Raw genomic sequence first — 144179 nt, forward strand, 5'->3', positions numbered from 1 at the left:
ACACATTGTACTAGTTACTATAAACAAATTTTTAAAGAAAATAATTTTATTTTCAATAAATAGAAGGAATTTTAAAGTTGTAATCTGCCATACTGAATGAAGATATATCACTGAAAATATTTCTTTTCTTGCTAGTTTTCTGCTATGTTTGTTTCTATCAAAACATTAAATACATATTCCAAAAAAAGTTTCTGTGATTTGAAATAAAATTTGAAAAACAAAAGCTTCTCAACAGTTTCTCTAAATGTGCCCAATTAATGATACCTCTACACTTTAAAAATTTGAATTACTAGAAACAAAGTACTTAAACTTCATGGATATTTTTATATTAAGGGGTAAGAGTTATACAAATAATATATAAATATTTAAAAAAATAATATAGATTTTACTTTTCCAGTCCTCATTTTAACTGAATTTCTAAAAATTCTATTTCTAAATAGCCATGAGCCAAAGATTAAGCCAGCTTGCAATATCTCTATCTTCAATAATAAAGAGGTTCATCAAGTCTTTTTGCACTGTTGCACACCACTGTGTATTTTATAAACAGAAATTTAATATAAATACTTCTATTACACATTAAAACCTAATTGCTTTTAAGATTTTGATGATAAAGAGGGTCAAAGAGGAGTAAAAAATACCAATGATTAATGCTTTAGATAATCAAAGAACCCCAATTTCCATTGTGTAGGCTTCTCCCTCCTACAGGAAAACTCAATAAATGTAGCAATGAAAAGTACAACACTTTTGCAAAGTGCACCCAGAATCTTTCTATTTGCTAACTCAGTGCCACCACCCAGATTTTGATATGGATCCTACAAGTTTACTTTTCATCACCAGTTAATATGTTTTGAACTAATACTGAAAATAGAATGCACTTTATTTTTACATGTTGTCTCTTCTCGTTGCCTGTGGGAACTTGTTTTCCTTACAAAGAACATAGCTGCAAACAAAGAAGACACGGTATTTTACTTGCCAACAATATTTTCCTATACTGAGTGGTCCTTTGACATAGGAAGCTTACTATGACATACCAAATGTGCATGGGAAAGGGTGCAAAAGTCCGTCAGGTAAGGTAAAGAATGAGGGTGAGAAATTTAGTTATCAGGGGTTTAGTGCAGTCGTTAGGAATGTTTCTTCCTCCCAGACTGTTTTGTCCCATTCAGTGAATACTGTTTTATTCCAACATCCCTTTTCCCAAGAGCCATTTATAATAATAATGAGAAAAAAATTTTAAAGATATTTACAGTAAATGAAATTCTGTCACACATAGAGAGGGTAGGGGGAAGATGCTGATATTTTCCTGAGCATAGGATATGCTCGTTGAATATGGCACCAAACCTACTTTCTGCAGTGAATTCTTCTTACCAGCAATTGGGACAATTATTTTACTTAAATGGAAAATATTGCTACCATTCTTCTGCTACCTTAACAGCCAGAAAGCTTTTCCCAATATTGCTAATCACACTGGAGGAAGATTATAAACTCCTTTTTATACTGTGGTCTATGGCTGGTTGCCACAGCCCTCCAAAGAAAATTCAGTATTGATGTATCTCAGGACATGTTGGCCTTCTGCCCTATGTGAATTCATTCAAATTTAGAATAAAATCCAGCTGTTTAGTTTCTAATCTTGAGTTGCTTCTCGAGAAAATATGAAATCAAAAAACAAATTAAAAGTGTGGAGCTCTTCAATTTGCTTGAAAAATGACAACTAGATAGTCTTAAATAAGTTCCTTTTACTTGCTCTTATATTAGTATTTAGTGTTAAAAATTATGCCAACCAGAATAGCCAGTTAAGAAACAGCAGAAAATTCCCACATGTTTCTTAAAAATAGAGACCTTTAAAAAAAATCTCATTAATGACTTTGTAAATGGTACTACCTATAGTTGGTAAGGGTGCAATCAAATAAACACTCACAGTTACTGCTGGAGGTGACATAAACTGCTACCACTTTTCAGAAAAGACAATTTGACAATATACGTGAAAAACCTTAACATGTTTGATCCTTTGATTCAGAAATTCAACTTTTAGAAACTTAGTCTAGTGAAATGTATAATTAAAGAAATGGACAAGCATTTGTGTACAAGGGTGTTCATCAAAGCATTACTTGGAATACAGAAAAACTGGAAAAAACCTAAATATACAATAGCTGGGAATTGGTTACTAAAACGATAGGCTATTCATATAATAGAATATCACACAGCCATAAGAAATATCTCATTTGAAATAAGTATGTACAAGCAAAGGAAAAAAAAAAAGCACTGTTATCTTTCAATGATGGGTTTCCAGGTGACTTTTACTTTTTTTCCACCAGCTTTATTGACATGTAATTGACACATAATATTGTGTAAGTTTAAGGCATCCAATTGACTTGAAACTTTTATAAACTGCAAAATGATTACCACCGTAGTATTAGCTACCACCTCCATCCCATCACAGTTACCACTTCTTCTTGTGATGGAAACATTTAAGATCTACTCTCTTAGCACTTTTACTTTCTTTACTACTTTCTGTATTTTCCAGGTGTCCTTCAGTGTAATTTTTACTTTTTAAAAGGACTTTAAAATTCATGTGCTAGTAGTCGCATGGAGGGAAAAAATTTTTTTTAACTACAATTCAGTATAAATGAAATTTAATGCTCTCTTTACTATGATTATAACTTCCAAATATTTGCACCTCTTTCTGCCTCCGATAAATATTAAAATACGTAAGAGCCAAACGAGGTATGTCTTTTCAAGCTCCCTTTTTTCCCAAATGAAATCCCCCCAAATAAGACCCCCATATTCTCATGAAGCATATCCTCATTTTATTAGGCATGTCCATGTAATTTCTCCTCATAATTACAATTAGTTCTTACGAAGTTTATCTGTGTTTCATCTGCTTCTTCTCTGTGCTGGTAGGGACATAATCTTCCATCTTAAATTTCACCAGTATCTGCTTTCACTTCTTCCCTCTTGCTTCTCCTATGTTCTTGAGAGTGTATGCTACGTTCTTCAGGGTCTTCTTTATTCAGAAGGTGCCATACAAAACGGTTACATAACGCAGGCTTCATTCATATTTATAAAATTACTGATCAGATAGTTACTGCAACAATTTCCAAACAACATCATTTAACCGACAACTGCAGTGCGGTGGGTGGAGTGCGGGGGCTACAACCTAACACAATTCATTAAGGGCTCTCAGCTGGTTGACAATCTCACACTCCAGCAGTCTCTCTCTCTCTCTCTCTCTCTCTCTCTCTCAGCGTTCCACCTTTCTGGGGCAGAAGTCAGCAACCATATTCTCCATGAGCTTCCCATGAGAAGATGTAAGGGGAGGGAGGTAGAACTAACCTACCAAATAAAAGGCAGGAGGTCACCCAACCCAACTTTAAAAGCGCTCAGAGCTCTGACGCAAATTAGACCAACGCAGGCTTTCTCTGATACCCGGGCCACCACGAAACTTCTTGAAGTCATCTGTTGTGGATTCCCCATCTTTCCTTTCCCCTCTTCCATCTTATATTGTTTTTATTGTCCCTCTCCTCTCCCCAAGTTCTGTGCTTTTCGCCCAGCACTTGCACTACAGGCATTAACCATTGTTGGCCCGTGAATTAAGCCAGTACTTGGCAGCCATACCTCTCTTGCGCCCACCAAAGCATCCATGCCTGGGTTCCTTAAAGTCTAAAATTCTAGTGCTGCCAAGTCACCTCTAAAGCGCTTCTCAGGGCTACACAGCTAAAGGGAACCTACAACCGACAAGGTGCAGCGGGGGCTCAGGTAGAGGACCCTGGCTGCAACACACCAGAATATAACTCGCAAAAGGCGGAATAGCTAGAAGACGAAAGAACGCTAGGCGGTAGAAAGATGCCCAACCTAAGCAAGCTCAGACGCGCAAGCGCGTGGCTCACGGCGCGTCTCCGTGGCCTCACCACAGCGCCTGCGCACAGAATCCCCGGAGCGGCGGGCAGAGGAGAGGAGCAGTCGGGCCTGGCGCTCCTACCGCCTCGGCAACTCCAGCCTGCTAACTCCGCCTCCTTCAGCTGCTCGCCTTCCCAAACAAGCGGGTGCGTCCCTGGCGCTCTCCGTCCATTGGCCGTTGGCCTTTTCCGTTTCCGCCCAGCCCTCCAGAGTCCACCAATCAGCTTGTGCGTTTGGGTAAGTGGCCACCTCCTAGGCCGTCGCTCCAGGTTCTCTGTCTCCTCCCGCTGCTGCCTCCGCTGCTGCCTCCTCCTTCCCCACCTCCTCCGTCAGGCGGGCGGCTGCGGGGGCCCGAGGGGCGGCGGCGGCGGCAGCGATATGGAGCCGGGGGCCGGCGGCCGAAGCGCTGCTCGCGGGCACGGGGCCAGGCCCCCGAGCATTCCGCCGCCCAGGGAGCAGGAGCGGAAGCTGGAGCAGGAGAAGCTCTCCGGGGTGGTAAAGAGCGTCCACCGGCGGCTCCGCAAGAAGTACCGGGAAGGTAAACAGCGAGCTGAGCGGGGGGAAGGGGAGGCCTCGTCGCCCCCAGCCCCTTGTCAACCGCTCCCCTCCCCCCAAGGGGCCACCATTACAACCTGAAGGAGCTGCACGTCAGCCCCTGCTAGGGCCGCTCTCTCAGGTCCGGACGCCCCCTTCTCGGTCGAGTACTCGGTCGGCGTCAGGCGTGCTCCTCCCGCCCCCTTTTCTTCGAGGGCCCTTCAGGAGAGTTCCAGGCCTGTGGAGGAGCCGAGTGCCCACCTCCCCCATCCCCTGTCCCCAGCCGGGGTGCTGAGATTGTTGTCACCACACACACAAGCACGTAAATCCTCTCACAGGAGGCGGAGGTCGCTCGCTGCGAGAGACATGAAGCTAAAACACGAAGGCAGGTAGAATCCATTCGAGAAAGACGAACTGAAAGAAGCCCGAGTTACCCTTCGCTGCCTCGCGCCTGATGAGCCTGTTTGATTTGCTGCCCCGTCAGACCCCCTTCCTAGTACCTAATTCCTGCGGCTTTAGCCTGGGCCGGAGCTTCCTCGCATTGGCTTCCAGGGCTGCGAAGTCAGCAGGCCTTAGAGCTGACTAGACTTCACCTTGTTAAAAGGGGGAGGGGTTCCATCCTTGCTCACCCCCCCCCCATTCTTCAAATGCTGCATCTTAGGGTTTATTTAGGCGGGAGAGGAAGAGATCTGGGGCAGGTTCTCAAAATACTGTTTAGATTTGACTAATCCGTAACTACCAAGCCGCCTAAGGATACAGACCCTGGTGAAGCCGGCCGTCGCTGGGAACCCCTCTTATGGAAGGTCTTGAGCAAAGGAAGAAGCCATAGTAGCTTTTGCTTGGGCCTGAGGAAGGTTTATAGTTGGGATCTACAGTTATCCTTGGTATTTTAAAATATAGGCTTTTTTACAGAGCTATTTTATAAGAAACTAACAGTGAAAATTCTCAGTTTTTTCATGCGCTCAGGAGACATTTCTTCTAAAGATCAAAACGAGGGATAACTTTCTTCTGTCTTTAGCTTAATTGCAAACAAAAGTCGGCAGTCTTATACTTAGTTAAGTTAGGATTAGAAGCAAAATTATGACAGTGAAGGAACAGATAGGTAAGATCATGTTACTTTCGAGTTACAAACACTTTTCAATTACTCTGGAAGATAAAAACTAAGTGTCTTTTGTTCTCTTGAGTGTAGGTGATGTGTTTCATTTTTCAAACTTTAAGAGTTTTTTCCCCTTGGCAACTCAAGCCTCAGTTTTTTAATAGCTGCTTAAATAGTCCTCCTCAAAGCTAGCCTATAGTTATTGTTTAATAGGTAGCAATAGAAAGAGACTTATCGGGCATACTGAGATGTTAAAATTTGTTTTTTAAAAGAATGCTTTAAACCCCAACCCACAATTTATTCAATAAAATGAGTAGTTACCATAGCAATCGTTGCATCATTCTTGATATTCAGAGAGTGCACTTACATAATGGCATTCAGTGTAGGTTCTTGTGTTGTTTGGAGAAATGAGCAAATAAAACGGACACACTTTAATTTATCATGCTATTTTGCATAAACTTAAGCAAGTACATCTTTTTAAAGAAAAATGGGTAGCATATAATTCAGTTTCCATTTTTACCTTTTTATAATTATTATTCATTATTAACTTATTCATAAATGAATATATTCCACTTAATATACTACTAATGTGTCATCATGCGTTCAAGAGCTGTTTATATTTTCTTAGTTCTCACATGTTGAAACATGTCTTTAAGCCTGAATATTAACCAAGGGAACACTTGTTTATAATGAGAATTAGTATTTGGAAGTTACGAGAGCTAGAACAGATACATGTAGTACATAAGTGAATGATCTAGTGTGCTTTAGGGCAGGTAAAGTCCTGGCAGTTTGTAAACATGAATGAGACTGTTCTTTAGGCGTTTTAATGCCCTGAATTCCACCAGTGATCTAGACTTCTCTAGGTTTTACTCTAATGATATACAAAGCCCCATCAGTGAATTAGCAAAGTAAAAGATCCTAAAGAGTCTGCCCTTTCTACCTTTATTTCTGACCTGTAGGTCAAATCTTAGTTGTGATTTGACAAAAATCCATGAAAAGGCCATCTGTGAAAAAGTCTGATTATGCACATAATAATACCAAAGAAGTAATTTTTAGTGCTTTCCTTTGAGGTCTTAGTATCATTATCATATCATTTGCAAAGTCATCTCTGGTTATAAAATAATAATATAAATGGTGCTTAGGTTCTAGGTCAGGTTACAAAGGCCTGTTTGATCAGTAACATGCCTGCACTGTAACACCAATAACTATGGAAACTTTACTCCTTTTATAACAATATTCCTATCAGAAAATGCAGTGAAAATTCCAGCTTAGAATCTTGGAATGTTAAACTAGAAGGAACTTTAGCATTTATCAGTGATTCCCAAACATGGATAAACAATAGACTTATATGGGTGCCTTTTAGAAAATTACTCCATTCCACCTCAGATGTACAGTTTCAGAATCCCTATCAGTGGTGCTTGGAAATTGGTCAGCCAGATTTTGGACTGGTAATCTAAACTACTTCCTTTTTACACATGAGTGAGCTGAATCCTAAAAATAGTAAAATAACTTGCTTGAAGTTTGGATAGTTTATCATTAGCACAGAACGTATTTTATGGGAATAATGTGTTTTTCCTTCCAATTCAAAGCCTAATGGTGTCTCCAAATGTTGGAGTGGTAGGGAAAATGGGAAGCAGGACGTAGCCCTAGAATTTGTGTTGGGTAAGAGGATGTAAACTGACGGGGATGGGGCAATCCATGGGATAGGTATGGTTCGCTGAGTTAGGGCTATGTGAGATGTGGGTTTCTTAAGGAGTTTTGGCAAAGAAGGAAATAAGTTGGGGTAGAATAAAGAAGGAGGCAAAACATTCACTGGATAGTAAAGACAGGAGTGAGACCTGGATAATGAGTGTAGGGTTGGATAATATAGTTTTCCCTTTCCTTATCTCTGGTAGTGGAATTGAACATGAAGCAGGAATAAGATTGAAAATAAGATTTTTCTGATGTGGTAGAAAAAGGTTTTTCTCCATCCTTCCCAGTCCATTTGTCCAAACTGATGCTTGTTGTGGCAGTGAGCAGGCTTGGGGTAGGGGGTAGTGGATAGGATTGTAAAGACTAGCAGGTAAGTTTAATGTACTCTTTTACCACTTTTCCCCTCTCTGCTCCATTTTACTGCCTGTCCTGTGTCACCACTTAGAGATCCTTTCTCTATATGTATAAGAGTAAAGTGAGAACTGGAGATAAACGTCAGTGTTCCAGGCAGTGCTGATATCTGAAGTAGTTACCAAAAGGAAATGGTAGGGAAATGTTTAGGAATGGTGATGAGAAGGGGTGTTTCTGGTGTCAGCCATTTATAGATAAGGGACAGTCTTTTAGACTGAGTTTATATAAATGGAAATATGCTTGCAGATGTAGGTGTTTTCTTTCTTTGCTATACAGAATTTTCAAAATAATGGCCTTGATATAAGCCAAAAATATTTAAAAATATATCATAGGATTGGAGACAGCTTTTAAATAAGAAACAGCTAGTTTTTCTTTCCAAACAGGGAGTTTGGAACAGGGAGTCATTGTTTAATCAAATCTGCCTGATAAGTACATATCCAATTGAGAACTGAAGTAGAGCCGTGTGTATTTTCAGTTGACTTTGTATGATTTTTTCCATAATCCTAGTCACATAATCTTATTCCTGTAATGATTGTTATTATGTTTGGCATCTCTTTTTAAATTGAAAGTATCCGTGTAAAAACTACAAGAAAATGTAAAGGCTACAGCTGTTACGAATAAAAGTATGATCCCCATTCCTTAGTTTTGATTTTTTAACTTATCTTGTGAATGTCTTTACTTCAGCAATTTTCATCAACTTAATTAGGTCTCTGAATTTACTTATTCTGTATGCCAAAACAGGTTAAACAAGTTTGTCACATATACCCGTGTAGGTTATCAATCAGACAAAAATAAAAATGCACGTTACCCTGTTAACAGTGATATTCTCAAAGTCATGGTTTAATGGGAGATCTTTATTATACTTTTCTACATTAAAAAAAATCAATCTTATTAGTAGCAATGATAATATAAAAGTGGTTAGAGTACGTAAGACAGATTACTGATACTGAAACAGAAAAGGAGAACACAGAGTAGGTTGGTTCTGTAGACTAAGTCTGGAAAACATTGTTACAAAGGTTAACAGCTGTGAGCAGCATTTTAAGAGTCAACTACTAAATAGCCTAGTTTAGATGTTTACTTCTTATTGATTATTGAAATTATTCTTCCTTGTTTGAGACAAAGAGTGAGCTAGAATAGCAGTTTAGGATAAGCTGAGAAATACATTTGTGATTGAGTTTTCTTTAGCATACATCTAAAATGAGAATTGTAGGGGGAAGGAAAAAAACATTTGAATTAGAAATAATTTTAAACTAAAACCAAAAGGTCTAAAAATGAAAGAATAAATGTATCGTCAGAGTTTTTCCTGAAACAAAGTTTTGAAATTGTTTTTAAAATTAGGATAACAGACTATGTGGTTTTTTTTTTTTTTTTTTTTGCGGTACGCGGGCCTCTCACTGTTGTGGCCTCTCCCGTTGCAGAGCACAGGCTCCGGACGCGCAGGCTCAGCGGCCATGGCTCACGGGCCCAGCCGCGCCGCGGCATGTGGGATCTTCCCGGACCGGGGCACGAAGCCGTGTCCCCTGCATCCGCAGGCGGACTCTCAACCACTGTGCCACCAGGGAAGCCCAGACTATGTGTTTTTAACTGAAATTTTCTAATTTTTTTTTCCTTTGGTGGCTTTCAAAACTGTTTCAAAATACTGACCAACTCGGTGACCCCAAGGCACTTTTCACAGGTTCTCCTTGTTTTACTTTTTTTTTTCTTGCGGTACGCGAGCCTCTCACTGTTGTGGCCTCTCCCACTGCGGAGCACAGGCTTTGGACGCGCAGGCCCAGCGGCCATGGCTCACGGACTCAGCCGCTCCGCAGCTGGGGCACGAACCCGCGTCCCCTGCATCGGCAGGCGGACTCTCAACCACTGCGCCACCAGGGAAGCCCTTTTTTACTTTTTTATCAAGTGAAGTTTTACTCTTTTTTCTTTACATGGTCTTTTCTGATTCTGATATAGAATCTGAAAATGCTGGGTTTTTTGGTAGAATCTTTGCTCAATCAACAAAATAAGGTGAAAAGTGTCCACAGAAATGCTTGTTAACTTGGCCCTAGGAGAGTTTGAACTGCCATTCTAGTAGGGGGAACAAAAATGAAAAGAGTTTAATAATTAGTAACATTAAAAGATAGAGGGAACATTGATAAACAGTCAGCTCAGTGAGGTACACATAGTATATTAACTATTTGATTTCTAGTCATCTTTGTATCTTTTTAGGAATTTTTTGTATTTAAAAAGGTACGGTAAAACTAAAAAGTATTGGTATAGATCCTTTGATTGTTTTGTGGGAAAAAATATAACAACAAATGCAGTGGATATTAGCCTTGATTCCACATCAGTATCATCTCTGGAACTTTGTGGAACACAGGCATCAGCATTATTTAAAAGCTCCATAGATTATACAGTGGACAAAAGGGTTGAGGAACACCTAGCTAAAGTACTCTAGATTGGAGTAGGAAGGAATCTAGAAGAAAGCAGATCAGCTAGGAGACTCTTACACTAATCTATTTTTTAAAGGTGAATAATAGCATAAATAACAGTAGTGATCATGAAAATAGAGAAAGGTAAGTCAAATAGTCAAACATAAGTCGAAGTCAAAGTGAGCAGTTTTAATGAAGGTAAAGGGGAAAAGAGTCATTGATGATGCCAAGATTTCTTGCCTGGAAAAATATAAATAGCCATTTCCATCCAGTTTGGAAATGTCTGTGTTGAGGTGGGAGCAGGGAGAAAGGAGTAGACAGGCAGGTTGGCTTGTCATAGGGATAGTGGTAATGATTTAGTTTGGAATGTATCCCTTGGAAGTGAAGGATTGGAAGCTCTCTCTTGAAGTTGTAGCTTTGAGGGCAGATGAATGACCCAATGGAGTGATGGTAATGTATAACTGAGGACAGATCCTTGGAAGATACCAGTAGTGTCCAGTTTTACGTAAGTACTGCCCATTCTACCGTATGCTCCCATGGCACAATTGCCTTGCTTTTATCATAGTTATCACTTATCAGTTCACTTGTCTTTCTCACTGAATTTAGTTACTTGAGTAGGACTCTGCCTTTTATCTTTGTATCCCTAGTACCTAGCACCTTGCCTTGTAGATTGAAGGCACACACACACAAAAGAAAGAAGCTGATATACATATTTCCTTATAGTTTGAGTCTAATCTTTTTGTATTCATAACTTTAAAATTTTAACTTTGGATACAAATTTTTTGTAATGAATTTATTGTCATATCTTTTAAAGTGAGTATATTAGATTAATTTAACCTTTTGAAAATGGTCCAAATTATCATTATTAGTATCATTCCATTTTTTTATTAAAAAAACTGTAAAGAGTGGCAAATATAGATTAAAAAAATTTTTGTTCTCAGAAAATGAGAACTAATAAGGATATAGTGTGTGGTATAATGTGTCTCTGTGTGTGTTGGTATAAGAAGGTGATAATTTTGTGTATGTGTATATATATTATATCCTCTAATTTCACACACAAAATTTTGCAACCCCAATATCAATTGCCTAAATTTTGGAGGTGAAATTTGTACTTGTTGTAAAATCCAAACATCTGAGAACCACTGATCTAAACTGTACTAATTTATTGTGCTTTAAGTGTAGGTATATTGATGCTCATTGCAAGGGTTATTTTAGAACCCCATGCCTTTAGAGGGACATCTGAGTATCCCCTATTCTCATTTATACAGAAATTGCTCTACTTATATAGAAATTCCTATTCCCATTTATATAAAAATTTAAGTCCCAGAAGTTTCTCCATAAGTCCTTTGCTTACACTAAACAAGAGATCTGTGTGGTGGTACACATTTCGGTAAAGTTGTTTCACAGGGGAATAACAGATACTGATGCCATTATTTCTAACTTCTTGATTTTTTCCATCTCTTGTACAGGATGTGTTCAAAGTTTTACATTTCAATTAACTTTTTTATCATAAATATGTTTATAGTAAGAGAGTGCTCCATGCACAGAAGATGCACCATGGGCCAAACTGTGTTTATAAATGTGAACTTTAATCTATGCAGTGTTTTGTTTTTTAATTAAATTTTTGACTCTTCAGTTTGCCCCAGGTCTCAATTGCTCTGTGTATTATTTCACCAGACTTTTGAGTTTACAGTCTTGCCATAGACCCATGGCTTTAAGCCATGGCTGCACAGTGGATTCATTTGGGGAGCAGTGAAATAAATGACCAGTTCCCACCTCAGACCAATTAAATGAAACTTCTAGGGGATTCCAGTGTGCAGCCAGAGTTGAAATCACTGCCAGAAATCTAACAAATAATGCAGTTGCAGAGAGAAAATAACTGCGTTTGACTGACAAAAGACCATTTGTTTGTGGCTAGTAGAGTCAGTGTACTTTGCTTTAGTGCAAAGCTTTGTTCATATCCATGAAAGTTTATAAATTAAAAACTCATAAAGAGAGGCAAGGTGGTATAGCGGTTATGAGCATGGACTTAGGCACTTGACTGCCAGGTTTGATGTGTACCCTTGAGAAAGTTACTTAATCTCTCTATACTTCAATTTCCTTATCTGTAAAGTAAAATATCTGCCTCAATGGGTTGGTATTAGAATTAAATGAATTAATATTTGTAAAGTACTTAAAACAGTATCTGGCACATAGGAAGCATTACTTGTGTTAAATACATAATTTTAAAAATTAAAGGTGTATCTGTAGCTACCACCTGGATGCATTAAGGGCATTGAAGATTGAATGGTTTCTGGAATTTGTATCTAGACTATTCTATAGTGTCTTTCTTCTTCAGTACTAGGATTGCTGTAGTGTTTTTTCTTTTCTTTTTTTTCTTGACCCATTTGCTTTTTGTATTTCTAACTTTTTATGTGAAAGGTCCAACCTTTTTAGCACATTAGAATACTGAGTTTTTCCCCTTATCAGAGAAATGACTAGTCGCAACACGTTAGGTGTAAGATGCAGGTTTTCAGGTGGTTCGTTTGTTTGATTCTCAGGAGCTGCTTCAACACCAAACATCTTGGATGTTTTTGTCCCACCTCTATGTGTGTCACTATATCAGATGCTCAAGAATACTGAGAAAGCTGGTCTGTGTGTGGTTTAACTATGTTCGTGAGACAATCTTGTCCTGATCACTTTGTTTTAATGTCTTGGAATGGCTGCTGAACTTGTTTCCACTTGGTCATGAGTTTCTCTGCTTACTTCATATTAGAGAAAATGACCTTTAAATGTTCTTTGAACTTGAATTTGGTAATCTGGTCATCTATTTGGTAATATACCTAAGTAAAAGTGAAAATTTTCTGAATTTCTAAAAGTTTAAGACTTGTTTGTGATACTCAAGGTAACTCCTTGTTTTTGTTTTCAGAGTATTTGATGACCCTCAAATTTAATGAAATACAGTTTTTATTTTGTAACTTTTGCTGTGTTCACAGCACGTCATATTTTAAAATGAAATTTATTGAGGTACAATTTATATACAATAAACTACACACAGTTAAAGTATATAATTCACTGGGTTTGACAGATGTATACACCCTATATTCTTCTAGCACATCAAGACACAGAACATTTCTGTTGCCCCCCAAATTTCCTCGTGCTCCTTTGCAGTCATTCTCTCACTCTACTCTTGGTCCCACTGATCTCTTGTCCCTGTAGATTTGTTTTCATATTTTAGAATTTTATATACATGGAATCATGTGATAGCTTCTCCATTGCATTGTACGCCACTTAAGGACCACAATAGTGCAATGTTAATCTTTGGTATTGTGACTCACAAGGCTAAACTGACAAGAATGACATGCTATTCTTATCTTAAATTGGCCTCAGATTTACACTTGCTAAATGTCTTACCTTCTGTGCTTTATATTCTGTCTTTTTATACTGAGAATTAGAATAGAGTTATTGAAAAAATAATATTATTTCTAATGCACTTCTAAACATCAAATGGTCCCAGCATGAAAAAATGCATGAACCTTAGCACCTCTTATTCATTTTATTCATTTATAAGTAATTTTTTATCTATGTAATGTGTTACCAATAATTTCTTCTTAACCTTATAGGTTTTCCAAAAAGACCCATGTACTATAATCGAAGAATTTAATAGATGTGATTGTGTTTCCACTTGCAAGTTTGGTTGTTTTTTTTTTTTTTTGACAATAATGTGAAGTGAAAAAAAATGATAAGTTAGCTTAAAACAGTGGAGAGATTCTCCAGAAAATTGACTTTGAACCTATTGGTTTCCTAAACGTCTCGTAACTAATATTTTGAGAACACTGTTTGAAGTATTCAAATTTTACTGCTTATTCATCACTATTATCTATTGACAGTTATGAACTGTAATTTGAATTTTACTCTAGCAACTATTTAATTTGTAATTTTTGGTGTTTCTTATAATTTTTTTTTTTTGTTTGCTGTACGCGGGCCTCCCACTGTTGTGGCCTCTCCCGTTGCGGAGCACAGGCTCCAGACGCACAGGCTCAGCGGCCATGGCTCACAGGCCCAGCTGCTCCGCGGCATGTGGGATCCTCCCGGACCGGGGCACGAACCCGTGTTCCCTGCATCGGCAGGTGGACTCTCAACCACTGCGCCACCAGAGAAGCCCTTCTTATAATTTTTGAGCACGGTGAAAATTTAAATATTTTCTCCCCCATTAATGGGGTACCATGATTAACTTCTATAGCTTATATAAGTTATAAATCAAAAGTAGTCTTTGCCTTTCAATTTATACTTTCTAATGGGAAAAATCACACCTGGTTTTAATAGAAAACTCTTTATATAAACAAGTGACAGAGTACTATAAGGATGGCAACTGCATATGGGGGGAATTGTAAGATGATCAAATGGGAGGCAGGTAAATCCTCTTGAAGAACATGGGAATTCAGTTATGTTTTGAAGGCATGAGAGAGGTTAATTCAAAAAGGAAGAATAGTATCCATTCTAAAGAGTATCCATTCTAAAGAGACAGTTTAGAGATTCCATTGGTTCACCTGAGTTTGGACCTGTAATACAGCTGTTGTTGAGCAACAATAAATAACTCCTTAACTTATTATACTTGGTTCTTACAAAGACACCTGCAGTCAAAGTAATAATATCTTAAACTAATCACAAAATTCTTAAAAATGGAACTTTTTTTTTTAACAGCTCTATGACATATTTATTTTATAACTGGAAGTTTGTACCTTTTGACCCCCTTCACCTATTTTGCCCACTCCCCTACCCTCTGCCTTTGGCAACTACCAGTCTGTTCTCTGTATCTATGAGCTTGCTTGGTTTTTTTTTTCCTTCTTAGATTCCATAGAACTTTGTCTTTTTAATCAACTAATGAATGTGCTATTTTTTCCTAGTTATTGTCTTTTCATAGGAAGTAACTTATATTTATTCTTTAGTTGTTGCATATGTTTGTGAAGGTGAGTTTAGTCAATAATTATGGTATTATTCCTGACAGTAGGACCAAGCTTCAGAATAATTTGGTTCATCCGATTTCCATACTGAATTTGGTTTGGCAACTTTAAGTTGGCATCACTTGTGTTTTGAATTATTAATTAATTTTTTAATTAGTGTTTTTAAAAATTTAAATGTAAAGAGAATATAATGAATAGAAGTCATGTTAATGTGAACTTCATTCTAGAATTTTATGAGAATCAGGTGACTTTATCTTTAAGACCTGGCAGAGCTTTAAGTTGATCTTAAAATGATGTATTTGAACAAATGAATACTGATTCCTTCTCTAGATTTATTATTTTAGTCTGACTATAAAATGTTTATTAACTATTAATTTCAAGTTAGGCTGCAGGACATATATATATTTAATTGTGCTTTCTAAATATAATTTTTTAATTGCCCAGACTTCTCTGTGTTAGGGCAAATTCGAATGTATGCATTAATTAGAGATTTTCCTCTCCTTCTCTCCATTTCCTTCTCTTCACTTCGCCCCCCCCCCCTTTTCTCTCTCTCTGTCTCTCTTTTTAACTAAGATACATTCATATTTTTATAGGATGCCTGTAAGAAATAAGTAAGGAAATAGATTATTAATCACAATGATTTTGAGTCATCACAAATACCAATATATAAAAATCATTATAAAGCTAATTATTAATTCATTGAGACCTCTGATTGAATTTTAATACTTAAGCATTTCTTGTTCTGTTGAGTAGATCTTTGATGCAGACCTCAGGAAGTTCTTAGTTCTTAATTTACCTTTCGATAATGAATAAGTATTTCCTTTTAAATAAGACAGTCTTTTAAATATTGGTTGACCTAATAACTAAAAGATAACAACAACCAAAAAATCCTCAGAATTGAGTTTTAACATATTTTTTTGCATATGCAGTTTGACCAAGTTAGCAGCAGAGTTTTGAATTTGTATACTGGGCACTGGTGAACTTTAACTTTTTTTGACTTCTGGAACCCAAATCATAAATTATTTTGAAAATACAGTGATTAAAAGGTAAATAGCACTATTTTGAATACTGTAAAAACAAATAATGGGCTATTATGAAAAAATACTGAATTTTCCCATTCTGTTTTCAATAAATTTATTTATTTTAAAAATAACCTTTCAAGGGTATTCTGGAAAGTGGAATTTCTGAAGGCTAACTATATTTTTTGTTCAACTTTGTAACCACCAGACATATAACATAGTGTATACCTAGTAGTTGGGGTTTGATACTTTTTGTTGAATAAATACATGATTTAAAAGTTCTGGGTCCAGAATGGCTTACATGGACCATAGTGAATATGTCAGGTTCATATCTCTATTAGAGCAGATACCACATTTTAATACATCTTCTCCCCTTCCTTTGATGCCAGTGCTTGCTCGTTAGCTTTATTATTCTCTATAGTGTTTGACCTAGAGTATTTTCCCAGCAAATCTGTTGAAGGAATGAAAAGTATGTACAATTGCATTAGTTTCAATTATATATTAAGTGTACTGACTTTATTAATCACGTTAATCTCAGTATCAGCATATTTAGAGAGTCTGGAGACTCTTAAATGTTAGTGAAAACATTAAATAGAAGTTTACAATCAGTTTGATAGGCTTACAGACAAAATGTGAATCCTTCCTCAAAACTTTAGTAGAGCAGATAGTAAGCCTTAAAACTACATAAAAAATTGAAGTATTTAAAGAGAATTTTGAGTGTGAGAAACTAGAGGTCATCTAAAAAGCTGAAGGGCAATAGGTTTCCACATATATATAAACTCGTCTTTGTATCTCATAACTAGTAGAATAATTCTAGGGTAAATTGAGTTTCACAGTATACGATGTTATAGTAAGGACTCTGAGAATTTATAGTAGATGCCTTTGGCGGCTCACAGCATACCATTGGTCCTTGGGTGTGGTGGACAAACACTGTGAGCTCAGAGGCACTTGACCCCGACGGAGTCCCATTTTAAATGTGTGTTGCTTTCTTTTCTATTTTTCACCTTTTTCCAACACTGATGGAGCCCACTGAGGGAATCCCCTTTTTCAGTGCCTAAGTGTAGACTTAGAGGTACAGGTTGTTAACAACCCTCAGTTAATGGGGGATAGTAACTGATAGATAAATGCTCCAGCCTCCCATCCTTTAGGTATACAATTCCAGAGGCTTTCTGTATGCTTCTGTGCTGCCCACAGCAGCAGCCTCAGTAATGCACCCTTGTATTAGCATTTTCTCCTCCCTTAACTTGTTCTCCCCACTCCCTCACTCCTGTTTCATAGGGTTCCCTCCTAAATAGACTACTTGAACCCAGGTCCTTGTCTTAAGTTGTACCTTCTGTAGAATCTAAACTAAGAAGTCTTAAAAAAAGGAAATCTGTTTAAGTATGTTAAACATAGCTTTTCCCGAACGTATTTGATCTTAAAACTTTTGTTTGAATGACTTCTATTACCAGAAAATGTAGTAAATTTATGTATTTATTTATAATATGTACATTACATAAGACAGTGAAACTTACATATTCAAACAAAGGGCCTTTTAGAGTTGACGATATCCATCTCAAAAAAAGATAAAGCACCTTTAAAATAATACTGTACCTTAATGAATCATTTGACATCAAGTCTGATGAGTAAAGTCAGGAATAGTCTTATGAACATCATAGGTTTATTAAGGTATCATTAATCAAAGTATTTGTTTCAAAGACTTTACTTCCTGTAGTCCTACTTAGATACTTGATAAATAACTACATCTGAAAGATGTTACTAAAACTGAGGGGTTTTTCTTTGAGAATGTAGAAAAAGTTGTTTGCCTGCTTGTTTTCAGTGGACAGTTATTGCCAACCTGCTGTATAACAAATTGAGAGCCCTGTCACTACACAAATATTAGTGATTAATGAAAATATTATTGTATAAGAACATAACCATGAAAAAAGAGAAAGCTTTTCATTCTTTTGGGGTTTAAAGTCAATATTCAGACCAAGGCTGAGACTGATACATATTCATCTTAACTGAGCAATGTGAGTGTGAGGGCATATTTGTACCCTTATTGCTCTTTCTGGTATTGGTCAAACTAGAAGGCTAATAGTTTGGTTTTCAGCTCAGTATGTACTGGGCTAAGTGCTTAAAATAACCAGTAAAGTTTTTCAAATTTTGAATAGATAAGTGTTGTTAAATTTGAACTATTATAATTCCTTTTCTGTTAAAAAAAAAAACCAACTCTTAAATACTGGAATCTAATTGTCTCACCTGGGGAAAGAACTTGAATATAATTATCATCCCCAAATTTGGTTGTTGTATTTATGTTTTTAAGTTTATTCTGTCGCTAAACAGTTGCCTATATTTGAACATGTGGCAAGAGAACCTAGATTATGTCTAAGAACATTGATTGAAGCCAACTTGATAATTTTTTTTACTCTTTTACCTTTACAATTATGTAAATGTTATTTATTTGACTGTGGCATATTCATACCTTTCTTTATCAGAACTCACATTGATTTTTCAAATTAAATATGATGACTGATCTAATTAAAAAAGAAAAAAGGTAGTAGCTGGAAGTAATGCTGTGGCCAGATAATGTAGTCAGCTTATAATTTTTATTCATCTTATAAAGACTCAAAACTTTGGAGAGTTTTCCAAGGTAATTTCTCTAGCAATGTTTTTGCACTAGGATTATAATTTTTTAAGTGTAGTATGCCTACAGCAAGTCCAAGTGTATCAGTACACAACCATTTAATTTGCATGCTAATTTACATTGCCATCTCACTTATCAACCCCTTTTAATATAGAAAACTGATAAATTTGTAGAGATCCAAGAAAATAACAGACAAGAAGAAGGATTAAGTGGCTTCTCTGTTGCTGCAAGGTCGTATTGCCCAATGGTAGCAGGACAATTAATGTTTGAATGCCCAGCCATACTTGTCCCCTACCAGGATGTTTTTGGTTTATAAATTGATAACTTGTGTATGTCTACTTGTATTTATTAGTTTTATTCAGCTTCACAAATCCATCTGTTTAAAATGGTAAAATTTATTTGGTTATCAAATCATCATGGTTAAAATGATGGATCCAATTTGCATAAAGGAACTTCGAAAATTATGAAGTTTAAACTTCATAGAATTTTACTTCATGAGTTTGCTTTTATTCGTCTTTAAATAATTGTAGATTATGCTGAAGCTTTTAGGAGCCTGATGTATTTTAAGTCAACTTAATTTAATTTTTTCCTTGTTTTTAGTGGGAGATTTTGATAAGATCTGGCGAGAACATTGTGAGGATGAGGAAACACTTTGTGAATATGCTGTTGCAATGAAAAATTTGGCAGATAATCATTGGGCAAAAACTTGTGAGGGCGAAGGTCGTATTGAATGGTGTTGTAGGTGAGTGTTTTTATGAACTAACAGTTTTGGTTTCTAATGTATTATTTAAATTCTTAAGTCTAAGTAATGCCGTATATGATTCATTGTACCAAAATGTTTTAAAACAGATGATGTCTTTTAAATAGCTTCTTCCCATTGCCTCACTTTCTCTATGTTTATTTCATTCACCTTTTTTTAATCAAAGTGTTTTTCTTTGATATAACTTAAATTTCTTTGTTTCAACTTTTTAAGTGTATAACTTTAAATACATTTGTTTAATTAAGCATTGGTACATTTAAAATATGAGATTTAGCACTTGACTCATCATTAATAAGTTATAGTATAGAAAGTTCTTTAGATAATTATATTTGGATTCAAGTAAAAATGAATACTTTCCATTCTTTAAAGCTGAAAACATCTTAAAAGTTTCCAAATCCTGAATTTTTATATGTGATTCAGGGTATTCCAGCACTTATATTGACTTTGGATAATGTTTATTTTCTCATAGCAGAGCTTCTAATTTTAAAAACATCAGAAAATGGAATACTGCTGATCATTTCTCTCAAGTGGTAAAATAATAAGAATGAATTTGTATATTGACTGAATTTAAAAATCAATTCCCAGAAAACAAAACATTATCTTTCTGCTTGGACAATAAGTTTATGGTAACTTTAGGTTTATATTTCATTTCAATTATCTTTTATTCAAAGTTTCTGTTTTGATTTCATTTAAAAGTTATATAATAGTGCCTATTTCATTTATTCAATAAATAATCCAGAGAAAAATATGTATTTTACTTCGTTCTTTTATTTATTCATTTAATAAATAACTTTAAGTGATTGTCTTCTGTGTACCAGTCACATCATAGGCACTGTGAGTATAGCACTCAACCAAACAGATAAAATCCTTGCTCTCATTGAACTTACATGCTAGTGAGGGTTAGAAGCAAGAAACAATACATAAGTTAAATATACACTAGGTCAGATAATGGTAAGTGCTGTGAGAAAAATAAAGCAAGGAGAAATAAAACAATTTTAAAGAGGGTAGACAGAGAAGGCCTCACTAAAGTGATGTGTAAAAGACATGAAGGAAGTAAGAGAGCAAGCCTTAACAAGTCCAGAGGCCTTGAGACAGGAGCTTGCTGGCATGTTTCAGAAACAGTAAGGAGACCTGTTTGGCTAGAACAGAATGAGAAGGGGAGAGTGATAGAAAATAAGATAACAAACAGCTAGATTTTGTAGGATCTTGTGGACCATTGTGAAGACATTGGCCTTTATTCTGCATGAGATGCGAAGTCATTAAATGTTTTAAGAAGAAAAAGTTACAGGATCTTACTAATCTTTTGAAATGTGTCAAGGATTTTTAAGAACTAATTGTAGTGTTAAGATAGACTATAGAAAAGGCAAGGATGTTAGTAAGGAAACCAGTTAGGAAGCTGCTACAGTAATCAAGGCACAAAGTTATAGTGAAACAGTTTTCTTGGAGAAGGAGAGAGTGAATGGACAGACAGTGTGGTAGGATTAATGCTCAAATGAGTATAATGACTTAAGAGAGGAGCAGGGGAGATGGTGATGTATACATGGTGGTGATTATGATGATATGTAAGAAGTGAGCTGAAAATGTGAGGTAGGTGAGGAACAGTGAAAAGATTGGTATTATCAATGGATTGTGGAGCCAAAGAATTGTGGAGTTGAGGAACTAAAGGAAGGAGCCAGAATAATAAGAAATGAGATGCTTGGGATTAAAATGTTTGGTTTTTTTTTTTTTTCTTTTTCTAGAGAAAAAATGGTTATAAATGTGACTGTTCTACGGAGTATACATTTCTCCTTCAAGCTAAGAAACGCAAATTGAGGCATACTACTGAGCCAAATATTTCCCTTGTGACACAAAGTAATAATGTAATCCAATCAGGAAGTCAGTACCATCGCTATTTAAGACCAACATTCTTTGCTCTTAGCAGCACTGCTTTTAAATTAGTATTCCAATACATCAGGCAAGCTCTCAGACTTTATTTCAAATACCACTTTGATATGTGGTATTCTCATAGGAGCATTTGCTTGTACCTTCCACTTGAATAATGAATATGCCTCACACTTCGCTCTTCTTTCTTCTTCCTCAGATTTGTGTTTTTATCAGTAGTTTTTGTATCTACATGTGTTCTGAAAGAGGTTATTTTTAGGTCAAACTGCTGAAAAAGAACATTAATAAGAATTTAGGTCAAACTGCTGAAAAATAACAGTGGCAAAATATGGTAAAAAGATGTTACTATGGAAAGTAATCCCAAGAGAAGTTTTATAGTGTCTTTACTTTAAACTTAAAACTAGGTTGGGGAAAAAAGGCTTCAAAGCAATATTGAATTTTGAAATGAGTTATCTGTATTTCTAACTTGGGTTATATGTATTTCCTTTCCCTGTTGACAATTCTAAGAGAGCAGTGTCACTCTGAAAAGCTAAAATCAGCTTTAAAAGGGGTTTGACAAAAGTTTGCTTCCAGTAGTTATACTTAAAACTTTAGAGGAATTCGATATGTGAAATAAGTCTTACTGACATTACCTTGCTGAGATTTTGTTGACTGTTTAACTTGAAGAATTATACATAAGATTTCCTTCTAAAAATTAATAAAATTTTATTTGTAATATGAAGTATTTAAATTAGAAACAAAACACAATATAAAGTTATAGTTGTATGTTTAATAAAAGAATTTACCTTTTCTAACTCTCCACACAGAGGAAGGAACATATAAACACACCATTTCCTGAACCATTTGAAAGTAAATTGCAGATGACGTGACATTTCATCTCCATCTCCTACATAACCACAATACTATAAACACATTAAGACAATTAACAGTAATTTCCTAAAATATCTAGTTCATAAAATTCAGATTTTTGTTATTGTCCCCATAACATGCTTTATAATTTTTTTCCCCTAAATCAAGGCTTGTGCTTTGGTGGTTAAATTTTTTAGGTTATTGTTTTTGTTTTCCCTAACATTGCATTGTTTTTAGAGAAATGTCAGTTGATTTGTAAAATATACCACATTCTGTATTTTGTGATTGTTGGTTTGAGGTGATTAGTAGCATTGTTCAAATATTCTGTATATCCTTACTGATTTTTCTTTTTGGCCTTCTATCAGTTACCAAAAGAGATGTTTCCAAGATATCATTTTACTTAATTTTTCTATAATAATTTGGCTCTTCTTTAAAGATTTCATTTTCTATTGAAGTTCTCCATATTTTCATCTATTCAGTTAATATTTTTCTCTATTAAAAAAATTTATAATAGTTATTTAAGTCCTTGTCAGCTTATTCCAACATAAAATTAATCTGTGGTTCTGTTTCTTTTGGCTGTTTTTTTCTTTTGGTTATGGATCATTTTTTTCTGCTTCCTTGTATGTCTGGTAATTTTAAAAGTACACTGGGTTGGCCAAAAAAGTTTGTTCGGGTTTTTTCGTAACCGCTTACAGAAAAACCCGAACGAACTTTTTGGCCAACCCATATATACTGGCATTATGTTTAGAAGAGACTGGGGTAAATATTATTTTCCCAGAGAGGGCATGGTTTTTTCTCTGATAGGCAGCTGGGATAAGAGATTGAACACTTTGATCTTATCAGGAGTTAGGCTGGGTTGAAGCTTGATTACCACTTTAGATAGTTTCAATTCACATCTGGCTTCAAATGCCTTGAGAGTGAGTCTTGTTCTGTGTATATTACAGGTACCAACCTGTAGCAGGACTCTGGGACCTAAGCCCATGGAAGAGTGCAGAGAATTTTTTTGCTTTTTTAGTCCCACTCCAAGTCTCCAGTGCTCCCCCCTCCCCTATCTTTTTCTTACTTGAAAAAAGACCTATGGGGGAAGGCAGGAGAATGGCGAGAACAATCTCTGCATTTGGGTTTCTTAAAGTTTCCAGTGTGTCACTCCATTCTAAGCAGCCATTGAAAGCTCTGCTGCTTTTCCTTTAATCGAACAAAATTCCTCTACCTTGGAAGGCTTGATCCTTCACCACTCATGCTCCTTTTCAGCAAATGCACAAAGTGCCTGTGGTCCCTTCCATTAGACCTCTTTGCGTACTCAGTTCTCTTGATTTCTTTTTAATACATTATTTTTAGATTGTGTAGGTTTTTTTCTTTTTTCCTAGTTATAGCACAACCAGGGATCTATTGTGATTATCTGTATCCTAATCCAAAACTAGCTTTGTGTCTTTGTTTTGGATTTATTTGATTGTTTTATCATGGTGCCATTTAACTACTTCCTCAGTCTCCTTTATTTCTTGTAAACTGAACATTGAGTCTAAAGTGTTGATTCAGGTCCCAGATTTTTGCCAAAATATTTATTAGGTGAAACTGCATACTTCACGTTGCATCACGTTAGCAAGTTCTTATTGTCAGGTTATTCCACTGTTAGAGACGATAAATTTTGCCATTTGGTTAAGGTGGTAACTACTAGATCCTTCCATTGTAAACTTATGTTTTCCTTTTGTAATTAGCAAGTCATACGTAGAGTGACATTTTTGGCTTGTGAATCAATCTTGTCTCCCAACAATCTTTCAACTAACAGGTTTACTCCATTTATTAAATAAATTTGGGGTGGTAAAATGATTTTTTTAATTGTATCATTCCTTGCATTTATTAGCGGTCATTCTTCTGTAAATAAAAACTTTCCCTTATGAACAGGGAATGATTACATGTTTTCTGGAAAGGCTAGGTAAAAGTAAACATATACATGTAATTCTTTCTGTTTAATTAGCAATTTTCAGAGTAAGGAGTTGGTGTAATGGTCAATTCCAATTGTGACAAGCGAGTTGTGGTTTTGTTGTTGTTGTTTGGTTGGTTGGTTTGGTTTTGGTGGGTTTTTGTCTGTTTGTTTTTGGAATATCACTGCAGGCTCCTGGATTCACTTTTTCCATCAGTCTTTGATTTGTGTTTGAGTGTGTGTTTGTGTTCAAATTAATCTGTATTTAGCCAGTGGGAGCCTCTTCAAAGCTGGCTTCTTGGTTCTGACAGCACCTTTGAGCACTTCTTGCTATCTACTACAAGATAAGCTTTACCTTCCCAGTCAAGACCTACAATCAAGGAGCCTTAGTTTCTTGTAGTGAGAAATAGAAATTAAGATCTGGGCACTAGATATGCTTCTGCGGTGTCCTTTCTTCTAGACTTTTTCACTGAACAGAAATATTATATAGTCTTAAATTCATAATTGGTATTTGCTATTCAAATGTAACATTACAGGTTTTTTGCCTAACTTCTCTGTTTTATATTTCTATATTATCTCTTCTGTTACTCTGAAGGACTTAGTTTGGAATAACATCAACATATTTGCTTTGTTCTATAGTTCACATAAAATGGTTTCAAAATTAGAGTACCAATTCTACTTCTAACAATAAACTGAGTGAAGTTTAAGATTTCTTTGCAGTTAGTTCTTTCGTCTTTAGAACATATCTCACTAAGGGTCAGAATACTGTGTGTAAAAGTTACATGAAACAATTCTTTTGTGTATGGTTATGTTACCAATTTACTATGCAGTTAGTTTCACTTTGTTTTATGGGCTTTTTTCTTATTTTCTTTTAATCTGGGGGAATATAAGGCATTTACATGGTTCAAAAGTCAAAACTTTACAAAAAGGTATACTCAGAATAGGCTCCCTTCCATTTTCTTCATTTGTTTCTTGTTTCTCCTTTTTGAAGAAATAAGCAAATTCATACAATGTATATACATGTATCCACCCTGTCTTATCTCTTCAAGTGGTACATGTTTTATACTCTCTTTTGTACATTTCATTTTTACTTAATATTATGTCATGGAGTTCATTCTATTTGATATTGTATTAATCAGGGTTCTCCAGAGAATTGGCTCATGTGTTTGTAAAGGCTGACAAGTCCCAAGATCTGCAGGATGAGTTGACACGCCAGAGACCCAGGAGTTCCAAACCAGTGGTATAATTCCTATCCTGAGGCCAGCAGGCTCGAGACCCAGGAAGAGCTGCTGTTTCAGTTTGAGTCTAAGGCAGGAAAAATTCAGTGTTCCAGTTCAAAGGCAGTCAGGCAAGAAGAATCTCTCGTACTCTGAGGAGTGTCAGCTTTTTTGTTTTATGCAGACCTTCAAGTGATGGGATACAGCCTACCCTCATTAAGAAGGACAATCTGCTTTACTCAGTCTACCCATTTAAATGTTAGTCTCATCCAGAAATATCCTGACAGAAATACCCAGAACATTTGACCAGATATTTAGGCACCCCGTAGCCCAGTCAAGTTGACACATAAATTGACCACCACAAGTATATAGATGTTTTCCTCATTTTGTTAAGTTACATACAAGCTTTTTCTGTTACAAATAGTGCTGTAACGAATAACCTTGTGCATATTCATTTTGTATTTTTGGCATTGTATCTTTGTAGACGTGGAATTGCAGAGTAAAAGAGTAAATGCATATGTGATTTTGTTGGATATTGCCACATCACCCTCCATAGAGGTTATATCATTTAATTCCACCAGCAAAAATGACAATACCTGTTTCTCCAAAATCTTACCAACAATGTTGCCTACCTGTTGAATTTTTGCCAGTCTGATAGATGGGAATTGATATCTCTATGTGATTTTAATTTACGTGTCTCTTATGAATGATGTTGAGTACGTTTTCATATACTTAGGAAATATTTGCCTTTTCTTTCTGTGAATTATATGTTTGTGTTTTTGATGCTTTTTTTCCTAACGGTTTTTGGTCCCTTTTTTCTTGATTTTTTTTTAGAGCTTTGTATATAATTTAGAGATATGTGCCCTTTTTCTTTGAGTTTGTATCTTTTGCCATGCAGGTTTTTGTTTTGCCATGCAGAAGGTTTTTGTTTTCACATAATCAGATATATCTGTCTCTTCTTTTATTGCTTCAAGATTCCAGTTGTCTTAGAAAAGCTTTTCTGATTCCCAGACTGTAAGAATTCCTGTTAGAAATTCACTCATGTTTTCTTGTAGTACTTTTATGGTAATCATTTTTTTTTTGACATTTAGATCTCTGACCTCTTTGGAATTCATTCCAGTGTTTGTTGCAAAGTATAGATCTACCCCCCCCAATAGTTATTTATTTCTCCAACATCATTTATGAAAACGTCTACCTTTTCTACAGTGATTTGACATATACTTACGTGATATACCAAGATTCCCCACATAATTGGTTCTGTTTTAGGACTTCCTGTAATGATTCCTTGTCTATATCATTTAATACATGCTATTCTATATCATTCTTCCGCCTCCCCACCACCATTCTTCTTTCTCAGGATTTTCTTGGTTATTCTTGGTTTTTTTTTTCACCATATGTACTTTAGAATCAACTGGTCTAACTAAATTTTTTTTTAACATCTTTATTGGGGTATAATTGCTTTACAATGGTGTGTTAGTTTCTGCTTTATAACAAAGTGAATCAGTTATACATATACATATGTTCCCATATCTCTTCCCTCTTGCGTCTCCCTCCCTCCCACCCTCCCTATCCCACCCCTCCAGGCGGTCACAAAGCACCGAGCAGATTTCCCTGTGCCATGCGGCTGCTTCCCACTAGCTATCTACCTTACGTTTGTTAGTGTATATATGTCCATGCCTCTCTCTCGCCCTGTCACAGCTCACCCTTCCCCCTCCCCATATCCTCAAGTCCATTCTCCAGTAGATCTGTGTCTTTATTCCTGTCTTACCCCTAGGTTCTTCATGACATTTTTTTCCCTTAAATTCCATATATATGTGTTAGCATACGGTATTTGTCTTTCTCTTTCTGACTTACTTCACTCTGTATGACAGACTCTAGGTCTATCCACCTCATTACAAATAGCTCAATTTCGTTTCTTTTTATGGCTGATAACTAAATTTTTTAAAGTTTGTATTTTTATTGGGATTACCTTAAATTTTTTAATAACTGGAAAAAAGTGGAATTTTTATAATGTTGAGTCATTGTATCCATGAAAAAGTTATATATCCTTCCATTTGTTCTAGTCCACTTTTGAATTTTCAGTAGTGTTTTAAGGTTTTCTGTATAGTGATTATGCACATTTCTTATTATGTTGATTCCTAGGTACTTTATCATTTGTTGCTATTATAAATGAAATCTTTCCTTCCGTTGTATATCCTAACAGGCTATTGTTTGTATACATGTGGAGGCTTTTGATTTTTGTATGTTTTACATCCTGTTTTACTGAATTCTCTTACTGTTTGTATTACTTTGTGATTGATTCTTTTGGATTCTCTAGGTATATTATCATATCTGTGTATACATAGAGTTTTATTTCTTTCTCTCCAATTCATTTAACTAATTATTTTTCTCTTGTCTGTTGCATTAGCTATGTTTTACTCATTCAGTGATGTGTGTGGTATGTCCCCATTATATAAGTTGCTGGCTTTTTTGGCTGATATATAGATACAATTTAACTGTTAGGAAGCATTCACCAAGCCCTGATTGATTGATTGATTTTATTAGGAATAGCTGTTGGATATTGTTGAATGTCCTTTCAGCATCTGTGGAAATGAATGTTTTCTCCTTGATTTGTGAATATAGTGAATTATATGGAAGGATTTTTTATATTGAATAATCCTCATATTCTTGAGATACATACTCGGTCATATTTGATTCTGTTTGTTAAAATTTTATTTCATATTTTACATTGATATTTATTTTTATATTTTGTATTTTATATTTCTGTATTTTTTGTAGACATTCTCACACCTGATTATCATTGTATTTGCTCCATAACAAATGACTTTAGAAAATTTTCCTTTGTTTATATGGTCTGGAACTGTTTAAACAGTTTTGGCGTTGCCTAATTTGTACTTGTGTGTTTTATTTATAGAGGTGACTGAGTGATGGCATGGAGAGGTCATTGCCATTGAAAGAATTTATTACTTACATGCCCTGAGAGAAGTGGGTATGCCATGTCACACAGGGAAGCACCACATTTGGTCAGGAGGCAGAAGCAGGAGTGAGGGGAAAAAATAGACCTGATCCTTTATAGGGTTTACATGGGAAAGGCAAAGCAGTGTAAACAGTATAGGACTGGCTAGTTTGAATAATTTTGGTGGGCTTTGGAACATACGAGCTGTCCCTAACTGTCTGGTACCTGGACCTGAGTTAATTTAGGGTTTGGGAAACATGGACTTGTGTGAGAGTTAAATAAAGGAAATGGTTGGGTTGCAACCCATAGTTGCAACTCTGAGAGGCGCGCTCCCAAGTAAGTTGTTTATTATCTTTAGGAATTAGCTAGCCTTGGAGAGGCAGTTTCTCCCTGGGTCTGTAAGGCCCTCCCAGATGTCAGAACATCCTAAGTTACAGAAAATTAAAAGCTTGATAAATACAGGGGTTATCTGATTTTTGAAGCCTTGGTAGAATTCCTCAGTGGATACTGATGCTTTTTGGTGAAGCAACTCTTTGATAACTTTCTCTTATTTCATCTATGAATTTTGGGTTTGTTTAAATTTTGCAATTTAATTGCAAAATTAACTGCAGTTTATTAATTCTACCAGTAATCAAGAGTCAAGTTTAATAAATTTTCCTATATCCTATATTTAATATACTTACCTAGAAAAATTATGTTTCATCTAAGTTTTCAGCTTTATTTGTATAAAGTTATTCAAATTAAAGAACCAGTTTATGTATTTATTTGTTGGTTCTGTTTTTTCCTAACATTAATATCTTACTCCCTTTTTTTTGTTTTACTTTTTTCCCCTAATCCTTTGAGTTAGATATTTATTTTATTTATTTTGATTCTTTCATTTGTATTGATATAAATATTAAAGGTCTGAATTTTCCTCAGGTCGCTATTTTAGTGCATTTCTTAGATTCTGACTTGTGGTGGTTTTGTTATTGTTTTTTAGAAGTTCTGTGATTTTTATTAGTACTTTGACTCCAGAGTTATTTAACTTTTAAAAAAATTTGCAGGTGAAATGAATTTTTTGTTTTATTTTGTTATTAGTTCTAGCCTTATTGCGTTGAGATTGGATGATTTTGTCTATTATTTTTCCTATGGCTCTTACTGTAGTTTTATTTGTGACCTAATACATGTATATGGTAATTTTTGTGAATATTCCATGTGCACTTGAAAAAGAATAGAGTGAAGTTTGTTATGCAGTGATAAGATAAACCTTATTATGCTCTTTAGGGCTTCTGTAACCTTACTTATTGTTCATTTACTTGATTGAGAGTGGTGTGTTAAAGTTCCCTGTTTTTAGTTTTGCCTGTTTCTCCATGCATCTCATGGAGTTTCTGCTTTGTAAGGATGGCTGCTATGATACATAGTACATGGCTTCACTGGGAATTGTGGTCTTCAGCATGATAAAGTATCCTTTTTTAATTCATTTAATGCTTTTTATTCTCTACCAGCCTCTTCTTCAACATTTCCCAGTCATCTCATAGATGAAGTTCATGCTTTAATAATCTTGCAACTGTGACATTCTATGAGTTCTTACCTACCAAAAGCTATATTTCTGTAGTTTTGTTACAAGGTGCATAACTTGGCTAGATATAAAATCCTTGACTCACACTTTATTTCCTTCAGTTTTGAAAAACAAAATGTTGCTCTATTTTAGTCTCATTTTGTATCGTTTCCCCTTTTTCTCCCCCCGCCACACCCCCCTTGCCTTTTCCCTGCACTCTCTATTGAACCATTTGAAAGTCAGTTGCAGAGATCACAAGACTTTTGCTCCTGAATCCTTCAGTGTGTATCATTGCACTTAGTTGTTATCCCTCTTTGGTCTTCTTTAATCTAGGAAAATTCTCGGTCTTTTATGACATGGACATTTTGTAAAGTCAAAGTTTTACAGACTGTCTCTCAGTTTAGATTTGTATGGTTGTTTCTTTGTGATTAGGTTCAAGTTAAGCATATTATTAGCAAGAATATCACATAGGTGATATTGTAGCCTTCTCAGGGTACTGCATCAAGAGGCACATGATCTATTCTGTGTTCTTTTTTTTTTTTTTCTTTCAAATAGTCATTATTGTTTTAGAGCAGTTTTAGGTTCACAGCAAAATTAAGCAGAAAATACAGGTAGTTCCCATACATCCTGACCCCACACATAGGCAGTCACATCACAATCAACATCCATCTATAGTGCTACCTTTGTTACAGTTGATGAACCCACACTGACACATCATTAGAATCCAAAGTCCATAGTTTACATTAGGGTTCACTTTTGGTATTATATATTTTATGGGTTTTGAAAAATATATAATGACAAGTATCCACCATTATAGTATCATACAGAACAGTTTCACTGCTCTAAAAATCCTCTGTGCTCCAACTGTTAATTCCTTCTCCCCCCAACTTCCCCCCATACCCAGCAACCACTGACTGTTTTACCGTCTCCATAGTTCTGCCTTTTCTAGAATGTATGTAGGTGGAATTAAGGTATTTAACCTTTTCATATTGACATCTTTCACTTAATAATGTGCATTTAAGGTTCTACCATGTCTTTCTTGGCTTGATAGCTTATTTCTTTTTAGTGGTGAATAATATTCCATCGTGTAGATGGATCAAAGCTTGTTTATCCTTTCAGCTACTGAAGGATATCTTGGTTGCTTCCACATTTTGGCAGTTACGAACAAAACTGCTGTAGAGACTTCCCTGGTGGTCCAGTGATAAAGAATCCACCTTACAATGCAGGGGACGCAGATTCGATCTCTGGTCAGGGAACTAAGATCCCACATGCTGTGGGGCAACTAAACCTGCGCACCACAACTATTGAGCTCGAGTGCCTCAACTAGAGAGCCTGCGTGCCACAAACAACAGAGCCTGTGCTTTCTGGAGCCCGTGCTCCACGTCTAGAGAGAGAAAACCCAAACGCCACAACTAGGGAGAAGCCTGTGTGGCACAACGAAAGATCCCACATGCCTCAATGAAGACCCTGTGTGCTGCAACTAAGACCCGAAGCAGTCAAAAATAAATAAAGTAAATAAATAAATAAATCTTAAAAAAAAAAAACTGTTGTAAACATCCATCTGCCGGTTGTTGTGTGGAAGTAAGTGTTCAACTCTTTTTGGAAATACCATGAAACTTGATTGCTAGATTATATGGGAAGAGTATATTTAGTTTTGTGGGAAATTACCTGTCTTCCAAAGTGACTATACCATTTTGCATTACCACTAGCAGTGAATGAGAGTTCTTGTTGCTCCACACCAGCGTTTGCTGGTGTTAGTGTTTTGGTTTTCTGTCATTCTAATAATGTGTAGTAGTATCTCATTGCTATTTTAATTTGCATTTCCCCAATGACATGTGATATGGAGAGTCTTTTTCTTATGCTTATTTGATATCTGCACCTTCTTTAGTGAGGTGTCTGTTAGGTCTTTTGCCCATTTTTTAATCAAGTTGTTTGTTTTCGTAACGTTGAGTTTCGAGGGTCCTTCATATATTTTGGATAACAGTCTTTTATGAGATAGATCTTTTGAAAATATTTTCTCCTAGTCTATGGCTTGTTTTCTCATTCTATTGACATTGTCTTTTGCAGAAGTTTTTTATTTTAATTAAATCTAGTGTCTCAATTTTTTTTTTTAAGGGTTGTGACTTAGATTTGGCAATGACTTTTTAGATATAACACCCAAGTTCATCTAGATTTTCTCCTAAAAATTTATAAAACTCTCTTAAGAGTTTTAGAGTTTTGTGTTTTACATTTAGGTCTGTGATCCATTTGGAGTTAATTTTTGTGAAGAGTGTAATATCTGTGTCAGGGTTTATTTTTTTGGCATGTCGATATCCAGTTGTTCCAGCACTATTTGTTGAAAAGACTGTCTTTACTCCACTGTATTACTCCACTGCTCCTTTGTCAAAGATCAGTTGAATGTATTTACATGGATCTATATCTGGGCTCTCTCTTCTGTTCCATTGATCTACTTGTCTATTGTTCTGCCTACAACATACTGTCCTTGATTACTAATAGTAATGGTATAGTTACAGCTTTATATTAAGTCTTGAAATCAGATGGTGTCAGTCCTCCAACTTTGTTCATCTCCCTCAATATTGTGTTGGCTATTCTGGGTCCTTTGCTTATCCATGTACACTTTAGAATCCATTTGTTTTATCTATAAGATATTTTGCTCTGCTTTTGATTGGGATTGTGTTGAATGTATAAGTCAATTTGGGAAGAGCTAACATAGTGACAGTATTGAGTCTTCCTATTCATATTCATGGAATATCTATTTATGTAGTTCTTCTTTATCCTCAGTTTTCTATTTAATTTCAAATTTGAAATGTTTTTCATATCTGCATTGCTTAATTATGTATAATTAATATTGAAGTGTTGTTACAGTTTTCTTCTCTTTTATAACTGTTATTTTCTGTGTTTTTGAGAATTTTCATCCACTGAAAAGTTTTGATATCTTTCTCTTCCCTTCTAATAGAAACTTGTACGATTGCTGGATTCATTGGACATCTCTTTTATGTGTTTTGTCTTTTATGTTAGACTGTGTATAGAGGTATAGGTAGAGGTTTGGGTGCTTGCTTTGTTTCTTAATTCCAAAGATCCTTGCTTGATTGCTACAGATATGAAAGTGGAGTTCCTTTAATAAGTATTGTCCTCTTTTGGCTGATTTATGAATTTTTAATAGGTTTAACTTATGTCAGTATGCTCTTTATTCTTAATTGATTCTTTCCCTTTATCAACACACCTCCAGAGATACCCCCTTTTTTCAAGGTGCTTCCTTTCTCCCTCAGAAATAATATCTTCACAGAGCTCTCACCTTTGGTGACAGCCCTTCCCATATACTTTCCAGACTTTTTCCTTTTGGTCTTCCTGTGCCTAATGCCTTGTTTCACTATGTCCCATAAGTCTTAAGATCTCTCCATTCAGAGTTGGACTCTCTCTGTGGTGAACCTTAGCTAGTATTATCGATTTTTCTGTGCCACCTCTAAGACCCCATCATACCTTCCTCTCTTACACAGTCCTCATCTGACTCTGTACTTCGGGTAACTCCAAAGCCAACTCAGTTGGCCTCAGATTTTTATTTCCCCAATTACATGTAAAATAAGGTGCTATTCCTGTTTCCTAGTTATGCCATAGGTGTGAACTGTGTGTGCTTTTATTTGCTCTTCCTAATGTTTTGTATATTTTTTGGAAGTTTTGTAGGGAGATTGGGGTTTAGATGGTGGTTATTATCCTATGAGTATCTGGAATTCTAGCCCTTTAAGTATTTTGCAGTCAAGTGTCTAGGTAACATTGAGATTGAACCACATAAAATTGCAATTTTTGTGGGTCAAGAACTACTGAATATCAGCAGCTCTTTGTGGTTCTACCTAATAGAAAGGTAAGTAATCTCTTTACCCTTGTGTTTCATGCCTTAGTGAAATATTATATGATAAAGGTATTATTTTTAGTATTAATTCCAAGGTGATTCAGGCTATATTTTTCAATCAACCTTACTGAGGTTTAATTAATATTCAATAAAATATACCCATTCTAGTGTACAGTTCAGTGAGTAATGACAGTTGTTTACACTTGTGTAACCATCACCACTGTCTAGATACAGAACTTTTCCATGACTCTAAAAAGCTCTAGTGTACACCTCTGTAGTCAGCCCACCCCCACTCGAAGAAACCACTAAACCATTTCTGTCATTAGATTAGATTTCTAAAAAAGACCACATTCCTAAATAGGCCTGTCAGTCTTGCATGATCTGAAGTTTGTTTACCTCTCCAGTGTCATGTGGCTGTCATTCCTCTGTATATGTGTGTTGGCCTTAGGGCCTTTTCACTTATGAGTCCATCCATCCATTTTCTGCCTGGCAGTTTAAATTTCACATGCCTTGAACTGATGTCTATCTCTGCGGGATCCATGATGCTTTTCTGTTCCATGCCTTTGCTCATGCTGTTCTCTCTGCCAGGAAAGCACTTTCCTCCTTAACTAACATTCTTCCTAGCCTGATTTATTCCTACTTATCTTCCTAAAATCAGCTTATACTACTGATTTTAGATTGGGCGTTAGGTATTTATCAATTGTATTTTCTTTACTATTGGGTTGGCCCCAAAATTTCTTTTGGAAACCCACACAAACTTTTTGGCCAACCCAATATATAATTATTTGTCTCCTTCACTAGTCTGAGCTCCTTGAGGGCAGCAGTGCCTTCTTCAATTTGTTTTTCCATCACCTATGTGCCTGGCACATGATAGGTACTTAATAAATGTTTGATTAATGATAAATGACTTTCAACTCCTGTATATAATTTGAGTTAAAATTAAATCTCCATAGGATAAGTTAAAGAAGTCTTTATTAGATACTTAGACAAACTGAAATTGAACTAATAGCATCCTTTAAGTGTGAGGGGAAATAAGCATTGTTTCGTTAGACACCATAGTTCTACTTGCTGAAATCAGTTTTAAATTAATTTTTCACTTCTTCTCTAGCCATGTGTTTTTGAAACTGCACCAAGGAGTGTTTATGGAGAAAAATAGTCTAGCTTGTTCAGAGTATGAGCTATATGGAATAATAATGTGGTTTAAGAATCTAAAAATAAAGAAAATTTGTTTAGTTTCCATTTACATTCACTTTAAGCTTTGATAAGTATATCAGTTAATTGTCTAAGTATGTATCTCCTGTCATATTGTAAGGTCAAGGGCCAGAGGCAGATCATACCAGTCTTGCTTCCTTTAAGTTTTTTGTCTTTAATAGCTAGTAACTGTTTTGAGTTGATTCTGTGGTTCATGTTTATTGTCCTGTTACATACCCAGGCATGGTACCCTACTATTTTCACCCTAAAATTGTATTAGGTATGAAGAAAATTGTTTAATCTTAATGCCAGTCATCAGTTTCTGATTACGGATAACAACCTGATATGGGCTAAACTAAATGAGTTTGAAATAATACATCTTGAAAAATCTGCATTTTAATATCCATTTATATTATAAGAATTGGGACAAGCAGTAGTGGTCTCTTGATGGACAGGAATAATTTCCAAGTGTTATAAAAATCACTATTATGTTAAAACCTTTGTTCTCTCTGAATGTATACCTTTATAATATGAAACCATTTTTACCTTAACCAGATTTTTATGTTCTTCTTTCAGAGCAAATAGCATGATTCTTAATATTTTGGCAACCTGATTTTGTGACTTTTTTTTTTAACAGCAATTGGATATAGTTTAATGGAGCTTCTCTTTTGTGTGATAACTATACATATATATATATATTTTATTGGTATAGTTGTTTTACAATGTTGTGGTAGTTTCTACTGTACAGCGAAGTGAATCAGCCATATGTATACATATATCTTGCTTTTTTGGATTTCCTTCCCATTTAGGTCAACACAGAGCACTAAGTAGAGTTCCCTGTGCTATACAGCAGGTTCTCATTAGTTATCTGTTTTATACATATTAGTGTATATATGTGTGACTTTGTTTTTATAAACCAGGAGGGATCTGAAAAACAACTGTCTACTACCAGCAGAGCTGGCTCAGAGTTAACTGTGACTACTTTTTGAATTCTGTCACTGAATAACAGAGTTATTTAAGCTTTTCTGGAGGAACTTATGTTTTAGCTAAGAATAAAGTTCAGCAAAACATACAGGCACATTGTACTTCTGAAAAAACACTTTTAAACATAATCTATGATCATGCTTTGTTGTATGGTAATTTTAAAAATTTGAAAATGCTACAGGTGCTCAAACTTACCTCAATGTGACATTTTAAAAATAGGACACTATAATTTGAAAATTTCCCATTTTGATTAATAAATGTTAATATTTTCCCATTTTATTTTATATTCATACCTATTGTTTTAAAATATAACTTTATTTTGCCTTGTAGTGTATGCAGAGAATATTTTCAAAATGGTGGGAAGAGAAAAGCACTTGAAAAAGATGAAAAAAGAGCTGTACTCGCCACTAAGACCACTCCAGCCTTAAATACGCATGAATCTTCTAAACTTGAAGGTCATTTAACCAACCTCAGCTTTACAAACCCTGAATTTATAACTGAGTAAGTATACTTTTCTACTTAGATTATTAACATTATCCTGGATAGCTGTGTTAATAATGTAAAATAGTGTAATGGTTTACACCAAGTAGTGGGCATTTTGCTTGCTTCTCTGGTCGTATGTTAGTCTGAGAAATGTAAATTTGTTACATTATTAGGTAGGAAAGTAGCATAAAATTTTAAGGGATATCTGGGAAACTAGTAGTTCCATAACATCGATTGTTCTCACTAAAAATGAGAAAGAATCATTCATTAAATGTTACATTTTATGGTAATACAAAGAATCAAAACAGTGAAATCCAATTAAATTAAATATAAAGTGTCTATCCACTGACAAATCACAAATAAGGAATTAATGGAAGATTATTAATAGAACCAATTCCCATTATTTTATTTTCAATATAAAAATCTGCCTGCTGGTAATATTTATATATATGCATATAGGCATAAATTTTATTTAATAAGTACATGAGTATTTTCCCAGTTTTACTGAGATATAATTGACATGTAACACTGTTTAACACATACAACAAAGTGATTTAATATATGTATATATTGTGAAATGATTACCACAGTAAGTTTAGTTAACCATCCCTCACCTCACCTAACTACCATTTTTTTTCCTTATGAGAACTTTTAGCAATTTTCAAATATACAATACAGTATTGTTAACTATAGTTACCATGCTGGATATTACATCTCCAGAACTTATTTATCTTATAATTGGAAGTACCTTTCACCCAATCCCTAAATTTGTGATCTGACAGTCACAAATCTGATTTTGTTTCTATGAGTTTGACTTTTTTTTTTGACTCTACATAGAAGTAAGATCATACAGTATTTGTCTTTTCGTGTCTGACTTACTTAGTGCAGTGACCTCAAGGTCCATCCATGTTGTTGCAAATGGCAGGATTTCCCATTTTTTATGGCTAAATAATATTTCATTGTGTATGTATTATAATCCAATTAATTTTAGTAGTATTAAAATTATTTATATACCTTAGTACCAGAATAAATTTGTGGAATCAAGTAATATTGTATTACTCTCTTGAAAATGTTAAGCTCGAATAATTCTAGAAACATTCCTAATAGACACTGCAGGCTAACCATGGAAATAAAATTAAATTAACCTCTTAAAACATTTCCAAACCTGTAGATATCAACATAACATTACCTTTGGTTACTTTGATTTTATACCATGTTGAAATATTATCTAGTTAGGTATAAGCAGTTTCATTCAAAAATTAATATATACCTTTGATTAGTTCTGTAGGAAAAGATCTTTACCTTTATTCAAAGGTTACTACAAAGCTTACAAAGCATAATGAGTTACTAAACATCTTATAACTCAGGTGTTACGAACATTCTTGAATATTTTTAAAATATTGACCAGCATAAGAAATTATATAGTTAACAGTGCTATCAAAAACAGGTACATATGGAAAACGTGAACCCTAGAATTTCTATATCGTTCTTTTTTATAGTCTCTGTTTCATTGTTGAGATTACTTTGTTTGTTAAGTCATTGTCATATTTTCCTTTTACTCTTCTGAACGTGGTTTCTTTGAATTCTTTGAACATTTTTATAATAGCTGATTTGAGGTCTTTGCTAAATACAACATTTGGGCTCACTCAGAATCTATTTACTGCTCTTTTTCTTGAATATGGACTACACTTTCCTGTTTTTCTCTGCATGTCTCATAATTTTTTGTTGAAAACTGTCCAGTATATTTTTGAAGTTATAGAAACTCTTGTTTTGGATTTTTCCCCAAGGAGGGTGGCGATGGTGGTGGTGGTTTTTAGTAATCTCCCTGCACTTAATCTGTGGAGTCTGTTTCCCTGGTAGTTTGTACATTACTATTATTTTTATTTTTTTAGGCTGGTTTCCTACAGTTTGTACTTGTGTCTGCACAGATTAGGGGTCAATGATAGGTCAGAGGTTGTGCTCAAACACCTCTCCAGCCTGTAAGGCTCCCACCCTCTGCCAGTGGATGTGTGTTGATTTGGGAGTACATTTAAAATTCAGGCAGTTTCCAAGTCTGCCTCACTTTTTGCTTTCCATCAGGCCCTCGTGGGTCTCCCGTGCATGTTCATTTAGCCTCCCAATCAATCAAGGCTATGTGGAAAGCTTATTTAGCCCTTCTGTGCCTCTTTCATTTCCAGGATATTTCTGGAATTTCTAAATTTCTGACCAATCTTCCAGTCTACAGCTCTGGCCAACCAAAACTGCAGCCTGAAGCTGGCATAGCTGCTGACTTGCCCTGTTTGTTTCTTACCATTTTGTTACTTTTACTGACATTGTTCTGTGGGTTTTTCACCCTCTGCTCCAAATCCTGTTAACCCCTTCCAGCAGGGAATTTGCTGTTTCTCACAGCCAGCCCTGTCCTCAAAGAACTTCCATACCAACTGAGCAAAGGGCGGGGATGATGAGAGTGGCTTCAGGCAAAGACACCACAGATCCCCACTGTTGTTAGCTAAGATTTAGCTGGTTTTCATGAATGAACACTTTGCAACGTGTTTGCCTAGGTTTGAGCCCTGAAATGGTTGTGTTTGATGATTGTGTTCTTTGTTATAGTTGTTTACTGAGGAGTGGATTTGCCACCAGCCTCTCCCCTGCCATAGTCAAGAAATTTCAGTCTCTGTTTTAATTTTAAAGGAGAAAAAGTAGTTTTAAGTATTTAAAGGAAATATGATTGTTATAGGTCAGGACTTACTTAGTATTGAAATTAAGCATTGAAACATCTTAGCCTAGGATGGCTAGGTTTAGATTTTCTTCATTCTAGAAACTACTTTGTATAGCATTTGGCCCCAACATGTGTATGTAGACTTATCCCTCCCACTCCTCCTACCATTAGTGCAGCCCATATTCTAGTCTTATGGAACTGTTTAAATTCCCCTAGTGGCACATGCATGTTCTCACTTTCTGGCATTTGCAAGTACAATATATCCTCTTTCTGATCAACTGTTGCTGTATTATATTAGGCTATATTTGAAGCATCTTCCCTTCCAGAACTTAACTTGAACTTCTCAAAAGAATTGGTACTCTGGTACCAATATCAAACTTTTAATATCTCTATTACAGTACTTATCATGTTGTATTAAAATCAGTATTTTATATTTTCCTGACTGCAGATGAAATAAGATAACAGTATGAAAAATTTGCATGTAGAGAAGATTATAGGTGTAGAAAAATTATTACTCAATCCTGGTTACATTTAGGTGTATTTCTTTCCAGTCTTTTTAATGGGCACTGTTTTCTTACACAATAGAGACCATGCAGTATAAAAAATTTTGTATAAACTGCTCTTCCTGTGCTATTAAAACACTCATTCTGCATTATATTTTATCATAAATATCTACCACTTTATGTGTCTAAATATAAAGTGATACTCATACAAAATAATAATCAATTTTTCCAAAGAGAATTTCTCGCTCTCTTACACATACACACTTCTAGAGAGGTAGATGAAATAGTCAAAGGTCTGATGTTTACTCTCTTTATTTATAGATATTATTATTTAGGAAGATATGTATTTGTTACTATCTAAATCTGTTTGACTTCCGACTTTGGATAGCAAGTGTAGCTAGCAAGGGTTATCTTTTTCCCAGTGTTATCACAAAATCAAGTCATTTTGATTTCCGAGTTCAGATAGTGATGGCTCACATAGCAAAAATACCTTGGGTTTTTTTAACTTACATTTCATGAAAACCAAAAATTTATTACTACTAGAGTCACTTTTTTTTTCTTCTAACTTTATTGAGATATAATTGACATATAACGTTGTGTAAGTTTAAGGTTACGATGTAATGATTTTATACATGCATATGTTACAAACTGATTACAACAATAAGGTTAGTTAATACAGCAGTTACTTCACATAGTTAGAATTCTGTGTGTGTTTGTGAGGAGAGAACTTTTAAAATCTCTCTTAGACAACATTCAAATATAAAATACAGTATTGTTAACTATATTCACGTACAGAACATTACCTTACATTACATCCCCAGAAACTGATTCCTCTTATAAGTGGAAATTTGTACCCTTTGGCCACCTTTACCATTTTCTCCCCCTCCACCTCCTGCCGCTGACAATCTGCTCTCTGTTTCTATGAGTTCGGTTTTTATAGATTCCACATTTAAGTGGGATCATAAGTGTTTTTCTCTGTCTGACTTATTTCCCTAAGCATAATGCCCTCAAGTTATATCCACGTTGTTGCATATGGCAGAATTTCCTTCTTTTATGGCTGAATAACATTCCAGTGTGTGTGTGTGTGTGTGTGTGTGTGTATCACATTTTCTTTCTTAAACACCTTTATTGGAGTATAATTGCTTTACAATGATGTGTTAGTTTCTGCTTTAGAACAAAGTGAATCAGTTATACATATACATATGTTCCCATATCTCTTCCCTCTTGCATCTCCTTCCCTCCCACTCTCCCTATCGCACCCCTCTAGGTGGTCACAAAGCACCCAGCTGATCTCCCTGTGCTATGCGGCTGCTTCCCACTAGCTATCTATTTTACGTTTGGTAGTGTATATATGTCCATGCCACTCTCTCACTTTGTCACAGCTTACCCTTCCCCCTCCCCATATCCTCAAGTCCATTCTCTAGTAGGTCTGTGTATTTATTCCCATCTTAGCCCTAGGTTCTTCATGACTTTTTTTTTCTTTTCTTAAATTCCATATATATGTGTTAGCATACGGTGTTTGTTTTTCTCTTTCTGACTTATTTCACTCTGTATAACAGACTTTAGGTCCATCCACCTCACTACAAATAACTCAATTTCGTTTCGTTTTATGTCCAAGTAATATTCCATTGTATATATGTGCCACATCTTCTTCATCCATTCATCTGTTGATGGATACTTAGGTTGCTTCCATGTCCTGGCTATTGTAAATAGAGCTGCAATGAACATTTTGGTACATGACTCTTTGAATTATGGTTTTCTCAGGGTATATGCCCAGTAGTGGGATTTCTGGGTCGTATGGTAGTTCTACTTTTAGTTTTTAAAGGAACCTCCATACTGTACTCCATAGTGGCTGTATCAAGTGACATTCCCACCAACAGTGCAAGAGGGTTCCCTTTTCTCCACACCCTCTCCAGCATTTATTGTTTCTAGATTTTTTGATGATGGCCATTCTGACCGGTGTGAGATGATATCTCATTGTAGTTTTCATTCGCATTTCTCTAATGATTAATGATGTTGAGCATTCTTCCATGTGTTTGTTGGCAATCTGTATATCTTCTTTGGAGAAATGTCTATTTAGGTCTTCTGCCCATTTTTGGATTGGGTTGATTGTTTTTTTCATAGTGAGCTGCATGAGCTGCTTGTAAATTTTGCAGATGAATCCTTTGTCAGTTGCTTCATTTGCAAATATTTTCTTCCATTCTGAGGGTTGTCTTGTTCATGGTTTCCTTTGCTGTGCAAAAGCTTTTAAGTTTCATTAGGTTGCATTTGTTTATTTTTGTTTTCATTTCCATTTCTCTAGGAGGTGGGTCAAAAAGGATCTGGCTGTGATTGATGTCATAGAGTGTTCTGCCTATGTTTTCCTCTAAGAGTTTGATAGTTTCTGGCCTTACATTTAGGTCTTTAATCCATTTTGACTTTATCTTTGTGCATGGTGTTAGGGAGTGATCTAATTTCATACTTTTACATGTAGCTGTCCAGTTGTCCCAGCACCACTTATTGAAAAGGCTGTCTTTTCTCCACTGTATATTCTTGCCTCCTTTATCAAAGATAAGGTGACCATATGTGCATGGGTTTATCTCTGAACTTTCTATCCTGTACCATTGATCTATATTTCTGTTTTTGTGCCAGTTCCATACTGTCTTGATTACTGTAGCTTTGTAGTATAGTCTGAAGTCAGGGAGCCTGATTCCTCCAGCTCCGTTTTTCGTTCTCAAGATTGCTTTGGCTATTCGGGGTCTTTTGTGTTTCCATACAAATTGTGAAATTTTTTTGTTCTAGTTCTGTGAAAAATGCCAGTGGTAGTTTGATAGGGATTGCATTGAATCTGTAGATTGCTTTGGGTAGTAGAGTCATTTTCACAATGTTGATTCTTCCAGTCCAAGAACATGGTATATCTCTCCATCTATTTGTATCATCTTTAATTTCTTTCATCAGTGTCTTATAATTTTCTGCATACAGGTCTTTTGTCTCCTTAGGTAGGTTTATTCCTAGATATTCTTTTGTTGCAATGGTAAATGGGAGTGTTTTCTTAATTTCACTTTCAGATTGTTCATCATTAGTGTATAGGAATGCCAGAGATTTCTGTGCATTAATTTTGTATCCTGCTACTTTACCAAATTCATTGATTAGCTCTAGTAGTTTTCTGGTAGCATCTTTAGGATTCTCTGTGTATAGTATCATGTCATCTGCAAACAGTGACAGCTTTACTTCTTTTCCAATTTGGATTCCTTTTATTTCTTTTACTTCTCTGATTGCTGTGGCTAAAACTTCCAAAACTGTGTTGAATAAGAGTGGTGAGAATGGGCAACCTTGTCTTCCTCCTGATCTTAGTGGAAATGGTTTCAGTTTTTCACCAGTGAGGACGATGTTGGCTGTGGGTTTGTCATATATGGGCTTTATTATGTTGAGGAAGGTTCCCTCTGTGCCTACTTTCTGGAGGATTTTTATCATAAATGGGTGTTGAATTTTGTCAAAAGCTTTCTCTGCATCTATTGAGATGATCATATGGTTTTTCTCCTTTAGTTTGTTAATATGGTTTATCACATTGATTGCTTTGCGTATATTGAAGAATCCTTGCATTCCTGGGATAACCCCCACTTGATCATGGTGTATGATCCTTTTAATGTGCTGTTGGATACTGTTTGCTAATACTTTGTTGAGGATTTTCGCATCTATGTTCATCAGTGATATTGGCCTGTAGTTTTCTTTCTTTGTGACATCTTTGTCTGGTTTTGGTATCAGGGTGATGGTGGCCTCGTAGAATGAGTTTGGGAGTGTTCCTCCCTCTGCTATATTTTGGAAGAGTTTGAGAAGGATAGGTGTTAGCTCTTCTCTAAATGTGTGATAGAATTCGCCTGTGAAGCCATCTGGTCCTGGGCTTTTGTTTGTTGGAAGATTTTTAATCACAGTTTCAATTTCAGGGCTTGAGATTGGCCTCTTCATATTTCTGCTTCTTCCTCATTCAGTCTCAGCAGGTTGTGCATTTCTAAGAATTTGTCCATTTCTTCCAGGTTGTCCATTTTCTTGGCTTAGAGTTGCTTGTAGTAATCTCGTGATCTTTTGTATTTCTGCAGTGTCAGTTGTTACTTCTCCTTTTTCGTTTCTAATTCTGTTGATTTGAGTCTTCTCCCTTTTTTCTTGATGAGTCTGGCTAATGGTTTATCAATTTTGTTTATCTTCTCAAAGAACCAGCTTTTAGTTTTATTGATCTTTGCTATTGTTTCCTTCATTTCTTTTTCATTTATTTCTGATCTGTTTTTTATGATTCCTTCTGCTAACTTTGGGGGTTTTTTGCTTTTCTTTCTCTAATTGCTTTAGGTGCAAGGTTAGGTTGTTTATTCGAGATGTTTCCTGTTTCTTAAGGTAGGATTTTATTGCTATAAACTTCCCTCTTAGAACTGCTTTTGCTGCATCCCATAGGTTTTGGGTTGTCGTGTCTCCATTGTCATTTGTTTCTAGGTATTTTTTTATATCATCTTTGATTTCTTCAGTGATCACTTGGTTAATAAGTAGCATATTGTTTAGCCTCCATGTGTTTGTATTTTTTACAGATCTTTTCCTGTAGTTGAAATCTAGTCTCATAGCGTTGTGGTCCGCAAAGATATTTGATACGATTACAATTTTCTTAAATTTAGCAAGGCTTGATTTGTGACCCAAGATACGATCTATCTTGGAGAATGTTCCATGAGCACTTGAGTAGAATATGTATTCTGTTGTTTTTGGATGGAATGTCCTCTAAATATCAATTAAGTCCGTCTTGTTTAATGTATCACTTAAAGCTTGTGTTTCCTTATTTATTTTCATTATGGATGATCGTCCATTGGTGAAAGAGGGTGTTAAAGTCCCCTACTACGATTGTGTTACTGTCGATTTCCCCTTTTATGGCTGTTAGTATTTGCCTTATGTATTGAGGTGCTCCTATGTTGGGTGTGTGAATATTTACAATTGTTATATCTTCTTTTTGCATCGATCCCTTGATCATTATGTAGTGTCCTTCTTTGTCTCTTGTAATAGTCTTTATTTTAAAGTCTATTTTGTCTGATATGAGAGTTGCTACTCCAGCTTTCTTTTGATTTCCATTTGCATGGAATATCTTTTTCCATCCCCTCACTTTCAGTCTGTGTGGGTCTCTTGTAGACAGCATATATATGTGTCTTATTTTTGTATCCATTCAGCGAGTCTTTGTCTTTTGGTGGGAGCATTTAATCCATTTACATTTAAGGTAGTTATCGATATGTATGTTCCTATGACCATTTTCTTAATTGTTTTGGTTTTGTTATTGTAGGTCTTTTCCTTCTCTTGCGTTTCTTGCCTAGAGAAGTTCCTTTAGCATTTGTTGTAAAGCTTGTTTGGTGGTGCTGAACTCTCTCAGCTTTTGCTTGTCTGTAAAGGTTTTAATTTCTCCATCAAATCTGAATGAGATCCTTGCTGGGTAGAGTAATCTTGGTTGTAGGCTTTTCTCCTTCATCACTTTAAATATGTCCTGCCAGTCCCTTCTGGCTTGCAGAGTTTCTGCTGAAAGATCAGCTGTTAACCTTATGGGGATTCCCTTGGGTGTTATTTGTTGTTTTTCCCTTGCTGCTTTTAATATGTTCTCTTTGTATTTAGTTTTTGATAATTTGATTAATATGTGTCTTAGCGTGTTTCTCCTTGTATTATCCTGTATGGGACTCTCTGTGCTTCCTGGACTTGATTAACTCTTTCCTTTCCCATATTAGGGAAGTTTTCAACTATAACCTCTTCAAATATTTTCTCAGACCCTTTCTTTTTCTCTTCTTTTGGGACCCCTATAATTTGAATGTTGGTGCATTTAATGTTGTCCCAGAGGTCTCTGATACTGTCCTCAGTTCTTTTCATTCTTTGTTCTTTATTCTGCTCTGCAGTAGTTATTTCCACTATTTCATCTTCCAGGTCACTTATCCATTCTTCTGCCTCAGTTATTCTGCTATTGATCCCTTCTTTTTAATTTCATTTATGGTGTTGGTCATCATTGTTTGTTTGCTCTTTAGTTCTTCTAGGTCATTGTTAAACGTTTCTTGTATTTTCTGTATTCTATTTCCAAGATTTTGGATCATGTTTACTATCATTATTCTGAATTCTTTTTCAGGTTGACTGCCTATTTCCTCTTTAGAGTCACTTTTTAAAGTCATCTATAGCTCAGAATTGAGACGTGACACTTTTTGAATCTGTATATAATGTGATTGATGGAAATTTTATCCCAAGCCCCCATTACTACCAATCCTTCTAATACTAAGATAGCTGTGTCCCAACCCTCCTTCTTGTTGTACATATATACTTGTAAATGATACAAAATAAGTACTTTGCTTCCTTTTAAAAAGTATTATTTTTTCAAAATGTTTACCAAATAGACCATATTTTGGGCCATAAAACACACCTTAACAAATTTAGAAAGATTTGAGTTATATAAAGTATTCTCTCAGACCACAATAGAATTAAAATATAAACCAATAACAAAGAGAACTGGAAAATCCCAAAATATTTATTGATTATCTAATTAGCATGTGGGTCAAACAAGAAGTCTCAGGAGAAATTTTAAAATACTTTGTACTAATTGCACTAAATGAAAATGCATCTTATTAAAATTGAAGATATGTAGTGAAAGCATGCTTAGAGGGAAATTTTTAACATTGAAAGTATATATTAGAAAAGAAGAAAAATGTAAAATCAGTAATCTAAACTTCTACCTTAGGAAACTAGAAAAACAAGAGCAAGTTAGATCCAAAATAATCAGAGAAAAAGAAATAATAAAGATCAGAGCAGAAATTAATGAAATTGAAAACAGGAAAGCCATAGAGAAAATCAGTGAAACTAAAAGTTGGTGTTTGAAGGTCAATAAAATTGATAAACCTCTGGTCAAGCTAACCAAAAAAAAAAAAAAAAAGACAAATTACTAATATTAGAAATTAAAGAAGGGCCATCACTACTGATCTCATTGACAATAAAAGGATAATATAGGCATATTATAAATAACTCTATGCCCACAAATTTGATAACTTAGATGAAATTCCTTGAAGGACACAATCTACCAAAACTCACACAAAGAGAAATAGATCATCTGAATAGGTTTTTATTAATTAAAGAAGTTAAAGCAATAATGAATAGTCTTCCAAAAGAGAAAGCATCAGGCCTAGTTGGTTGTACTGGTGATATCTACCATTTAAGGAAAAAGAGACCAATTCTCTACAGTCTGTTCCACAATATAGAATTAGAGGGAACACTTCTGAATTCATTCTGTGAGGCCAGCAGAATGTAATTTAAGATGTTAAACCAGTCTTCCCATTTCCCAATCTAAAGTAAAAAGGAAAATTTTTAAATAAAAGAAAATCATATGAAATCAGAAAAATAAAATTCATTCTGTGATGTTCTAGTACTTGCCATGGTAGAAACATGGCATACATGGCTTTCCAAAATCCATGATAAATGTAGGTAGTTGGTCATTGGATCTTTCCTACAGAGCCTGGACTTGCCTCAGAATCCCTTTTACACAGCACTCTAAGAAGCTGTTTCCAATTAATCAGTCAATATAAGAGAAGAAACTCATCATCTGCCATTTATGTCCATTACTGTTGTTACAAATAGAACACACAGTTTTGACTCTAAGTTTCTTAGCATCTAAGCCAAGGCTTCGAATAGTATCATTTCATTATTTCTTTTTTTTTTAAGGATTGTCTGTTCATGTCATTTGCTCTCTTAAGTTTTATGATCTTAAGTCTGTCAATTTGTATGAGCTCTTTAGTACTCAGGATATTACTGGACATTTATAGTGATTTGAGTGGGGGCTTAACACATGCTTCATGGGTAAAAGAACAGACAGACAGATGGACGGATGGATGGAAGGAAATGAAAGAAGGAAAGACATATTTAGGACAGTAGAATCAGGTTTTTCTAATCATCTACTTGAGATTTAGTTAATTGGTAGAGAAAGGGGGAAGGAAGAGGTGGCACTGAGCAAAAGGAAAGACTATTTATTAGATGGTCACTGCCAATCCAAGAGTCTTATGGACTTTACCTGCATACTGCCTTAGGATGTAAGATATTGGACATATTCTTAAAAGACTTGTGACAGAAAGAGAATATAATACATGATGATAGGTAATATCTAATAAAGAGGACCTAATTTGACATATTAATGCTGGTTTTGAGAGTTTGGTTTAATAATTAAATAGTGGTTTTGAATACCATTTTAGTGTTCTTTTTTTTCAAAGTTTTAGTTAGCAGTTGATTTTTATTCAGTTTTTAGCATTCTTCGTATTTTCTTTGGCTTTTAACGTTGAAGGTTATCCTAGTAAGTAAAAGATATTACGGTAGTAAAGGAGGAAGTTAAATGTCTTTTGAACATAATACAGTATATAAATGAAAAATTTGTTTCAGTAGTGCTTTTCAGATGTTTTGCTCTTAGTTTGAAATGCATTACATATTAATCAAAGCATATATACAAATATAAATTTGAACCTGAGAGTAAAATTTTTCATTTATTTCACTGAAACACTAAATGGATAAAATTGTGATTACAAGTACCAAATATGGAGTTTTAGAAATATTAAGATATTAAGTCCCACTTCCCTGGTGGCGCAGTGGTTAAGAATCCACCTGCCAGTGCAGGGGACACAGGTTCGAGTCCCGGTCTAGGATGATCCCACATGCCGCAGAGCAACTAAGCCCGTGCGCCACAACTACTGGGCCTGCGCTCTAGAGCCTGCAAGCCACAACTACTGAAGCCCATGTGCCACAACTACTGAAGCCTGTGTGCCTAAATCCCATGCTCTACAACAAGAGAAGCCACTGCAATGAGAAACCCATGCACCGCAACGAACGTAGCCCCCACTCGCTGCAACTAGAGAAGAGCCTGCGCACAGCAATGAAGACCCAACGCAGACATACATACATACATACATACATAACTAAATAAATAAAATTTTAAAAAAAGAGACAGACATGGTGGCTGATGCCTTTTGTTAAAAAAAGAAAAGATATTAAGTCCCATTTAAAGCCATGTATAATATTTTAAAGCTATTTCTACAGAAACAATGTGTATTAATTACCAATTCAAAATGTAAAGTTTTTCTCCATAGGTTTTCTTCATTTAAAAAATATATATATATTGGAGATTATGAATAAGCTGAATGCTAATAATCCGTGCTTATCAGTTGCTCCTTTTTAAAACGTTAGATAGTTCCTTTCCCAATTTTAACACTGGCTCAGAGAATAACCTTGGGAAAATATCTAACATTCCTGAGTCTCCCTTTATTTATAAAAATAAAATAATGCTGTATAGTCTTCTGTTAAAAAAAAATAGGAAGAACTACGTATAAAGACCCCAAAGGTCTGAGCTTTCAGATAATGACCCAAAGTACTAGATGTTGGGAATGAAAGTAGTGATGATTATATAGGTTCAAAGCATCATTTGGGTAACAATAGCACAAGGGGCAAATTGTCATAAGAAGAATACCGTGATCCAGCCCTCTATAATCTGACTGTATATATAAAGGAAAATAATGACCAAAAAATATTTTCTACGAAAAATTCTGTTTGGAGGCATTCTGTTATTTATTTAATTTTTGGCTGTGTTGGGTCTTCATTGCTGCGCAGCGGCTTTGTCTAGTCGCGGTGAGTGGGGGCTAATTTTCGTTGCAGTGCACAGGCTTCTCATTGCGGTGGCTTCTCTTGTTGCAGAGCACGGGCTCTAGGCATGTGGGCTCAGTAGTTGTGGCTTGCGGGCTGTAGAGCGCAGGCTCAGTAGTTGTGGCTCATGGGCTTAGTTGCTCCATGGCATGTGGCATCTTCCTGGACCGCGGCTTGAACCCGTGTCCCCTGCATTGGCAGATGGATTCTTAACCACTGCGCCACCAGGGAAGTCCCTGTTTGGAGGAATTCTTAAAGTAAATATGCTTCCTTAGTAAGATTTAAAGCATTCCCCCCAAATTCTGTTAACTTCAGTTTATAGGATTTTTATTATAGTTCTGTATATTATGTCCTCAACAGATAGTAAATTAAAGATTTACTATCTAAAACAAGTTGTTTATTATTTTGGTAACTGGAGTTGAATCTAATTTGATCTAATAAAAAATATAAAGCTAATTAGACTTACGTGGAATTATAGAAGTATAATTTAGGAAATAGAGTCTTTGGTGTTTTAACTAACAAATTACCGTTTTCTAGTGAGTTACCTAAAGCCTAATAAAACTCATCCTGAAACAAATATCAATGAATGTTATTCATTTTATGGGGGTGGTAGAGGCATGTGCTATATTACCTATTTTATGAGTCTTAATGGTAATTTAGTGGTTATTAACAATCAACTTATGTATTCTTCTCCTTATGACTGCAGTGTTATCTTTAAAAAATAAATGTCTTCATCTTAATACATGTGCTGTAAGGACAAGTCCTTTTATCAGTACATTTCTTGTCATTTCTTAATAGCAGTACATCCCCTTTCTTTGCCTCTTAAATGCTGGTCCTGTGCTCTCTACTCTTCATTTTCATATCCTCTCATGGCAGCTTAATTTACTTCCATAGTTTTGGTTACCACGTATATGCTGGTGATACCAAATCTGTATTTCCAGTTCAGAGCTCTGATCTGAGCTTCATATATCTAGGTGCCTACTAAACTCTGTTTGCGTTTGTGCCTGTGAGATACCCTTGTATCATGAGCAAGCTAATATTCTCCCCTTTCCTACACTCTGAATCACCCAAATTTGTTCCTCTTCCAATGTTCCCTGTTTCATTAAACGCATCTGTATGCCCAAGCTAGAAACTTAAAGATTTTATCTTGACTCCTTCCCTGTCTCACTTCCCACATCCAGTTAATCACCAAGTCCTATTATCATTTCTAAGTTCTCAATATCACTTCAGTCAGTCTACATCTCTCTGTCCTCTTCTTCCACCAGGGCAATTACAATAGACTTCTATTTCCAGTCTTACTGCAATTCATTCTCCACAGTTCATCCTGAGAATTTTTTTCTGAAACATAAACCTGATAATGCCAGCTCTCTTACCTAAAACTGTTCAGGGATTTTCTTTTGCTCTTCAGATAAAATGCAGGCTCCTTAACATAACATAGAAAATCCTTCATTATTGACCTCGGCATCCCTCATTTCCTCAGTACCTTTTCTTTTCAACTATATGACCTAATAATACTGATGTTTCTTTAATTCATGTAGAACTCCAGCTTCGGCCTGGTGTTTTTCCTTCTGCCCAGAGCATCCTCTCACAACCCATCATTCAACCCCTTCACCTGGATAATTTCCTGTTAATCCTTACATATAGTCTTATTCAACACTCTGAGGAGGAACTTCCTTTACTCCTAGATTTGGTATCATCAACAAGGCTACCAGAATCCTCTAACATAGCAGATTTCAAAGTGTGATCCATGGATCTCTAGGAGTCTCTGAGGCCCTTTTGGGGAGGTCTGTGAGTTCACAGTATTTCCATGTTAATATTAAAATATTATTTGCCTTTTTTACCATGTTGCTATTTGTACTGATAGTTCAGAAGCAATGGTGGATAAAGTTGCTGACATCTTAGCACAAATCAAGGCAGTGAAACCAAATTATATTAATAGTCGTATTCTTCGCCATGAACCCACAATTTAAAAAAAAAAGTCCAGTTTCAACTTGATTGTTGGTGATGAAGCAATAAAAATTATAAATTGTATTAAACTTAACTATTGAGTAATTGTCTTTTTAATGTCATGTGATGAAATGGGAAATACACAAAAAGCACACTAAAGCATGATGGCATGATTATCCAGCTATTATCTGTTTAGCTAGACAACAGAGATCTGCAAAAAAAATGTAAAACAGTGTCACTTTTCTCATTAAGTTTTTGTTTGGAAAATATAATTTTCTCCAAAAATGCTATTTATAAAGTTAGCCTGTGATGATTTTATTATTGCCATTTTTATGAATAAATTTTTAAAAATTTACTCAGCTATAATTTTTATACAGTAAATGTCAATTGATATAACCCACATAAACAAAAGTTCTTTGATGTCTTCAGTAACTTTTAAGAGTAGAAAGGTATTCTGAAACCAAAAAGTTTGAAAACCCCTGCTCTAACTCATTGTATTTTCCTTATTCTGTTTATGGTTTGTCTTTCCTCTTAGACCACATTGTAAACCCCGTGAAGATAAGGTCCATGTCTGCCTTGTGGGTAACTCAGCTCCTAGCATAGTGCCAGCACATACAAGGTCCCCAATAGATACTTGTTAAATTACTGAATTCAACAGCATGTGTTTATTATTATCTTGCATATTGTTGAAATGTGAGTCTAGAGCTAGGAAAAAAATTTTAAAAATCAGAAAGTAGATATAGAAGTATCATCTGCATTTGGGGATTATTTTGATTGTTGGAAGTACATGATATCATCTGGATATACAGAATATCACCTGAATCATTCTGGAGAAAAATTGTAAAGTAGAAAGAGAGAAGGAAAGAGAGAAACCTTAATTATGGAACTTTAGGGAATGCTTGTGTATAACAGGAATGAAAAGAAAGGTATAATGAATGTAAGAGTTAGGAGGATAATCATTAATTGGATACAGATTGAGAGGATGTTCTTCGGGTGGGGGGGCTTTATAGAGTAATGATCCTCTAAAGAGAAGCATGATAGCAAGTGAAAAGGTTAAGATAGGATAATGTCTTTAGGGAAATTCAGGAGTTCTCCCCAAGTGACTACAACACACACATTATTTTGTACTTGTAAGTCTATAGAGTAAATTTTTTTATTATCTTGAATCATCTAAATAAGAATTTAACTGGATTTATTTTTAATGCTAATACAACAGCATTAACTAAATTAGAGGATGGAGATATACAAGCAACTGGCTAAAGTCAAGGAACAGAGGATGTATGTATATGTATAGAACTGAGTGGGTTGAACAGTAAATTGTGTTGTTTGTGCTGCAACTTTAAATCATCACCTCCTTCTTATCCCTAGGAGAATCACTTTCTTAATAAAAATCTCCTGTTTAGTACTTCTCCAAAAGAAATGCTTTATTTACTTGAAAGCTTTGTTCTTATCCCCCGCCTCATTTGTAGGTAAGTCTTTCTGGTCCGTAATTTTTAAAATCATTCATTACACTCAGAGAATGGATTTTTCTATTAGTTAGTGCTATCTTTCCTAGTTAACTAGGATAACTTGGTTTTTTGGTATTGAACCTTAGAAAACATTCACTAATTTTATATGGAGTATTCGAGAGTGATGGTACTTATGTTTTCTTTGACATTTTTTTTCTTCAGTCACTTGCCTTTTGATAAATATAACTCAATCTTTGTCACAGCATTTTGATATGAAAGTGTCAAAATATTGCTGTGATAACTGTCATGGTTAAGGATAGTACTCTACAGATTTTATAAAGCTCTTCTGAGATCTAGTACTTAGGCCTAGACAGGATCTATAGTTTGAGATCTATAGTGAAGAATAGTTAGTGTCTGGCTTTCTAAACCTTCAACCATGAAGCTTGTGGGAAAGCTGCTATTTAGAGATAAAATAGGAACTGAAACTCTGTAAACAATAAACAGCCGCCTTCCTGGGTTTCAGCCCACTCCCTCCTGACCTCTTCTGTTTCACCAGGCAGCAGCAAGTAGTTCATAGCTTTCCTTCCTTGATTCTCACCCGATAGTTTTCCTTCCTTGATTCTCGACCGTTCTCTGTGCTTCACTTGGCCCATGGAGACTGCCTACTTGCGGATCTGCCAAAGTCAGAGCTGGAGTCTTTAGGTTAGTCACAGTGTTGCACAGAATTCTGAAATGTTTCCCTGCACCAAATTTAATAACACATTGTTACTAAGTTTATTCTTACTATACTGGTAATAGCCAAATTAGTGATACTGAGTAACTGTATATGGAGGAGTGAATAGACACTTCAGTTCCCAAATCATATATTATTTATGACTCTTTTTTGAAGTGGTGGTCCTCATGTAGTACTATATATTTATTATATTGTGTGTATTTCCCATTCTCACTCAGTTCAGCTCTACTTATAGAAAGCCATATGAAAATAATTCATGATGTTTTATTTATACAGCACTTACCTAAATTAGATTCCTGCTGTGTAAGTTTAAGGACAGTAAGTTTGCCTTACCACTGTATCATCAGTACCTACAGAATACCTGGCATACAATAAGTACTCAGTATATATTTGAATAAATGAAAGAAAAATGGAAACAATTGAGTAATCTAATATAGAAAGTATGAGCATAATTGCTTTACTTCTGGAGAATATTTTAAAATTAAGAATGTGGCCTTAAGAACATGACCAGACATGAAATGTGAATCTGAGGTGGAAGCCTTCTGTGAAATATGTAAGTTGTTAAAGAACCTTAGCCAGCTGGATTCTTTTCTACCTCAGTTTTCCAAAGCAGTGGTTTTTAGCCTTCAAAGAAACAATGTTACCTGTGTTAATTTTTATCTACGCCAACAGTGATAGAGGTCACAGCCTACAACTTAAACTATAAATATGAGTGTAGAGTAGTAAGGTATTTCAGAATGACATTGTCTACCTCACTCAATCTCTAAGCCTTTAGGCAATGTTTATGTCTATTTCCGTGTAAGAGGAAAAGCCTATTCCTCCCAAGATCTCTGTACTGTTATGGATTAACTCTAGATTGAATACATATTCTCAAAGGTAGAAACAATTTTGAAAACCTGGAAAAGTCTGTATGTTTGAGAGAATTCACAGTAAATTAATCTAAGTAAAATAATCTACTCTATCATAAAATCACAAGAGAACTTGTGTCTGTGTCTAAAGGCCAGGTTTTCTTTAGGCTTTAGTAGTAGTTGAGAACTTTAAAAAAGGGTTAGAAAATTCTAAAAGAATTAAGTTATTCACTTTAGTAACTGGCCCAAGGGGCATTATAATCTTCCTAACCATTATAATTTTCCAGACCATGTACTAGTGTATAAAGCATCATGAGGACAGATGATCAAACTCTGTTATTCTCTGCTATAATTTGGGGGCTTAACACAGTAACCTTGCACATAAAGGAACACACTAAATCGGTGAATGAATGAATTCTGTTAGAAGGGACTATAAAATTAATTTTAACCAAAACCCCAAATAGTGCAAATCTCATGATTAAGTTAACTGTGACTTTAGAAAAAGATGATTTAATCAAGGTTAGAAACAGGGAAAATCAGTAGTACCCTGTTTCCTTTATTTTCTTTTTATCCCTAGAATATCTTTGCAGTTCTGTATACCATTGAGTATGGTGATGTTGGCCCAAAGTATTTAGAGTAGCATGGAGCCATAAATACAACAGATTATGGGTGATCCCAAGGAGAAACAACAAAGGATTAAAATGTTAGAAGTAGACTAAGAAAAGGTTTTAAAAAGGGGGTGCAGATGTTGGGGGGTGTTGTGTGTGACACTTTATATCTTCAGAAAACATTGGTAATCTAATATCTCTACTATTTGGCTTCTTACCCTGGTTAATAAAAGACAGTATATCTAGTTTTAGCCGACTTATATTTAACCACCCTGAATAAAGATGAGATCAGTTCAAGTAATTGCCATGGAATTAGGCCTTCATACACAAAAATGAAGAAGAGGAAATAAAGGAGAGAGTTTTTCAAAGCATAATAGATTAGAAACCTTAAGAAAACAGAAGAGTCAGTTTACATAATAACAAAATGTGACAGAGAAAAGACCAACTATCTTAAAGAAAAGCAACAAATAATTCTAGAAACAGGCAAATTTTTTGGAGGGGCAGAGTCTTATATATCTATAAAGATGATTAATGGTCATGATGAATACCTCCAATGTCCAGAAAAGATAATGTTCAAGTCATTTTTAAGAAGACAGGTAAGAATATATTAACTCTTAAAAGATTTCCATTACATATAAAATACATTGTCACTCAAGCACTAGATCCTTGCCTTTAAAGAATCATGCCCTATCACAAAATTTTGAGTTGTTAAAAAATACTGAAGTGTAGGTTACCAACAAATTGTTTATTTCATAAATAACAGGTGAGAAAGTTGAAATAAACAGTATTTTTAAAATTTATTTTATTTGAGAAAGTTGAAATAAACAGTATTTTTAAAATTTATTTTATTTATTTATTTTTGGCTGCATTGAGTCTTCGTTGCTGCGCGCGGGCTTTCTCTAGTTGCAGTGAGCGGGGGCTACTCTTTGTTGTGGAACGCGGGCTTCTCATCACGGTGGCTTCTCTTGTTGCGGAGCACAGGCTCTAGGCCCACGGGCTCAGTAGTTGTGGCTTGCGGACTCTAGAGCACAGGCTCAGTAGTTGTGGTGCATGGGCTTAGTTGCTCCGCTGCATGTGGGATCTTCCCAGACCAGGGCTCGAACCTGTGTCCCCTGCATTGGCAGGCGGATTCTTAACCACTGCGCCACGAGGGGAGCCCTAAACAGTATTTTAAAATATCACTTAGGACAAGGTCATGAGTGAATATAAATCTGCATTTCAATTAACTTTATAATTTTGAATTTTTCCAATTTCTTGCCAGATCTGATTTAGTCTTTTTTTTTTTTTTGCTTGCTTCAGTCTAGCTAAGAAATGTTTTTACTAGGAATCGAAGTGTCAGATCTGTTTTGTTTTGTTTGTAACTCCCTTGCGTTTCCATTTTTAGATTATCTTCAACCTTTAAGCTTCTTTTTTTCCTTTTTTTTTTTTTTGCGGTACGCGGGCCTCTCACTGTTGTGGCCTCTCCCGTTACGGAGCACAGGCTGTGGACGCACAGGCTCAGCAGCCATGGCTCACGGGCCTAACCGCTCCGCGGCATGTAGCATCTTCCTGGACCGGGGCACGAACCTGTGTCCCCTGCATCGGCAGTCGGACTCTCAACCATTACACCACCAGGGAAGCCTCAACCTTTAAACTTCTTTGCCAGGAATCTTGATAAGCTAGTCTTTCATGAGGCTTAGTTTAATTAAAACCAATAATTCAGTCATCTATTGACTTACCTGGGAGCAAGGAAACTCAATATATTGTGGTATGCTGCTAGGGAACAAATAGCAGGGATATGCCACTGGTATTTCTCCGTGTTTTGGAACTCCTTCTCATCTCTCAGGTAACCCTACACAAAAACAGGAAGCTTGACCACCAGATACAGGGATTCTTTTGGGGAGTGTGTATTAGTTAGTGTTTTCCAGAGGAATAGAACCAGTATAGTATGTGGGTGTGTGTAGAGGATCAGAGATTTAAGGAATTGGCTCACATGATTATAGGGACTGGCAGGTCCAAAATTGCAGGGCAGGAAAGCGGGCTAGAGACCCAGGGAAGTGGTAATGTTGCATCTTGAGTCTAAAAGTAGTCTGGAGGCAGAATTCCCTCTTCCTCATGTGACCTTAGTCTTTTTTCTGGTAAGGTTACTAATCCATTGATTAAGATGGGAAGATTATCTGGGTAGGCCTAATCTAATCACATGAGCCCTTAAAAACACAGAACTTTTTCCAAATGCAACAGAACAGGAGGGGAAAAGGAGGGGTATCAGGGAGATTTGAAGCATAAGAAGGATTCAGTATGCTGTTGTTGGCTTTGAAAATGGGGTGGGCCATGAGCCATGGTATACAGGTGGCCTCTAGAAGCTGAGCAGACAGCCAGCAAGAAAACAGGGCTCTCAGTCCTACATCCACATGGAACTGGTTTCTGCCAACAGCCTGAATGAGCCTAGAAATGGATTCTTCCCTCACAAAACTCTTAAATGAGAGCCTAGGCCTGCTGAAACCTTGATTTCAGCTTTATTACACCCGGAGCAGAGTACCAGGCAAGCATACCGGAACTTCTAACCTATAGAATTAGGTTGTATTTTAAAGTTAGCTTTGTGGTAGTTTATTATATAGTAATAGAAAACTAATACATATGACTAACTTGTATTCAAAATGAAGAACTACATTTATAGTATATATTTCCATAGCATATTTATTTTATGCATGGACAACTGTTAATTTGTATCCAAACTGCTACTTCCTTCTATGCTAAACGTAGTGAGCATAATTGTTAAAAGCTCAGGCTGCTGAGTTAGACAGATTTTAATTCCACCTGAAATCACTTACTAGCATATGACCTTCCATGTGTTATTTAACTTCTCTAAGCCTCATTCCCCTCATCTATAAAATGAGAGTAGTAGTACCTACTCGTAAGAATTTTACATTGCCGATATAGTGACCATTGTTACATGATTACACTGATCACCATGATGGCAACACAAAGAATGTTGTCAATAAGAGCGTGAATCTGGGCATTCATGTGAAACCATGCTGAGATCTTTTCACTTAATTTTTTATACCCTTCTCTGATCTCTGTATATGGATTTTCTGGGTCATCCTTTCAGTTTTTTTCAGATGTTTTGCTTAAAAACTAGATATCCATGCCTTTCTCATGAATCCCTATCTCGTCTCAAAAGTTTCCCAGAGAAGTTCTGTAAAATAAGTAATACATAATTTGAAAGGGAGTTTGTCAACAAAATAAATTTGGACATTAAAATTAAATTGAGTTTCTTAATTGTAGAGCTATTATATGGTTACGTGCCTGTAGCTCTTCAAAAAGAGACTATATTTTCCACATTCATTGACCTATTGACAAAGAAGCGACTTGCAAGACTATTTCATGAAATGCACTTTGGGAAAAACTGTCCCTTCAGATATAAATCAACTCCATGAGCTAACTCTTGTTTTCTCTTTTCCTCTTAAAGCCTGACTTCATCTACTTAGTGCAGATTATTTAGCCTATAAACAACCTTTACTCACACACTTAATCTCCCTCCAATATATTTTTTGTTCTTTACTACCAAAATATGGAGGGGAAGCTGTTGTCTGGCTTTACACATTGCCATCAAAATCAATAATTGTTAGCGTCATTTCAGGGATTTGTGATACATATAGAAATGAAATGGATTATGTACAATGCTAAGAACGAGTTGCTAAATAAATGATAATAAACCAAGTCATCAGAGTCAGAAGTTTTCTATTTTAACTGTTTTTTTTGCTGTTCCTTGAAGGAATGATTGAGACAAGAGGATAGGTGGAACTAAGGATTTTTATATGATCCAAGGTATCTAGTAATAAATTTTCCCCACTTATTTGTCATCTATCAGCCCTAAAATTTGGCTTTAGAAAAATTTCCATATATATGACTGTCATGAATTCAGAGTCAGAGTGACAGTGCTGTTGTTTTACATACTAACTCTCAAAAATGCATTTTCTTCTTGTTTTTTCTTCTCAAAAAGATAAGATATGGAAATCTAATTTCTCCCTTCCTCTACATCAAACCAGCAGGGATAATTAATAAGGCCTAGATCATTGATTTCAACCATTTTAACCATAGAACCTTTTCTTCAGAGGAAACATTTTATGGTACGCTCAAAGGGTATAGAAGTTGTAGCCTCCAGATATCTCCCATACCTGCCTTTGTTGGCCCTTGAATGGACTCTGGAAAATACCTACAGCTTTGTAGAGAGCACTTTGAAAAACTGTTGTAAACTGCATACTTGGGTAAATATTGCCAGATTTTCTTATGTAATGAGCAAAAAATTTTACTTAGAGTTTACAGCTCCCTCTTAATATGTCTTGAGGAGTTCAAGATGCTGTTGTTGACACTGGCAGCATGCCAGACAGAAAATTTTGTAGGAAATAAAATCCTGCATTTCCTTACTAAACTCCTTAACCAGTGGATGGGAATTGAGGGGGAGAGAGTAAAGAAATGTGATGTTTTACTATAACTGTTTTGGAAAAGAGAACAAAGACAATATTGAGTAAACACCAACATGGGAAATTTAAATAGAAAGTTATCATTTGACCAGCCTATACATGTTTTTTACATATAAGATTTTTTTCTTAACACTTCTGAAAAACTGCAAATGAAGTTAGAAGACTATTAATTCTTAAGTTTTAAAAATCTTTTTAAATAATACAATTTTAAGATTCTCTGTGTAAATCTGTCTAAAGAAGCAAAATGAAAATTTACTGAGGAATGTAAATGAACATTTGAAAGAGGCATTAAAATGTAGAGGAAGCATTACAAACTTTCTAGCTAAACTTTGTTTTCTAATCAGTGTGTTTTATCACTTTACAGAATGTAAATAAGTGAGTGCATATATGCTGAAATTAGGAACCAATCTAACTGTATTTCAATTAGCTGTCCTTTAGAAAACCATTTGTTTCCTGACTAGTCAGACTGTTGACCTGTTATAAAGATTTTCCTGATCAGAAAAACTAATTTTTTCCAAATATTTGCCTTACCAACATTAGTAAATTCAGCCATTTCTTTTTGTTTTGTTTCTCATAAGGTATAATGACTTTTTTTTTCTTTTCCTTGATCTCTTTGGAATCACATTTTACGTGTCAAAAAAAGGCTTTAAAATCTAAGGCTTACATACAGCCTAGTGCACATTTAGAAAAATGTGTTTAAATGCCCCAGAGTAGTCTCCAGAGAACACTAACATGTTCCAACAGTGCTGCCGTAGACCACAAAATTTATTACAACTGTTTAATGAAGTTACAACTCCTACATTTCACATTTCTTTTAAACATTCTTAATGGTGGCAGATTGTCTATTGTGGTTGAGTTTGATGTTAATTTTTGGAGAGATGTTTCAGTAGAAAATGATATAGCTGTAATAAGTCTTAGGTTGCTATGGGAAGAGGGATAAAGCATGAAAAGTATAATCTGAGAAGGGCTATCTGAGAGTTACAGGTGTCTTGGAAGGGATTTAAAGAGCACATCCTAACAAAGAATGCTAAACGTTAACTCAGAGAGGAGTTCACAAATATTACTTTATTAATCTAGCTCATATCCTGACTGTGTATGTAAATACTAACTACTCTAAACTGAAGTGAAAAATAATTATACTTTAATAGTATAGTTCAGGGATATAGGACCATGTCTATTTTTGTCATCAAAGTCCAGAAATTTTTTGTAGGCAACTGAGGCAGCTTTCTGGAAAGAAGAAGGAGACAGAAGACTATCTCCTTGGTAACTTTTCTGTTCCCATGAAGACCAACTGTGCTTCTTAAAGTTGAATTCCATGAGCTATCTTTTCATATTTAAAATAAATTTGACTTTACTTAAGCTAGTTTAAGTGGTTTTCTGTTCCTTGCAACAAAACTATACCAGACCAAGACAATGATTCTATAAAACTTTATCTTCATCATCACTGCCTATACATGGAAACTCAGATAATCCAAGCAGAGTCTGTGAACCACCCTGAATTATATAAAAATGTGATTTGTGTATCATATGTGTATTGTTGTCTAGGGGGAAAAGGCCATAGATTTCATCAAATACTCAAAGAAGTTTGTTACCCAAAAAGATTAAGAACTATTGGTAGAGAGCCTCATGCAGAGGCATCCTAAGTGACAGAGTCCCTTTCCATTTTGCCTCCATGTTGAGGCAGTGAAAGACTTTGATTCATTATTGTTGCATCTGACAGTGCCATAATTATGCCAGTTTTTATCCTATATATGGAACGTTGAAAAAGATGCCCCTTAGAGCTTTGCTGCTATTAGATGTCTATTAACAATCTGACAAAATAGATTTTCATGAAATTTGGACCTCAGGAAAATTCACTAGGTAGTAATTTTTTTAAGAAGTCTTAGTTTTTGTTTATTTGATTATTTTCAATGGGACATTGATACAGGCAGGTTTCAAATCTGCAAGAGGGTGGTATTCTATCAAGAACTGATCTAGAATTTTAGAATTAGAATGGCCTTTCATTTTACAGATGAGGAAACTGAGACGCAAAAAAGGGTAAGTAAAATTTCTAAGGTCACTTGGTAGTAAAGCAGAAGTGAAGATAGAGTTCTGTTGACTGTCTCCAGAGCCTTTTTTTTTTTTAACTGTACAAAACTTTTGATAATTATTACTTCTTTACTCCTTGTCCCCATCTGTGATGCATAGTCAACTCATTTAATGTTTATACAACACTATGAAGAAGGTGCTGTTACTGGCATTTTAGTAACTACTTCTTCTGGGGAAATTTTCTTGGGGAAATTACATTGTGAATGTTCTATTAAAATATGTAAGTCAGTTTGAAAAATAGTGCCATATACATATATGTACTTATTCATGGTAGTGGAATTAGATTTCTAGTCTTGGATAAATCAATGAAAGAGCCATTTCAGATAATATTCTTCTCTGTTTTCTAGGAAATATGTTTAGAGGCTTTTTTGTTTGTTTGCTTGTTTTTAAAATTCAAAGTTTTAAAAATGTTAAGGGCAAAAAGAACAAAAAATTGTCACTCTGGACTTAAAAACTACAATACAGTGAAATCAGTTACTGGACATTTCAAAAGGCACTTTATGAGTTTCACAGATTTTATGGAAAGTCCACACCTACTTGGAAACATGTTCCTTTGCACTTACTATGCTTTCTGACTGGAATGACAGTCACCTACCTCAACAGTCCTTCCCTTTATTCTTCACCCCCCATTTCCCATTTTCTCCTGGGAGAAGCCTGCTTATCCTGCAGGTCCCAGATATGGATTTCCCTTCTCTTCTACCAGTGTTCTTCTGCTCCTATAACATTTTATACACTCCTTTACTATACAGTCATTGCATTGTTTTCATGTTGTATTTGCATGTGTGTCTTCTTTACTGAACTGAATTATTTGGGAATCTCAAGCTCCTAAAAAGAGGTAGACAGGTACAATAAGTATTCAATAAGTATTTGTCAAGTTATAGTTATGTATACATTTAAAGTATTTTTAAAAATGATACTAAAGCTATTCAGGTTTTTTGTAGAAGATTTGAAATACTGTTTTGATGAATAATTTCAAATTAAAACAACTTCTAAGCTAAGATTAAACAGTCTTAACTATATATTTATGATTATAGCTATTTAGTATAAACTTGAAAATTTCCTTCCAAAATCTAATCTTATTTTTGATTTTAGAACCTTGAGGCTTCAGACTTACATTTCCACATCAAAACTTAGAGCATACGATCTGACAAAGATTTTGTTTTGTTTTTGTGTTGTGAATGAAAGGTATTCTGAAATATAATTTGGGTGCCAGGATACTGGAATTTCAAGATCTTTCAGCTTCAGTGAGGAAGAGTAGTTTGTTGGTACTATTGAGAAAAAAAAGAAAAACGCCCTATTATACTGTTTAAGTATTTCTTTTGTTAAATGAATTACTCTTACTTTGCTGAGGCCAATGTTTTCAATTCCAGATACCTAACCACCACCTTACCTATCATTTAACTTGCAAATAAAATGGGCTTTTCCTCCAAGTAAATTTATAATATGAGAATTTGCATAAGTAGTAATGTTTGTTGCTTAATTTTAAAGTATTGGTGCTTCAAATACAGAAATATAGGTGCCAGGATTTAGTCATTATCAATAAAAATCATCTTGATGTGAAAGTAGTCCTTATAAATTTTATTTATTTTGGACTATGGGATTACAAATCCCATAAGAATTTATTAAGGATAAACCTGGATAGCTTTTACATAGTATTAACGTAAAAGACTTGCTTATTTCTCTTGCAGAAAAATTTGAAATAGTGATTAAAATGAGAAAATTGGGTAATTCAATGTCATTTTAGTCATATCTGTATTTGGCATTTTAACTATGAAGTCTGTCATATAAGGTCACTTAAGGTTGGCTCTCTGGCCTTTTTTGATTAAGAAACTTCAAAGTCTTTTGATAGATTATTCAGAGGATATTTTTGCTCTTAGCACACCTAGTGTATTCACATAATAAGTATTTTCATATCTGTGAATAATAATGAAATACTTCTTATACTCCTTTTATAATTATTGACTCTTTTTGTCACAGACTGATTTTATGCTGACCAACTAGACTAAATTAATTTTATCTGTTTATATATTTACTTTGAAAGTTAACTAGAATATGCTAGCAGGATATTCTAACTAATCTCTCAAACTTGAAAAGAATAATTTTTTAAAAATGTTGGATAAATCTTAAAAACACCAAAGAATTGGTAGGGCCAAATGCAAATGCTGGCAGGAACCCAGAAAGGGAGGCAGAGCACAAAGCTTCTTTAGCCTTGAGAGCATTTTTCCAAACTGCAGACTTCAACTTTAGTTTTTATACTCGACTGGTTGGAGCTTCAACTCTGAAAATTACTTTCTCAGTTTAAGGGTGAACCAGAATAAATCTACCCCGTTCGTCCACAGCATGACAGACTCTGACAAGTTGAAACTACAGGACATCCTAAACATAAACTCCTAAATTCACATCACAAGGGTGGTCCAAAAAACTTTAAACCCTGTTTATTTGGTTGAAAGTGGTCCGGCCCTGGTGGTATCCCAGATTGCCTGACAGAGCAAAAATGAATACTTCTGCTCAAAGAAACTTCGTAAATAATTTTTTAAGAAAAACATCTCACAGTAAGAAGTAATTATGAAGCATGTATGGAAACAAGGAACCATGATCTAAAATCAGCACGTATCAAGAATAGATATTTAAAGGCCTCAGACACTAGAATTATGAGTCACTGTTTATAAAATAATATTTTAAAAATAAAAGAATGCTTGAAAGTTTCTGAAGGAACTAGAAACTTTAAGAACCTACAAGCCATTTGGAAAGCCAAAATTAAAAAGAAAACTTCTAGAGATAAAAAATAAAATAATTAAAATAACTCAGTGTATGACATGAATTAAAGAGGAAATTATTGAACTGAGTGAGACAGAGTAAATGAAATTATCCAGAATGCCACATATGGACAAGGAAAAAAAATAATAATGAATTAAAATGGTTAAAGACACAGAAGATAAAATAAGGTTTAACTTCTTAATGGAGTTGCAGAAGGAGAGAAAAGAATGGGAGAGAGAAATCTCTTACTAAAAGAAATTCTAGAGGTGTATTTCAAGCAGAAAGAAAATGACCCCAGATGGAAAGTCTGAAGTGAAAGAAAGAATGAACAACAACAACAACAACCGAAAAGGTAAATATGGACAAACATTTATAAAACAGAATACACAAAAAGACTAACATAACCACACAACAGAATTGTGGTCTCAAGCATTTGTATGGTTTGAGAGAAGGCTAAGATTATTCAATAGTTAAGTATATATTTTTCTAAAAGAACAAACTATAAATTTTTGAAATCAGTAAAATGAAACAATATGGAATTATTAAAATTTAAAAGGAAAAATCTAAAACCAATTCCCAACCTTGGCTTACACAATACATTCACTTGGGAAGCTTTTAAAAACCCTAATGCCCAGGCTCCATCCTAAACCAATTAAATCAGAGTCTTTAAGTAATTTTGAAGCTCGCAGGGTGATTCTACAGAAAGCAAGGAGCAGAGGAAAAGAAACGTAGAACAGATAGAGCAGATAGAAGGTGCAAGGTAAGGTACTATATATAAATCAAAATATGTTGGTAAATCACTTTAAAAGTAAATGATCTAAATACTCTAATTAAAAGAAATTTTTTATTGTCATAAAAATCCAGTTTATGTTGCTTATGAGAGACATATCCAAAATATAATATGGTAGAATAAATATAATTTCTAGAGATAAAGTATATTTCTCATAATAATAAAAGGTGTGATTTAACAGGAGAATATGTGTTTAATTTGTACGTGCCTAATAGTATAGCTTCAATATACATAAAGCAAAAATTGACAGACAAACCTACAGTTGTTTTGAGGAGGTTTGTTTTTTTTTTCCCCCAGCATTAAAGTTTGATAAGTTTCAAAACTCTAAGGGAGATTTTAAGAGTAGTACAACCAATACCCTCATTTATGTTTGTTACCAAGATTCATTAACAGTTAATATTTTGCTACATTTACTCCATAAATCTGTGTGTGTATATATAGACACATTTTTCTTTTTGTTTCTTTTCTGAACCATTTGAGTTACTTCAACATTAAATACGTTATCATGTATCACCAAAGACTGAGGACATTTTCCTACATAACCACAGTACAGTTGTCATCACATTCAGGAAATTTAACATTGATATAGTTACATGTTTACATAGTTCACATTTGAATTTTCCAGATTGTTCTAATAATGTTCTTTATAACTGTGGGTTGGTAGTTTGATCCAAGATCCAATCAAATATTATATATTGTATTTAGTTGAATATCTCTTAGGCTTGATTAATCTAGAAAATTCCCCATGATAGATCCATGTTAAACATTTTTGATAGGTATAGATGATACTGTGTTCTCAGTATATCACTAAGAGGGCATATGTCAGTTTGTCCCATTATCATTCATGTTAAGTTTCATCATTTGACTAAATTGGTATCCTCCAGATTTCTTCACTGTAAAGGCACTTTTAATCTCTAATCTGTTGGGTTATACGTGAAGATCGAGACAATTTCCTGTTCCTTGACAATTTTCACTGTAACTTTAACATGGTCTTGCCTGAGTCAAGTTTTGTTTCGGTTTTTTTTTTTTTTACTGTAATAGTTGGAAATAGGTGATTTTTCTATTTCTAGCTTGCTTACACATTCATTGGTTGGTATTCTTCTATAAAGAAAAACTTTCCCTTTTCCCCCTCTTTTTTAAAGTTCTGTAGACTGATAGATTTTTTAAAAAATTCAGTGTGTTATAATTCATTCCTATCATTATTATGATGCTAAAATCATCTCAAATTAGGCCAGTGGAAACTCCTGTAAGCTAGCTCCTTTGACCTTTTGGTATATTCCTATTAGTTTTTGAGCGTTACCTTACTTTCTTGTACAACAAGATAGTTGAAGCTCACCTTGTACTTTCTCTGCTTCAACCCTGAAATAAGCCTTCCTGTAAAAAGTTCAGATTCCTTTTAGCAAGGGACCAAATTCTGGCATTAGGTATCCTCACTGCTACTGGGGTGTTATTGCATCTACACCCTTTCATATGAAACCTCTAATTCTAGTCTATCTCCGAAGGATTCTTTCTCTCCTTTCCCTCATTCTGAATTTGTATCTCCCAGCAACTTTAGTTTATTTCCCTATTTGCTCAGCCCTTCAATACACACAAAATAGTTTTTAAATGGCTGCAGTAGTACCACAACAACATACTAAGTAAAATTCAGGATTTCTTTGCAGTTTTTTGTCCTTAAAATTTCACCCATTGATATGATTATAATCAGAATACTGTGTTCATAATTATTTAATTTCAATAACTATTATTTCAAATCAATTTATGGCGATCTTTATCTGCTTCTTTAAAAAAAAGTTGGAAGATTTTTAACACACCTTCTCAATAACAGAGAGCAAGCATTCACAGTGAGTAAGACTGTAGAGGATTTGAACAACATAATTAACAATCTAATAGCCATATATAGAATAGTGTACCCAAAAGCTACAAAGTAATATTCTTTCAAGCATACAGGTAACATTTATAAAAATGTTTTTTAAAAAATTGTGAATTTAAAAAATTATATTAAATATTTAAGGTATTATTTAATTTATAAAAATTTATAAGTCAAATGTTAGTAAGATTCAAAGGGTTGAATTATGTAGACAATGCTATTAAGCTAAAAATTGGTACCAAATTGCAATAAGGAAATACCCAAAGGTTTAGAAATTAGTAAATAACCTTCCAAAAAAAAAAATCCATTAGATGAAAATTTATAATAAAAATTAGAAAATATTTTCAACTAAATAATAATGATACTTTCTGTGAAGAAATTTTTTGTCAAAAGTTACAAATGTGCTTTTTATTAAAACTTGTGGATATAGCTAAAGCATCACTTAAAGGAAAATGTATAGCTTAAATGCATATATTATAAAGAAAAGCTGAAACTAGTGAACTAAGAATCTATCTCAAGAAATTAAAGATACCTCAGCAAATAAGGCCCTTTCCCCTCCAAAAAAAAATGAAAAGGAAATAGTAAAGAGCAGGAAGATAGAAAAAGTCAGAGATAAAAGTTGGAATTTTGTAATAATATTAAAGAAATTAAATCAGTGGTTAAAGATCTCAGAAATAAAACTCCAGGCCTAAATGGCTTTACCAGCGAGTTCTAGTAAACATTTAAGGAAAAATGAATTCTGTTTTTACACATACTCTTTAAAAATAGAATGAAAGGAGTTATCCCACACTCATCTTAAGAGTCTAGCATAACCTTGATATTAAAACCCATCATGGACAGTACTAGCACAGAAAATTATAGTCTGATCTCACTTATGAACATAGATGCAAAAATCCATACACACACACACACACAGTTTATCCTAATTATTCAGGAATTCCATATCTGCAAATTCACCTACTCACTAAAATTCAACTCCAAGGTGAGTACTCATGGCATTTTCAGACTCATTTGTGGACATGCTGAGGGTGGTGAAAAATTTGTCATCTGACACACACCTTCCCAGCTGAAGTTGAACAATGCAAGCTCTGCCTTATTGTTTCAGCTCTCAAGTATAAAAATGTCCCATTTTCAGTCTATTTAATATCACATTTTTTGTGCTTTATTGATTTTACGTTTATTTTTTAAATTTTATTTTTTGCTGCATTGGGTCTTCATTGCTGCGCGCGGGCTTCCTCTAGTTTCGGCAAGCGGGGACTACTTTGTCGTGATGCGGGGGCTACTTAGTTGCGATGCGCAGGCTTCTCATTGCAGTGGCTTCTCTTGTTGCAGAGCACGGCCTTTAGGCGGGCGGGCTTCAGTACTTGTGGCTCGTGGGCTCTAGAGCGCAGGCTCAGTAGTTGTGGCACATGGGCTTAGTTGCTCCGCGGCATGTGGGATCTTCCCGGACCAGGGCTTGAACCCGTGTCCCCTGCATTGGCAGGTGGATTCTTAACCACTGCGCCACCAGGGAAGCCCTATTTTGCTTTAAAAATGGCCCCTAAGCATAATGTTAAAGTTCCATCGAGCCTGTCTAAGCACAGGAATGCTGTATTATGCCTTACAGAGAAAATAGTGTATTAGATATGCTTCCCTTAGGTATGAGTTATAATGGTGTTGTCTGTGAGTTCAGTGTTGATGCATCATAATACATATTAAATAAGTTACCTTTAAACAGAAATACACATAAATCCAGGTTATGTGTTGCTCTGGTGTTGAAAGTATTGTAACCAGAGGCCTAGTCTTGTATTTCCCTTAGGAGCATGGTTTAGTGATTGTGGTGACTTTATAGACCAGACCCATCACAAATAGAACCAACTGTATATACATATATAAAACAAATCCTTTAAGTTATGAAGACAGTAATTTATCAAAACCAAATTAGATTCTTCCCAATAAGGCAAGATTGATTTAACACTACAGAATTAATGAGTATACTGTATCACATAAACAGATCAAAGAAAAGTCATATCTCAGTAGCTGAGTACATTTGATAAAATCTAACATAGATTTGTGTGAAATTTTTTTTTAAAAGGAGATAGCAAAATATAAAAGTAGCTTCATCAGCTTTATCAAGGATTCTATATAAAACCTGCAACAGTCATTATATTTAATGGTGAGTTATACATTAATGGTGAACATTATACTTAATGTTCCCTCTGAGACTGGAAACAAAATAGTACCTGCTTGTATTAGTCCTGTTTAATATTGTATTAGAAGTCCTGGGCAAAGCAGCGAGGCAAAAAATAGATGGGTGGGTGGGTGGATGGACAGATAAGAAAAGAAGAAATAATATTATTTTTCACAGATTATGTAACTACGTACCTAGACTAGAATACCCCAAATAATATACAGATAAGCAGTTGAGATAACAGGAATTTAGTAATGTTGCTGGATACAAATCATTGTACAAAACTGAATTGCATTTCTGTAACCAACAATGAAAAATCAAATTTTAAAAAATAACAAGGTTTATCCATAGGGGAAAAGCAATAACAGCACCAAAAAATATGAGTTAACAAGAAATACAAATCCAACAAAATATACATGGGACCTTTTAAGAGAAATTGTTAAAGCTATTGAGAGACAATGAGGAACTAAATAGATGGAGAACTATGCCATGTCCATGGATTAAAAGAGTCCATATTGTAAAGACGTTAATTCTCCCAAATGATCTTTAGATTCAGTGCCACTCTAATCAAAATCACAATGGGATGTGTTGTATAAAGGTACTGTCACACAGCCATGTACATGAATTAACTACAGAAACACAAATGACACAAACTTAATATTAAATGAAAGAAGAAAGTCACAAAAGCAAATGTGTAGTGTAAAACTAAACTATGTTATTCAGAAGACAGTCATAGGTAGCAAGACTATAAAAGGAAATCAAGGGAACGATTATCACTAAAATCAGGATAGTGGCTACCATTACAGAAAGGGGTAGGGGATGTCGTCAGGGAGGATCCTGTTTCTACGGTGCAGGCAATGTGTTATTTCTTGACCTGGGTGATAATTACTTGGATATTCTGTTCACTTTGTGATTAGTCTTTAAACTAAATATATGTTGATGCAAAAAAAAATTACAGAGCTCAACCAAAGAATTTGAAATGGATTAAGTGTATTACTGAGAGTTAATGTTATTAAGTTAATCCATGATATTAAGTTATTGGTAATTATATTTCAAAGTTGAATTAAGTTGAATGATTTGGAATACTCCATCCAGGTAGAAAGGTTAATTTCTAAGAAGCACTTTTTTAAAGACTATCAGAAATTTTTTGTTACCCAACTTACTAGAGTCTACCAGTATTCTGCTTTTACTATGTTCAGGAAGATAGTAAAATTCTGCTTCTACCATGTTCAGGAAGATCATTAGGGGACAAACCACAAAAGATTTTATATATAACATGATATTAATAGCTAACAATGATATCTACCACTTTTTGAGCGTTTACCATGTACCAGATACTAGGGCAAGAATTATAAACGCATAATCTCATTTAATCCTAGAAACGACTCTTAAGTGTGGGTACCATTGTTGTCCCCATATCACACAGGTAAAGGGCAGAATCAGGTTTTGATTTTAGTCTCTCTTATTCCAGAACTCTTGTTCTTAACCATAGCCCCACATAAGGATTAGAATGGCAATCTAGTAGTGTACTTAGTATTACATGTTGTTATAGATTCATTTATTCAAACTGGTTATGATTTAAGTATTCAAATTTGTTAATTTAGCAGTAAATGTCAGCTATATGCCAGGCATTTCAAGGTACCTATCTACTGGATCTTTTGCTCTGTTTAGCAACTTGGAACCTATACCACAGTAGTTCGCTGGCCTCCTTCTTCCTTAGAGCTAGTGTATTGTGATATTTCAAGTATCACTAAACTTAATTCAACTTTACAGATGATTATTTGTTATACACATCACCCAAACTACATAATAATCTACTTCCTGATTTGGCTGCAGTACAGAAAATTACCTTTTGAGCCCTAGGATCAGCTCTTGTTGCTGAGGGAGTTTCTAGCTATTCCTTTTATTTCCTTATACCCTCATAACCCCTTCTTTGGATGAGTTCTTAAATAAAATTTGGTTGACAAAAATCTTTTAATTGGTTCATATTGTTTTTATGGTACTATAAAATGCCATGTACTGTATTAAACAGGTCCTGTATACAGTTTATTTATAATCAAATGGTGATTATGGTCATTTCTATAAAATGTTAGGACATCAGGCTCTTGGTAAAAAATGTAACCCCTATTTATTGTGTTCCTTTTCTGAAAAAAAAAATCAACTTTAGATTATATTATTTTATTTTGACTTACAGTGCCTTTTCCAGGAGCTTAACTACAGTCTGTAGTTTAACACCTCTCTAATGGACACTATGGCAATATGCTAGCTGAGGTAAAAGGAACAGAAGCTGGGCAGATTTTCTCTGTCCTATAGGCTTTAAAGAACCAAGATTCTGTTTTTACCCAGTTATTTCACTATATTTCTTTCCTTTATGTTTCCAGTGTCTACTCATAATTTTTTTCAGCAAAATTGTCTTAATATCAATAAAATGGCATATGTCTTAAGTTGGTTTTTATTATTGCTTTACTTGTCTGAACACTAGGACTATAGGCTTCAGACCAACAAAAATCCACTGTTTTCCTTCATCCTTATTTGCCGCTATGTAGATCCGTATTATCAATAGTTGCATTTGACTAACTTTAATGGTCATGTCCGGTTTTGTTTACCTTCTTTTTTCCTACTACTTTTGGACGCAAGGAACACTCCTGAACAAAATAAAATTTTTCATAACTTAAGAAATACTATCCTTTCATTGCTTTGCTCTTTGGTCCTTTTAAATCATTGAGACAAATTAAAGTCCAAAGACATCATTATATTGACTACTGAGAATTAATTTGTGAATGGATTCTTTCATCTACAAAGACAGTTTTCAAAGTGTGGTCTGGGGATCTGAGACCCTTCTAGGGTCTCTGTGGGGAGGAAATTATTTTCATCATAATACTAAAATATCGTTTGCCTTTTCTACTCTCATCCTCTTTTGAGTGTAGGGTTGAGTTTTCTAGAAACTTCATGGCATGTGATGTTGCAACAGCTTGAATGCAAAGCAGACGTGCGAATCCATCTGTCTTCTATTAAGCCCAACATTAGAGAGACTTGAAAAAATGTAAAACAGTAACTCATTTTTACTATCTTTCTAATCTAGACTTTCATTAGAAAGTATAATTTACATTAGCATATACTATAGTGTTATTGTTTTATAAATGAATTGATGTTTTTAAACCATTGAGTTTTAATTTCAAATATGGTATTATTGATAGAACCTGCATAAACAAAAGAGCTCTTTTAGGCCCTCAGTAATTTTTAAACATGTAAAGGGATCATGAGACCAAAAAGAGAGCCAATAATCTATACTATTTTTTTTATTCTCAAATGTTTGAATTTTTCTTATATTTTATTTCATTTTATAAAAAGCATAATGAAAATAATCTATTTTTAGGTTGCTACAAACCTCAGGAAAGATCAGATTACTTGATGTTGGCAGCTGCTTTAACCCATTTCTGAAGTTTGAAGAATTTCTAACTGTTGGCATAGACATCGTACCTGCTGTAGAGGTATGCATAGTTCTGTTTGTTTTGAGATGAATATTTTACATGTATATATACAAAGAAAAGCACTGTCTTTACACTCCTGAAATAGCAAATATATTTCTGTGTACAAGTTGATAAGAGACTATTTCTATTCAAAACTAAAAGTATATTTTGTGAAAATTTGAGCATTTAGTTAACTAATATTAATTTGACCAATACCATATTTGTCTTCATTTTGTTTTGTTCCCTGTTTATCATCTATCATTTCAATCAAGAAACTTCAGTAAGTTGCAAAGATTCCTTATTTTATTTTTTAATGCATCTCTTTCTGAAACGTACTCTGATGTAGAGCTATTATGGAATAGTGGAAAGAGCAAGGGCTTTGGAGACAGCCAAAACTTTATTAAATCCCAGCTATTTGTACTTAGTAGATTAAACAACTTTACAAAGAATGTTTCCTCTGCTTTTAAAATTAGATTTTTTTTCCCCTCAATGACATAAGTTTATAACATTTGCCATTATACTTTTGATATGGCACCAGACACAAAAATTTTTTTACAAATTTTTATTGCTATAAAGAGATTGTGGTAGAGTATAAACTCAGGCTCAGAGATTTTTTTCCTCCACTGCTATATTCCCAGTACCTAGAAGAGTGCCTGGCATACTAAGTACTCATTAAATACTTCTTGAACAAAAGAATGAAATCTTATTTTCAACCTTGATTTGACTCTCTGAGCCTCAGTTTTCTCGTCTGTGCAGTGGGGTTTGTAATGGACTATACCTTATAAGATTGTTGTTGTGTTTACTTGAGAAAAAGTATTTAAAGCACCTAACAAAGCACCTGTTATATTGTGAGTGCTAAAGAAATGTTTGCTGTTATTATTGAAAAGTTCCTGCATGAAGAGTCAACTTTCATATGAATTTATTCTTTGATTCTTATGAGCTTGACTGTCTATATTGAATCTATGTGACTAACACTGACGAATAAGAAAATGCTAAAAGCGTTACTATTATCTCCTAAAGGTAGACAGATACTTGCTGTACGGTAAAACAGCTGTTCTTAGCTTACCACTGCAGAGAATTCCTGGGCCATTAGAAGCTATAGTTTTAAAGTGCAGGTGGATTTGTACATGGATTCTCTCCCCTTCCTTCCTCAAGACACACATTAGAGATGTCCTTCAAGGACTGGTAAGACATGATGACCATTTGATCTAAACCTAAGGCTCAAATATTAAAATATTAAGCTTATTTATATATAGGGCTATAAATTTTCAACTGTAAAGCCATTAGATAGGCAAAAGAACTACTATACATGAGTTCAGTAGTAGAATCAGACTTTGATAGTTCCAGAACCCTATAACTAATTTTAAAACAAAGGGAAGAAACTTATACTTACAGTCGAGATGGGGTGACAGGGACCAGACTGATGCTCTTTCCCCCTGCCTGCAGCAACTAAAAAGTGGACAAAATATTCAAAATAATATACAAGAACTGGACATCAGGTAATGAAGGACAGTGATCCCCAAGAGATGGAAAACAAATGAGATGAGCCATATGGTTGCACATACAGCCTTCAGAGAGTTTCCAACGTGTGGCACAAACAGGGGATTCCCAAGCAGAGTCCAGCTGGTAGTGAGTTGTAGAGGCAGAGGTGAGAGTCCTGAGAGACCAAGACAGCTAAGGCTCATGGACAAAGTACCAAAGATATGAGAGCTACACAGAGAGAAAACTCCAGGGGTCTGCAAAGAATCCTCCGTGAGTACTCAGCTGAGTACTTATCAGTACACGTCTGTGAGAAAACTACATGAGACTGGAGGAAGTACCACCTCAAAGATCTAGAGGTTATAGTGCCCAGCACACTCACACAGGCTGGAAGTAGCACCCGTTCCCACCAGCCACACTGGAAACCTCAAGAATCACAGTAGCCTGGGTAGAGTACACAGAAAAGCCTTGCATCAGTAGTGGAGAATAATTAGCCTTAGACTGAAGGCTGCTGTGGTCCCACCTAGCAAATCCTGAAACAAAAACCAAAAAGATCAAATTGTCTCCAGATAATTTAACTACATCCTAGAGCAAAGTTAGAATATTTATAGCAATACCAAGTCATCCAGGACGCAGCAAAGTAAAGTTCACCATGCCTAGCGTCCAATAAAAAAGTAATCAGCCAAGTAAAGAAGCAAGAAAATAGGACCCACAATGAGGAGGTCAGTCATCCAGCAGAGACCAACTGTGAACTGACACAGATGTTAAAATTCGGAAACAAGGACATTAAGATAGGGACATTATGACTGTATTCTGTATGAACAAAAAGTAAAGTAGAGACATGGAAGATAATTTAAAAAACCCAAATCTAACTTCTGGAGACGGATACTATGATCTATGATATGAAACATGTACTAAATGGGATTAACGGTACATTAGATATTGAAGAAGAAAAGTTAAACTGAGGACATGGCAATAGAAACTACCCAAAATTAAACTGAGATATTTTTTTTAATGGAAAAGCATCAGCAAGCAGTGAGTTAATTTCAAATGGCCAAATATAAGCATAATTGGAGTCCCCCCAAGAAAGGAATGAAAGAAATAATGGTCAGAATTTTTCTGAACTTGATAAAAGCTAACTAATAGTAGAGCTGACCCTTAGCACCCAGGGGAATTGTTCCAGGACAGCCCACCACCACCACAGATATCAAAGTCTGTGGATGCTCAGGTCCTTAGAGTTGGCTCTTCATATCCCTGTGTTCCATGTCCACAGATACAGAGGACTAACTGTATATTTCTTGGAAAAATCCATGTATAATTGGACCTGTGCAGTTCAAACTCGTGTTGTTCAAGAGTCAGTTGTAATGTAGAGTTTATAATCTATATAAAAATAAAATGTATGATAACAATAGCACAAGAGGGGAGAAAGGGAAATATACTATATGTATAGTAATAGGTTTTTATAATATATATAAAGTGGTAAAATACTATTTGAAGGTAGACTATGATAGGTTAAAGATGTAGACTATAAATTCTAAAGCAACCAGTAAAATAAAGAGTTACAGCTAATAAGCCAGCAAAGGAGATAAAATAGAATTACAAAGAAATTTCTTTAATCCAAAAGATGGCAGAAAAGGGAAGGAAACAATGAACAGATGGGAAACATAGAAAATAAATAGCAAGATCATACATTTAAACTTAAGTTTACCAGTAATCACATTAAATAGATATGGCCCAAATACCCCCAATTAAAAGGTGGAAATTGTCAGATTGGATTAAAAAAAGCAAGACTCAAATATATGTTGCCTATAAGAAATGCACTTCAATTATAAACACACAAAATAGGATGTGTAAAAGAAAGACACTGTGGCACTATTACAGTCAGACAAAGTAGATGTCAGAGCAATATTACCATCAGTAAAGATGGCCATTTCATAATGATAAAAAGTTCAATTCATCAAGAGTACAAAACAATCCTCAATATATATGCATCTAATAACAGAGCTTCAAAATACGTAAACCAAAAATTGATAAGGTAGCAATTACAAATAGACATTTATAAAATTATAGTTGAAGATTTCATTACCCCTCTCTCAATAATTGATGGAACAATTAGAACATTGGTCAAAGAAGAACTCACAAGGAAAGTTAGACCATATTTTCTTTTCTTCTTTCTTTTTTTTTTTTGCAGTACGCGGGCCTCTCACTGTTGTGGCCTCTCCCGTTGCGGAGCACAGGCTCTGGACGTGCAGGCTCAACAGCCATGGCTCACGGGCCTAGGCGCTCCGTGGCGTGTGGGATCTTCCCGGACTGGGGCACGAACCCGTGTCCCCTGCATTGGCAGGTGGACTCTCAACCACTGCGCCACCAGGGAAGCCCTAGACCATATTTTCAAATGAAGATAAATAAAAACATATGATATCAAAAACATAAGATATGCATAGGATGCCACTAAAAACACTAAAATAGTAATTAGAGGAAATTTTACAATAGTAAACACCTTTATTAGAAAAATAAGAAAGGTCTCAAAGTAATGACATCAACTTTCCAACTAGGAAAAAAACCAAACCCACATTAAATCTAAAATACAAGAAAGAAAATAATAAAGATTACAGCAGAAATCAATGAAATAGAAAACCTTTAGAAAATAGTAGGGAAAAACTGATGAAAGCAAACACTACCTCTTTGAGAAGATCAATAAAATTTATAAATCACTAGCCATACTGATTAGGAAATAAAGAGAAAGGTGTGACATCATGTATATTTTACCAATATTAAAAGAAAGGAAAATATTACAAAAAATTTTATGCCAATAAATTCCACAACTTAAGTGAAATGGTCAAACTCCTTGGAAGACACATACTGCCAAAGCTCACTCATGAAGAAATACATAACCTCAGTAGCCCTAAATGTATTAAAGAAATTTGAATTGGCAGTTAAAAACTTTCCCACAAAGAAAATTCCAGGCTCAAATGGCTTCACTTCCCAACTTATTCTATGAGGCCATTACCCCAATACCAAAACCAGAGACATTACAGAACAAAAACAACAACTTATAGACCATATCCATCATAAACATAGAAAAGTTGTCTACAAAATTCTAGCATATTGAACCGAACAGTATTTCAAAAGTGATAATCCATCATGGCTAAGTTTGATTTATTCTAGGAGTATAAGATTGGTTTAATGTTAAAAAAAATAATCTATAACACCTATACAAAAATCTACTGAAAATGGATTAAAGACCTAAATATAAGACCAGATACTATAAAACACCTAGAGGAAAACACAGGCAGAACACTCTGACATAAATCGCAACAATATTTGTTTTTTGATCCATCTCCTAGAGTAATGGAAATAAAAACAAAAATAAACAAATGGGACCTAATTAAACTTAAAAGCTTCTGCACAGCAAAGGAGACCATCAACAAAACAAAAAGACACAACCTACAGACTGGGAGAAAATATTTGCAAACAATGCTACCAATAGGGATTAATCTCCAAAATATACAAACAGCTCATACAGCTTATTATCAAAAAAACAACTCAGTCAAAAAATGGGCAAGAGACCTAAATAGACGTTTCTTCAAAGAAGACATATGAATGGCCAACAGGCACATGAAAAGATGATCAGTATCACTAAGTATTAGAGAAATGCAAATCAAAACTACAGTGAGGCATCACATCACAACAGTCAGAATGACCATCATTAAAAAGTCTACAAATAATAAATATTGGAGAGGGTGCGGAGAAAAAGGAACCCACTTACACTGTTGATGGGAATGTAAATTGGTGCAGCCACTATGGAGAACAGTATAGAGGTTCCTTAAAAAACTAAAAATAGAGTTACCATATGATCCTGCAATCCCACTCCTGGGCATATATCTGGAGAAAACTCCAATTTGAAAAGATACATGCACCCCAGTGTTCATAGCAGCACTATTTACAATAGCCAAGACATGGAAGCAACCTAACTGTCCATCAACAGATGAATGGATAAAGAAGATGTGGTATATATACACAATGGAATATTACTCAGCCATAACAAAGAATGAAGTAATGCCATTTGTGGCAAAATGGTTAGACCTAGAGATTATCATATTAAATGAAGTCAGACAGAGAAAGATAAATAGCATAGGGTATCACTTATATGTAGAATCTTTAAAAATAATGATACAAGTGAACTTATTTACACAACAGAAACAGACTCACAGAATACAAATGTATGGTTACCAAACGGGATAGTGGGGGACGGGTTTGGTGGCGAGATAAGTTAGGAGTTTGGGATTAACATATACACATTACTATATAGAAAATAAACAACGAAGACCTACCGTATAGCACAAGGAACTCTACTCAGTATCTTGCAATAATCTATAATGGAAAAGAATCTGAAGAATATATATATAAATGAATCACTTTGCTGTACACCTGAAACTAACACAACATTGTAAATTAACTATACTTCAGTTTAAAAATGGTTAAAAATAAAATTACATATACCATAAAAAAACCCCACTTATTCTTTTCATCACAGTAATACACTAAAAAAGAAACCTACAGCTAACATCATACTTAATAGTGAAAGAAAAATGTTTTTCCAATAAAAACTGAAAAAAGAACAAGATAAGGTTACTCTCACCATCTCTATTCAGCATTCTCTAAAGGTTTTTACCAGTGCAGGAAAGCAAGAAAAAGCAATGATAGGCATCCAAATTGGAAAATAAGATGTAAAACTGTCTTTGTTCACAGATGACATTGATCATCTATTACTTTATTCTGTGGAATCTACAGAGAAGCTACTAGAACCAGTAAGTGAGTTTAACAAGGTTGCAAGATATAAGATTAACATATAAAAATCAATTCATATGTACTAGCTACAATCAACTAGAAATTAAAAATAGTACCATTTATAATAGCATCAGAAATATGAAGTATTTAATATATGAACATATATTTATATGAAATATAAAGCTGACAAATATATGGCAAACCTGTATATTGAAAACTATAAATTATTAAGAGAAAGTAAAGAAGACCTAAATGAGTAGAGATATATACTGTGTTTATTGGTGGAAAAACTCAAAATCTTTAACACATCAATTTTCCCAAAATTGATCTATAGATTCAGCGCAATCCTGATAAAAATTCTAGCAGGTTTTTCTGTAGAAATTGAAAAATGTATTCTAAAATCTGTGTGGAAATCCAAAGGTCCTAGAATAACAACTTTTTAAAAGGATAGTGTTGGAGAGTTTCAAAATTTATTTTAAAGTTATAGTAATGAAAACAGTGTGGTATTAGTGTCAAGATTATCAGTGAAATATAACAGAGAGTCCACAAATAGGGCTAAACCCCTTGTGGGGTCCCAGAGGGAGAAGAGAGAAGAGGATCAAAAATGTATTTGAGAAAATTATGGCTGGAAACTTCCCAGACCTGAAAGAGAAAAAACTCATATCCAGGTACAGGAAGCACAGAGGGTCCCAAAAAGATGAACCCAAACAGACCCATATCAAGACATATCATAATAGAAATGGCAAATTTAAAGAGAGAATTTAAAGACAGCAAGAGAAAAACAAAGAGTCATATACAAGGGAATTCCTGTAAGGCCATCAGCTGATTTCTCTGCAGAAATTTTGCAGGCCAGAAGGGAGTGGCATGATATATTCAAAATGCTGAAAGGGAAAACCTACAAACTAGGATACCCAGCAAAATGATTATTTAGAATAGAAAGCAATAAGAACCTGCTGTATTAAAAAATTTTAAAAAGAAAAGAAAAAGAATAGAAAGCGAGATAAAGAACTTCCCAGAGAAGCAAAAAATAGTTTATCAGTACTAAGCCTACCCTAAAAGAAATGTTAAAGGCTCTTCTCTAAGTGGAAAGAAGTAAGGATCTACAGGAAAGGGAAGATCCCACTAGGAAATATATAGTAAAGACAGAGAATCAATTGTGAAAGCAACTGTAACTGCAATAAACAGTTAAGGGAGAATCATGCAGATGTAAAATATGACGTCAAAACACAAATGGGAGGGGAATTAAAAATGTAGATCTTTTAGAATGTGTTTGAACTTAAATGACTGTAAGTTCAAAATAAGTATTTATATTATAGGTCAATACATATGAACACTGTGGTAACCATAAATAAAAAAACTTAAAATAGATAGACAAAAATTAAAAAGAAAGGAACACAAGCTTACTACTAAAGAAAGTTCATCAAACCACAAGGGAAGAAACAAAAGAAGAAAAGAACAAAGCTACAAAAACAGCCAGAAAACAAGTAATAAAATGGCAATAAGTACATACCTATCAATAATCAGTTTAATGCCAATACACTAAATGTTCTTATCAAAAGACATAGAGTGGTTGATTGGCCTAAAAAACAAGACCCATCTATATGCTACCTATAAGAGACTCACTTCAGAGCTAAAGATACACACAGAATGAAAGTGAGGGGATGGAAAAGATATTTCATACAATGACAAGGAAGTGGGGGTAGCAATACTCATATTAGACAAAATAGAATTTAACAGAGTGTATAACAAAAGACAAAGAAAGGCATTATATAATGATAAAGGGATCACTATAAGAAGTTTTACACTCATTAACATATATACATCCAACACAAGGGCACCTAAATATATAAAGCAAATAACTAACAGACATAAAGGGAGAAATTGACAAGAATATAATAATAGTAGGGGAATTTAACACCTTACTGACATCAATGGACAGATCACCCAGATAGGAAAAAAATAAGGTAACAGTGGTCTTAAATGACAGAATGGACCAGTTGGACTTAACAGATATCTACAGGACATTCCATCACGAAACAGCAAAATACACATTCTTTTCAAGTGCATGTGTAATGTTCTCTAGGATCGATCACATGCTAGGCCACAAAACGAGTCTCAACAAATTTAAGAGAATAGAAATTCTATCAAGCATTTTTTCCAGCCACAACAGTATGACACTAGAAATCAGTTACAGGAAGAAAAATGGGAAAAGAACAAATGGGGAGACTAAAACAACATGCTGCTAAAAAAAACAATGGTTCAATTAAGAAATCTAAGAGGAAATCAGAAAATACCTCAAGACAAATGGAAACGGAAACACAACTTCCCAAAATCTGTTGGATGCAAAAGCAATTCTAAGAGGGAAGTTTATCACAATACAGGCCTTCCTCAAGAAAAAAAATCTCAAACAACCTAATCGTGGACCACCTAAAGGAATTAGAAAAGGAAGAACAAAGCCCAAAGTCAGCAGGAGGAAGGAAATCATAAAGATCAGAGAGGAAATAAATGAAATAGAGACCACCAAAAATAATGGAAAAGATCAATGAAACCAAGAGCTGGTTTTTGAGAAGACAAACAAAATTGATAAACTTTTAGCTAGGGTCACCCAAGAAAAAAAGAGAACCCAAATTAACAAAATAAGAAATGAAAGAGGAGAAATAACAACTGATACCACAGAGATACCAAAAAATAATAATAATAATACTATGAACAGTTATATGCCAACAAATTGGACAATCTAGAAGAAATGGATAAATTTCTAGAAACATACAACCTGCCAAGACTGAATCAAGAATAAACACAATTTGAACAGACTGATCACTGGTAGTTTAACTGAATTTGTGATTTAAAAGAACGCCCAGCAAACAAAAGTCCAGGACTGGATAGCTTCACAGAGGAATTCTGCCAAACATACAAAGAAGAGCTAATATCTTTCCTCTTCAAACTAGTCCATAATATTGAAAAGGACAGAACACTCCGAAATTCATTCTACAAGCCACCATTAGCTTGATACCAAAAACAGCAAAGATACTACAGAAAAGAAAATTGCAGGCCAATATCTTTGATGAAAATAGATGCAAAAATCCTCAACAAAATATTAACTAACCAAATCCAACAACAATACATTAAAAAGATCATACACTATCATCAAGTGGGATATAGTCCAGGGATGCAAAGATGTTTCAATATTTGCAAATTAATGTGATACACCACATTAACAAAAGGATAAAAGTCACATGATCATCTCAATAGACACAAAAAGCATCTAACAAAATTTAACATCCATTCGTGATAAAAACTGTCATCATAGTTGGTATAGAGGGAACATTTCTCAACATAATAAAGACCATTTATGACAAACCCACAGCTAACTTCATACTCAACTGTGAATAGCTAAAAGCCTTTCCTCTAAATTCAGTAACTAGACAAGGACGCCCGCTGTCACACTTCTATTTATCATAGTAGTGGAAGTCCTAGCCACAGCAGTCAGGCAAGAAAAGGAAATAAAATGCATCCAAGTTGAAAGGGAAGAAGTAAAACTGTCATTACTTGCAGATGACATGATAGTTTATATAGAAAACTCTGAAGTCTCCACCAAAAAACTATTAGAACTAATAAATGAATTTAGTAAAGTTGCAGGATATAAGGTTAATATACAGAAATCTTATGCTTTTCCATACACTAGTAATGAACTATTGGAAAGTGAAAGTAAAAAAAAAAAAGTCCCATTTAAAAATCACATCAAAAGGAATAAAATACCTAGGAATATACTCAACCAAGGAGGTGAAAGACCTATACTTTGAAAACTATATAAAATTGATGAAGGAAATTGAAGATGACACATAAACTTGGAAGTATATCCTGTGCTCTTGTATTGGAAGAATTAAGGTTGTTAAAAGGGCCATACTACCCAAAGCAAACTACAGATTTAATGCAATCCATATCAAAATACCCATGACCTTTTTCACAGAACTAAAACAATTAATCCTAAAATTCATATAGTATCACAAAAGACCCCAAGTTGCCAAAGCAGTCTTGAAAAAAGAAACAAAAACAAAACTGGAGATATCATGCTCCCTGGCTTTAGACTATACTACAAAGCTACAGTATGCAAAACAGCATGGTACTGTTGGCACAAAAACAGACACATAGATCAATGGAACAAAATAGAGAGCCCAGAAATAAACCCACACACCTATGGTCAATTAATCTATGACAAAGGAGACAAGAATATAAAATGGGCAAAAGACAGTCTCTTCAGCAAGTGGTGCTGGTAAGATTGGACAGCTGAATGTAAGCCAATGAAGTTAGAACATGCCCTCACACCATGCACAAAAATAAACTCAAAATGGCTTAAAGACTTAAACATAAGACATGATACCATAAAACTCCTGGAAGAGAACATAGGCAGAACACTCTGACATAAATTGTAACAATATTTATTCAGATCTGTTTCCTAGGGCAAAAGAAATAAAAGCAGTAATAAACAAATGTGACCTAATTAAACTTAAAATCTTTTGCACAGCTAAGGAAACCATTGACAATACAAAAAGACAACCCACAGAATGGGAGGAGATATTTGCAAATGATATGACTGACAAGGGGTTAATATCAAAATATATAAACAACTCATACAATTCAATATCAACAGAACAAACAACCCAGTCGAAAAATGGGCTGAACACATGAATAGACATTTTTCCAAAGAAGACATACAGATGGCTAATAGGAACATGAAAAGATGCTCAACACTGCTAATTTAGAGAAATGCAAATCAAAACAACAATGAGATATCACCTTATACCTCAGAATGGCTGTCCTCAAAGTCTGCAAATAACAAATGTTGGAGAGGATGTGGAGAAAAGGGAACCCTTGTACACTGTTGGTGGGAATGTAAATTGGTGCAGCTACTAAGGAAAATAATATAGAGGTTCTTCAATAGACTAAAAATAGATAACCATATGATCCAGCAGTTTTACTCCTGGGTATATATTAGAAGAAAATGAAAACAGTAATTCAAAAAGATAAATGCACCCTTGTTTTCATAGCAGCGTTATTTACAATAGCTGAGATAAGAAAGCAACCTAAGTGTCATCAACGGATGGATAAAGAAAATACATACACATATATATACATACACACAGGTATATACACATACATACACACACAATGGAACCTTACTCTGCCATAAAAAAGAAAGAAATTTCTGCCATTTGCAAAAACATGGTTGGAACTAGAGAATATTATGCTTAGTAAAATAAGTCAGACAAAGATAAATACTATATGATATCACTTATATGTGGAATCTAAAAGATAAAACAAATGAATGTATAGTAAAACAGAAACAGACTCACAGATATAGAAAACAAACTAGTGTTACCAGTGGGGAAGAGGGAAGGGAAGAAGGGCAAGATAGGAGTATGTGATTAATAGATACAAACTACTGTGTATAAAATGGATAAGCAACAAGGATATATTGTACAGCACTCTGGAATATAGCCATTTCATAATAACTTTTAATGGAGTATAATCTCTAAAAATACTGAATCACTGGGCTGTATACCTGAAACTAATATTATAAATTAACCATATTTCAATAAAAAAAGAAGACATTGTTAAAAGAATGAAAAGACAAGCCATAATCTGAGAGAAATATTTTCAAGTTATATATCAGATTAAGGACTTGAATGAAGAATAAAGAACTCTCAAAATTCAATAAGAAAATAGGTTTTTAACATTTAAAACAACCCAATCATTTTTCACTATGCAAAAAAATTGAACAAACACTTCACCAAAGAAGATACTTAGGTAAACATTACTACTCATTAGGAAAATCCAAATTAAAACTTCAATATACTACTACACACCTGTGACTATGATTAAAATTTAAAAGCCTGGCCATTCCAAGTGTTGATGAGGATTTGGAGGAACTGGAACTGCAATAAACTCCTGGTAGAAATGTAAAACTCAGTATAAGTGCTTTTGAAAATAGTTTTGAAGTTTCTTTAAAAGTTAAACATGCACGAACTGTATGATCCAGCCACCCCTTTCCTCAGTATTTGCCCAAGACAAATGAAACATGTTCATTCAAAGACAAACAGGAATGCTCATAGCAGCTCTAGTTGTAATAGCCAAAAACTGGAAACAACCAAGTTATCTATGAAAGGTATATGGATAAACGAAGTGTGGTATATCTTAATATAGTAGCCTACCTCAGCAATTAAAAAGGAATAAACTATCAATACAAGCAAAAAAATGGATTAATCTGAAAATAATTGTGCTGTATGAAAATAGTACATTATTCTGTATTATTCCACTTACATAAAATTCTAGAAAATACCCATTGATCTATAGAGATAGAAGTCACATCAAAGATTGCCTAGTGGCAGGGGAAGAACAGGGAGGGTACAAGGAAGGGATTATATAAGGGGCACAGGAAAACTTTGGCAGGTGTTGGATCTATTCATTAATTTGATTGTAGTAGTGGTTTCATGAGTGTATAAATGTTAAAACTTACCAAAGTGTGTACTTTAAATGTTTGTGTGTCAGTTATACTTCAGGTTGTACATCAGTTATACTTCAATAAAGCTATCCCCCTGCCCCAAAAGGAGCAAAAGGAAGAAGAAAATCTTTTTCCGCGTAGTTCCACGTAGTAGAACTTTGTGTCGCATTTCCTAATAGATAGTCCAGATGCTTATGTGACCAGCTTGTCTACACACTAACAGAATTGAGGGACTAAGGTATTAGCTCATATCTTTGATAATTAATTAACTATTGTTGTATATAAGGGTAACTAATTTTTATCTAATTTTAAAACTGCTTTCTTATTGTGGATTATTTCCACAGAGTTTGCTTTTTTTTTCCATCTCCAAAAAAGTTTATTAGCATGATTAAAAACATTTTTTGAATAATGATAGAATTTCTAAACATAAAAGAGTATCAGTGGCTATATCCTATAACCAGTATTTGCAACTGGATGGACAACTTTATTGCCAGTCTTCATTTTATTAAAGACAATCCATATTTATTGGTTCCGTGTGAAGTCATGACTGTTGCTTTGCCTGAGAATGAGTCCCTACTGCAATTAAGTATAAAAAAAATATCTTCCAGGTGAACCGGTTTGCAGGGCAGAAATAGAGACACAGATGTAGAGAACAAACATGTGGACACCAAGGGGGGAAAGTGGCCGGGGGCGGGGAGTGCTGTGATGAATTGGGAGATTGGGATTGACATATATACACTAATATGTATAAAATGGATAACTAATAAGAACCTGCTGTATAAAAAATAAATAAAATTCAAAAAAATACATATATCTCCCATAATCGGAGTGTGACCTGTATTACTGAGTAAAGAGTTAATAAAAATCCTCAAAGAATTGGGGTTTTGTTTTTCAAAAACATTTTTTACACACTACAAAGAAATAATTAGTATTTTGGCTTTTAAAATTCCTGCATGATATTTAGAATGGCAGCCCCCAAATGTCCTCCCTTCACAAAATTGAGAACACAGACCCTCTTCCGGAGCATACATTCTTGGGGTGGACTCTGAAGACTTCAACCTCCACATGTTTATACTGGTTTGAGAACAAAGACAGCGTCATCCAGAACGTAGTAGTCTTTATACATATCACCTTCACACAGGTATGGCAGTCTGGTGAAAGCTTCGATAACAAAACCAGCTTTTCTGAAAACTTCAGGCAGACTATTCACTTGTTCTTCCCAGTTCTATCCCTTGATTTTCAAAATTTCTGATGGTTTATCCCACTTGCCATCTATGTTTTCCATATAGGGATGAAAAGGTAAGACCAGACCAAGGATGACCCTGCCTCTAGTTGGCTCCAAGACGCTTCTGATATCTTTTAACAAAGTCAGGGACTGATCACAGCGGTCCAGCAAATTCAAGCAGCTGATGATATCATACTGGAACCCTGTATTCTGCCATTCATTTTTACCAAGCACTCTGTATTTCTTCTTCTGAAGCTGCCATATTATAGTTTCAGACAGCTCAGTGGCATAAATTTCTTCAAAATGAGGGCTCATGATTTTTGTGACTTCTCCATCTCCAGCAACTAAATCAAGAAATCTGTGGGTTTTCCAGTGTGGATTAATTTTAAGCAGTCTCTGAAACTGATCTGGTGAAAACACAAACATTGAGCCTCTTCCTAGCAACCCATTGATAGATGTTCTAGACATAAACTGGCTAAAAACAGATGACACAAAAGAGTGATATAATTGGATAAATAGCCAGCCCGATTTCTCAGTGTTGTTGTTTAGGTCTGTGTTCCTTGATCAAGGTAACTCTGAACAAAGACAGCCTGGAGTGATTCGCATAGTTTCTCTCTGTTGCACACAAACCACTGGTGGTTCTTCCTGCTGCCTTCGGCTGCCGCCAGCCCACCCTGGTCCGCTCGTCATGTTCACGTACAGGGAGCGGGTGAGCGGGCTCCGCAGGGTCCACATCCTCCGCGCCAGCCACACGGACGCCGGGCTCAGACAGCCAGCCCGCGAGCAGTCTCATCGGGAGCCGCGGCCACTCGCTCCGGTCACCGCCGGTGCCGGGGCAGGGAGGAGGACGCGCTGCCGCCTCCAGCCGCCGCCGCCGCCGCCGCCGCCGCCGCCGCCGCCCAGGATCGAGCCATCGCGCCAAACTCGCCCATCCAGACCCTTCAGGGCAGAGGCGGAGGGTCTCCATAGAGTTTTAATATTCAGCAAATGATACAGTGCTGTTTATTTCTTTACTTGCAGTGTATCTCATGGTCATTTGACTCAGTTAATTAATACATAGTTTGTTTCAAGCCGGAGATTAGCTTTTTAATAGAATCAATATATTATTAAAATTACTTTTGAGATGGTTAAAGTTAATGGTTGAAAAGAGGTTTTTCATGACCTTAACAGTTCTGGTATTTTGCTTTTACACATTTATAACTGCTTTCATTATCCTCTTTGACTTCTTTGATTCATCTTTATTTCATGGTATTTCTTGTTTAAAGTTATTTTTATGTAAACCTGTTTTTTGGTAACTATAAATGTTTAAGTGAATATAAATATGACTAAGTTTAGAAATAAATCATCCCTGTAGGCTCTTACCCAAATAAAATTTCAAATAAACCCTTATTATTTTTAAAAAATATATACTTAAACATTATTTCTAATTTTTAATTAATTGTTACTCAGAAATATTTTTTTTAAATAATGACTAGAAATTCTTTGGGCTTAATTACTCTGAGATTTTTCTGAGTAAAAGTTTTGGTTGAATAAGTCTGTGCAAGTGGAATATTTATAAGGGAAAGGTACATAATTAAAGCTTGAATTATATAGAAATGCTATGAAATAGCTTGGTTTGAAATTTATGTAATTAGGTGGAGGTGATCTTAAAATTCTTAACATGCCTTGTTTTTCCCTTTCTGCAGAGTGTGTATAAATGTGACTTCCTGAATTTGCAGCTTCAGCAACCACTCCAGCTTGCACAGGATGCTATAGATGCCTTTTTGAAGCAGCTAAAAAACCCTATTGATTCTCTACCTGGAGAACTTTTCCATGTGGTTGTTTTCTCTCTCCTTCTTTCCTATTTTCCATCACCTTACCAGCGATGGATTTGCTGCAAGAAAGCCCATGAACTGTTAGTGTTAAATGGTTTATTGCTTATCATCACACCTGATTCCTCCCATCAGAACCGTCACGCTATGATGATGAAAAGCTGGAAGATTGCTATAGAGTCCCTGGGCTTTAAACGTTTCAAGTATTCAAAATTTTCACATATGCATCTGATGGCATTTAGAAAAACCTCCCTAAAAACCACAAGTGACTTGGTTAGTAGGAACTACCCAGGGATGTTATATATTCCTCAAGATTTCAACAGTATAGAAGATGAGGAATATTCTAACCCTTCCTGCTACGTTCGATCAGATATAGAAGATGAACAGCTAGCATATGGTTTCACAGAGCTCCCTGATGCTCCATACGACTCAGATTCTGGAGAAAGTCAATCCAGCTCTATTCCTTTCTATGAGCTAGAAGATCCCATATTACTTTTAAGTTAATATAAAAGCAAAAGGCCCTTTCAGTCCAGACTCCTAAACTTAATTGCTTACACTAATCAGAAATACTAACGTGAACTCAGTACTTAAAACCTGCTTTGCATAGAAGAAATGCAAAGGTTTACAGAGTTTGCTATTTTTTTCTACTTCTGGATTTTAAAATTTATTCTTATATAGAAAGCTTAAAGTTTCATGCAGAGTGACTCCTGTCATAGCAGAAACCACTGTTATTTTAGCATTTAGCACTAAGATATTATAGAAAGGTACCTTTTTCTCTTTAGTGCTATTGTGAAAAATGAAGCATAATTTGCTATGTATTTTTCTTATTTTCATCTTTTCAGTGTTGACTTTAAACCATTGCAATGAGAAACTAAGATATGTAGAAAGCTGTAGATTGCACTTTGATGACTCACAAGTTAAATGTGACAGAGATAGATTGGTTTAGTAGTTTTGTGATGCACTTATTCTTTCTAACTAAATTGTTACCTGTTATAGAAAGCCATTTTGGCTCAGTTTTGTCTGATGATTGAACATTCCCCAAACTTTTTGGAATTGATAATTCTTATTCTTTCTTGCTTGCTCATTTGGCAGCATCAGACATTGGGGAGATATTTCCCCCAAAGTGTGTATTCTAATTTGATTAGCATAGTACAGTAAACACCATTGCCAAAATAGAGTTTTCATATCTTTCTTGTTGATTTGGGCCTTGGTGTAAAGTATATTTAACGGTGAGAATTCACTTTTACTTTTTTACATTTAGGTTTCATTTACAAAATTTTCTATTTAAGCAAGGAACAATATAATACTCAATACTGACCCGAAACACATATGTGAAAGGGTTTGCACTTGTAAGAGAGCTTATGTTCTACCTAGACCAACCTTAATAGGGTCCTCACCTTTCCATTAGGAGGTGCTGCACTACAAGTCTGGAATTATATAGAAAAATTTTAAATTAACCCTCTGCTGGTAATCTCATAAAATGGTTTTGACGTTTCGGTATTCTAATTTCTATCTAAATCCTAGCAGAAATTTTTCTTTGAATATATAAACCATTAGTTGGCTGTGGGAATTTTCCCTTTCCACATTGATAAATGCCTTTCTGTGTTTCTGAATCAGAAGCAAATGATTAAGGAGAAATATATGTCCAACAAGACAAGATTAGTTTAAATGGCTAAGAACATTTAGTCCACATTGTCTTGTCAGCCAGCAATTGTCATGTAAACTATCATTTTTAAGAGTGCCACTGTGTGGATTTTTTTTCAAGTGGTTATTACATTAAAATTACCTCATACTGAGGTTTTTGCACTGAAATATCACAGTTTCAGATTTCATGGTTAATGTTGTGTGTGTGCGTTTTTAAAGGAAATTTGCATTTTCAATAGTTGATCCTAAATTCATAAACTGAACTTCTTTACTCTGATAAAAGTGTTTTTGTGCTTATTGTGAATTGCTGTAGTTAACTCTGAATGTCAAACTTTACTTAGAAATAAAAAATTTACCCTTTAAGATATAAATGGTTGAGTGTGTATACCCAATATTTGAAATTAAATTTCACATTCTAAATTAATGAAAGTAACAAGACTGTAATTAACCTAAAAGTCAGTTGAGTAAATGCAATAAATATTGGTTGCTCAAATATGCCAGAAGTAACTTGAAGTTTTTCGTTTACTTTCAATAGCATAAGATTACTTAATAATAAGGAATAATTAGACTTTCTTTCCAATTAAGAACTACAGGTCAAGTCTTGTAACTCGCCCAAAAGAAGAAAAAAAACACTGTGTTCAGGGTAACATAGAAAAATGTGTGTTGTTAGTACCTCCTTTACCATACGGTCCGTTTTCTGTGATTTGGCTAAATGCTATCTTAAAGGCAAAGAAAAGCAACATACCAAACAAAAGCGCTTTGAAAGTAAATGAAAACAGTGCTTTTGAGAGGCTGGTGTAAGTATTGATATATGACCTTGGAGTTAGCCCATGTGTTACAGCTAAAATGTTGGTGCTATAAATTCTTCTGATTGTTTACAGATGTTGATTCTGCTTATGCTCCAAAGTGTGCATGATGTATTTTAAGTAGTACTTTAAAGAAAAATCTCTTTATAAAAACCTATACTCTCACTTAGTATAAATTTGTTTGGATTTATAAATCTCGTTTGTTACTACTGTAAATTCATCTTCAAAATTAGGTTGGCGCAGGATTTAAACTAATACGTATTCCACCAAAGCCAATTCAACATATAAATGTTAAAATATAAGCAGTCATGTGGCTTGGTGCCAGATTATATATGTAATGACACAAGAAGTTATTAGAGCCTTTAATACTGTATGGGTACTCTTGAGAATGATTTTGTTTGGATATGAAGAAGTTAAGGGGCCTCCTGTCACATTCACAACAGTATTCTCCAAAATAATTTGATGTTTCAAAAACAAATGATCATTTGCTTGGTTTCTTCAGGATTATGAATAGATCAAGTGGTTTATATGGTAGTTGCCAAGTGGTGGGAGGTGGCTTACCTGAAAATGTATGTTTGTGTTTGTTGTATTTTTTCACATTTTGTGAACAAAGCACATTTATTAAAAATTTTAAATTTTCTAATATTCCTTGTCTGTTATTTACGAACTGAAAGTTTTGTGGTCTTGACCTAATCTCACTAAGTGATTTCAGAATTGGGAAGCAATTTAAAACTTAAATGACTTAGAATTTTCTATCTGGTTTCATCTAGTCCAGTCCCTTAATTTCATAAATTCATTCACTGAGATCCAGAGAGCTCAAGTGACTTATCCATTATCATGCTATTTACCGACGAACAAGGACAACAAACAACAAATTCTAGTTCATTATATGTCAACTATGTCATACCCTGCTTTTCTTGAAAGTTAATTACATCCAAGATAATTTACCTAAGTATATCAGTTATTTTAGGGCAGCAGATGGCTTTCTCATAATGTGAAAGGGTTCTTTATTCATTAAACAGATATTTGAATTCTACCAAGTGCAATATGCTGGGGAAACAGCAGGGCTTGGTGTGTTCACAGTCCCCTGCTTTCATTGGAACTTACGATCTAATGAAGACAACAAGCATTCTACATGGAGTTAACATCTGTATCTAGGAATGATTGCCTACTGATCCTATACCTTTGCTCCTGCTTAACTTCCTTAATTTGTTTCCTAAATAGAACAGGAGACAAAAAAATTTTAAAACACAACAAAAACTGTTTAGCAAATCACAAACACATTGTAGATAAGAGGGATATATTGTTCATCCCTCCAGAAAAGTGCAAACTGAAAATTCTGATTGTTAAAAGCAAGGAAAAAATGGAATTGAGCTTTTGCTCCATTTTCCCACACTTTCTGAGCACAGTGCTGCAATGGTATTCGTCTTCCAGAGTCCACATACTAGGTAAGTAGAATGTAGACTTAAGATCTGGCTCCTTCTTCGTGTTGGAAATTGTTAGACAGCAAAGGTGAAAAACAAATACCTCTAAATTACTAGTCCCAAAAAACATAATACAAACGTTTATTACAAAGAATGTTTGTATTATAGTTATTTTATTCGTTCCAAAAACTTGATTTGCAGTAACTTGCATGATAGTTCACAATAAAAAATTCATGTCCATGATCAACTGAACACAAAGCTCCCCAAAATTATTAGTGGTGGCCTATATTACATAATACCCAATAAACAAGCATGCTACAATAGCTAACAAATTAAGACCTCTAAATGTTATAAAAGGAGAGAAGTATTAGGTTTTCTAAACCCTATTTTGTCTTAGAGATATTCAAACCTTAATAATTGGAATCTCTTAATTTATTTTAAACTCAAGTTTGTATGTTTTATCCCAAATTTGTTTCAGAATGAGCTCGGTAGTTTAGTATGTATTTTTCAGATAAGAATTTGTTACAGATGGCACTACTGAGGGGTAACTTTGAGTCTACATAAGCAGTGTTCAACTCTGAATTTTATTTTTAAACGGAACACCTTTGCTCAATTAATAGAAAGCTATTCCACTTTTTGCAATAATATAAAGCACTTGTTATTCATGTCACTGCTTGTCTTTAGTAATTGAATATATTGATAACTGTTTTGCACTATAGATTTTAACAATTTCTAAGATTGGCCCCATCAGTAGTACCAAAGATGGTACCTATGTTTTTTAACTTACAGGAAAATACAAAAAATTAGGTCATAGGCGTTGACTGCAGGATTGTTTCTTAATTTGTCAATAAGATTGTAAAACATAAATTTGTTAATATTGTTGGATTGGAATACCCACGTAAACGATAAAAGTAGTAGGAAGCATTACTCAAAAGACAAAACAATGCCTGGTAGCATTTCCTGGCACTGGGCCTATTTGCACCTCTTTACAGAGAATAGCCAGGAGAATGTACATGCATTTTTATTGCTTGTATGTCTTATCTATTGAAGGCAGACACAACCAAGTAAATCAGTGATCTCCTAATAACATTCTTTCCATATACCTTTGAGCTGGTGTGGGGGGAATCAGATATCTAGAAGAATATGACTTGTTGTCACAGATACAGTCTACATGAGGCTATTATGGAATCCACATGTAAGTCATTTACATTTATTCCCTAGACCTACAAATCTTTCCTAGAGTTAACTAATGCCACTCTAGCTATTCCCATTGCCTTCTACCAAGGAAAAAGAATACAAACATGGCCATGGCCAGTATTAATTTAGTTCTCCCTCAAACTCTTGTCCTGTAACATATCCCCTGTTTGGAGAGAGTTTGCTGAGACAGGCTAAAGTATGTAGGAAAGATAAAGTCATCCAGAAACAATTATAGTTTTTAAATCGCCACAGGCCTTTTCACTAGGAATCTAAGAGATAACATTCGCAAAGCCAGGCCTAGAAGTAAAGTAGATGCATGATTGCTGGCAAGAAGAGAGGTAAGCAGGCTAAATGAGCCTGCCTGCAAGTAGAAAGATGCTTAGGAAAGAGACCTGAGACAGAAAGAGGGTCTAATGGCTTGACTGTGAAAAGGAGCTTTTATGTTTTTCAACCCCATTGAAATATTAGCACAGATTAAAGTACCAGAGTGCAGGTTACTGTGGAAAATTAGAGACCTGGGAATTTAAAAGTTAAGATAACATTTTGATAGGAAAAGCTCTGGATCTTGTGTGACCAGAAGTATTATCAAGGTAGGAGGGACCCCAGTGGCCTGGAGAATGATGCCAATTGGAATGAGCTATAGAATGGGAGTTAGAATGTCACAAACCATCTCCTTAGTCCTGCTTGATTCATCATTTGAGGCTTCATTACTATAGTATTACACTAGACTAGGTACTGTAAGGAATAGGTGTCTGTTGTGCTCTTCAGAGCTAACAATGTAACTTAAGAAAAAAAAAAGAAATACATTTGCATTAATATGAAGCAAGAAAAACTTTAAAATTGAAGAATAGTATATTCTGGCACTGCTGCATTTGGTGATACATATCATTGAAATCTGTTCATGTGATTATGGCACACTGTTCATAACCAATCTAGATGCAATTAAATACGGGTATCTCTCATCATGGAAGTACCAAATATAAATTATGCCCCTCCCTGCCGCTCCCAATTCAACCTCCTACACTCTCTCCTTCACCTCCAATGTTAACCCCCTGAGGGTGGGGCAAGGGAGAACCCAGCCTGTGCTCACCTTTGCAACAGCTAGTCCCTCTGCCTAGAATTTCTCCCTCTTATATTGGATTTGCATGGCTAGCTGATTTTTGCTAATCAGATCTTAGCTTGCATGTCACCTCCTCAGGAGGATCTCCCCAGTCCACATAATCTAAAGTAGTCTCTGCATCACTCTATCTGAAGTTTATCCTTTTCCTTGTTTGTCTATACATATGGGCAAGGCCCTCTTCCATCCTATTCTGTATCTTCAGCTGAGAAAAGTGCCTTGCACAAACAGGTGATCAATAAATATTTGCAGATGAATTCATTTTACTTTATAGAATGCAAGCGAGATGACACAGCTTCACTGCCAATACTTAGTTTATGAATTTTTTTTCGGGGGAGGGGAGAAGGTCTAGGTCTGTTTTATATTGTTTATTACTTAATGTATTCTCAGAATCAGGATATAGCTCAATTTATACTTCAGAAAAGTCTGAATTGGTTTGTATAAAATGTAGCTTAGATCAATACTAAGTAACTTCCCCCCCTCCCCCCGCTTGCTTACTCCTACCCATTTAGATTTCTTGTATCTTAATCTCAGATCCGTTCTCACCATGTCTCTGTGACATCCAATCCCCACCTCTCTCTCTTTGCCAATAAAATAATTTAAGTTTGTAAGCCATCATTACCTTTACTACATACTAAAAAGGAAGACTTAGCTAATTGATATCTTTCAACTCCACAAGAGAAGTGGTACTCCAGCAGTTTCTTAATTTGTGTAAGGGATACATTATTCCAACTACTGCCCAATGACTTTATATCCAGATAGGTTTCCACCATTAAATACTATGACATCTTGGGCAAATTTCCTCAGGACTTATTTCTTAATCCACAGATTTTGCTGTGTTGAAGATAGGTTTAAAAACAATTAATATAAAGCAAGTAATACAATCTTGTCACATGGTAGGGATATAACACATAGTGAGTATTATTTGTTTTAGCAAATAGGCTTTAATAGCCCTGTTACTTTCTCTTAGTCTTGCCTGTTCTGTGCCTTCCACACACATTAACCATTTCACAGCCACCATCACCACTCTCACTACTGCCCCAGGAACTTACCTTGCTTCATTCCTGCAGTTACCCAGGGAGCATAGCTTTCTGTGCCTGCTTTTTTGAGCCAATAGCTCCCAGCTGGTGCTCATGATTGGTTGAGTAAATACTTGGCATTTCAGTTTCAGCTACTAGACTTGTAAGGTTGGGGGGTGTGAGTGAAAAATGTTGGCTGCCATGTCAGTAAACAAAGAATGTTGCAGCCATCAAATTACAGGTCCCTCCCCACCCCCGGAAGGTGAGACCTGAGGAGAGTCAGGATGGGAAAACACAGGATACTGGCTCAAGGTAGCTGATGTACATATCAAAGAAATGATTTCAGTAAGCCCAGACTATTGCATCTTCCCATACATAGAAAAGTGTTAAATTCATTAACTTGAGATGTCTGGTTTTCTTTAATTAACACTAATCTTTTGAAATTCCGATTACTTGGTCTTTGTTGTGAAAACTCCTATATATCGAGGCTCCTCCCTTACCTCTTTGGAGCAGTGTCTCAGAGCAATCTGAGACTGTGTCCTGGGCTTAAGTCCTCTGGTTGTCTGCCAGATAAAACATAATTCTCAACTTTTAGGTTATGCATTTTTTTCAGTCAACAGGGGAGAATTCACCACACATGGAAACAGGGTTCAGGTGGTGGGAATCCATTAAAGGCAAGTTGAATTAGAAGTGAGGACAATATATTCAAGTAGAAACATCTAGCAGGTAGTTGGAAATGTGACGCTGTGTTCCCCAGAGAAACAGAGTTACAGATTTGGGAGCTGGGTACTGATTGAATTTAGAGTTAGACAGGAGTCTGGAGAGAATCAAACACAAAATTTTCATTTACAAATGAGGAATCTGAGTCTGAGGGTGCTTCATCACTTATAGACGTGCTGTCCACTCCAACCCCTCACCATCTATGAAATGAAAATGAAGAAATTCATACTCTGTTAGGGGAAATAGAACAAGAATATAGAAGACACTAATAGAAAATAAGTGGGAGGAGAGGACCTACTCTGTTCTATTATTTCATTTAACAAATATTTAAGTACCAACTATATATCAGGCACCACGTAGGCCTATTTAATGGTGAGCAAAACTGGACATGTCCCTGCATTTGAGGAAATGGAAGCAGGCTAGGGTGCAGAGTTGGGGGAGTGTGGTGGTGAAATCATGCAACTCAGATTGGGACTTCAACCCAGCCGGAACCCAGATTGGGACCTGAACCCACGGTCTTTTAGTTGAGATCACACAGCTGGTCTCAGGACTTAAAGAAGCTCAGGTTCTTGATGTTTCCTTGCAGAAAGAATTCAGTGAGAGACAAAGTGATAGGTGAGAAGTGAATTTACTTAGAAACACACTCCACAGAAAGAGTGTGGGTCATCTCAGAAGGCGAGAGGCCCCAAAATATGGGGTGGTTAGTTTTTATGGGCTGGGTAATTTCAAAGGCTAATTAGTGGCAGAATTATTCCAGTCATTTTGGGGAAGGGGTGGAGATTTCCAGGAGTTGGGCCACGGCCCACTTTTTGACCTTTTACGGTTGACCTCAGAACTGTCATGGCACCTGTGGGTGTGTCATTTAGCCCGCTGATGTATTACAATGAGCGTATAATGAGGCTCAAGGTCCACTGGAAGTCAAATCTTCTGCCATCTTGGACCTAGTTGGTTCTAACCAGTTTTTGTCATGTCCTACGGCTATGTCATTCTTTTAAAGGTTGTGCCCTGCCCCCTTCCCTACTGTTTCAGTTGGAGGTCAAGCTGCTGTATAGTCTGTTGTTGTGCTTTATCCCAAAGGAGATAAACCATGTAAAGGTTTTAAGATAATTTTTATTTTATTTTTTGTGGTACGCGGCCCTCTCACTGTTGTGGCCTCTCCCGTTGCGGAGCACAGGCTCCGGACGCGCAGGCTCAGCGGCCATGGCTCACGGGCCCAGTCGCTCCGCGGCATGTGGGATCTTCCCGGACCGGGGCACGAACCCGTGTCCCCTGCATCGGCAGGCGGACTCTCAACCACTGCGCCACCAGGGAAGCCCTAAGGTAATTTTTACATACATCATCTTATTTAATCCCTACAACAACCCTGTAAGGTAGGTATTATTAGCATTCTACTTACATATGAGGGAACTGGGGTTCATAGAGACTGACCTCGCTAAGTGCTATGAACAGTAGAAAATTATGGTAGGGACAGAAGGCTGGCAGGCAGGAAGGGCTTCTTGGAGAGGGAGGGGGAATTCATACTTTTTGAGGGCCTACCTTATGATGCCAGAAAAAAAAAATGTTTTACTGAATATTCACAACATAGAAGGAAGGTTTCCTTCCTTTGCAAAGAAGGTTTTGTTACCATTTCTTAGATGGAGAAACCTAGGTGGCACATAGGAAGGGGAGAAACCAGAATTCAAACCCCAAAATCATCAGCTCCACAGCTGTTGTGAAACGCTGCCGAGGAATATCCCCTTATGTTTATTCAGTGCATTCAGATACAAAGAAGAATTAGCCCTGGAATGTGAAGGACCCTCAGGATGCGGGGCCGGTGAACGTGTAAGGGACGGGGGGCGGGGGGAGAGGGGTAATGGAATTGGGTCAGGACTGGGGGAGCTTAGCGTTGTCGGCGGAGTAAAGACCTAGGCGGTTTATGAAAGGAAGTCTTAATTAGAAAAGGAGGCGAGGAGGGCTTTGAAGGCGAGCCTAAGGAGCTTGAGCTTTTAGCTGGTCAGTGGACACAAAGCCATATATTATGCGATAGGTATTAAAGAGCAGCAATGCCTCCTGCAGTATCTACTGTTCTTGTGTGGCCGGCCGGCCCGGCCGTTTTGCCCCGGTCTCGGTCAAGCCCGAGGTGGCGGCCTAGAGGCTTGATGGACACGGTCGGCCTGATCCTTCGTGGTCTTCCAGCTTCCTGTTCGCCGCCCATTCCAGGTCCAGGAAGGCGGCAGCTTGTACCCCAGGTGGGGCCGTTTGCGCTCGCGCAGCGCCGAACGCACCTGGGTCCGCGGCGGCTCGGAGGGTTTGGGCGGGGAGGGGGGCAGGGCCTGGGCCGGCTCTCAGGGAGGAAGCGCGTCGTGCCGCTTGACCCCGGCGGCGTTCCGTACCGTCGCGGATCCGGCGGCGGGAATATGGCGGCCGTAACCGGGCCAGTAACGGAGAAAGTTTCCGACGAGACTGGCCTGTGCTAGAGCGTGCGGCCTCCGGCCCTCGACTCCCCTGGAGTCCCGCCTCCCCGCTCCGAGTCGCAGGCTCAGCCGCAAGGGCCCTCCCTTTACCGTGCTGGCCCCAGCGCCGACTCCGAGGGTTGAGAGAGTTGGTAGCAGCGGCCGAGTCAGGTAGGTGGGCGAGGGGGTCACTGGCGAGGCGGTGAGACCTGGGCACAGTCACCGCCCAGGGCTCAGAGTGGTGCGGGCCCCAAGCTCCGCCCAGCCGGCCTCCCGGGGCGGAGGTAGGGATACCTGCCCGGAGAGAAGTTGATGGTGTGGGGTGGAGGATGGAAGGCGGGGCGCCTCTCCGTATCCCCCAGCAGTTCCCCACTCAGCTGGGTTATGGTCGACAACAGCGAGGCTTCTTCTTGGGCCTCCCACATCTTGCTAGGAGGAGGCAGAATGGAAGAAGAATTGTTATTGCTGCCCTATTGCTGAGGGATTTAGTATTCGAGGTGCCATTCTCCTTGTATGAGATGGGTCCAAAGAGTTATTATCATGAATTCATAGAACCGAAGCACTGGAATTCCCCGACCCTGGGTGCTCAGTATGTTCTTTCAGCTTTTGACACTTCCCCTAGATGGGACGGAAATAGTTTCTGAGTCTAAAGACGTTGCACGTGATATAGTGTGTCTTGGATTCCCTAGAAGTAGGACATGAAAGAGAACTTGTTGGTTTGGAGGAATTTGGATGAATTAAGTGAAGGCTGGCATAAGGCCGAGAGAGAAGCAAACCAATTAGACAACTCGTTTACTCTTTGTATATTAATACGTGCCCTATAGCTGATTGGCATTGTTGTTAAATATAGTTATTTCTGCATCACTCTTTATTTCTTCAACAAGTACGTGTTGAATACCTACTTGGTGTCGAACTTTCTGCTAAACAGAAAGTACTTTCTGCTAAACAGTATTGTCTTCAATACTGGTGTACAGTATCGAAGACAGACTTTCAGAGACCTTTTGATCTAATGGGGAATGCAGATTTTAAACAGTTGATGGCCAATATTTTGCTGTTACAGAGGAAGTACATGGATCATATAAATGAGTCAAGGTGATTACCCTAAGAAAATCATTTAAGCTGAGGCGTAAAGAGTAAAGAATAGGAGTGAGCCAGGTGTGAGGACTGGGATGGGGCCAAGAGGAGGGAAAGCAGTGCACCTGGAGAGGGAATAGCATTAGTATGGTTCAGAATTGAAAGGTCCGTATGGCTAGAATACAAGTTCAAGAGGAAGAATGGTAAGAGATGAGGCAGGAGAATTATGCATATCCAATGAGGAGAGTGTTATAAGGCATTTTAAGGAGTTTAGACTTTGTTGCTTAGAGTGATGGGAAGCCGCTGGGGGCTTTTACGTAACAGAATGATGTGACAAATTTTGGCTTTAAAAAAGATACTTCTTGGAGAAGGGCAAGAGTGGATGCAAGGAGACATTCAACCATGAGATGATGGTGGCCAGAACTGGGATTGTGACCTTGAGGATGAAAAGAAGTAGATACATTTAAGAGGTGTGCAGGAAAAAGAGTGGGCAAGACTTGGGTGACGATTGCATACAGGTGGTGAAGGAGAAGAGGGTTTAGAGTAGTACATAGGATTTTATAAAACAGACTCTGGCAGTTGTTAGTTAACTTTTCTTGTATTCAGATTGACTCTTCTGTGCTCCTTTTTAATCTGCCTCTCAAGGAATTTCCTACTGAATCATTAGTGATGGCAGACCCACTGAAAAGGTTTGCAGTGCTTTGTTGTTTTACTCTGATTCAGGCTGTTTGTCTTTTGAAGAAGGTCAGAATGGGAAAAGACTTTTGTAAATTAGCTATTTAAAAATAATATTCTGTCATGTTGGTTTTGGCCTATAACAGGGTGGCTGCATATATTCCATGCTATGAATGTGCTGTACTTTATTATTTACGTGTTTTCCTTTACCTTTTTCTAAGCTTTTACCTCAGTGCAGAACCAAGCTAGTGCTTTTATTTCTGTCAGGTAGGTTAATATATATGTGTTTAAGTGTATAGTGAGAGAAGAGCCTAGGCTTGGGATTGAACATCCAAAGGATAGATTCAGAATGAAAACCCTGCAAGGAGACAGAGAGGAGAGATCAGTGAGTTAGGAAGAAAATCTGGAGTCTGGTCTTTGGAAGCTAAAGGAAGGGCAGGTTTCAGAAGGTGAAAGGAATCAAAAACATCAAAGGCTGTTTGAGGAATGTACAAGATAATGAGTGAAAAGAACCCATGGGATTTAGGAATTTGCAGGTTATTTTAGAACTTGGCAGAGCAGTTTGTTGTTGTGTGGTGGAAACCACTGTTAAGTTGATATGAGAAGTAAAGCAGTCAAATATTGTCTGTCAAGAGGACCGAAGATTGAACTTGGAAGAGGGGATGAAGATTAGTGAGGATTGTTTAGTTTTGTTTGTTGTTTCTGTTTCTGTATTTTTTTTTTTGGTATTATTTTTTGATTTGTTTTGTTTTGTTTTGCTGTACGCGGGCCTCTCACTGTTGTGGCCTCTCCCGTTGCGGAGCACAGGCTCCAGACGCGCAGGCTCAGCGGCCATGGCTCACGGGCCCAGTCGCTCCGCGGCATGTGGGATCTTCCCGGACCGGGGCACGAACCCGTGTTCCCTGCATCGGCAGGCGGACTCTCAACCACTACGCCACCAGGGAAGCCCTGGTATTATTTTTTAAAAAGAGCTTTGCAAATGGTTGTGTCAATGGATAAGAGAAGAGTTGGAGTTTAAAGAGAGAGGAGAGAGTGTGAAGTTCTGGAAGAGGCAGAGGGGAAGGGATACATGTGTGGCTAAAAGATGTAGCCTTAGATAGGGAAGGGACAGCCTTCCTTTCTTGAATCAGGAAATGTAGATAGAGGTGAGTTTGTGGTGTTGGAAACTCAGGTAAGCTCCCTGCTGATGACTTCATTGGAGGCAAAGTCATCTGGTGAGAATTTGGTGGGAAGTGGATGTCAGAGATTTGAGGATAGGGAAAAGAGGTTTGCATAATCACAGAGAATGAGAGTGTGTTGACCAGAGAAACACAGAACTATGTCTCATGAGTTGAGTGGCAACCATTTAGTCTAGTGTGTGATTTTTTTTCTCCAACAGTGTTCAGTCTTCTGAGCCCAGACTGTACCATCGACCTTTTGAGGACATATATTCCAACATATTTGTTGAATGATTATATAACACATAGAAGTAATGTTTAAAAAAATGAAATGCACTCTAGATACTATCAGTTTCTTAAGTAAAAAGATAAAACCTAAATATACCAAGGAAGATATTTTCTTTAGTGGTGTGTGGTTTCTTAAGAAATGATTGAATGAAAATGTAATTGAGGAAAAATTAGCATTCTTAGTTAATTAAATAAACTTAGCTGTAAAAAATATACATGTTGAACATGTAAATTAGTAATAATACTTGGAACCTCCCAGAGACCCTAAAGCTGTCACCCGGTGACATTCTTTTCTAGCCAAATGGGTAATTAAGAGTTAATTCCAAGTTATCTCATATTTCTTTTGGGTCTTTCTTTTAGTGTCCTGCTATTAGAAAGTATAAATAAGCTGATCACAAACTAGTTACTTTTTGAGTTTTTATTGATTGAGTTCTCTATGGATATTCAATGTGACGCTGAGCCATTGCATGGATCATTTCTTCTGAAATAGCATACTAGAAAATTTGAAGAATTATGTAGTAGATAGTTAAATCATTTTTTGACTACATCATGTTTGAAGTGCAACTTGAAGGGGCACTTAAGATTGAAATAATTATCTGGATCCTTTGACAAATAATTGTGGTAACTTTTTAAAAGTAAAATTATAGTTTTAAAAATTTATCTTACAATAAATATTGGTCAGCATTCCAACTTTACAGTTTTGACTAGAAAGGTCCAGAATTAGTTTGCTACAAAGATTGTAGGTTTGATAATCAAAGTAATTTAGTAGAGGAAAAAGTACAGGGAGAATTATGGATCAACTTTAGTGACTGAGTAACTTTAATACAGTTACACTTCTAATAAGTTTATTAGTTAAACACTGTTAGACTAAGATATCATCGCATTTTAGAGGTGACTGGTAAAAAGATGTAGATGATTTTAGGCAGGTAGTAATGGTTGCTATTATTGGATACTGATGCTTTTCAAATTAGAGGTAATGATGAGGTCCCTTGTTTCATTTAAGAATTGAGTAGCTTTCCATTGTGCCAGACGCATCTGCTACATCTAAGCTAAGTTGAATATCTCATCTTTGCATGTTGTTGAAAAACCACATATCGGAGTAAAAATGAATTATGTGAATTCCTCACCATCTCTGGAAAAACAGTTTCATTGATGGTGACTTAGTCATACAATCCTAGCATAGGATGAGTAGAAAAAAATCTCCATTTTTGTTTGGATAAACTGCAGAGTTTTTAAGCCAGAGACAATTACCATTAAGATACACACAAGTCACATTTTAAGCTGGGTTTCAGAACAAACTTTATTTCTCACTTATTCATTATTTTGTATAAGGAAGATACATGTGAAAGGCAAATTACATAAAATTAACAACGAAATATTTTTTCTTCTTTTTAGATCACTACAAACAAATTCCACCAGAGAAAATGCTGAAGTAGGAGTTACAGAAACATTGGATTTGCTGGATGAAATACAAGCAGTTAATTTTTGTAACGTGGGGAGAAAGCCCAGATTGACAGATTAATGTGTAAATCACTGCGTTATTGCTTTAGTCATTGTCTCTATTTAGCAATGACAAGACTTGAAGAAGTAAACAGAGAAGTGAACATGCATTCTTCAGTGCGTTATCTTGGCTATTTAGCCAGAATTAATCTACTGGTTGCTATATGCTTAGGTCTTTATGTAAGATGGGAAAAAACAGCAAATTCCTTAATTTTGGTAATTTTTATTCTTGGTCTTTTTGTTCTTGGAATTGCCAGCATACTCTATTATTATTTTTCAATGGAAGCAGCAAGTTTAAGTCTATCCAATCTTTGGTTTGGATTCTTGCTTGGCCTCCTGTGTTTTCTTGATAATTCATCCTTTAAAAATGATGTGAAAGAAGAATCAACCAAATATTTGCTTCTAACTTCCATAGTATTAAGGATACTATGCTCTTTGGTGGAGAGAATTTCTGGTTATGTCCGTCATCGACCCACCTTACTAACCACAGTTGAATTTCTGGAACTTGTTGGATTTGCCATTGCCAGCACAACTATGTTGGTGGAAAAGTCTCTGAGTGTCATTTTACTTGTTGTAGCTTTGGCCATGCTGATTATTGACCTGAGAATGAAGTCTTTTCTAGCTATTCCAAACTTAGTTATTTTTGCAGTCTTGCTGTTTTTCTCCGCATTGGAAACTCCCCAAAATCCAGTTGCTTTTGCATGTTTTTTTATTTGCCTGATAACTGATCCTTTCCTTGACATTTATTTTAGTGGACTTTCAGTGACTGAAAGGTGGAAACCCTATTTGTACCGTGGAAGAATTTGCAGAAGACTTTCTGTTGTTTTCACTGGGATGATTGAGCTTACATTTTTCATTCTTTCAGCATTTAAACTTAGAGACACTCATCTCTGGTATTTTGTAATACCAGGCTTTTCCATTTTTGGAATATTCTGGATGATTTGCCATATTATTTTTCTTTTAACTCTTTGGGGATTCCATTCCAAATTAAATGACTGCCATAAAGTATATTTTACTCACAGGGTAGATAACAATAACCTAGATCGAATCATGGCATCCAAAGGGATGCGCCACTTTTGCTTAATTTCAGAGCAGTTAGTTTTTTTTAGTCTTCTTGCAACAGCAATTTTGGGAGCAGTTTCCTGGCAGGTAAGCTTACAGTTTGTTTATTATGTCAGTGCCTATGATATGTGATTAAATGCTTGCTTCAAGAGTTGAATTATTAGAATTGAAAGGTCAAGTTCCTGATTTCAGAAGTAGATGGTGGGGCACTTACTTAATTTTGTTCCTGGAATTGAAGTACTGAATGAATATTGACAGGATAATTTCACTTGCTTTCTAGCAAGAAGAACCAGAATATTAGGAATACTCAGCATGTGACATGCCTCCTGCCTTCTTATTGTTCATTAATGAAACACTCATGGATTAAAGATCCTTAGAATATTAACATTTGAAGGGTACTTAGAGATTGTTCTTTAATTTTTTCACTTTACACATGAGGAAACTGAAAGCCAGAAAACATATCCAGAGTCACTGGTACTAGCCAGAATTAGGTTACCTAGCTTCTGTCTAGTCCATTGGTTTCCTCATTACATTTCTTTTATATAGTCATTTTCCTAAGATTTTGTGTAAAAGGTGATTAGTTATATAATAACATATCAGATTCTTAATTACAGATTAGAGCCTCTCCTAAGAAAGAAAAAAACTAGTTTTACAATACATTTGCTTCCCACAATATGTTTTTGGTTTTTTTTAAAAAAAGGTCTTTTGTAGACAAAGACATTCAAACTATATGGCTAGAGTTTATATCTGTAGTTTATATCAGTCTTCCATTCTCTGAGCATTTATTGACTGTACTGTATATCAGGTACTGTACTGGTGCTGAAGATCTTGAGATGAGTAAAAAATGTCTCCGTCATTAAAGAAGGCACAATCTCTAATGGGAGGCGGAAGAGGCAAGGCACGTAAACCAATAATTATTATTACAGTGTCACAAATACTGTAATTTGGGTACATTAGGTTGTGATGTAGGGCAAAAATGAAGGTGAATTTTGCTTGGTGCAGTTCTCTGCTTTGCACCAGTTGCAGCAGAGTGATTTGTCGATGTGAGTGTCTGAAGAGGAGATGTGGAGACTTGCCTGGGAATGGTACATTTTAGTCATTGTGGGCTAGGGCATGGAGCCTGTGTGGGAGTCAACCAGATGATTAAAAAAGAAAAAATCATGGGTGTTGCCTGAGGATATCTTACTCTATTTGCCAGTGCTAGGGACTATCAGAACGATGATGATGGATGAGAACTCTACCAAGAGTTCTCATTCCTCTTCCTTTCTTCTCTCCTTCCTGTTAGCTCCTTTCCCAGCCCGACATTTTTTTAATTCCAAATCAGCCTCATTCATGCTTGACACCTTTCTAATCATCAAATCCTGAAACCAGATATTTTGTAAGTCACCAAATTCTTGTTTTCTCATACAAGTGGTCTTAAACATGGTGTGTGTACTACTGGAGATACACAGAAGCTTTCCAATGAGTCTGTCAGCAAAGATAATTTTAAGACAGTTTCTAGATTCTCACCTTCCAGTCAACTTTCTTAAAGTTTATCTACTTGAGATAGGTGTGGAGTGGTATCTAATTGTGATTTTAATTTGCGTGTCTCTAATGACTAATGATGTTGAGCATCTTTAATGTGTGTATTAGTCATTCACTTACCTTTGCTGAAGTATCTATTCAGATCTTTTTTTGATTTAAATTGGGTTGTCTTCTTATGATTGAATTTTTTTAACATCTTTATTGGAGTATAATTGCTTTACAATGGTGTCTTAGTTTCTGCTGTATAACAAAGTGAATCAGCTATACATATACATATATCCCCATATCTCCTCCCTCTTGCGTCTCCCTCCCACCCTCCCTATCCCACCCCTCTAGGTGGTCACAAAGAACCCAGCTGATCTCCCTGTGCTATGCTGCTGCTTCCCACTATCTATTTTACATTTGGTAGTGTATATATGTCAATGCTACTCTTCACTTCGTCTCAGCTTACTCTTCTCCCTCCCTGTGTCCTCAAGTCCATTCTCTACGTCTGCGTCTTTATTCCTGTCCTGTCCCTATGTTCATCAGAACCTTTTTTTTTTTTTAGATTCCATATATATGTGTTAACTTACAGTATTTGCTTTTCTCTTTCTGACTTACTTCACTCTCTGTGACAGACTCTGGGTCCATCCACCTCACTACAAACAACTCAATTTCATATCTCTTTATGGCTGAGTAATATTCCATTGTATGTATGTGCCACATCTTCTTTATCCATTCATCTGTCGATGGACACTTAGGTTGCTTCCACATGCTGACTATTGTAAATAGAGTTGCAGTGAACATTGTGGTACATGACTCTTTCTGAATTATAGTTTTCTCAGGGTATATGCCCAGCAGTGGGATTGCTGGGTCATATGGTAGTCCTATTTTTAGTTTTTTAAGGAACCTCAATACTGTTCTCCATACTGGCTGTATCAGTTTACATTCCCACCAACAGTGCAAGAGGGTTCCCTTATCTCCACACCCTCTCCAGCATTTGTTGTTTGTAGATTTTTTAATGATGGCCATTCTTACTGGTGTGAAGTGATACCTCATTGTAGTTTTGATTTGCATTTCTCTAATGATTAGTGATGTTGAGCATCTTTTCATGTGTTTGTTGGCAGTCTGTGTATCTTCTTTGAAGAAATGTCTACTTAGGTCTTCTGCCCATTTTTGGATTGGGTTGTCTGTTTTTTTGATATTGAGCTGCATGAGCTGCTTGTATATTTTGGAGGTTAATACTTTGTCAGTTGCTTTGTTTAAAATATTTTCTCCCATTCTGAGGGTTGTCTTTGCGTCTTGTTTATGTCTTACTTTGCTGTGCAAAAGCTTTTAAGTTTCTTAGATCCCATTTTTTTGGTTTTTATTTCCATTTCTCTAGGAAGTGGGTCGAAAAGGATCTTGCTGTGATTGATGTCATAGAGTGTTCTGCTGTGTTTTCCTCTAAGAGTTTTATAGTGTCTCCCTTACATTTAGGTGTTTAATCCATTTTGAGTTTATTTTTGTGTATGGTGTTAGGGAGAGTTCTAATTTCAGTCTCTTACGTGTAGCTGTCCAGTTTTCCCAGCACCACTTTTTGAAGAGGCTGTCTTTTCCTCATTGTATATTCTTGCCTTCTTTATCAAAGATAAGGTGACCATATGTGCATGTGTTTATCTCTGGGCTTTCTATCTTGTTCCATTGATCTGTATTTCTGTTTTTGTGCCAGTACCATACTGTCTTGGTTAGTGTACCTTTGTAGTGTAGTCTGAAGTCTGGGAGCCTGATTCCTCCAGCTCCGTTTTTCTTTCTCAAGATTGCTTTGGCTATTCGGGGTCCTTTGTGTCTCCCTACAAATTGTGAAATTTTTTGTTCTAGTTCTCTTAAAAATGCCAGTGGTAGTTTGATAGGGATTCCATTGAATCTGTAGATTGCTTTGGGTAGTATAGTCATTTTCACAATGTTGATTCTTCCAATCCAAGAACATGGTCTATCTCTCAATCTGTTGGTATCATCTTTAATTTCTTTCATGAGTGTCTTACAGTTTTTTGCATACAGGTCTTTTGTATTCTTAGGTAGGTTTATTCCTAGGTATTTTATTCTTTTTGTTGCAATGGTAAATGGGAGTGTTTCCTTAATTACTCTTTCAGAGTTTTCATCATTAGTGTATAGGAATGCAAGAGATTTATGTGCATTAATTTTGTATCCTGCTACTTTACCAAATTCATTGATTAGCTCTACTAGTTTTCTGGTAGCATCTTTAGGATTCTCTGTGTATAGTATCATGTCATCTGCATACAGTGAAAGCTTTACTTCTTTTCCAATTTGGATTCCTTTTATTTCTTTTTCTTCTCAGATTGCTGTGGTTAAAACTTCCAAAGCAATGTTGAATAATAGTGGTGAGAGTGGGCAACCTTGTCTTGTTCCTGATCTTAGTGGAAATGGTTTCAGTTTTCACCATTGAGGACTGTGTCGGCTGTGGGTTTGTCATATCTGGCCTTTATTATGTTGAGGTAAGTTCCCTCTATGCCTACTTTCTGGAGAGATTTTATCATAAATGGTGTTGAATTTTGTTGAAAGCTTTTTCTGCATCTATTGAGATTATCATATGGTTTTTATCCTTCGATTTGTTACTGTGGTGTATCACATTGATTGATTCACATATAATGAAGAATCCTTGCATTCCTGGAATAAACCCCACTTGATCATGGTGTATGATCCTTTTAATGTGCTGTTGGATTCTGTTTGCTAGTATTTTGTTGAGGATATTTGCATCTATGTTCGTCAGTGATATTGGCCTGTAGCTTTCTTTTTCTGTGACATCTTTGTCTGGTTTTGGTATCAGGGTGATGGTGACCTCATAGAATGAGCTGGGGAGCATTCCTCCCTCTGCTATATTTTGGAAGAGTTTGAGAAGGATAGGTGTTAGCTCTTCTCTAAATGTTTGATAAAATTCGCCTGTGAAGCCATCTGGTCCTGGGCTTTTGTTTGTTGGAAGGTTTTTAATCACAGTTTCAATTTCAGTGCTTGTGATTGGTCTGTTCATATTTTCTATTTCTTCCTGGTTCAGTCTCGGAAGGTTGTGCTTTTCTAAGAATTTGTCCATTTCTTCCAGGTTGTCCATTTTATTGGCGTATAGTTGTTTGTAGTAATCTCTCATGATCCTGTGTATTTCTGTGGTGTCAGTTGTTAGTTCTCCTTTTTCATTTCTAATTCTGTTGATTTGAGTCTTCTCCCTTTTTTCTTGATGAGTCTGGCTAATGGTTTATCTATTTTGTTTATCTTCTCAAAGAACCAGCTTTTAGTTTTATTGATCTTTGCTATTGTGTCCTTCATTTCTTTTTCATTTATTTCTCATCTGATCTTTATGATTTCTTCCCTTCTGATAACTTTGGGTATTTTTTTTGTTATTCTTTCTCTAATTGCTTTAGGTGTAAGGTTAGGTTATTTGTTTGAGATGTTTCTTGTTTCTTGAGGTAGAATTGTATTGCTATAAACTTCCCTCTTAGAACTGCTTTTGCTGCATCCTATAGGTTTTGGGTTGTCGTGTCCACATTGTCATTTGTTTCTAGGTACTTTTGGATTTCCTCTTTGATTTCTTCAGTGATCTCTTGGTTATTAAGTAACGTATTGTTTAGCCTCCATGTGTTTGTATGTTTTAAAGATTTTGTCCTGTAATTGATATCTAGTCCTATAGCATTTGGTCAGAAAAGGTACTTGATACGATTTCGATTTTCTTAAATTTACCAAGGTGTGATTTGTGACCCAAGATATTATCTATCCTGGAGAATGTTCCATGAGCACTTGAGAAGAAAGTGTATTCTGTTGTTTTTGGATGGAATGTCCTATAAATATCACTTAAGTCCATCTTGTTTAATGTATAATTTAAAGCATGTGTTTCCTTATTTATTTTTATTTTGGATGATCTGTCTGTTGGTGAAAGTGGGGTGTTAAAGTCCCCTACTATGACTGTCTTCCTGTCAATTTCCTCTTTTATGGCCGTTAGAATTTACCTTAGGTGTTGAGGTGCTCCTATGTTGGGTGCATAAATATTTACAATTGTTATATCTTCTTCTTGGATCGATCCATTGATCATTATGTAGTGTCCTTCTTTGTCTCTTGTAGTAGTTTTTATTTTAAAGTCTGTTTTGTCTGATATGAGAATTGCTACTTCAACTTTCTTTTGATTTCCATTTGCATGGAATATCTTTTTCCATCCCCTTACTTTCTGTCTGTATGTGTCCCTAGGTCTGAAGTGGGTCTCTTGTTGACAGCATAAATATGGGTCTTGGTTTTGTATCCATTCAGCCTATGTCTTTTGGTTGGAGCATTTAATCCATTTACATTTAAGGTAATTATCGATATGTATGTTCCTATTTCCATTTTCTTAATTGTTTTGGATTTGTTATTGTAGGTCCTTTCCTTCTCTGTTTCCTGCCTAGAGAAGTTCCTTTAACATTTGTTGTAAAGCTCGTTTGGTGATGCTGAATTCTGTTAGCTTTTGCTTGTCTGTAAAGGTTTTAATTTCTCTGTCAAATCTGAATGAGATCCTTTCTGGGTAATCTTGGTTGTAGGTTTTTCCCTTTCATCACTTTAAATATGTCTTGCCACTCCCTTCTGGCTTGCAGAGTTTCTGCTGAAAGATCTGCTGTTAACCTTATGGGGATTCCCTTGTATGTTTTTTTTTTCTTGCTGCTTTTAATATTTTTTCTTTTTATTTAATTTTTGATAGTTTTATTAATATGTATCTTGGCGTGTTTCTCCTTGGATTTATCCTGTATGGGACTCTGTGCGTATCCTTGACTTATTTCCTTTTATTTCCATATTAGGGAAATTTTCAACTATAATCTTTTCAAATATTTTCTCAGACCCTTTCTTTTTCTCTTCTTCTGGGACTCCTATAATTTGAATGTTGGTGCATTTAATGTTGTCCCAGAGGTCTCTGTGACTATCCTCTATTCTTTTTTCTTTATTCTGCTCTGCAGTAGTTATTTCCACTATTTTATCTTCCAGGTCACTTATCCGTTCTTCTGCCTCAGTTATTCTGCTGTTGATTCCTTGCAGAGAATTTTTAATTTCATTATTGTGTTGTTCATTACTGTTTGTTTGCTCTTTAGTTCTTCTAGGTCCTTGTTAAATGTTTCTTGTATTTTCTCTATTCTATCTCCAAGATTTTGGATCATCTTTACTATCATTAGTTTGAATTCTTTTTCAGGTAGACTGCCTATTTACTCTTCATTTGTTTGGTCTGGTGGGTTTTTACTTTGCTCCTTCATCTGCTGCATATTTCTGTGTCTCCTCAGTTTGCTTAGCTTACTGTGTTTGGGGTCTCCTTTTCGCAGGCTGCACGTTCATAGTTCCCATTGTTTTTGGTGTCTGCCCCTGGTGGGTAAGGTTGGTTCAGTGGGTTATGTAAGCTTTCTGGTGGAGGGGATTGGTGCCTGTGTTCTGGTGGATGAGGCTGGATCTTGTCTTTCTGGTGGGCAGGACTGTGTCCAGTGGTGTGTTTTGGGGTGTCTGTGAACTTACTATGATTTTAGGCAGCCTCTCTGCTAATGGGTGGGGTTGTGTTCCTGTCTTGTTGGTTGTTTGGCATGGGGTGTTCAGCACTGGTGCTTGCTGGTCGTTGAGTTGAGCTGGGTCTTAGCATTGAGATGGAGATCTCTTGGAGCGCTCTCACTGATTCATATTACTTGGGGCCGGGAGGTCTCTGGTGGTCCAGTGTCCTGAATTCGGCTCTCCCACTTCAGAGGCTCAGGCCTGACACCCGACCGAGCACCAAGACCCTGTCAGCCACACAGCGGTCGATCAGCCCCCTTAGAACCAGTCTGTCCTCCTGTTAGGGATTCGATATCCTGCTGGTGTTGTAGGGTCTCCTGCAGAGGCAGTGGGTGGCTGTGGCTCATCGCGGGGACAAGGACACTGGCAGCAGAAGTTCTCCTTATGATTGAATTTTAAGCGTTCTTTTTATATTCTGAATACAAGCCTTTTTATCAGATATGTGATCTGGAAATATTTTCTCCTAGTGTGTGGCTTATGTTTTTTTTTAATGATACTTTTTTTTTTTTGTGGTACGCGGGCCTGTCACTGCTGTGGCCTCTCCTGTTGCGGAGCACAGGCTCCGGACGCACAGGCTCAGCAGCCATGGCTCACGGGCCCAGCCGCTCCGCAGCATGTGGCATCTTCCCGGACCGTGGCAGGAACCCGTGTCCCCTGCATCGGCAGGCGGACTCTCAACCACTGCGCCACCAGGGAAGCCCCAACTTTTTCTTTTATGGGCTGTGCTTTTAGGATCACATCTAAGATATTCATTGCTTAGGCCTAGGTCACAAAGATTTTTCTCCTATAGTTTTCTTCCAGTAGTTTTATCATTTTAGTTTTAACATTTAGGTATATGATCCATTTTGAGTTAATTTTTGTTATGGTATGAAGTAAGGATTTTTTTTTTAATATGGCTTTCTAATTGGTCCAGCACCATTTATTGAAAAGACTATCATTTCCCATGTTGAATTACCTTGGCACCTTTGTCCAAATCAGTGTCTGAGCTCTCTTTTTTGTTCCATTGACCTGTATATCTATCCTTAAAACAGGACTATGCTGTCTCACAAGGTATGTTCTAATTTTCTTTGCAATTTCTTCTTTGACTTGTGTTAAAGTTAAAAGTTTATTGTGTGATAGTTTAATATTTGGGGGATTTCCCACATTTTTTCTATTATTGATTTCTAATTTAATTCCAGGTGATTGGAGAACATAGTTTGTTTGATTTTAGTCTTTTATTAAGACTTGTTTTGTATTAAGACTTGTTTTGTAGCCTGGCATGTGTAAACTCGAGAATACATCGTGTTTACTTTAAAAGAGTAAGTTCCTGATGTTGTTGATTAAAGTGTTCCATAAATACCAGCTAGGTTATGTTGGTTGGTAGTGATGCTCATGTATCTATATCCTTGTTGATTTTCTAATTCTGAGAGAGTGATATTGAAAATCTCCATTAAAATTAACTAAATTGTGTACTTCTCATTTCAATTCTTTCATTTTCTTGCCTTATGTATTTTGGGGCTCTGTTCCTAGGTGTATATACATCTTTTTTTTTTTTGCGGTACTCAGGCCTCTCACTGTTGTGGCCCCTCCCATTGCGGAGCACAGGCTCTGCACGCGCAGCCTCAGCGGCCATGGCTCACGGGCCCAGCCTCTCCGCGGCATGTGGGATCCTCCTGGCCCGGGGCACGAACCCGTGTTCCCTGCATCGGCAGGCGGACTCTCAACCACTGCGCCACCAGGGAAGCCTTATACATCTTTAATTATACCTTCTTAATGTATTGACCTTTTTATCTTTATGATAAACAGCATAGTTGAATAGTTACAACAGTCACCTAATGGCTTGCAAAATGTAACATTAACTAGCTAGCTGTTTACAGAGTTTGCCAACTCCTGTTTTAGGCCAGTGCTTCTCAAACTTTAATATACATAGGAATTGCGTGGGGATCTTGTTAAAATCCCAAAGACTGGAATTAAGTAGTTTTGGGGGAGAGCCTGAAACTCTGCATTTCCAGAAATCTTAAAAGTTATGCAGAAAGTCCTAGTCAGAAGTACACCCACTGAGTGGCAAGGTATTAATTTAGCTATTCAAGACTAATGTGTATCTATCAGAGTTTTGTATGCATTAGTTGCTCTTTGGTAACTGCTACTTGTGGTGTAGGCATTGTGTCTTTGATGCAATTAACTTTTTTTTTTTTAAATTGAAGTGTAGTTGATTTACAGTGTTGTGTTAGTTTCAGGTGTACAGCAAAGTGATTCAGTTTATGTATATTATATTCTTTTTCAGATTCTTTTCCCATATAGGTTATTAAAAAATATTGAGTATAGTTCCCTGGGTTATACAGTAGGTCTTTGTTGTTTATCTATTTTATATATAGTAGTGTGTTTGTTACTGTCAAATTCCTAATTTATTCGTCCTTCCCACGTTTCCCCTTTGGTAACCATAAATTTGTTCTCTATGTTTGTGAGTCTGTTTCTGTTTTGTAAATAAGTTCATTTGTATTTTTTTAGATTCCACATATAAGTGATATCATATGATATTTGTCTTTCTCAGACTTACTTCACTTAGTATGATAACCTCTAGGTCCATCCATCTTGCTGCAAATGGCATTATTTCATTCTTTTTTATGGCTGAGTAGTATTCCATTGTATATATGTGCCACATCTTTATCCATTCATCTCTCGGTAGACACTTAGGTTGCTTTCATGTCCTGGCTATTGTAAATAGTGATGCAGTGAACATTGGGGTGCATGTATCTTATTGAATTATGGTTTATATCCTCAGGAGTGGGATTGCCAGATCATATGGTAGCTCTGTTTTCAGTTTTTTAAGACCATCATCAAAAACTCTACAAATAATGAATGCTGGAGAGGGTGTGGAGAAAAGGCAACTCTCCTACACTATTGGTGAGAATGTAAATTGGTACAGCCACTATGGATAACAGTATGATGCAATTAACTTTTTAAACTTAATTTAAAAAAAAAACCATTTATTTATTTGGCTGTGCCAGGTCTTAGTTGTGGCACGTGGCATATTCACTGCCGAGTGTGGGATCTTTTTTTTAGTTGCAGCATGGGGGATCCTTAGTTGCACCATGTGGGATCTTTTAGTTGCAGCATGCAGGATCTAGTTCCCTGACCAGGGATTGAACCCAGGCCCCCTGCCTTGGGAGTGTGTAGTCTTAACTGCTGGACCACCAGGGAAGTCCCTAAACTTAACTTTAATTTAACTAATCTGTGCTCTGCCGAGTGTTTGGTGAGATCATCTCAAATTCTTCCAATTAGATTTTTCTTGAACTATTTTTGCTTAACATTCCTAAATGATATTGATACTGATTAGCTTTTTAATAATATAATCTAAACCCATTTTTCACATTTCTGTGAGAGTAATACTAAAGCGTAAAACTGATTTTCCCCTCTGTCCCATTAAAATATCCTTCAATGGATGGATTTCCACTGGAAAACTGATTGGGTGGGGGCAGACCCAATGTGGCAGGAAAAAAATGAGAAACTAAAGCCTTTTGAGTAGATCAAATAGTCAGCCATAAGTAGGATCAATGAAAGTAGAGGTAGATTGAAATCTAGAAGACTAGGTAAGAGCAAGGGATAAGGACCTGGACTAAGGTGACAGGGAAAAATTGCTGAGCTAAGGATATAACTGATAGAAGTATCAAGGGAAAAACAGATCTTGTTGAAAAGTAAAATTTATAGAGAATTTGAAATAAATTGATGAAATTTAGAGATGAAGAGTGTTTTGACATGGTATTTAGATAGTCTAAATATTAAAAAGATGTTGAGAGGCTAAAGGGAGTGGATGGGAATGTAGGATGATGGATTTCATTGAGTTAATGACCTAGTGGGCATTTGTTATTAACAAAACATTTTAGAGTAGGTTTATTTTTTAAAGTATATTTTTAGGCAGTCAAATGTACTCTCATTTTACTACCAGAAAAGTAAAACCAAACAGACACAAACATGAGACTAATCTGCCTCATGGAGCACAATGTGGTTTAGACCTTACTTCCCAAAATGGGCTTAGCCACTTTTTCTTATTTTAAGCTTTTTTGCATGTCAGTAGTTTGGGGGTTTTTTTAGTTTTACATAAGTTAACAAAAATTTTTTATTAAGGAAAAATTTGCATACAGTAATATTCACCCTTTTTAGTGTACAATTCTGTGATTTTGACAAATGCATATAGTTGTATGACCACTACGTTCAAAATACAGAGCAGTTCCATCACCCCCCAAAATTCCCTGCCGCCCCTTTGTAGTCAATCCTGCTCCCAATCCCCAGTACTTGGCAACTAAACTGTTTTCTGTCCCTAAACACTTTTCTAGGGTGTCATATACATGAAATAATATAGTGTATAGCTGTTTGAGTCTGGCTTCTTTCACTTAGCATAATTCATATGAGATTCATCTATATTGTTGTGTTGTAATATCAGTTTATTCCTTCATATTGCTGAGCAGTATTCCATTATGTGGATGTCTCACAGTGTGTTCATTACTCAATGGAGGGACATTGAAATTAGTTTTTGGTGATTATAAATAAAGCTGCTGTAAACATTCATAGACAGGGTTTTGTGTTAACATAGGTTTTTATTTTACCTGGTGTGGGTTGTATGATAAACGTATGAGCCATGTTTAACTTTATAGAAACTGCCAAACTGTTTTCCAAAGTGGCTGTACCATTTTGCATTCTCACCCGCAATGTATGGGAGTTATCTCTTTGTTTTTTAACCATTCTTATAGGTGTGTGATGGTAACTCATTGTGGTTTTTATTTGCTGTTTCTGTAGTAGCTAAAGACGTTAAGTATCTTTTCATGTGATTACTTGTCATGAGAATTTCAGATCTCAGCAATTTTTAAAACTGGGTTGTTTGTTTTCATGTTGTATTGAGATATAAGTCCTTTATTAGATGTATGACTTGCTAATATTTGCTCCAAGTGGCCTTGTTTTCTGAAGAGCAGTTCTTAATTTTGCTATACTCTAATTTATCCATTTTTTTCTTTTATGAAATTATCTTTTGATGTCATACCTAAGAAATCTTTGACCTCATTTGAGTAGACTCTCTGGATAACCCCACATGGATAGCTTTGTTTTTTGTTAATTTTACCGAATTTAGTAACATTTTCAAAATGAGTCAGTAGTATCATTCCAAGTCATGTACATTAAAAAGCTGGAATTTTACCATTAACTTCTGTTGTGTTTGGTTCATAATCTCATTCCAATCTTAAAATGCAACCTTACAGCTGTTGTTTCCTGCAATTTGTGTTATGCTCATTGAATTTGCTACTTGCTTTCCTCTTTTGTACTTTTCTTCCTTAAATAAGTCAATAAGAAGTACTTACACAGTACCATAGCCATTTGGTGCTAGTTTTATTGCTCAGCCATAGGCTTTTCTGAAGTTGATACTTGACAATTCATATAAGGATAAAAAGGGAGGAAAGTGTCTAGATACCCAAGGAAGCATACCCCATGGCTTGCTCTTCTGTTTAGGAATTTTCTCTGAGATCTTTCACATGAGATTTTATATGCTTTTCCTTGCTACCGTCATTTGCAGATTCCATGGGGGTCTGATGCAACTTTTTGGAGGAGCCCTTTGACCCAAACCAGAAAAACCATAATCACCGTTAATTTCTCTGTAGGGGAAGCACTAGCAATCACTGGGTTTGACAGATGTAACAAGACCAGTTTCATATCCAAGGAAGGGAGGGAATCCACAGATGCAGCACAGTTTCATTTCTAGCAAGATGGCTGGATCAGCCATATTATCTCACTTGACATGGGGAGCAGGGAGTTTTCAAATCTGTTGCCAAAACTAGAAGTTCACGTTTCATAATTTTTTGTTTTGTTTCATTTCTCTTCCTAAAGTTTTGAGATATTTTAGTCTAGATTAGAGGAGGGGACACTAAGTCTTTTTAGATTGAAGTTATACTTTTAATTTGATGTTTTATGCATTCTGCCAGAACACAATGAAACAGGAGTAGATGCTTTTTTTCCCCTAAAACAACAATAACAATGATCTGAATATTATTTTATTCATGAAACAAGCACATGAATTTCTCCTTTGCCCTGATTTTCCAGCTTTAAAAAAATTTTTTTAATAACTGGAGATATTTTCATTTTAATAATATGGCTTACCAGTTATTAACTGTTTTTTATGTGCTATCCACCATTCTATGTACTTTGAGTGTATTTATTTAATCCTCATGACACTCTGAGATAGGTACCATTATTATTCCCATTTTGTAGAGAAGAAACATGCTTGAGAGATTAGGAAACTTGCTTGAGGCTACACAGCTGGTGTGAATCCAGGCAGTCTGGCTTCACAGCCTTTACTCTTAACCACTTTACTTAGTTCCATGTATTTTTAGAGTTGGAAATGAGCATACAGATTATTTAATGTAACATCTCTATTTTGTCCATGGGGAGAAGTAAGATTCAACACACTGTCCAAGTTTGATTCCCATACCAATGTTTTACCTTTATCAAGATTGTGGTCTACAAAAATTTCTATTTTTGCTATCTCTTTTGAGGCTACTCGAAAAATATTTTTTTTCTAATGCATCTACTAGGGCCTTAACTCTATAAGATCTCCTAAATAGCAGTTGTCATTTAGATTAAAAGGTAATCGTCATTTAAATTTCTATTGTTTTGTTCATAATAACCTCATTGCCATTTATAAATGCTTCATTGTAAATTACAGCTACCATTTTATTGTACTAGACATATTTCACATATTTCTAATCTATGTAATAAGCTCATAAAATATCCCTCTTTTATAGATTCAGACTGAAAAGCTTAATTTGTTCATGTACACGCAGATGGTAAATGACTATGCTAGGATTGAACCAAAGTCTAACTCCAAAGCTTGAGTCCTTTCCCCTACAATTTCTCTATTGCCTCTACTTAAAGAAATCGCTGCTTTAAAACTAACTGTAAAGTAGCTTTCCTAATGTTCTTAAAGTTCTGGAACTAAGCAAAGTTTTGGAAGTTGCCTATTGTTTCTTAAATATGCGTTTCTCACATTGAAGAGCATAATATCTCCATTTACATATTGCATTGTAACATACATTTATATATTGTGTTTCTTAGTTAGACTTCTATGTATAATATTTCCCAAACTTGGTTACTAATGTGACTCATACAAAAATATTTCTAAACAAACAATATTCATATCTCTTATGTAAATGCCAGGTTTTTTAAAAAAATGAAATTCCAACATTGGATAAATAGATTTTGTTCCTATTAGCTGAGAAAGTTTTAGGATATGAAAATATTGAATCTTTTGACCATAACTTGAAAGCCCAGATGAATAGAGAATAACTAGTAACTACATTTTATGGAAAGAATATTACTTAAAGTTGTTTATTGGTCTGCTATTATGTTCAGCTTATACCTGCTTTGAAATTTGAGCCATGTCTTAAAAGTTTGCTAGTGAGCTTAGGGTGATTTGTAGAAGCAAAGGAAGAAAAGTATCTATACTTACTAGTTTTGGTCAAGTAAGTTGATCTTATTTGTTACAGGGAGTTGTTTAAAATGTAAGGTGTACTCCAAGTCACAAATGACTTTTAGGTTGAAGCTGTAGAATAAAGGGTTGCAGGCCAGTAAAATTGAAGCTTTCTGAATGTGGCAAATGGACAAAACATCCTAAATTTATTTTGGCTCCCCTGGACATATTTGCCAACTGTTAAGACTGCAAATTTTTTGTATTGCCAAACTGTTCACTTTTATCTATGCTATCTTTTTTTTAATTAAATTAAATATTTTAAATTGAAGTATAGCTGATTTACAGTGTTATGCCAATCTCTCCTGTACAGCGAAGTGACTCAGTCATACACGTATAGACATTCTTTTTTATATATATTCTTTTCCATTATGGTTTATCACAAGAGATTGAATATAGTTCCCTGCGCTGTACAGTAGGATGTTGTTGTTTATCCATCCTATATATAATAGTTTACATCTGCTAATGCCAAACTCCCAGTCCTTCCCTCCCCCACTTCCCTTCCCCTTGGCAACTACAAGTATGTTCTTTATGTCTGTGAGTCTGTTTCTGTTTTTTTTAAATAAATTTTATTTATTTATTTTTGGCTGTGTTGGGTCTTCGTTACTGTGTACAGGCTTTCTCTAGTTGTGGCGAGCAGGGGCTACTCTTCATTGTGGTGTGCAGGCTTCTCATTGCGGTGGCTTCTCTTGTTGCACAGCACTGGCTGTAGGAGTACGGGCTTCAGTAGATGTGGCACACGGGCTCAGTAGTTGTGGTGCATGGGCTCAGTTGCTCTGCAGCATGTGGGATCTTCCCGGACCAGGGCTCAAACCCGTGTCCCCTGCATTGGCAAGGGAATTCTTAATCACTGCACCACCAGGGAAGTCCCTATTTCTGTTTTGTAGATAGGTTCATTTGTGCCGTATTTTAGATTCTACGTGTAAGTGATATCATATAGTATTTGTCTTTCTCTTTCTAACTTCACTTAGTATGATAATCTCTAGTTGCATCTGTGTTGCTGCAAATGGCATTATTTCATTTTTTTAATGGCTGAGTAGTTTTCCATTGTATATACATACCACAACTTCTTTATCAATTCATCTGTCAATGGACATTTGGGTTGTTTCCATGTCTCAGCTATTGTGAATAGTGCTGCTTATGAACGTTGGGGTGTGTGTATCTTTTTGAGTTATAGTTTTGTCTGGATATATGCCCAGGAGTGGGATTGCTGGATTATATGGTAATTCTATTTTTAGTTTTCTGAGGAACCTCCATATTGTTTTCTGTAGTGACTGTACCAACTTATATTCCCACTAACAGTGTAAGGAAGGTTCCCTTTTCTTCACACTCTCTCCAGCATTTGTTATTTGTAGACTTTTTATGATGGCCATTCTGACATGTGTAAGGTGGTACCTCATTGTAGTTTTGATTTGCATTTCTCTAATAATTAGTGATGTAGAGCATCTTTTCATGTGCCTGCTGGCCATCTGTATGGCTTCTTTGGGGAAATGTCTATTAAGGTCTTCTGCCCATTTTTCAACTGGGTCGTTTGTTTTTTGTTGTTGTTGAGTTGTATGGCTGTTTGTATATTTTAGGGATTAAGCCCTTGTCTGTTGCATCATTTGCAAATATTTTCTCCCATTCCGTAGTTTGTCTTTTCGTTTTTTCAATAGTTTCCTTTGCTGTGCAAAAGCTTGTAAGTTTGATTAGGTCCCATTTGTTTAGTTTTGTTTTTATTTCTTTTGCCTTGGGAGGCTGACGTAAGAAAACATTGGTACGATTTATGTCAGAGAATGTTTTGCCTATGCTCTCTTCTAGGGGTTTTATGGTGTCATGTCTTATGTTTAAGTCTTTAAGCCATTTTGAGTTTATTTTTGTGCATGGTGTGAGGGTGTGTTCTAACTTCATTGGTTTACATGCAGCTGTCCAACTTTCCCAGCATCACTTGCTGAAGAGACTGTTTCCCATTTTATATTCTTGCCTCCTTTGTCAAAGATTAATTGACCATAGGTGTGTGGGTTTATTTCTGGCCTCTATTCTGTTACACTGATCTGTATGTCTGTTTTTGTACCAAAACCACACTGTTTTGATTACTGTAGCTTTGTAGTATTGGCTGAAGTCTGGGAGAGTTTTACCTCCTACTTTGTTTTTATTTTCCCCTCAGGATTGCTTTGGCAATTCTGGGTCTTTTATGGTTCCATATAAATTTTGGGATTATTTGTTCTAGTTCTGTGAAAAATGTCATGGGTAATATGATAGGGATTGCATTAAATCTGTAGATTGCTTTGGGTAGTATTGCCATTTTTACAATATTAATTCTTCCAATCCAAGACCATGGGATATCTTTCCATTTCTTTGAATCCTCTTTTATTTCCTTTATTAATGTTTTATAGTTCTCAGCATATAAGTCTTTCACCTTCTTGGTCAGGTTTATCTCTAGGTATTTTTTTTTTTTGGTGCAATTTTAAAAGGTATATATATATATATATTTTTTACATTCCCTTTCTGATATTTCATTGTTAATGTAAATAAATGAATGTTAATCTTGTATCCTGCTACTTTGCTGAATTCATTTATTAGATCTAATAGTCTTTGTGTTGAGTCTTTAGGGTTTTCTATATATAGTATTGTGTCATCTGCATATAGTGATAATTTTACCTCTTTCCTTCCCATTAGGATACCTTTTATTTCTTTTTCTTGTCTGATTGCTGTGGCTAGGACTTCCAATACTACGTTGAATAGAAGTGGTGAGAGTGGGCATCCTTTTCTTGTTCCAGATTTTAGCAGGAAGGCTTTCAGCTTTTCACTGTTGAGTATTATACTACTAGCTGTGGGTTTGTGATAAATGGCTTTTAGTATGTTGAGATATGTTCCCTCTATTCCCATTTTGGTAAGAGTTTTTTATCATGAATGGATGTTGAATTTTGTCAAATGCTTTTTCTGTATCTATTGAGATGATCATGTGGTTTTTGACTTTTCTTTTGCTACTGTGGTTTATTACATTGATTGATTTGAAAATGTTGAACCAGCCTTGTGAACCTGGGATGAATCCCACTTGGTTGTGGTGTATGATCTTTTTTATGTGTTGTTGGATTTGGTTTACTAATACTTTGTTGAGAATTTTTGCATCTATATTCATCAAAGATATTGGCCTGTAATTTTCTTTTTTAGTGATGTCTTTGTCTGCTTTTGGTACCAGGGTGATGGTGGCTTCATAGAATGTCTTTGGGAGTGTTCCTGCTTCATTCTTTTGGAAGAATTTGAGAAGAATTGTTATAAGTTCTTCTTCGTATGTTTGGTAGAATTTGCCTGTGAATCCATCTGGTCCCACACTTTTGTTTGTAGGGAGTTTTTTTAATTACAGATTCTATTTCACTTCAAATGATCAGTCTGTTCACATCATTTATCTATTTCTTCTTGATTCACTTTTGGTGGGCTCTATGTTTCTAGAAAGTTGTCCATTTCTTCTAGGTTGTCAAATTTGTTGACATATAATTGTTCATAGTATTTCCTTATGGTTTTTTATGTTTGTGTGGTGTCAGTTGAGATTTCTTCTTTTTCATTTCTTGTTTTGTTTATTTGGGTTCTCTTTCTTCTTGGTGAGCCTGGGCAGAGGTTTGTCAATTTTGTTTACCCTCTCAAAGAACCAGCTCTTGGTTTTGTTGATTTTTTTCTGTTGTTTCTTGAATCTCTGTTTTTTCCTCCCTGATCTTTATTATTTCCTTCCTTCAGCCGACTTTAGGTTCTGTTTGTTCTTTTTCTAATTCTTTTAGGTGGTAAGTTAGGTTGTTTACTTAAGATTTTTCTTGTTTTTTGATGAAGGCCTCTATCGCTATGAACTTCCCTCTAAGAACTGCTTTTGCTGTGTCCCATAGATTTTGTATGGTTGTGTTTTCATTGTCGTTTGTCTCAAGTTATTTTTTAATTTCCTTGTTGACCCATTGGTTTTCTAGTAGCATGTTGTTTAGTCTCCACGTAGTCATTTTTTTTCTCATTTCTTTTCCTGTGGTTGATTTCTAGTTTCATGCCATTGTGGTCAGAGAAGATGCTTGAAATAATTTCTGTACTCTTAAATTTGTTGAGGTTAGTTTTGTGCCCTAGTATGTGGTCAATCCTAGAGAATCTTCCATGTGTGCTTGAAAAGAATGTGTATTCAGGTTTTTTTGGATGTAATGTCCTGAAGATATCAATTAAGTCTAACTGTTCTATTGTATCATTTAGGATCTCTGTTGCCTTATTGATTCTCTCTCCGGAAGATCTGTCTGTTGATGTGAGTGGGGTGTTAAAGTCTCCTACTATTATTGTATTTCCATTGATTTCTCCCTTTATGTCTGTTATTATTTGTTTTATGTATTTGTGTGCTCCTATATTATGTGCATATAAGTTGATGAGTGTAATATCGTTTCCTTGTATTGATCCTCTTATCGTTATATAGTGCTCTTCTTTATTTTTCTTCATAGTCTTTAAAGTCTATTTTGTCTGTTATGAGTTTTGTAACTCCCGCTTTCCTGTCATTTCCGTTTGCCTGAAATATTTTTCCATCCCCTCACTTTCAATCTGTCTGTGTCCTTTGCCCTGAGGTGGGTCTCTTATAGGCAGCATATTGTAGGCTCTTGATTTTTATCCAGTCTGCCACTCCATCTTTTGATTGGAGTATTCAGTCCATTGGCATGTAAGGTAATTATTGGTACATATGTATTTATTGCCATTTCAACCTTTTTTTCCAGTTGATTCTTTGTTTCTTCTTTGTTCTTCTTCTTGTGGTTTGATGATTTCCTTTCATTTTATGCTTGTATTCTCTTCTTTTTGGTTTTTGTGAATCTATTGTATGTTTTTGATTTGTGGTTGCGCTATTTTTCAAGTATGTTAAACCCTTCCTGTATCTGCTTGCTTTAGACTGATAATCAATATATGGCCTTTATTATGTTGAGGTAAGTTCCCTCTATGCCCAGTTTCTGGAGAGTTTTTAATCATAAATGGGTGTTGAATATTATCAAAAGCTTTTTCTGCACCTATTGAGATTATCATATGGTTTTTAGTATTCAATTTGTTGATATCACACTGATTTGCAGACATTGAAGAATCCTGGCATCCCTGGGATAAATCCCACTTGATCATGGTGTATGATCCTGTTAATGTATTGTTGGATTCGGTTTGCTAGTATTTTATTGAGTATTCTTGTGTCTATGTTCCTCAGTGATACCTGTAATTTTCTTTTTTTATCATATCTTTGTCTGGTTTTGGTATCAGGGTGATGGTGGCCTCATAGAATGAGCTTGGGAATGTTCCTTCCTCTGCAGTTTTTTAGAAGGGTTTCAGAAGGATGTGTTAACTCTTCTTTAAATGTTTGAAAGAATTCACCTGTGAAGCTCTCTGGTCCTGGACTTTTGTTAGTGGGAAGTTTTTAAATCACTGTTCCAGTTTCAGTACTTGTGATTGGTCTGTTCATATTTTCTGTTTCTTCCTGGTTCAGTCTTGGAAGGTTGTACCTTTCTAAGAATTTGTCCATTTCTTTTAGGTTGTCCATTTTATTGCCATACAGTTGTTTGTAGTAGTGTCTTATGATCCTTTATATTTCTTTGGTGTCAGTTGTAACTTTTCCTTTTTCATTTCTAATTTTATTGATTTGCGCCCTCTCCCTTTTTTTCTAGATGAGTCTGGCTAAAGATTTGTCAATTTCATTTATCTTTTTAAAGAACCAGCCTTTAGTCTCATTGATCTTTTCTATTATTTTCTTCATTTCTATTTCATTTAGTTTTTGCTCTGATCTTTGATTTCTTTCCTTCTACTAACTTTGGATTTTGCTTGTTCTTTTTGCTCTAGTTGCTTTAGGTGTAAGATTAGGTTGTTTGTTTGAGGTTTTTCTTATTTCCTAAGTAAGATTGTATTGCTATAAACTTCCCTCTTAGAACTGCTTTCGCTGCATCCCATAGGTTCTGGATTGTCATTCTTTTGTTTTCATTTGTTTCTAGGTTTTTTTTTTGTTTTTAATTTATTTTTGTCTGCGTTGGGTCTTTGTTGCTGTGTGCAGGCTTTCTCTAGTTGTGGCAGGTGGGGGCTACTCTTTGTTGTGGTGTGCAGGCTTCTCATTTTGGTGGCTTCTCTTGTTGCAGAGCATGGGCTCTAGGCATGTGGGCTTCAGTAGTTGTGACTTGCGGGCTCAGTAGCTGTGTCTTGTGGGCTCTAGAGTGCAGGCTCAGTAGTTGTGTCGCAGAGGCTTAGTTGCTCCGTGGCATGGGGGATCTTCCCAGATCAGGGCTTGAACCCGTGTCCCCTACATTGGCAGGTGGATTCTTAACCACTTCACCACCAGGGAAGCCCATGTCTCCAGGTATATTTTGATTTCCTCTTTTTCTTTCTTCAGTGATCCATTGGTTGTTTAGTAGCATAGTGTTTAGCCTCCACATGTTTGTGTTTTTTTACCTTTTTTCTTATACTTGATTTTTAATCTCATAGTGTTGTGCTCAGAAAAGATGCTTGATATGATTTCAGTTTTCTTCAATTTACTGAGGCTTGCTTTGTGACCCAGTATGTGATCAATCCTGGATAATCTGCTGCTTTTTGATGAAATGCTCTATAAATATCAATGCAATCATCTGGTCTAATATGTCATTTAAGGCCTGTGTTTCCTTATTGATTTTCTACATGGATTATCTGTTCACTGATGAAAGTGGGATGTTAAAGTGCCCCACTATTATTGTGTTCCTGTTGAGTTCTCCTTTTATGGCTGTTAGCATTTGCCTTATGTATTGAGGTGCTCCTATGTTGGGTTCATATATATTTACAACTGTTATATCTTCTTGGATTGATCCCTTGATCATTATGTAGTGTCTATATCTCTTGCAACAGTCTTCATTTTAAAATCTATTTTGTCTGATATGAAAATTGCTACTCCAGCTTTCTTTGAATTCCATATGCATGGAATACCCTTTTCCATCCCTTCACTTTTCAGTCTGTATGTGTCCCTAGATCTGATGTGGGTCTCTTGTAGACAGCATATATCTATGTCTTGCTTTTGTATCCATTCAGCCAGTCTATGTCTTTTGGTTGGAGCATTTAATCCTTTTACATTTAATGTAATTATCAATATGTATGTTCTTATTGCTGTTTTGTTCATTGTTTTGGATTTGTTTTTAAAGGTCTTTTTTCTTCCCTTTTTCTTTATTCTCTTTTTACTTGATGTCTATCTTTAGGATTTCTTTTTCTTTTTTTTTTTCTTTTTTTTTTTTGCGGTACGCGGGCCTCTCACTGTTGTGGCCTCTCCCGTTGCGGAGCACAGGCTCCGGATGCGCAGGCTCAGCAGCCATGGCTCACGGGCCCAGCTGCTCCGCGGCATGTGGGATCTTCCTGGACCAGGGCACGAACCTGCAACCCCTGCATTGGCAGGCGGACTCTCAGCCACTGCGCCACCAGGGAAGCCCTGCTTTTTCTTTTTTGTGTGTGTATCTATTGCAGATATTTGGTTTGTGGTTCCCATGAGGTTTTGATATAGCAGTCTATATATGTACAATATTGTTTTAAGTTGCTGGTCTCTTATTAATTTCCAGTGCATTTCCAATATCCTGCATTTGTACTCTCCTCTTCTCACGATTTCTGGTTTTGATATTATATTTGTGTGGGGGGTGATTTCCTACCTTTGTTTTATGTTTGCCTTTACCAGTGAGCTTTCCCACTCATAATTTTCTTGTTTCTAGTTGTGGTCTTTTCTTTTTTGCCTAGAGAAGTTCCTTTAGGATTTGTTGTAAAGCTGGTTTGGTGGTGCTGAATTCTCTTAGTTTTTGTTTGTCTGTAAAGCTTTTGATTTCTCCATTTAATCTGACCGAGGGCCTTGCTGTGTAGAGTATTCTTGGTTGTAGTTTTTTTCCCTTTCATCACTTTAAATATATCATGCCACTCCCTTCTGGCCTGCAGAGTTTCTGCTGAAAAATAGCTGAAATGGGCATTCGCTTGTATGTTATGTGTTGTTTTTCCCTTAATTGCTTTTAGTATTTTTTTCTTTGTGTATAATTTTTGTCAGTTTGATTACTATGTGTCTCAGTGTGTTATTCCCTGGGTTTATCTTGTATGGGACTCTGCACTTCCTGGACTTGAGTGTTTCCTTTCTCATGTTAGGGAAGTTTTCGGCTATAATCTCATCAAATATTTTCTCAGACCTTTTCTCTCTCTCTTCTCCTTCTGGATACCTTTAATGCAAATGTTGGTGTGTTTAGTATTGTCCCAGAGGTCTCTTTAGACGGTCCTCATTTATTTTCATTCTTTTTTCTTTATTCTGCTCTGTGGCAGTGATTTCCACCATTCTGTCTTCCAGCTCACTTACTCGTTCTTCTGCCTCAGTCATTCTGCTATTGATTCCTTCTAGTGTATTTTTCATTTCACTTATTGTATTGTTCATCTCTGTTCTTTAAATCTTGTTCTTTGTTAAACATCTCTTGTATCTTTTTGATCTGTACCTCCATTATTTTTCTGGGTTGTTGGATCATCTGTACTATCATTACTCTAATTTCTTTTGCAGGTAGGTTGCCTATCTCCTCTTCATTTGGTTGTTCTTATGGGGTTTTAATCTCATTCCTTTGTCTGGAGTATATTTCTCTGCCTTCTTATTTTGTCTAACTTTCTGTGTTTGTGGTCTCCTTTCCACTGGCTGCAGGATCGTAGCTTTTCTTACTTCTGGTATCTGCCCCCTGCTGGGAAAGGTTGGTCCTGTGGCTTTTGCAAGCTTCCTCGTGGGAGGGACTGGTGCCTGCCCGCTGGTGGGTGGAACTGGGTCTTGTCCTTCTGCTGGGCAGGACCATGTCAAGGGGTGTGCTTAGAGGTTGCTGTGAGCTCAGTACAGCTTTAGGCACGTTGTCTGCTGATGGATGGGGCTGTGTTCCTATCCTGATGGTTGTTTGGCCTGAGGCATTCTGGCACTGGAGCCTGTAGGCTGTTGGTTAGGACTAGGTCTTGATACCAAACTGGCAATGACCTCTGGGAGAACTCATGCTGATCAGTATTCTCCGGGGCCTCTGCCATCAGTGTTCTTGCTCCCCCTCCCCACTATTTAACCACAGCTGCCCCCCATCTCTGCCAGAGATCCTCCAAGTCTCGTAGGTAGTTCCAGCCCAGGTTCCTATGGAGTTACTGCTTTGTGCTGGGTCTCAGTGTATGTAAAACCTGTGTGCACCCTCCAAGAGTGGAGTCTGTGTTTCCCCCACTCCTCTGGAGCTCCTACACTCAAGCCCTGCTGGCCTTCAAAGCCAAATGCTCTGGGGGTTCCTCCTCCTGATGCCAGACCCTCAGGCTGGGGAGCCGGACATGGGGCTCAGGACTTTCACTCTTGTGGGAGAACCTCTGCAGTATAATTTTCCAGTTTGTGGGTTGTTCACCTGGCAGGTATGGGATTTGATAATGTCACAAAAGCACTCCTCCCATCATCTTGTTGTGGATTTTTCTCCGTCTTTGGATGTAAAATATCTTTTTTGGTAGGTTCCAGTCTTTTTTATTGTTGGTTGTTCAGCAGTTAGTTGTGATTTTGGTATTTTTATGGGAGGAGGGGGGGCTCAAGTCCTTCTACTCTGCCATCTTTTCCAAAATAGAGGGGCAGCTTTTAGTTTGGATACTTGCTGTCTCTTTCCTCAGCGTGTGCTGGTCTTTACCTTTTTATGTGGGGTGTGCAGGTTCAGCGGCCCTTGTGCACTCACAGGACAGTGCGGGCAGGGCTTGGCACCTGCTTGGGGGTCTCCTGTGGGCGGCTGCTATCCGTGCACTCCTGGGATAGTGAGGGCAGCCTGCTTTTAGGTCTCATAGTGGCGACCTGTGCCCACCTCTGGAGCCCAGGATGGCAGTGATGACTTGCACACCACCACCCCCTCCCACCAACAGCTCCTGTGGGCGGTGTCCTGTTGCCTGGAAGCACTCACAGAGAAAGGAGCTCTTAATGGTGGTCCCACCCCTCTCCCCCTCCACCCCCAACAATGGCACCTTGCCTCTGTGGCAGGCCCTGGCTTCTTCTGAGTACCCCCTCTGTTGCCACAGTCTAGCCTCTTCAGGCTGTCTCCATGCAGCCAACCCTGGTCCCTTCCCTGGGTCTGACCCCTGAAGCCTGTACTTCAGCACCTAGCCCCCACCCTCACCAACAGCTGAGCATCTCAGGCGGGGGAGCACAGGGTGGCACTGATGACCTTCTGTGCAGGTGACTGTTTTGCCTTCTGCAAACCTGTTGCTGCACTCTCCTCCTAGGCTCCAAAGCTCCCCTCCATCCAGGCTGATTTCCCTACCAGTGAGGGGACTCCCCAAAATTCAGGAACCTTTTCTCATTCACAGCTCCCTCCCTGGGGTGCAGGTCCTGTCCCGATTTCTTTCTTTTTCGTTTTCCTTTTGTCCTACCCTGTTACGTGGAGGTTTTCTTGCCCTTTGGGAAGTCTGAGGTCTTCTGCCAGTGTTCAGTAGATGTTCTATGTGAATCGTTCCACTTGGAGATGTGTTTTTAATGTTTTTGTGGGGGGGAAGGTGAGCTCCCTGTCCTACTTCTTCACCATGTTGATCACCCCACCAATAATTATTTTATATAAATGGCTGACATAATTTGAATGTACAGTCCTCCCTCGATATCCACAGGGGATTGGTTCCAGTACCCCCTGTGAATACCAAAATTCGCAGTTGCTCAAGTCCCTTATATTTATGGTGTAGTACAGTTGGCCATCCATATCTAAAAGTTCCCTATCCACTTTTATGTGAATAAGGGTTTAACTGATCAAAGCATTTTCTATTATAATGGAGCAACATATGTAATAGAAGGTATAGGAATTGAAAATAATGAAATTATCAATATTTGTAGATAAGATGATTACCCGTTAAACCTAAGAGTTAACTGAAAAAGCAGTTGAAGTTGCTGTAGTAATAGTTGTGAGAATTGTTGCATCTTTTAAGTTGTAAGCTATGTCAAAAAATGGTAATTGTGCTCACTGATAGTTATCATTAACCCAACCAATATACAAACTATGTAAATTCTCTTGGACATACATAAGTTGTATGAGAAGAAATGGTGTTTATAGCGGAAATATATTTTTTAATATGTACATTACATCCTTTAACGAATTTGCCTCCTGACATTGTATCCTATTAGTGATCCAACCTGGATTAAGTGGTCAAACCTGGATTAAGATATGTAGACTGTTAATAACCCCCAGCATCCTGGAAGAAACAAACATCCTCTTAGAGAAGGTCTAATTATCCTAGGTCCAAAATTAATCATATAATAGTTTTTTTGCATACAGTGTTCAGCTCATAAATAAACCAGATGCACACACACACACACACTCACATGGCATTGAGAGCAAGAAGCAGCAGAACCAACAGACAACAGGCAGACCAAAAAGTCTTGAGATATTGGAATTATCAAACAAAGAAAGCCATCATCCTTAGCAAGTTGAAAAAAAAGCAAAGATAATACATAATGGTAGGAAGTTAGAAATTATAAGAAAGTGACAAGGCAGATTTGATAAAGAACTAGACAGGTTTTAGAATCAGAAAATAAAATATCTGAAATTCATTCAGTGTGCTAGTTTAACAGATTAGACAAATGAGAAGTGAGCATTAGTGAACTGGAAAATATAGTTCAGATGAAGCTATGAAAGAAGGAGCTTAAAGAGGAAAAATAGAGAAAATACTATACAGAGAAAAGGATAAGACTCATTGAGGATACAGAGAGATATCATCTGTGTTTTACTGGAGTCCCAGAAATAAAGGAGGAAATGTAGGCAAAAGGAAATATTTGAAAGGATAGACAGATAGGCCAGTGGAACATAAGAGTATAAAAGTAGATACCAGAATACTTGATTTATGACAAAGATGGCACAGTAATGTGGAATGGTTGAGATTTTCAATAATTAGTAATTAGATAATTGGGTGTTCACATAAAAAACTTAATTTGGACTGTTATTATGAAAATAACTACATTTGGATTATAGACCTAAAAGCAAAGTGCAAAACAACAAAGCCTTTAGAGGATAATGTACAATACCTTCTTGACTTTTATGTGGGTGGAGAAGATTTAACAAGACACAAAATGACTATGTTACACTTAAGAACTTAAGTTAAGCAAAAAACAGCATTAACAGTCACAGAGGGAAAGGTATTTGCAATACAACCAACTAAAGACTTTTTTTTATACATCTTTATTGGAGTAATTGCTTTACATTACTTAATTACTTTACATTACATTAATTAATTGCTTGACAATGTTGTGTTAGTTTCTGCTGTACAACAAAGTGAATCAGCTATATGTATACGTATTACCCATATCCCCTCCCTCTGGAGCCTCTCTCCCACACTCCCTATCCCACCTCTCTAGGTCATCACAAAGCACCGAGCTGATCTCCCTGTGCTATGTGGCTGCTTCCCACTAGCTATCTATTTTACATTTGGTAGTATATGTAAGTCCATGCCACTCTCTCACTTCGTCCCAGTTTACCCTTCCCACTCCCTGTGTCCTCAAGTCCATTCTCTACGTCTGCGCTTTATTCCTGCCCTGCCACTAGGTTCATCAGTACCATTTTTCTAGATTCCATATATATACATTAGCGTACGGTATTTGTATTTCTCTTTCTGACTTACTTCACTCTGTATGACAGACTCTAGGTCTATCCACCTCACTACGAATAACTCAGTTTCACTCCTTTTTATGGCTGAGTAATATTCCATTGTATATATGTGCCATATCTTCTTTATCCATTCATCTGTCGATGGACACTTAGGTTGCTTCCATGTCCTGGCTTTTGTAAATATGCTGCAGTGAACATTGTGGTACATGTCTCTTTTTGAATTATGGTTTTCTCAGGGTATATGCCCAGTAGTGGGATGGCTGGGTCATATGGTAGTTCTACTTTTAGTTTTTTAAGGAACCTCCATAGTGTTCTCCATAGTGGCTGTATCAACTTACGTTCCTGCCAACAGTGCAGGAAGGTTCCCTTTTCTTCACACCCTCTCCAGCATTTATTGTTTCTAGATTTTTTGATAATGGCCATTCTGACTGGTGTGAGGTGATACCTCACTGTGATTTTCATTTGCATTTCTCTAATGATTAGTGATGTTGAGCATCTTTTCATGTGTTTGTTGGCAATCTGTATATGTCTTCTTTGGAGAAATGTCCTTTTAGGTTTTGTGCCCAGTTTTGGATTAGGTTTGTTTTTTTTGATATTGAGCTATGTGAGCTGCTTGTATATTTTGGAGAGTAATCCTTTCTCAGTTGCTTCGTTTGCAAATATTTTCTCCCATTCTGAGGGTTGTCTTTTCGTCTTGTTTATGGTTTCCTTTGCTGTGCAAAAGCTTTTAAGCTTCATTAGGTCCCATTTGTTTATTTTTGTTTTTATTTCCGTTTCTCTAGAAGGTGGGTCAAAAGGATCTTGCTGTGATTTATGTCCTAGAGTGTTCTGCCTGTGTTTTCCCCTAAGAGTTTTATAGTGTCTGGCCTTACATTTAGGTCTTTAATCCATTTTGAGTTTATTTTTGTGTATGATGTTAGGAAGTGTTCTAATTTCAGTCTTTTACATGTAGCTGTCTAGTGTTCCCAGCACCACTTATTGAAGATGCTGTCTTTTCTCCATTGTATATTCTTGCCTCCTTTGTCATATAGGTGCATGGGTTTATCTTTGAGCTTTCTATCCTGTTCCATTGATCTATATTTCTTTTTTTGTGCCAGTACCATACTGTCTTGATTACTGTAGCTTTGTAGTATCGTCTGAAGTCAGAGAGGCTGACTCCTCCAGCTCCCTTTTTCTTTCTCAAGATTGCTTTAGTTATTGGGGTCTTTTGTGTTTCCATACAAATTGTAAAATTTTTTGTTCTAGTTCTGTGAAAAATGCAATTGGTAGTTTGATAGGGATTGCATTGAATCTGTAGATTGCTTTGGGTAGTAGAGTCATTTTCACAATGTTGATTCTTCCAATCCAAGAACATGGTATATCTCTCCATTTGTTTGTATCCAACTAAAGACTTTTATCTAAAATATACTGAGAGCAAAATAAAACTGTAAATCAGTGACAGAAAGGCAGCCCCATGGCAAAATGCTTCACCAAAGATGAAACCAAAATGATCAAAGGTATTTAACATAAGTAATAATCAGAGAACTCCATACTTATTCTGGTTTTGTTTATCATAGGGGAAAAGGAATCTAAATACAACAAATAGGAAATCAGCTAATTAAAATTTTATAAATATGATAGTAATGCCATTTGATACTTATAAATAATTTAGAATTACATTAATGGGCTTTAACATATTAAAAAGTTTGCAGAACATTATATATCATTGCACTTTGGTAAGAAACTAAATATTTGTGAATATTTATATATATTGTATGATGTCTGAACATATTTTAAAAAGTTAGCTGTGTGTGGATGATGGTACTTGGAATTATTCTAATCGTAGTTTTACTCATTTGTATTTTCTATTGTTTCTAAATTGAGCATGTACTGTATTATTTATGTAACTGATAACACAGAATGTACCAAAAATAGGGCATTATATCCATTTTTCCATTATCGGAGTCAGCTTTATTTTTTTATTGAAATTCCGATCAAATGAACCACTTCTTAGTGTTAGAAAACTGTATTCATGCACATAGACACATAACTCTGTAATATGTGCAGTAGCAACACAAAAAATGTGGGATACTATCTGTATTGTAAAAATATAGGTCAGTTCTGAGTGACTCATCCTTCCTTTTCCTTTTCATTTAAATGGATCCTTTAATTTTTTGTTTGTTTCTTTTAATTGCAAATACTACTTAAATCTTGTTTTCTCTTAATATGTCTCCTGCCTCCCTTTTTCCATTCTGTTTTTAGGCTGCTTAAATGTCTTCAATATATGTCTTTATATGTATGTATGTATGTATGTGTGTATATATATATATATATATATATATATATACTTTTTTTTAGTTTTGAATTTATAGTCTAGAGCTTTTCAAAGGAAAAGTTTGTTATAAGTTTAATTTAAGAATGGAATTCATTTTGATAGCTTTAAGGAGCTTACAGTTTAAGATTTTCTCTTAATTTCTGGACATTTCACAGGGGAAAAAAAAGCCCTTTCTAAAGTACCTTTTCTGATAAAGTAAATGAGTGTGTTATTTGTAAAATGATTTAGAGCATGTGGGTTTTAACAGGAAAGGATTTGTTTTCTGGCTTTTTCTCTGTCATATCAAGGGTGTGGTTATATTTTTGTTTTGTTTTTTAGCTTGAGTGGGATGTTACTTGACATCCCATCATAAAAATACAGCACATCATAAAAATGCAGTGTGCTGTATTTGTTTTGCCATGACTTCCAAGCAGCTTAGAGGTAAATTTAGGGTTCATTGCTTATCCATGTATACACTTATCTCTTTCAACTTATAACGATTTTTAGGTCATTAATTATCCTTTTTATCCTTTTTGGAAGTAGAGGCAAAAATGAATATGCATTTATGTAAATATATATACATATACACATATATAAGTTCAGTCACACACTCTGTGTAAACATGCTGTTTTAAATTTTTTTTAGCCAACAAATGGAATCTTCTTGAGCATGTTTCTGATTGTTTTGCCATTGGAATCTATGGCTCATGGCCTCTTCCATGAATTGGGTAACTGTTTAGGAGGAACATCTGTTGGATATGCTATTGTGATTCCCACCAACTTCTGCAGGTACAGTAACCTAGTATAATAAGTAATAGCTACTTGACTCTTAATATTTTGCTAATATTGGTATAAGATGATAGCTCATTTTTTCAAAACTATAATATTCTCAAAGTATAATACTCTTGCTTTTTTATTTTCCATTTATCCCAAATGTTTAAAAACCTTTATCTACTCTGAGTAATAATACAATCTTCAGGGTTCAATTAAAATTTTATTTTTGATAAATGTGATTAGCTTATATTTTAGCTAAAAATCATAAAATATGAATGGATTTTCATAAAATATGAATGGATTTTCTAAGTAAAGTTCCTGCCCTTTCTTTAGAGAGGGATATCTTGTTCAAGAAAATGTGAAACAACATGGTGAAGTATAATAGAATGTACACTGGACCTCAGTGTTCTAAATTCTAGTTCTGTGTTACTTTAGGCAGATCATAACTTCTCTGGACCTCAGTGTCTTTATCTAAAATGCAAACAATACCATTCTGCCCATATAGAGAAATGTTATGAAGAGCTAATGAGACTATAAATGTAAAAACACTACTAGAAAGTGTCATACAAATACCACGAATTCAAAAACATTGGCAGTGAAGTTAAGTATTTGATTGCAGTTTTATTTGGAAATATTTTTGACCCTAAATGTATGGCAAACCTGTTTCAGTCTGTAAATATTGCCAAATTTTAGTTTTTCTTTTGTAGTTAAGTACCTTTGAAGTAGAAAAAAATAGTTCCTTTCCATTAATGAATTCTGTTGACCAAGCAGTCATCATACTTTCCTTGGCCAGGGGTGGGAGAGGGCTTGAAATGAACTTTTTATCTGATTTCAAATATTTGACATAAAAAACACATAGTAAATATTTCCTCCATATTAAAGACTTGACATATAAGTTGAAGATTCTCATGAGAAGTAAAAGAAATACGTTTAGAAGGATCACATAAAGTAAGATGTGACAACTCTGCAGGAAGAATATGTGGAAGTAGTAATTTGCACAGTTAGATTTTTATTCTGTTATAATTTTTGATTATGCATTGCTTTATTCTTTTGCTGTTTTGTGGCTGTTAAATGATACAGATAGGGACAAAATGTTTTGTTCTTTTAATGAAAACTTTTATAGAATTAATAGAATAGTATTGATAATACATGAAGCAAAATATAAAGTTTTCAAAATTCCTACTAGAAATCTCTTTTCTGGATAAGAGTTATAAATTTTTTCTCCCTCAATATTGATTTGATTCTGCTAGTTTTAAGACTTGGTTTATTATCTTTACTAAAGTACCATTTTACATGTATTCCAGGATCAGGTCTAAGTCTTCAGTTAGTATTCAGTAGTATATAAGGCAGTGGACCTAAATAGTAATAATTTTTTAAAAATAAATTTATTTATTTTATGTATTCATTTTTGGCTGCGTTGGGTCTTCGTTGCTGCACCTGGGCTTTCTCTTGTTGAGGCGAGCAGGGGCTACTCTTTGTTACAGTGCGCGGGCTTCTCATTGCAGTGGCTTCTCTCATTGCAGAGCACAGGCTCTGGGTGTGCGGGCTTCAGTAGTTGCAGCGCGTGGGCTCAGTAGTTGTGGCTCATGGGCTCTAGAGCGCAGGCTCAGTACTTGTGGCACGTGGGCTTAGTTGCTCCGTGGCATGTGGGATCTTCCCAGACCAGGGCTCGAACTCATGTCCCCTGCATTGGCAGGCGGATTCTTAACCACTGTGCCACCAGGGAAGTCCATAATAATTGTTTTAAAATGTCATTTATTAAAAGGTAAGTTCTGTCATTTATTAAAAGGTAAGTTCTATCATTTATGTACCTTAAGTTAGTAAAACTTGAACACAACTTTATAAAGACTATCTTTTTCAACACAGAAATTAAATATATAATTTAAAATATCGCTTCCATATTTTGTTAAAATTTTTTTCTCAAAAAAGTACTTTCATTATTGTCCCCACCCAGGTATTCTAGAAACATTTTGGGGGTAGAATTAGTACAGTCTTGCTTTTTAAAGTTTTGTTTAATATCTGTCATTTGGTAAGAAGATATGAATAAAGAATGAAGAGTGGTACTATCTACATTTGGAGATATTCTCCCAGCTTCCAGTTTTATTGATAAGAAATATAATTTTTAGAAACTAGGCTTTGATTTTCCAAGCTTAATTCTTATCACTGTAGAAAATTTAGGAAAGATGTTTTTCTTAAAAAAAATCCTGCCATTTAATTAGCCACTTATGATTCTTAGATAATTTATTATAAATGAAGAATAGGAATGTGACATAGAATGAACACTTCATAAACACTAAAATGATCTTTTTTTCTCCTTCTTCAGTCCTGATGGTCAGCCAACACTTCTTCCACCAGAACACGTACAGGAGTTAAATTTGAGGTCTACTGGCATGCTCAATGCTATCCAAAGGTTTTTTGCATATCACATGATTGAGACCTATGGATGTGACTATTCTACAAGTGGCCTGTCCTTTGATACTCTACATTCCAAACTGAAAGCTTTCCTTGAACTTCGGACTGTGGATGGACCTAGACATGATACGTATGTTTTGTATTACAGTGGGCACACCCATGGTACAGGAGAGTGGGCTCTTGCAGGTAAATCCACCTCTGGCAATTTCACTATTGTAAAAATACGCCTATTCGTGGAAATCTGTCCTTCACACTGAAACATTAAGTTTCCAAATTCTCAGTTTTCCACTTCACAGATTACCAAGTATACATACGACTGTTTTGTTTGCCTTTTCTCTGGCATACTTGTTTAGCATAATTTTAGTAATCTCTAAAGGTTTTGAAAATTATGTTTTGTGTTGATTGGAAGAAAAAATCTGACTGCTTGATCTAAGACTTATAATTAGTTTCCCTTTAAAGTATTTTCAGAATTATTAAATGTAGTTACATTTTTCAGAAGCTGATCAACTTATTTGACTAATACTTGTAAGTCTTTAAGGTGTTACAGGATGCTGATTTCAGTAGTTCTTCATATATGGAGTTTTATTTATGTTAGAAAGCTCACCATAGTTTTAAGCAGCAGGTGATACGATATGGTTGCAGTAGTGCTTAGGTCAGTGCTTGGTCCTCATTTGCCCCAACAGTGTTGTTTGAGGCAAGTTTCTCTGTTTCAGTTCTCTCATCTGTAAATAGAAGGGGTAATGTTAAGTCTCCTTGCCAAGGGAGAAATGAGACCCTGTAAGTCAAAGGCTTTGTTTTATGAATTACTTGCTTAGTGCCTGGAAGAGAGTCTGGCATATAGTAGGAGATCCTTAAGTAATATAGATAGATGGATGAAATCACTGAATGAATCACAAAAAAAGGTAATTTCTTATTTTAGATTAGAAATAGTTTTTAGATTTAATTATGTCCTACTTTTTTTTCTATAAAATATTTCAGATGTTTTACACCATGAACACAAACAATAAAATAATCATAAAATATAAGTAGAAAACGATATTCAGATCAAAGAAAAATATAAAACAAAAGTATTATGGAAGGACAGAGGTAGAGCGCCAATACAAGAACTCCAGAAGAAAGGAAATAAACTCAAGGTTAAAGGAGACACGATTTCAAACCATCATGGTCTCACTAATTTCATGCCAGATTGGTTTCCAGGGTTTTATTATAAATACATTTTTTGGTTTTGCAAATAAATATTGAATAACTCAATGGCTGTCTAGAAGGAGTAAAGGCAAACTAATACTTACTGAGCATATTTGAAGCATAGCTACTATGCTTGGTACTTTATACACATTATTAGATTTAATCTTCACTTGAAATTTCTTGAAGTAAATACTATCATCTCTATCTTCATTTTTCAGAGGATGAAATGAAAGCTGAAAGTGGTTACATAACTTATCTATAGTCATACTACTACTAAGTGATGGAATCATGATTCAAGCCCAGATCTCCCTGACCCCTAAAATCTTCCCCCTATTGCACCATGTTGCTGCCAAAGATGAAAACCATGAAGATAGAGAAATGGCATGTTCTGGTTCAGTAGATATTTTTGTTAGCATGGTTCACCCATTTTCAAAATACTGTAATATAGAAGAAGCTAGTTAGCATTAAAACTACGTCAGTATAATGGTTTATAAAATCATTTACTTGACCTATACTTTTTAATAACAGTGTGTAAAACAACTTTTTAATTTTTATGGCTATTTCAAGTTCAGGTAAAGTATAGCATTCTGTGTACTTCAGAGCACAAGAGAAAAAGTTCTAGTCTGCTCAAAAATCTTTACAGAAATATATTTCAGACCCAAAAACAGGGATTGATTATTGAAAACTACTGCAGTGCTTATAATAATAACCTCTTCCCTAAGCAAATGGGTCGAAAAAGGCATAATTTTGGTGACCATGCATATATCCTTAGTAATTTTTAAGTTTTAAAAGAAAGTAATTTAAGAAGCAAACATGTTGTACATTTCCATGAAGGATTTATTACTTAATGTAAACATTTTGCCAAAAGTTTGCATTTTTCTTAAGTCCTTTAAAATTTATCTCAAGTATTTTTTAAAAGGTGGCTTTGGAAATAAGTTCTAGATGTTCAGTTTACTGATTTTTTTGTTTGTTTTTAGTTTATTTTTGTGTATGGTGTTAGGGAGTGTTCTAATTTCATTCTTTTACATGTAGCTGTCCAGTTTTCCCAGCACCACTTATTGAAGAGACTGTCTTTTCTCCATTGTATATCCTTGCCTCCTTTGTCATAGATTAGTTGACCCTAGGTACGTGGGTTAGCTCTGGGCTTTCTATCCTGTTCCATTGATATAAATTTCTGTTTTTGTGCCAGTACCATAGTCTTGATTACTGTAGCTTTGCAGTATAGTCTTAAGTCAGGGAGGCTGATTCCTCCAGCTCTGTTTTTTTCCCTCAAGAATGCTTTGGCTATTCGGGGTCTTTTGTGTCTCCATACAAATTTTAAGATTTTTGGTTCTAGTTCTGTAAAAAATGCCATTGGTAATTTGATAGGTATTACATTGAATCTGTAGATTGCTTTGGGCAGTATAGTCATTTTCATAATATTGATTCTTCCAATCCAAGAACATGGTATATCTCTCCATCTGTTGGTATCATCTTTAATTTCTTTCATCAGTGTCTTATAGTTTTCTGCATATAGGTCTTTTGTCTCCCTAGGTAGGATTATTCCTAGGTATTTTATTCTTTTTGTTGCAGTGGTAAATGGGGATGTTTCCTTAATTTCTTTCAGATTTTTCATCATTAGTGTACAGGAATGCAAGAGATTTCTGTGCATTAATTTTGTATCCTGCAGCTTTACCAGATTCATGGATTAGCTCTAGTAGTTTTCTGGTGCCATCTTTAGGATTCTCTATGTATAGTAGTATCATGTCATCTGCAAACAGTAACAGTTTTACTTCTTTTCCAATTTGTATTCCTTTTATTTCTTTTTCTTCTCTGATTGCCGTGGCTAGGACTTCCAAAACTATGTTGAATAATAGTGGTAAGAGTGGACATCCTTGTCTTGTTCCTGATCTTAGAGGAACTGCAGTTTTTCACCATTGAGAATGGTTTGCTTTATGATATATGGCCTTTATTATGTTGAGGTAAGTTCCCTCTGTGCCCACTTTCTGGAGAGTTTTTATCATAAGTGGGTGTTGAATTTTGTCAAAAGCTTTTTCTGCATCTATTGAGATGATCATATGGTTTTTATTCTGCAATTTGTTAATATGGTGTATCACATTGATTTGCATATATTAAAGAATCCTTGCATCTCTGGGATAAATCCCACTTGATCATGCATGGTGTATGATCCTTTTAATGTGTTGTTGGATTCTGTTTGCTAGTATTTTGTTGAGGATTTTTGCATCTGTATTCATCAGTGATATTGGTCAGTAATTTTCTTTTTTTGTAGTATCTTTGTCTGGTTTTGGTATCAGGGTGATGGTGGCCTCATAGAACAAGTTTGGTAGTTTTCCTTCCTCTGCAATGTTTTGGAAGTGTCTGAGAAGGATGGGTGTTAGCTCTTCTCTAAATATGTGATAGAATTCACCTGTGAAGCCATCTGGTCCTGGACTTTTGCTTGTTGGAAGATTTTTAATCACAGTTTCAATTTCATTACTTGTGATTGGTCTGTTCATATCTTCTATTTCTTCCTGGTTCAGTCTTGGAAGGTTATACCTTTCTAAGAATTTGTCCATTTCTTCCAGGTTGTCCGTTTTATTGGCATAGTGTTGCTAGAAGTAGTCTCTTACGATGCTTTGTATTTCTGCGGTGTTTGTTGTCACTTCTCCTTTTTCGTTTCTAATTTTATTGATTTGAGTCTTCTCCCTCTTTTTCTTGATGGCTAATGGCTTATCAATTTTGCTTATCTTCTCAAAGAACCAGCTTTTAGTTGTATTGATCTTTGCTATTGTTTTCTTTGTTTCTATTTCATTTATTTCTGCTCTGATCTTTATGATTGCTTTCCTTCTGCTAACTTTGGGTTTTGTTTGTTCTTCTTTCTCTAGTTCCTTTAGATGTAAGGTTAGATTGTTTGAGATTTTTCTTGTTTCTTGAGGTAGGCTTGTATAGCTATAAACTTCCCTCTTAGAACTGTTTTTGCTGCATCCAAAAGGTTTTGGATCGTCGTGTTGTCATTTGTCTCTAGGTATTTTTTAGTTTCCTCTTTGATTTCTTCAGTGATATCTTGGTTATTTAGTAACACATTGTTTAGCCTCCATATGTTCGTGTTTTTTCCCCTGTAATTCATTCCTAATCTCATAGTGTTGTGGTCAGAAAAGAAGCTTGATATTTCAGTTTTCTTAAATTTACTGAGGTTTGATTTGTGACCCAAGATGTGATCTATCCTGGGGAATGTTCTGTGCGCACTTGAGAAGAAAGTGTAATCTGCTGTTTTGGGATGGAATGTCCTATAAATATCAATAAATCTTTCTGGTCTATTGTGTCATTTAAAGCTTGTTTCCTTATTAATTTTCTGTTTGGATGATCTGTCCATTGGTGTAAGTGAGGTGTTAAAGTTCCCCACTATTATTGTGTTACTGTCTATTTCCTCTTTTATAGCCGTTAGCAGTTGCCTTATGTATTGAGGTGCTCCTACGTTGGGTGCGTAAATATTTACAGTTGTTACATCTTCTTCTTGGATTGATCCCTTGATCATTGTGTAGTGTCCTTCGTTGTCTCTTGTAATAATCTTTATTTTAAAGTCAATTTTATCTGATATGAGAATTGCTACTACAGCTTTCTTTTGATTTCTATTTGCATGGACTACCTTTTTCCATCCCGTCACTTTCAGTCTGTATGTGTCCCTAAGTCTGAAGTGGGTCTGTTGTAGACAGCATATATATATGGGTCTTGTTTTTGTATCCATTCATCCAGTCTGTGTCTTTTGGTTGGAGCATCTAATCCATTTACATTTAAGATAATTATTGATATGTATGTTCCTATTACCACTTTCTTAATTTGGGGGGGTTTGTTTTTATAGGTCTTTTCCTTCTCTTGTGTTTCCTGCCTAGAGAAGTTCCTTTAGCATTTGTTGTAGAGCTGGTTTGGTGGTGCTGAATTCTCTTAGCATTTGCTTGTCTGTAAAGCCTTTAATTTATCCATTGAATCTGAATGAGATCCTTGCTGGGTAGAGTAATCTTGGTTGTAGGTTCTTCCCTTTCATCACTTTAAGTATATCATGCCACTCCCTTCTGGCTTGTAGGGTTTCTGCTGAGAAATCAGCTGTTAACCTTATGGGAGTTCCCTTGTATGTTATTTCTCGTTTTTCCCTTGCTGCTGTCAATAATTTTTCTTTATCTTTAATTTTTGCCAGTTTGATTACTGTGTGTCTCGGCATGTTTCTCCTTGGGTTTATCCTGTATGGGACGCTCTGCGCTTCCTGGACTTGGGTGGCTATTTCCTTTCCCATGTTAGGGAAGTTTTCGACCATAATCTCTTCATATATTTTCTCGGGTCCTTTCTCTCTCTCCTTCTGGGACCCCGATAATGCAAATGTTGTTGCATTTAATGTTGCCTCAGAGGTCTCTTAGGATGTCTTCATTTCTTTTCATTCTTTTTTCTTTATTCTGTTCCGCAGCAGTGAATTTCACCATTCTGTCTTCCGGGTCATATATCCGTTCTTCTGCCTCAGTTATTCTGCTATTGATTCCTTCTAGTGTAGTTTTCATTTCAGTTATTGTGTTGTTCATCTCTGTTTGTTCTTTAATTCTTCTAGGTCTTTGTTAAACATTTCTTGCATCTTCTCGATCTTTGCCTCCATTCTTTTTCCGAGGTCCTGGATCATCTTTACTGTCATTATTCTGAATTCTTTTTCTGGAAGGTTGCCTATCTCCACTTCATTTAGTTGTTTTTCTGGGGTTTTATCTTGTTCCTTCATCTGGTACATAGCCCTCTGCCTTTTCATCTTGTCATTCTGTGAATGTGGTTTTTGTTCCACAGGCTGCAGAATTGTAGTACTTCTTGCTTCTCAGTTTACTGATATTTATATTATCTATCTTTTTCATTTCTTAGGAAATGTAATAGACACCAAGATAAATAGCATAAAAGTGTTCTTAAATTTTCATTCACTATGAATAAGGAATAATTTATGAACACAAACTCTAAAGCAGGGTAATATTTTAGGCAAATGTCTAGCAGTTACATTCTGCAGTGTTTTATCTTTATAATATTTTTTTAAGTATGTCAATAAGTTAACCATTATAGAATTCTTCTATTAGGCCAGAAGATCTGTTCGTGTATGTGTAACTTTCTTTGTGAGAGTCTTTGTTGTAAAAATAGGAAAAAAAAAAATGGAGAAAGCATAGCTTGACAGGCCTTCCCTTTCCCATGAAGGCTAGGTTTTTGTCCCATAATAATTCAGCAACTGTATACTCCCCCACGGCCTGAGGCACCTGGCTCAGTGGATGAGTCCTCTTTTCAGTCAGTTCCTGGCCTTGGCCTGCCTGAAACAACCCTCAAAGGTTGATTCTATCTCAGAAGTAGTATTGAACACCCCTGCCCTGAAGAAAATGCTTTAATTCATTCCAGGCCAAGTGACAAAGAACTCTAAGCACTGAGCTTTATCAATAGGTATTTTTCTAGAAACGTCTCAATAGGAAACGTCACGACTCGATTTTACTTCAGCAAGTTAAGAGTAGGTCCAAAAATCACTGTGAGAAAGAGAATCTTTATCCCATACCTTTACTGTTAGTACTTCTTAGAATATGTAGTCTTCTTACATTTATGGGGCTCCATAGTGTAGAACCTGATATTTTTGCCTGTTTGAGGGTAAAAAACAATTATGGTAATGACAAGAGAGACAGAAATACATAAAAAAATGTAGAAAACCTATAAAGCAGTTTATCACAGGTAAACAAAGTCTTTAAAAAGCAGTCTCAATTACTTGAACTGTTGGCTTGAATTAGATTACTTGAATCAGATGGCTGTTATCTGAGATAAATGTAAATATTTTGCATCTGGACCAAAAGCCAAATGCAACATAGAAACCGTTCATAGGAGAAAGCAGAGCAAAACAAAACAAGAGAAGAGAAATAGTATAAAGGGCTTTAATACTGCTTTAAATTTCTTGCTGATATCTAAAGAGTGTGTTTATAAGAGAATTAGTGTAGAGTGTGCTGAAGAATATTTATTGAAATAGTTGTAGAAGGCAAGTTAGAACGATGATGCAGGCAAGTTAGAACAATGATTTTTTGTGGCAGATGGAATTTGTATAACTCCTCTTGTAATCTGTGTTGTCCTGTCATCTCCAGAGACGTTTAATAAAACTGGCCATAAAGAAAAGTGAGCTTGATCATATTTAAAAAGGTATCTCCTGGGGCTTCCCTGGTGGCGCAGTGGTTGAGAGTCCGCCTGCTGATGCAG

General features: G+C 35.9%; 2 protein-coding genes and 1 pseudogene across 5 annotated transcripts in view; 2 read left to right on the forward strand and 1 right to left on the reverse strand.

Moving 5' to 3' along the window:
• Positions 1–4158: 4158 nt before the first annotated feature.
• Positions 4159–91182, forward strand: SAMTOR (S-adenosylmethionine sensor upstream of mTORC1). Its single transcript, XM_027102147.1, has 5 exons — positions 4159–4432; positions 19221–19362; positions 36094–36264; positions 72188–72302; positions 87964–91182. Exons 1-5 carry the CDS (start codon positions 4273–4275, stop codon positions 88591–88593), a joined length of 1218 nt encoding a protein of 405 aa, XP_026957948.1. The 5' UTR covers positions 4159–4272; the 3' UTR covers positions 88594–91182.
• Positions 86123–87071, reverse strand: LOC113618203 (methyltransferase-like protein 9 pseudogene; annotated as a pseudogene).
• A 7237-nt stretch (positions 91183–98419) lies between the features above and the next one.
• Positions 98420–144179, forward strand: part of TMEM168 (transmembrane protein 168) — a 52893-nt gene continuing 7133 nt past the window's right edge. The window contains exons 1-4 of one of the 4 annotated variants that reach the window (XM_027102148.1): positions 98420–98619; positions 103038–104291; positions 134236–134378; positions 136687–136961. In XM_027102148.1, the coding sequence (XP_026957949.1) occupies positions 103164–104291; positions 134236–134378; positions 136687–136961 (1546 nt within the window). In that variant the 5' untranslated portion in view covers positions 98420–98619; positions 103038–103163. Of the gene's footprint in view, positions 98620–99348; positions 99541–103037; positions 104292–132665; positions 132794–134235; positions 134379–136686; positions 136962–144179 lie in introns of those variants that run through there. The other 3 variants (XM_027102150.1, XM_027102149.1, XM_027102151.1) reach the window with 3 other exon arrangements.

This window comes from Aethalodelphis obliquidens, unplaced genomic scaffold, assembly GCF_003676395.1.
Source record: "Aethalodelphis obliquidens isolate GAN/ISIS:26980383/991018 unplaced genomic scaffold, ASM367639v1 scaffold5, whole genome shotgun sequence".
Classification (NCBI taxonomy): Eukaryota; Metazoa; Chordata; class Mammalia; order Artiodactyla; family Delphinidae; genus Aethalodelphis; species Aethalodelphis obliquidens.

What these genes read in the sequence shown, in the direction of transcription:
- SAMTOR (XM_027102147.1), top strand. Translation starts at nt 4,273, where the DNA reads ATGGAGCCGGGGGCCGGCGGCCGAAGCGCTGCTCGCGGGCACGGGGCC. An exon ending in CCGCAAGAAGTACCGGGAAG is followed by an intron (nt 4,433 to 19,220) that starts GTAAACAGCGAG and finishes CCTTGTTTTTAG; the next exon opens with TGGGAGATTTTGATAAGATC. An exon ending in ACATCGTACCTGCTGTAGAG is followed by an intron (nt 72,303 to 87,963) that starts GTATGCATAGTT and finishes CCCTTTCTGCAG; the next exon opens with AGTGTGTATAAATGTGACTT.